Genomic DNA, 120,643 nt, shown 5'->3' on the forward strand with positions numbered 1-120,643 from the left:
AGTAAATTTAAATTGTGAGACTATGTTAGTTTGTGCTTCCTTTGGGGTATTGATAAATAAAGCTTCAGATTTGTCTACGTTAATTTTAAGGCCTGAGATTAGCTCAAATTCGCGAAGGACTGTGAATAGATTCGAGAGCGTGGTAATTGGATTGGTAAGAGTCAAAAGTAGGTCATCCGCGAAGAGGCTAGTCTTATATTGTGGTCCCGGGGCCCGTGAATTTTAGGGTTGATTCGATTGGCTTCCTCCAGGGGCTCCATAAACCGGGCAAACAAAGCTGGCGATAACGGGCAACCCTGCCTTGTGCCTCACTGTATGTTGATAGGGATAGGCTGATTGGAAGGTAATTTTAAATAAGCCGTAGGGTTATCATATAGTAATTTAAGGCTTGAAATAATACTGGGTGGGATGCCGAATTTTGCTAGGACCTCGAATAAGTAAGACCAGGAGACTGAGTCAAAAGCTTTTTCTATGTTGAGAGCCAGCACCAAGAGGGATTGTTTGTGGTGGTTTGCCGAGTGTATGAGATTCAGATTCCTTCTAATATTATCTGGGCCCTGCCTTTTAGGTATAAATCCTACTTGGTCACGATGGACCAGTGCAGATAGGATTGTATTGAGCCTAGCTGTAATGATGGACGTGAATATTTTTAGGTCTACATTCAATAGGGAAATGGGCCTGTAATTCTTGGGGTATAGATGATCTTTCTTTGGTTTGGGAATTATTGTCACATGGGCGATATAAAATTCGGGTGACATTTGAGTCCCATTTAGAAGGGCGTTACAAAAGTGTTTAATGTGAGGTGTAAGTATGTCATCAAATTTTTTATAATATAATGCCGTGAGGCCGTCAGGTCTGGGGGCTTTATTTTTTTTAAGGTTCTTAATTGTTGACGTTATTTCCTCTGTGGTGATGGGCGTTTGGAGGTGGTCAATGGCTGAGGCAGATACCTTGGGGAGTGTCAAATATGGCGATCTGGGTTCCCATATTAAATAGTAAACCAGGGGTCGCCAGTTCTGGGCAGCATGTTATAATCCCGAGAGTCCCAACCCCTGATATAATAAATAAAAAAACGGGGGGGGGGAGGAGGGAATGAGGGAGAAGGTGGGAGGAAAGGGGGAAAGGGTGAAGGAAGAAGGGCGGGGGAGGGGTGGGGGGGATAGGAGGGGTTTGGTTGGGATTGTTAGGTCTGTGAGAGATAGATCAGGCACAGATTGATTGAATATTCTTCCGGATCCAATTTATAAGGAGGTAGCAGTTTTCCAGGTAGATGACCTCATCAGACATAGTTTTCTTTTATATTACCGGTCAGGTGGGTCTAGTGACCCGTACATTTTGGCTTCTTGTTCTGGGGGAGTCTTTCCATTCCCTTACCGGTCTAGATTTTCTCTGGGGGAGAGAAGGGGTATCTGCAGTGACCGTAATCCCTGCTTTGATTAGTGCCTGTTTTCCCTCCTCCAGTGACCGGCAAGCAAACGTTTGAGAGTTAGCTGTAAAATTTAGGGCAAAAGGAAATCCCCATCGGTATTTAACCTGAGCCACCTGCAGAGAGGCCGTGATTGGTTTGAGGGATCTCCTTTTGGCAAGCGTGGCTGTTGCAATATCGGCATATATATGTACAGAGTTTGGTAAGCCAGGTAGAGTGGGGCGGTCTCTGGCCGCGATCAGGATCAGATCTGTTGTGAATTCTGCTTTTGGGTTTCCTCCAGTGGTTGTAGGTGGTAATGCAGTTGTCCTTGAGTTGCAGTCCTGGTCAGGTGTATCTGCTGATTGCAGTTCTGACTGGGGTATTTAGGTGTGCAGGATTCATTAGTCCTTGCCAGTTGTCCATGGTTCTGGGAGGTTTTGGATCTTTGTCTGGTTCCTCCTGCCTTGCTGCCAATTCAGCAAAGATAGGTGTCTGTTTTTTGTTTCTGTGGCACACATGCTGTGTGCTTAATAATTCTGTGCTATTCATTTGTTTTCTCTTGTCCAGCTTAGATTGTGTCAGTGTTTTCTCAGTCTTGTTGGATTCTCTAGAGTTGCAGATATACGCTCCACATCTTTAGTTAGATTGTGGAATTTTTTGTATTTCCTGCTGTGGATATTTTTGGAAGGGTTTTAATACTGACCGCTTAGTATTCTCTCTTATCCTTTCCTATTTTAGCTAGAGTGGCCTCTTTTGCTAAATCCTGTTTCCTGCCTGCGTGTGTCTTTTCCTCTACTACTCACAGTCAATATTTGTGGGGGGCTGCCTATCCTTTGGGGTTCTGCTCTGAGGCAAGATAGAATTCCTATTTCCATCTATAGGGGTATTTAGTCCTCCAGCTGTGTCGAGGTGTCTAGGATTTGTTAGGCACACCCCACGGCTACTTCTAGTTGCGGTGTTAAGTTCAGGGTTTGCGGTCAGTACAGTTTCCACCAAGTCCAGAGAAAGTTCCATGCGGCTCCAAGGTCACCGGATCATAACAGTACAACTGGCCAATAATGAGTTAAATGCATCTCAGAAGAAGGGAAGAAAGGTGTTGAGCCATTTTTTTTTCTCCACTCTGCTTTCTCTTCTCTTCCCTCTTTTTCTCTGGGTGGCTGAGGAGTCTTGTGCTAGCATGGATATTCAGGAATTAGCTTCTCGTGTGGACCAGCTTGCTGCTAGGGTACAGGGTATTTCTGATTATATTGTTCAGACTCCTGTTTTAGAGCCGAAGATTCCTACTCCTGATTTGTTTTTTGGTGACAGGTCCAAATTTTTGAGTTTTAAAAACAACTGTAAACTGTTTTTTGCTCTGAGACCTCGATCCTCCGGGGATTCCATTCAGCAGGTTAAAATCATCATCTCCCTGCTGCGTGGCGATCCACAGGATTAGGCATTTTCCCTGGAATCTGGGAATCCGGCTTTGCTTAATGTAGACTCCTTTTTTTCAGGCTTTTGGATTATTATATGATGAACCTAATTCTGTGGATCAAGCGGAGAAGACCTTGTTGGCCCTGTCTCAGGGTCAAGAGGCGGCAGAATTGTATTGTCAGAAATTCAGAAAATGGTCTGTGTTGACTAAATGGAATGATGATGCTTTGGCGGCAATTTTCAGAAAGGGTCTTTCTGAATCCATTAAAGATGTTATGGTGGGGTTTCCCACGCCTTTCGGTCTGAGTGATTCTATGTCTCTGGCCATTCAGATTGACCGGCGCTTGCGGGAGCGCAGAACTGTGTGCGCTGTGGCGTTGTCCTCAGAGCAAATTCCTGAGCCAATGCAGTGTGATAGGATTCTGTCTAGAACGGAACGACAAGGTTTCAGACGTCAGAATAGGTTGTGTTATTATTGTGGCGACGCTTCTCATGTCATTTCTGTCTGCCCTAAGCGGACAAAGAGGATCGCCAGTTCATTTACCATCAGTACTGTACAACCTAAATTTCTGTTATCTGTGTCCTTGATCTGCTCATTGTCATCATTTTCTGTCATGGCGTTTGTGGATTCAGGCGCCGCCTTGAACTTAATGGACTTTGAGTTTGCCAGGCGTTGTGGTTTTTCCTTGCAGCCTTCGTAGAACCCTATTCCTTTAAGGGGCATTGATGCTACACCTTTGGCTAAAAATAAGCCCCAGTTTTGGACACAGGTGACCATGCGCATGGCGCCAGCCCATCAGGTGACCATGCGCATGGCGCCAGCCCATCTGGTGTTGCATAATTTGCATGATGCTATTGTGCTGGGTTTTCCGTGGTTGCAGGTACATAATCCTGTGTTGGACTGGAAATCTATGTCTGTGACTAGTTGGGGTTGTCAGGGGATTCATAATGATGTTCCTTTGATGTCAATCTCCTCTTCTTCCTCTTCTGAAATTCCTAAATTTTTGTCTGATTTTCAGGATGTATTCGATGAGCCCAAGTCCAGTTCCTTTCCACCGCACAGGGACTGTGATTGTGCTATTGACTTGATTCCAGGCTGTAAGTTTCCTAAGGGCCGACTTTTCAACCTGTCTGTGCCTGAACATACCGCCATGCGGAATTATATTAAGGAGTCTTTGGCGAAAGGGCATATTCGTCCATCTTCTTCACCATTGGGAGCCGGATTTTTTTTTTGTTGCTAAGAAGGATGGCTCCTTGAGACCCTGTATTGATTATCGCCTCTTGAATAAGATCACGGTCAAGTTTAAATACCCTTTACCTTTGCTTTCTGATTTGTTTGCTAGGATTAAGGGGGCTAGTTGGTTTACTAAGATTGACCTTCGGGGGGCATATAATCTTGTTCGTATTAAGCAAGGTGATGAATGGAAAACTGCGTTTAATACGCCCGAAGGTCATTTTGAATATCTTGTGATGCCATTCGGGCTCACTAATGCTCCATCTGTTTTTCAGTCCTTCATGCATGATATCTTCCGGACTTATCTTGATAAATTCTTGATTGTATATTTGGACGATATTTAGATTTTTTCCGATGATTGGGAGTCTCATGTGCAACAGGTCAGGATGGTATTTCAGATCCTTCGTGACAATGCTTTGTTTGTGAAGGGGTTTAAGTGTCTCTTTGGGGTGCAGAAGGTTTCTTTTTTGGGCTTCATTTTTTCTCCCTCATCTATGGAGATGGATCTGGTTAAGGTTTAGGCCATTCATGATTGGATTCAACCCACATCCGTGAAGAGCCTTCAGAAATTTTTGGGTTTTGCAAATTTTTATCGCCGTTTCATTGCTAACTTCTCTAGCGTGGTTAAACCCTTGACCGATTTGACGAAGAAAGGCGCTGATGTGGCGAATTGGTCCTCTGCGGCTGTCTCTGCCTTACAGGAGCTTAAACGCCGATTTACTTCTGCTCTGGTGTTGCGCCAACCGGATGTTTCTCTTCCGTTTCAGGTTGAGATTGACGCTTCTGAGATTGGGGCAGGGGCCGTTTTGTCTCAGAGGGATTCTGTTGGTTCCTTGATGAAACCGTGTGCCTTCTTTTCCCGTAAGTTTTCGCCTGCTGATTCGCAATTATGATGTCGGCAATCGGGAGTTGTTGGCTATGAAGTGGGCGTTTGAGGAGTGGCGACATTGGCTTGAGGGAACTAAGCACCGTATTGTGGTCTTGACCGATCATAAGAATCTGATTTACCTTGAGTCTGCCAAACGGCTGAATCCTAGACAGGCTCGATGGTCCTTGTTTTTTTCCCATTTTGATTTCGTAGTTTCGTATCTTCCGGGTTCTAAGAATATTAAGGCTGATGCCCTCTCTAGGAGTTTTTTGCCTGATTCTCCTGTGGTCCTTGAACCGGTCGGCATTCTGAAAGAAGGGGTGGTCCTTTCTGCCATTTCCCCTGATTTACGACGGGTTCTTCAGGAATTTCAGGCTGACAGACCTGACCGCTGTCCAATGGGGAAACTGTTTGTTCCTGACAGATGGACTAGTAGAGTGATTTCTGAGGTTCACTGCTCTGTGTTGGCTGGTCATCCTGGTATTTTTGGTACCAGAGATTTGGTTGGTAGGTCCTTTTGGTGGCCTTCTTTGTCACAAGATGTGCGTTCTTTTGTGCAGTCCTGTGGGACTTGTGCGCGGGCCAAGCCTTGTTGTTCCCGTGCTATTGGGTTGCTTTTGCCATTGCCAGTCCCTGAAAGGCCCTGGACGCATATTTCTATGGATTTTATTTCTGATCTTCCGGTTTCCCAGAAGATGTCTGTTATCTGGGTTGTTTGTGACCGGTTCTCTAAGATGGTTCATTTGGTGCCTTTGCCTAAATTGCCTTCCTCCTCAGATTTGGTTCCGTTGTTTTTTCAGCATGTGGTTCGTCTGCATGGTATTCCGGAGAATATTGTGTCTGACAGAGGTTCCCAGTTTGTTTCTAGGTTTTGGCGGGCCTTTTGTGCTAGGCTGGGCATTGATTTGTCTTTTTCTTCTGCATTTCATCCTCAGACAAATGGCCAGACCGAGCGAACTAATCAGACTTTGGAGACTTATTTGAGATGCTTTGTGTCTGCTGATCAGGATGATTGGGTGGCCTTCTTGCCATTGGCCGAGTTTGCCCTTAATAATCGGGCTAGTTCGGCTACTTTGGTTTCGCCTTTCTTTTGTAATTTTGGTTTTCATCCTCGTTTTTCTTCTGGGCAGGTTGAGCCTTCTGACTGTCCTGGTGTGGATTCTGTGGTGGACAGGTTGCAGCAGATTTGGGCTCATGTGGTGGACAATTTGGTGTTGTCTCAGGAGGAGGCTCAACGTTTTGCTAACCGTTGTCGGTGTGTTGGTTCCCGGCTTCAGGTTGGGGATCTGGTCTGGTTGTCTTCCCGTCATGTTCCTATGAAGGTTTCTTCCCCTAAGTTTAAGCCTCGGTTTATTGGTCCTTATAGGATTTCTTAGATTATTAATCCGGTGTCTTTTCGATTGGCGCTTCCGGCCTCTTTTGCTATCCATAATGTCTTCCATAAATCTTTATTGCGGAAATATGTGGAGCCCGTTGTTCCCTCTGTTGATCCTCCGGCCCCTGTGTTGGTTGATGGAGAGTTGGAGTATGTGGTTGAGAAGATTTTGGATTCTCGTTTTTCGAGGCGGAGGCTTCAGTACCTTGTCAAATGGAAGGGTTATGGCCAGGAGGATAATTCTTGGGTTTTTGCCTCTTATGTCCATGCTGCTGATTTGGTCCGTGCCTTTCATCTGGCTTGTCCTGATCTCCTGGGGGCCCGGTGAGGGTTCAGTGACCCCTCCTCAAGGGGGGGTACTGTTGTGAATTCTGCTTTTGGGTTCCCTCCAGTGGTTGTAGGTGGTAATGCAGTTGTCCCTGAGTTGCAGTCCTGGTCAGGTGTATCTGCTGATTGCAGTTCTGACTGGGGTATTTAGGTGTGCAGGATTCATTAATCCTTGCCAGTTGTCCATGGTTCTGGGAGGTTTTGGATCTTTGTCTGGTTCCTCCTGCCTTGCTGCCAATTCAGCAAAGATAAGTGTCTGTTTTTTGTTTCTGTGGCACACATGCTGTGTGCTTAATAATTCTGTGCTATTCATTTGTTTTCTCTTGTCCACCTTAGATTGTGTCAGTGTTTTCTCAGTCTTGTTGGATTCTCTGGAGTTGCAGATATACGCTCCACATCTTTAGTTGGATGGTGGAATTTTTTGTATTTTCTGCTGTGCATATTTTTGGAAGGGTATTAATACTGACCGCTTAGTATTCTGTCCTATCCTTTCCTATTTTAGCTAGAGTGGTCTCTTTTGCTAAATCCTGTTTCCTGCCTGCGTGTGTCTTTTCCTCTACTACTCACAGTCAATATTTGTGGGGGGCTGCCTATCCTTTGGGGTTCTGCTCTGAGGCAAGATAGAATTCCTATTTCCATCTATAGGGGTATTTAGTCCTCCGGCTGTGTCGAGGTGTCTAGGATTTGTTAGGCACACCCCACGGCTACTTCTAGTTGCGGTGTTAAGTTCAGGGTTTGCGGTCAGTACAGTTTCCACCAACTCCACAGAAAGTTCCATGTGGCTCCAAGGTCACCGGATCATAACACAGATCCCGTGTTTCCTCACAATGCAATTTTAGTATCACATCTCTAGGCATGTCATTAGAGCGAGGCTTACCCAGGGCCCTGTGGATTCTGGTGATATGGAGGAGGGTCAGGTCCGAGTCAGCTAGGAGTGCTGTGAAGAGAGCGGTCGCTGTGTCTTTAAGGGCAACTATATGCTCAGGGAGTCCTCGTATTCTTAAGTTCCTCCTACGGGACCTGTTTTCATAATCTTCGCATCGAAGTTCCAGTTCGGTAATGCGTTCCGTATGGTGCTTGAGTGTGTCATGGTCCTCTTCTATGGCGTCTGTCATGGCCTCCATTTTCTCCTCCAGGTTGTTTGTGCGCTGCATGATGTCCTGCAGCTGTGACGCTATGCCCTGCATGGCAGAAGAGAGCTCTGCCCGAAAAGTCTCCTGCAGCGATTTTGTGAGCGCCGCTGTGGATATCATTGCCTCCATGTTTGAGGCAGTTTCCTCCTGCTCTGCATCCCCCTCAGCTTGTAAAGTGGCGGCTGGGGATGAGACTGTCGCGGCGGCCATTTTGGTTGTATTACCGCTTAGGAAGAGATCCCTGATGGAGCGGCCGGCAGGCTGAGTTACGCTTCCTTTTTTCAGCATTACCGGCTTCGCCACTCCCGGGGGTACAGGTGATCCGGTGGTGGTGAGTTTGCTGTGCTCCGATCGCTAAGCGAGGTTGTTTGGGATCAGTCGGGTAGCGGAGCTCAGCATGACATGTCCGTCGCTACCAAGGTCCGCGCATGCGCCCCTTCTTTTATCACTTTGAGTTGTCTCACCTGATGTTGACTTCAAGAAGAAAATGTGAGCAATGCTGATGATTCTGTGATGGCACATGGCTTCTTTGACCCATTCCTTAGACTAGGACTTGCCAGAGTTTGGATCCCAGACTTTAAGACAATGTTTTTGAATATATACTATTTATGGAGGATAATTGTATTAACCATTTTATGTTACAGAGCCATGTTTGAGCATTTTCAATCCAAATAATTGCTTTACTATTGTGTGCTAAGAAGAGTCCCTTGTAGTGTTTAATATCGTCTCTGCTCCCTATCAAAAATGCATTTCAAGAGGTAGCTGACATTGGATAACATTCTAAACAAGGTTCGTTATTTCAGTCCAAAAATGCAAATGCAAAAACAAGACCATAGTAGATGTATAAAATGTGTCTATCTACTATGACATTGTGATAATGGAACTCTACCACTTGTAAATAATCTTACACGGGCATTGCCAAGCAGTTGGTGAAATGGATGCATGAACTTAGAACTATGATCCATTATAGCCAAAAGTGATTTTTAAGCAGAATCTGGGTTAATTTCTGAACCTTAAAACATAATTTGGATACCTATAACTGACAGATAAACAAAGATGTTTAAAGTCAGAAAGAGCATGGCAAGAAAAGTCTGGACTACTTTGGATAAAGATGTAAGCTTCTCTTCCTCTAATATACAAACCTAGCACATAGCAGACTGTCCGAGGACCTAAAAGTCAACCAACTGCCTGTATTATGCAGCACTACTGGTTTAATAATCTAATTTACCCACCCAATCATGTGATGACACCGGCAGATGTTGATCCAAGCAGGTGCAGTACTGACTACAAAGTAATTGTGCTGGTCCAGGCAGTTACTTTTTTATTGCGCCATCATGACAGCACTGACATTAGATAATCTCTCTGTCCTAATAGGAACAGGTAATACAAGCAGAGAGGTAAAAGCCTTCCCTCACCTCCCTGGTATATCATGTTCCTAGCAGGATAGTACAGGAAAGATATATATATCGTGGTACCGTGTTAGCCAGTAGATGGAAAAATATTTAAAATTGAGAGTCCTCAGTGGTTGATACCTTTTAATGGCTAACTGAAAGGATGGTAACAAATTGCAAGCTTTCGAGACTACACAGGTCTCTTCATCAGGCAAAGACTAAAAGAAATTGTGAAGAATCACATATTTATGCACAACATAGCACAGAAAAAAAAGGAGGAAAAACCATGGATAAGACAGGTGCTATGAAGCAGAATTACCATGAGTGATAAACAGTTATGTCCATAAATATTGGGCCAGTTCTTTGATAAGGATTATTTTATTGTCCTCTGATTGCGGTCGGGTTCTGTTGTGATGACCCCTCATAGTCTGAGGGGCAAGTTCCTTAGTTGATGTAAAAAGACATAAATCAGTGTGACACATTCATTCCTGCAGTGAGACTGTCAAAGGTCGTCATCAGTTTATATTCCCAGACTCTCCTGTCTCTGAGATTTGAAGTTACCTTTTAACACAAGTAATTTCATGTCCATAATGTTATGATTTGGGAGACAAAAATGTATTGCCACAGGTAGATCCATTCTTTTTTCTCTTATTGTATTGCGGTGAGAATTCATCCTTGTCCCCAGTTTTTGCCCTGTCTCCCCCACATACAGACCCCCAGTTGGACATTTAGTACAAATAATTAGGTACACCACATTAGAAGTGATGCAGCTGAAAGTATCTGGTATCTTGTAGTCCTGATGTGAATTGGGGATCTTTATCTTGTCTGTGGTCATTATGAATGGACAGGTTTTACATTTTTTATGATTGCAAGGAAAGGTAACTGCAGCTGTTGGAGAGGACATGGAGCTCTTGACAATGATGCTTCTTAGATTTGGGGGCTGCCTAAAACACAGTAGTGGGGGGTCTGGAAAAATGGATTGTAAGTGGGCATCTTTTTGTAGTAAAGGTTGTAATTTCCGTGCAGCTCCCCTTAGCACCTCCAGATTTGGATTGTAGGTAACTACTAGAGGTACCCGGTTGTTTTCTTCTTTAGCTTTGTAATGTAGCAGGTGATTCCTTGATATTCTGGTGGCTCTTGTAATCTGGTTTTCAATTGTTCTTGGATGGTAGCCCTGATTCAAAAAGGTCTTTCTGAGGCGACCAAGGTGTTCATCCCTATCCATTGGGTTGGAACATATACGATTGTATCTGATGGCTTGGCTGTAGAAAATAGAGTTTTTTATGTGTTTTGGATGGAAACTGTCCCATTTAAGGTATGTTGGACGGTTGATTGGCTTGGCGCAATCTTGCCTTGCGCAGGCATGTACTACGGAGGACAGAGAATGAACTTCAATCCGATATTGCAGCCAGCATGCAGCCAGCGGGTAAGGAAAGGGTGAATCAAACACCCAAAAACTCCGCCCATATGACCCAAAACCGGTCCCGCCAAATTCCGGTGACAGGTTCCCTTTAATGCAATCATGGGGAGACAGAATGAACAAATCAACAGAAGGTGAAGAATTTGTTTTATTTATTTTTTACATCGTTCCTCGTGTGGTATAAGTGATTAAGTGACCTTTGGAGCCATTTGTAAACTTTTGAACCTGGTCTTGGACTCTTTGGCATACCATCCTCAATCCAACACTCAGGTGGAGAGGGTCAACCAGATTCTGTTTAATTTTCTGCGGCATTTCATGAATGTGCACCATGAGGACTGGATCAAGCTTTTGCCCTGGGTGGAGTTCTCCTATAATAATCATATAAGTGAGGACTCTGCGAAATATCCGTTCTTCATTGTCTATGGTCAATAGCCTGGTATTCCTATTCTGGCATTGGCTGCTTCTGGTGTTCTTGCAGCCGATGCTCTCACTAAAGATTTTTCCATGATCTGGGAGGACACCAAAGCCACTCTTGAGAGGTCATCTGAACGAATGAAAAGGCATGCTGACAAAAGATGCATGGATCATCCATGTTTTCATGCAGGAGATAAGGCGTGGCTCTCTGCGAGATACATCTGTCTCAAGATTCCATCTTACATTTTGGATTGTCACTTTATCCGTCCCTTTGAGGTCATCAGACAAATCAACACCTTGTAGAAAACACAAAAAAGCACAGTAAAACCAAAAACACACTGTTGCAAAAAAATCACAGTGGACAGCAAGTGCTAGTAAAAAGATGGAAAAAACAGGGTATTTGGTTGATACGTTTTTTGCAAAAAATGTATATTAAGCCGCTCTACCAAACGTCAAGGTATACCCATATCAGAGCAGTCCTAACTAATGTATGTAATCCCTATCTGATGTATTTAAAACCTGGTCATATGTACAATACCTGTATGAGCAGGATTCAGAAAAGGAATGTCCATGTGGACACACTGGACAGAACGGCTCCAGTGCGCACAAATCAAAAAAAGAGGGGGGGAGGCCTCCTCAAGCCAGTCATCTTGAGCCACTTCTTTAAGGATCCAGTTTCCATGCCTGCACCAGTCTACTGTGATGATGTTTTTGAGATGAAGAACATTTTGGCCATGAAGAAGGTGAGGAGTAAAACTTTTTGTTCCTGGTGGATTGGAAAGGATTCTGCCCCAGAGATATCGTAGGAGCCCAGGGAAAATATTCATGCCCCCTTCTTCTTAACAGATTTCTTTCAGGCTTAGAGAAAAGGTGGGTAAGGAAGGGGGTACTGTAACACCAGCATCCCTGCATGGTTCACTCTCCTCTCCCCAGCAAGGACACTAACATGTTCACCACCATGGCTGCTCGGCTTACAGGTTCCAAGGTCCACGCACGTCGTGCTTGTCTTCCTGCAATGCGCTTTGGGTGCTCACGCGCTCCCTGCTTCTTAAAGGGGGAAGCAAGCACCCCTGATATGTCCCCAGCCTATTGCTGACAGGCATTAGATATTTAAGGCACCTCTCCTGTAGGGAGGTGCCTGAGAAACTTTGGTTCCTAGCCTGAGTCTTCACCTACTAGTCCATTGTCAGGTTCCCATCCTGCTATCCTGTACCAGTTCCTGTCCAGTGACCTTCAACATGTTCTGTCTGATACAGCCATTGTGTCCAACAGACCCTGTACACATGCTATCTGAAACAGTCATTCCATCCAAACCCGAACCCGTTCTGACCGAACCAACTCTAACATTCACACTACGAGTGATCTTATTCCTGTCCTACCTAGCACTCTGTGTCATCTCTGACCCCTGGGGTAAGCTGCTGCAGTATCGGGTACTGACCTAGGAGTGGTACCTGATGACCATCTGCAGCTCAAGTCTAACCACACCATCAGGGGCTCTAGTGAAAACCAGGTGGTGGCTTAGTTGCACTCTTCCAGGTTTCGCCATGTCCGTGGAGCAGTGGGTCCACACTCACCAGCATGACAATATGAAATGGGAACTGCATTACTGCTATTTAAAATGTAAAAAAAATGGTGGTACTTAGCGCACAATTTGGGTAATTCGTGAGAGCCCATCAGCCATGGCAAGGCGTTGCCCTTTGATGGGAACCTAACCCTTAGGCTGATTACCAAGGTACACTAGTGCAGCGATGGTTTAGTGTTGTATGTTATCCTGTAGGGTGAATCTATATACATAATTGTCTAAGGGTCACTTCCGTCTGTCTGTCCTTCTGTCACGGTTATTCGTTCGCTGATTGGTCTCGGCAGCTGCCTGTCATGGCTGCCGCGACCAATCAGCGACGGCCACAGTCCGATTAGTCCCTCCCCTACTCCCCTGCACTCACTGCCCGGCGCCCGCTCCGTAATCCCCTCCACTCACCGCTCACACAGGGTTAATGGCAGCAGTAACGGCCTGCGGTGTAACGCATTCCTTTACCGCTGCTATTAACCCTGTGTGTCCCCTATGCCTATGCAGCATCAATAGTAAAAATATGTCATGTTAAATATAATTTAAAAAAAAACAAGAAACCTGCTATACTCACCCTCCGCCGCCTTTCTCGCTCCTCGCCACGCTCCCGGGACCGCTCCATTGCAAGCGGCAGCTTCCAGTCCCGTCCGCGACGTCATCATAGGTCCTGCTCACACCAGCCCTGGGACCGCAAGCTGCCGCTTGCAATGGAGCGATCCCAGGAGCATGGCGAGGATCGGGAAAGGCGGCGGATGGTAAGTATAGCAGGACTTCAAGGGCCTTCGGAAGGTGAGTATATGTTTATTTTTTTTTTAAGTCTCTATACTACGTGGCTCTGTGCTGGCCAATATACTACATGACTGGGCAATATACTACATGGCTCTGCTATATACTATGTGGCTGGGCAATATACTACGTGACTGGGCAATATACCGTACTACGTGGCTCTGCTATATACTATGTGGCTGGGCAATATACTACGTGACAGGGCAATATACTACGTGACTGGACAATATACTACGTGGCTGGGCAATATACTATGTGGCTGGGCAATATACTACGTGGCTCTGCTATATACTACGTGACTGGGCAATATACTATTTGGCTGGACAATATACTCCGCCACTGGGCAATATACTACGTGGCTGGGCAATATACTACGTGGCTGGGCAATATACTACGTGGCTCTGCTATATACTATGTGGCTGGGCAATACGTGACTGGGCAATATACTACGTGGCTGGGCAATATACTACGTGACTGGGCAATATACTACCTCGCTGGGCAATATACTACGTCGCTGCCCAATATACTACGTCGCTGCCCAATATACTACGTGGCTGGGCAATATACTACGTCGCTGGGCAATATACTACGTGGACATGCATATTCGAGAATACCCGATGCGTTAGAATGGGGCCACCATCTATTATTAGATAAATGCGCTATTTGTTTCAATTAGCTAGTGTGCTCATACAAGAAACTCCTGAGTAAGTTATGAACATAAAGTAGTGCAGGATGAAAACCCGTCTATTTCTTGTAAACCTAGTGCTGTTATCAGACAAGACGTACAGTTATCACTATGTACACTAAACCTGCATCCAAGTTCAGGCTGTCGTCCTTCAAAAATGCCCAAAACCCAAGTACTATCGGATTCAGACTCCATTTATTAATACAAATACTCAGACAAAGAGGATAATTCAGTTAATACGCCTATGGATGATGATACAAAATATTATTTCTCTCCTTTTTATTGTTGACTGTACCAAACAGAATCTCAATGTCATCTGATGTAGGAAGAAAAGACTAAACCAGGAACCATTCAGGAAGAAATGTTTGCTGGGCTCAGACTTTGTAAAAGAATGGTCTTTACTATAAGGTTAGGAAGTTGATTCTGGATAAGCTGGTGGTTCCAAGAGAAATAAAGGAACGACTTCCATTTAATGATTAAGACATCGAGATTTGGGATGAGATACCAAAGACTGATGTCCAGGTGTCTAAAGTGGTTAAGAAGACAGCCTTACCATTTGAGGACACCTCACACCTTAAACCTTTGTATTTGCAATTTGTTACCGTTAATGACTAACTGAAAAGATGGAGTCAGCCACTGAGGATTCTCAAATCTTAATATTTTTCTATCTACTGGGTAACATGGCACAAAGGTAAAAATCTTTCCTGTACCTCCAACCTTAGAAATCCCCTGGACACAAAGACTGATTGGCTCCTTTACAGAACCTGGGAGGCATCTGCTTGCTTACTGAAACCAAATATTTGCAGCGGCTAGCATTGCTAGATCCCTCTTTATTTGGTTGGAAGAGCTTGAATCTCCTTTGCTAGGGAAAACATCAAGAGACCGAACTCTCTAGTAGTGTTGAGCCACCCCCCTAGTGTTAGAGTTTGGTTCGTCGAATTGGGGCGTGTCTGTCGAACGTTCAACAAATACCGTCGAACCCCATTGAAACCAATGGCAGACAAACACATAGAAAACACCTTAAAAGGTGTCCAAAAGCTGACAAACTGCTCAAAAGACACAACAAACACTTGGAAAAGTCACAACTACATATAGTCATGTGAAAAGAAAAGAGGTGGAAGAGTAAAAGGAGGAGGAGACACAGATATAGGCATGCCATGCCCTTCTAAAATCAAGAAAGGCTAGAGTAAAAATCTAAAATCATAAAATCACCCTACCAACACCCAGACGTCGTGACAAAAAAATTCAGAATATGTCCATTCAGAACACTTTCCTTAGAAGACGTAGTGGTATCCCCTTTGGGAGTTGTGCCAAAAAAGGAACCCAATACATTCAGACTAATCCACCATTTGTCATATCCAAGGAGCAGGTCAGTAAACGACAACATCGACGCAGAACCAGGTACAGTACTATGTACTGTACCTCCTTTGACGAGGCAATCATGCGGGTCAAGAAGTTGGGAAGGGGCACCCTAATGGCCAAAACAGACATTGAGGGGGCATTCCGGTTACTACCTGTGCCTCCGAATAGTGTCCTCCCATTGGGCTGCTTCTGTGAAGGAGCATACTACATAGATCGCTGTTTGCCCATGGGGTGCTACATATCCTGCTCACTATTTGAGGCGTTTTTAATTGCTTCCTCGAACGGGTCGTCATGGACGTTTCTAAGGGGGCATATATCATCCATTACCTCGATGACTTCTTATGCCTGGGCCCAAAATATTTGCCACAGTGTGAATACACGTGGTAGTCCACCTGTGAGGAGAGAGTTGGAGGGAGAGTGGACACCCCATAGCCGAGGGGTTAGATTGAGAAAGGAAGAAGGCGGTGTAGCTTGCTTCATGGGTGGGGTACTCGGCTGAGTAGCAGAAATTGCTACTAGGCCCAAAGTATTGCCTGGGCTAGATGCAGTTAAAAATTAGTAATTGGATAGACAGGCGGTGTAGCTTGCTTCATGGGTGGTGTACTCTGCTGAGTAGCACAAAATGCTACTAGGCCCAAAAGGATTTCCTGGGCTAGATGCAGTTAAAAAGTAGCACTTAGATAAACTGACGGTGTAGCTTGCATCATGGGTGGTGTTCTCTACTGAGTAGCACAAAATGCTACTAGGCCCAAAAGGATTTCCTGGGCTCGATGCAGTTAAAAAGTAGTACTTAGATAAACAGGCGGTGTAGCTTGCTTCATGAGTGGGGTACTCTACTGAGTAGCACAAACTTCTACTAGGCCCAAAAGGATTTCCTGGGCTAGATGCCGTTAAAAAATAGTACTTAGGTAAACAGGCGGTGTAGCTTGTTTCATGGGTGGGGTACTCTGCTGACTAGCAGACACTGAAGCTTTGGAGCAGACCTCTGAATCCCGGGCCATAGTATGAGTAAACAACTCTGCAGATGACCCCACACACTTGGAATTGACAATGACAACGTCATGTAAAACACAGCAAGGGGACTCCAAAAAGAGTCTCCTTTTTTCCAATAATTCGGCCACACACACCACTTAAGTGGCATCAATTTCGCCAGAGTTTTTTAAAACGGTTGGTGAGAGGATTTTCAAAAATCATCAAGCTTGTAGTCTCCCCAGGATGACACAAGGGGTAGAAAAGTCCTTGCGGATCCAGGATTTGTTCATCTTGACGAACGTTAGTCTGTCTACATTTTCACTGGACAGCCGCGTGCGCTTATCTGTCAGCTCACCACCAGCAGCGCTGAACACACGTTCAGAAAGAACGCTGGCTGCGGGGCATGACAAGATCTCCAAGGTGTGAGTGGCAAGCTCAGGCCATTTTTCAAGATTGGAAGCCCAAAATGAGCAAGGGTCCAGTTCCACAGTCATGGCATCGATGTTAACTTGGAGATGCTCCTGTACCATCCTCTCTAGGCGTTGGGTATGTGTCAGACTTCTTGTCTCCTGTGGCCTTGCAAAGGATGGTCTAAAAAAAATCTTGAAACGATTGGAAAAAATTGCTGCTACCACCAGATACGATGTTACTGTTACGGTTTGAGTGATGACTCGATAGTCCCACGGTTAGCAAGTTAGAACTCAGAGATTCACGCCACCAACTCTTGCCACCATTGGGTGGGTTCACCAAACACCACTGTTTCTTCCCACCATCCCAGGAACAAATTTGCATACGATGGGGCACAGGGACACCCCATCGCTGTGCCCCTGAGCTGGTGGTAGTGTCTGCCATTGAATTGGAAGGCGTTATGGGTCAGGATGAAATTTAGAAGAGAGATGACAAAAAGATTATGCTCTCTACAGGCGACCGACCTCTGTTTCAAGTAATGTTCGACTCCCTTTATTCCTGCCACATGCGGGATGCTGCTGTAGAGTGCCTCGACGTCGATTGATGCCAGCCAGGAGCCACTCTCCAGCTGCAACCCTTCAATTTTCTGCAGCAGGTCAGTCGTATCTCTCAGGTACGAGGGGATAGAGATCACGAATGGTCTGAGAATTTCCTCAATATAAAGGCCACAGTTTTGTGTCAATGAGTCAATCCCAGATACAATGGGGCATCCCTTCAATGGACTCAACCCCTTATGTACCTTGGGAATTGTGTAGAAGGTCGCCTGCAACGGAAATTTCGGGAGTAAAAATTCAAATTCTGAGTTGGATATAAGTTCCTTGATAAGGGCCGACTCGAGTAGATCTTTCAATTTGTTTTTATATATTTATTTTGGATCACCTTTCAAAACTTCATATGTAGTTTTGTCCTGTAGGATGTTGCTGCACATCTCACAGTATATCCTGTGGTCCATAATGACCAAATTCCCCCCCTTGTCGGATGGTTTGATTATCAGGTGGTCATTTTTCCTTAGTGTCTCAAGTGCCTCCCTTTCTCCTATATTCAAGTTATACTCCATATACTGATCATTATTCCCAATTTTTCTAAGGTCTCTTTCCACCATCTGCAGAAATATGTCGATATTTGTAGTCTCACCTTGTGGGGCCATTTTGACGCTCTTGTTTTTGAGTTTGGTGAAGGGTCCTTTACCAGTATTTGATTCTAAGTCATTTTCCCTTAAAAGTCCAACTAGAGCTTGGAAGCTTTCAACGTCTTCCTCCTGCAGGCCCTGTTGGATACACTCTTCTCTATTGTTATGCAGAAAAAACTTCCTCCACTTAAGTTTTCTGCAGAAGAGGTTCAGGTCCTTGACCCATCCAAAACAGTTAAAGCCGCTGGTAGGGACAAAATTGAGCCCCCTCTGTAGTACACTGTATTCATCTTTTGAGAGGGTGTGGGTAGATAGATTAATAATTTGCCCCCTGTCTAGTTGGACTTTGTTCGCAGGAAATACCCTGTCCTCATTCCCTGCTCTAAAAAAGAGGACGAGGATGGTGGTTGTGAGGAGGAAGAGGCCGGTCCTGGTGTCTCCCTTGGGTTGGGAAGGAAAGCTTTTGATGTTCCCTCTCCATTTCTGGCTCCTCCCCTCCCCCTCCTTCCATGTTTCCCTCTCTGATATTGCCATCTTTGCTGTCTATATGGTTGCCCCCTACCTGCGGGTGTCCCCCTCCCTGATGTTTCTGTGTCGGAGGTGTCAATATCTGATAGCGTGCGCAAAAGGACCCAGTTTACGGGAGCCTCTGGAGCGCAGAGATCCACTTAGCGTTCCAGTTGACGCAGGCGCGGTGCTAGAGGCTGGAAGGCACATCCCCGGAAACAGCGGGGACGCTGCACAGCCTGAGAGGAATGTAAGCGCATCAAGCGCCGGGTAGTGGAGATCATATGAGAGGCGGAACCTTTCTCCCTGGACATGGGGAAATCTATCCTAAGTGCACTCCAGGCCGGGGAACAGGAAGTTCTAACCAACATCACTCTTTCCGGTGCCCCGACTTTAAATACTGAGGTAATTTGATCTAAACTCAATTCCATCACTATTTATCGAGAAACATGACAAGAAATCGAGCCTCCTGATGAGCCAGAGAGGCGAAACGCGTTGAGGCTAAGCAGACAACAGGCGGGCGGCAGTGCATCAGACCGATGACTATTAAACATTGATGGCTTGGTGGGCTTTTAGCCCTGATAATACATAAACGTATCCATAACGCATCAAATTGGTTTGAAATGGGATTTGTACCATTACATGTATGTATAAATTGATGCATGGTGTCAAATATGTGCAAGACACCGGAGTGGCAACCAATAATACTATAGCCATCTATGCTAAATAATGGTGCCTAAAAGTTAACTATCCATCAAGGGACTCTAGAATATAAGACTTTATTACCATATGTAAAATAGTCGGTCTTTATTTTAGAGTTGGGACCAAAGATACTATTAGCATCCATATGCGGGCATTTCTTGACTGAGTATACTCATTATTAGGCCCATTTGTGCAAAACTCTGCCACCGATATGCCTAAGTTCACATGTTCTCTTGCTGTTTTTAATATGCACAGTGTGGGGGTGTAGGTCTCCCTAGATACAGGAGTGGTCTACTCCTTTAGTGCTACTTTGTTTGGGTAGTGGGACCCAGCGGGTCAATCAGGGTCGATCTAGGGACCCCAGGGCCAGCCATTGCGGAGCGGGGGCGCCATAACGTTTCCCCTAGGGTGCCTACCCCGCAGATAGGCAGCCGTACAGTATAGACATGTACTAGGGATTTTTCTCTCGTCCCCCCCACTATAGTTTTTTCACGATGTGTTGTTGTTTTTTTGGTGTGCCATTGGTTGTTGGCATTTTAGATCTATATTTAATAAAATTATATTTTTAGGGTACTTTATGATTACACGAACCACCCCTTTTCCCCAAAGTGCCGGGTGTAGGTGACCTCGTCCCCCGGGTAGAGATCCCGGTCCGGTTGGCCTGCTCTGAGATGGGACTCCACATCCCTCCGGTTCACAAAGACCTCCGCATACAGGTCCGGCTCTTTAATAAAGCCCCAGCCCCCACGAAGTTTGAAGTCGACGACTGTGCCCTGCCTGCGCGGGGCCTGGTGGGTGGTGCGATCTTTGTGGGCCCGGTCCTTCACCGCGAGGTCCCGCTGGTGGTAAGCCTCTCGCCCGGCCTGATACTCCCTCTCCTTCTCCCACTGTCGGTCAATCTGGATCTGATATTCTTCCCAGCTGAGGGCCTCCACCATCTCCCCTTCCTGTGTCTTCACCCCGGGGAACCCCATGAAGTTGGACCCTGGGTTCACCCAGCGGCACACTGTGCGCTCCGCATAGACCTCGCCTGGCATGGTGATCGGTGAGATCTGGGCTTTCAGGAAGTGCTCCACACCCGTGGCCTGATCCCAGGGCGGAAGGCGCTGGAGTATTTGAGTCCCAGGGAGAGGGGGTACCGCGACGAGGCCTATCAACAGGTCCTCTGCTAGTGGGGCGGGGTCGGCGGACTCACCAGCCGGTACGACTTCCTCCATCGCAGCTGGCTCCGGTAGCAGCAAAGGAACCGATGTCGGGGGGTCCTCTGCCGGCGCCTCCTGGCACGAGGCCTTGGTCTCCATCCGCAATTGGAGGAGCTGCTCCATCAGGTCCTCCATCTCGATCCGCAGGAGACCGGTCCCAACCGTGGAGATCTGGCTGCTGTGCTCGTCTGGGTAGCTGGGGGAGTCCTCTGCTTCAACCCCGCATTCTGTGTCTGAGCGACTGGCCATGGAGTCCTCCACGTGGGTCACTTCCTGGTCTTTTTCCCGCGCTCTCCTTCGTGGGCGGTTTCGTTTTCTTTGTCTCTGCCCTCCATTGAGAATCAGGAGGCGGATCTCGGCCGCGTCCTCAAGGTACAGAAATATTTAGACTAGGCGGCCATTACTTTTCGCGCTTCTCAGTTGTGTACGCCCACTCTACGCCCCTCTTCTCCTGCGCTCCTCGTGGCGCTATAATGGCGGCGGTTTGGGCAGGAATCTTTGCGGCAATCAGCAATGCACAGTCTTTGCAATAAATCACAGTTCATGACCCAATTCTTCAGGCTTAAGTATGATCCTGTTCGTGACGCCAAGTTGGAGCGCCCCCAGATGCAGGGCCGCGGGTTGCTCGGCACCGGTCCTCTGTCTCAGTTCTAGGGTTGTCACAGTGGCTGGACCCAGTCCGTGACCCTGCTAAGGGGCGTCCAATAAAAGGGATGATGAAAGTCGGCTCAGATTTCGTGACGCCACCTGTGGTATTTGGTCAGGGTGACCGACGCTGCTTGGGGTCCACTGGGGTGGTGTTATGGCAGCTAGATGGTATGCTGTTGTGAATTCTGCTCTTTGGTTCCCTCCAGTGGTTGTAGGTGGGAATGCAGTTGTCTCTGACTCGCAGTCCTGGCCAGGTGTTTCTGCTGATTGCAGTTCTGACTGGGATATTTAGGTGTGCAGGATTCATTAGTCCTTGCCAGTTGTCAATGTTTCTTCTGAAGTGTTGGTTCTCTTTCTGGCTTCTCCTGCTCAGCTGTCAATTCAGCAAAGATAAGTGTCTGGTTTTTGTTTCTGTGGCACACATGCAGTGTGCTTGTATTCTGTGCTGTTCATTTGTTTTTCTCTTGTCCAGCTTGGACTGTGTCAGTGTTTTCTCAGTATTGTTGGATTCTCTGGAGATGCAGATATACGCTCCACATCTTTAGTTAGATGGTGGAGTTTTTGTATTTTCTGCTGTGGATTTTTTTGGAAGGATTTTTAATACTGACCGCTTAGTATCCTGTCCTATCCTTTCCTATTTAGCCAGTGTGTGCCTCATTTGCTAAATCCTGTTTCCTGCCTACATGTGTCTTTTCCTCTACTACTCACAGTCAATATTTGTGGGGGGCTGCCTATCCTTTGGGGTTCTGCTCTGAGGCAAGGTAGAAATTCCTATTTCCATCTATAGGGGTATTTAGTCCTCCGGCTGTGTCGAGGTGTCTAGGTTTTGTTAGGCACACCCCACGGATACTTCTAGTTGCGGTGATAAGATCAGGGTTTGCGGTCAGTATAGTTACCACCTACTCCAGAGAAAGTTTTCATGCTGCTCCAAGGTCACCTGATCATAACAGTATGCCTTCCCACAGGTGAAGTATGTCCCCAGGGCTTCCCAGTAGTGTAGGTGGTGATGGTGTGAGGCGCAGTCAATAATGAGGACACAGGGTTGCAGTCTCTTTACCTTTTACTGAAGGCTTCAGGATCCTCAATCCAGAGCACTGTCAACAAGGTTGTCTGAGACCGGCCGGTCCGAAGGCACATCCAGAGTTCCCTTTGCAGGTGGAATTCGTTGCCTACCAACTAACGCCTGTGTGTTGTAGTTCTTCCCTGCTGAGCATTCGGGATAGTCCTCACAACTTCTGTTCTCATTCTTCCTAGTTCTTTCTCTCTCCGTCCCCCAGGTTTGTTATGGCTAGGACGCACCCGTTTGACGGGAAGGCTCGGAGCTATTCTGGGACCCTAGAGACGCCCCTCTCCATGCTTGCCCCCTATGTCTGCGTAGGTGATGTATGGTAGACAGCCAACCTTTAATTAACTGTCCTGCGGTATTTGAAGTAAGGCATAGAGTCAGTTGCTTCCTCGGTGTTCCGGTCACCGGCTACGCGCCTCAGTAGGATGTTGCCGTTCTCGGGGCACGACTCCTACTGGCTCTCCTTTATGCTTGATCTCATTTCTCACTGTCCTCAATATCCTTTGTTTCGTGTCCTTTCTTTAGATGCCGCCGCAAGGTAGTGCAGGCGCGGCTCTGTAACGATCTGTCCTTGTCGCTAGGTACCTGCCAGGTTCCCACGCCTGACAGGAACCCCCCTGAATCTTCCCCGCAACACCCCCTACCACGGGATGTTGCCTGGACAAAACCCAGTCAGCTTCTGACTAACTTCCTATCCAACTCCTAGTTTTACCAAAGTGTGAGGAGTGGCCTAATAAATAGAACCTTTTGCTCCCCCTAGTGGCCGGAGTGTGAAGTGTAATGTGTGCTGGTGATACCTGGTCAGGTGAACTCCTTTAGTGCCATCAGACGTACCATCACTCCGCTTAGTGGCGGAGCGACACCACTGCAATGACCAGGTCTCTGTGGCGCTGCACTTTGCTAGACATTCTATGTCTTGTGCAACAGATGTAAGGATTGAGCCCCTCACATGTGCTCTCATCTATGATCTCCCCACGTGACATGTGGATCCATGCATATGGAATGGGTGGACAATGCATTTTTCCCAGTGCTCACCATTTTTCCATTTCTTGATTACCTGCTAATACCATAACGCTTATTGTCCCATGCATTATTAGGCTATGTTCATTTTTTTCGTGTTGAAAATCGGACAATTTTTTTATATGCTCTTATGATTGTAGATTTACCAGTATCAACTAATCAAAACCATATAGTTTATGACTTTTTAAATAAAAAGATGATATTAATAATGTACAGAATTAAGTTTAGTTGATTGGTTCCCAGTTTGTCTGTGAACTCTTGGGAAAATTAATTGCCCACCCCTGGTTTGGAGCACTAAATGATGATTAATGTCTGCAATTACCAATAATCATCCACAAAAGATAACACGCCTTTATAAAACATATCCATTGGATATTTCACATTAATTTAAATAAGTGTCTCAAAACTAATTGTTAAAAGATAATAAATGTTTCCTATAAAATGTATATGCGTGGGCTTGGTCTTTATCATTTTTAGCTGTCTCACCCACTGATGTTGACTTCAAGATGATAATGTGAGCAATGCTGATGACTTTGTGATGGCACATGACAGCTATGACCCATTCCTTATAATAGGACTTGTCAGACTTTGGATCCCGGACTTTAAAACAATGTTTTTGAAAATTATACTATTCATGGAGGACAACTGTATTAACCATATTAAATTACAGAGGCATGTTTGAGAGTTTCCATTCTAAATTTTTATTATTATTATTCATTTTTATAGCGCCATTTATTCCATGGCACTTTGCACGTGGAAGGAGCAATTATAGAAAAGTGCAAAAAACATGAGCAAAACAAGGCACACACAAGTACAGAGGGAGAGAGGACCCTGCCCGCGAGGGCTCACAGTCTACAGGGGATGGGTGAGGATACACTAGGAGAGGGTAGAGCTGGCCATACGGCGGTTCAGCAGACTAAGGATAACTGCATGTTGTAGGCTTGTCGGAAGAGGTGGGTCTTCAGGTTCTTTCTGAAGGATTATGTGGTAGGCGAGAGTCTGATGTGTTGGGGTAGAGAGTTCCAGAGTATGGGGGAAGCACGGGAGAAGTCTTGTATGCAGTTGTGGGAAGAAGAGATAAGAGGGGAGTAGAGATGGAGATCTTAAGAGGATCAAAGGTTGTGTGTGGGTAAGTACCGGGAGACTATGTCACAGATATATGGAGGAGAAATGTTGTGGATGGCTTTGTATGTCATAGTTAGGGTTTTCAACTGGAGTCTGTAGACAATACTGTAAAAAGCCAGTGAAGGGCTCGGCAGAGAGGGGAGGCTGGGGAATAACAGGGAGACAGGTGGATTAATCGGGCAGCAGAGTGTAGGATGGATTGGTGAGGTGCCAGAGTGCTAGAGGGAAGGCCAGAGAGTAGGAGGTTGCAGTAGTCGAGGCGGGAGATAAGGGCGTGCACTAGTGTTTTTGTGGTTTCATGGTCAAGGAATGCACGGATCCGGGAAATATTTTGAGCTTGAGACGGCAGGAGGAGGCAAGGGCTTGGATATGTGGCTTGAAAGAGAGGGCAGAGTCGAGGATCACCCTGAGGCAACAAGCATTGTGTGCTTGGAAGAGTCCCTTGTAGGGTTCAACATTATATCTCTTCTCCCTATCAAAAGTGCATGTCAAGAAGTAGCGGACATTGCATATGTCCATAACAAGGTTCATTATTTCAGTCTTAGGCTAAGTTCACACTAGGTGTTTTTTTATGGTTATTTTCAGCTGCATCGTACGGTACCAGCAAAGCATGTGAAATTTAAGAAATCTCATGCACACACATTTTTTTTTTCTCATCAGTATTTTGTGCTTTGCATTGTTTTTTTTGGACATAGAGCATGTCACTTCTTTCAGCGTTATTTAAGCTTTTTTACAACCATTAACTTGAATAGGTGGTGAAAATCCACACCAAAAACGCAGTTATCAGGTTTTTCTGCGTTTTTATGTGCTAAAGCCTGATTCTATGGAATAGGACTTTTTTCAACACTAAACTTTATCAGCATACACAAGAGACAAATCTAGCATGCCAAATCCACAAAAAAAACATAAAAAACACAGGGAAAACATGCTTTTTTTCTACAGCTACTTTCCTGCCGAGAGATCATTTTTTACTCCAGAACAAAAATGTTGAAAAAAAACACCAAGTGTGAACTTGCCCTAAAAGATACCAAGACAAGACAATAGTAGATGCATAAAATATGTCCATCCCCATGACATCATGATATTGGAAATCTACCACTTCTAAATAGCCTTACACGGGCATTGCCAAGTAGGAGGCAAAATGGACCCACCTGTGGTCCATCAAAGCCAAAAGTGATTTTTAGTTTAAATAACTTTTTATTTTCAATAACATAGCAATTGAACAACAGATTCCCTTACAAGGGAGTTCAATAAGCTTAAATCTAAACAAAGAGGAAAAACCATACATATATTAACTCAAATTCGAAAATACAGATATGACGAGACAAGAGCATGGGGGGACATAAAAGGGAAAATGGGGAAGGAAATGAGATTTTGCACTTTACTTTATGGTAAGCTGCAGTACATTTACAAGTCAGGATTATACATTGCTCCGTTTTATGAGTTCCGCCTCCCACCTCCCCGCATCCCACCCAACGTAGGCTCAACCCCAGTGTCATCAGAATCTCTCACAGGATAATGAAGTCTCAAATAGATAAATTCAAGGTTTGTTCAAGATTCAAGTTCGTGTTAAGATCCATCCACGGTTTCCAAATTTGGTAGAAGGCCTCCCACAAATCTTCCCTAGTTGCATGTATACGTTCATATAAGAGGATTGTATTCATTTTATCTCTAACTGATTGGACAGAGAGAAATGGCGACCTCCAGTTGGTAGCTATATGTAGCTTAGCGGCCATAAGCAGCTGGCCTATCAACCTGTGGAATTTGTTAGAAAAGCCTGGGTACTTGGCTCCCAAAAGGAATGTGGCCGGATCAAGTTGTATTGCCCCGCCATACATTTTTTCAATTATTAATCCTACTTCCCGCCACATAGTCGAGGCTATCGGACATTCCCACCAAATATGCTTCATATCTCCCACTGCGCCACATCCTCTAAAGCATTTATCTGAAATGTTGGGGTATATAGTGTGGAGTTTACTTGGGACTTGGTATGTTCTGTGTAGGACTTTAATGGATGTCTCTGCCAGGGAGGCTTGATGACTACCCCCCCCCAAAGTGATTTTTAAGCAGAATCTGGACTAATATCTGTGCCCTAAAAAATAATTTGGACACCTGTAACGCAAAGATGTCTAAACTAAGAAAGAGCATGGCAGGAAACATCTGGACAACTTTGGACAATTATGTAAACTTCTCTTCCTCTGATATACAAACCTAGCACATAGATAGCAGACTGTCCGAGAACCCAAAAGCCAGCCAGCTTCCTATACTATAGAGGGAGAGATTAAAGATTGTAGCTAGGTGAGTTGTGACCTATGGAGGAGATGTGAGGGAATGGGGTCGGTTGTGCATACAGTCGGGCAAGAAGAAGAGGAGTCTGGAGACTTCTTCTGTGATGGGATCAAATGTGGAGAGTGAGCCAGGGGAAATGCAGGGCTGTTTTACTCTGTGCTTGGAGGTTCTGCGAGTGAGGGGCGCTACTTGGTCCAGGGTGCTTATGAGATTGTCATTGTAGTGGTGTACAGCTAGATCAGGAGAGGAAAAAGAGGAGATTGGGGACAGTAAGGAGTGTAGGGAGTCTGAAAGTGTATGAGAATTAATGACTTGTAGATTTCTGAATGTGTGGTGGGTAGGAGTGTGCTGGGGTGGGCAAGGAATTGTGAGCATGAAGGAGAGAATGTTGTGGTCAGAGAGGGGAAGCAGTGAGTTATTTAGGAGATTGAACAGAGCAGGACAAAGACCAGGTCAAGGGTGTTACCGTTCTTGTGTGTTTCAGAGGTTGAGAGCTGTGAAAGGCTGAGAGAAGTGGTTAGTGATAAAAGCTGGAATGCAGATGTGGAAGTGGGGCTGTTAATGGTGATGTTAAAGTCTCCCAGGATAAGGGTTGGGAGTTCTGAGGACATGAAGTGTGACAGCCAGGCTGAGAAGTGGTCAAGGAACTGGGTGGGCGAGCCTGGGGACCGATATATGACCGCTACTCTGAGGGGGAGGGGACGGAAGAGCCTAATGGTGTGGACTTCAAAAGAAGGGAATGAGTGATGGAATTGGGGATGACCTGGAAGATGCATTGTGGGGACAGGAGTATTCCGACTCCACCACCAGGTCTGTTTGTGGATCTCGGGGAATGGGAGAATTGTAAGCCACCATGGGAAATGGCAGCAGGGGAGACAGTGTCAGAATACTGAATCCAGGTTTCAGTGAGGGCCAACAGATTAAGAGAGTTGTTCAGAAAGTAGTTGTTCAGGAAAGGAAGCTTGTTACATACAGACCGTGGATACCAGAGTGCATAATTAAAAGATGAGGGAGTGCAAGTAATATTAATAAGATTAGTGTGGTTTCAATATGAGGTAGGGTAGGGGTTGAGGTTGGGGGATGGTGGACCAGGGTTGGGGGAGATGTCCCCCAAAATCAGTAGGAGTAGGAAGATAAAGAGCAAGTAGTTATTGGAATTATAAGGATTTTTTTGGGCACTGTGTTTGGGCAAGATGGACTGTGGCTTTTCAGGAAGGTGAGGAGTTCATGGGAGCTGTACATGGGAGAGGGAAGTATAGAGGGGCTGATGTGTATGAGTCATGAGGGGATGGGGCGGTAAATGTGAATGGAGAGGGAACACAGGAGGCTAGAAATGGATATACAACAGTGAGTTCTGGGAACAATGCTACAGATGAATTATAGAAAATATTCAGAAAGAACAGTTCATTAAAATATGTTGCAGGTGATATACTGCAGAGGAGACAGAAGATGTTGTGATAAGTGATGAGCGAGTATACTCACTGCTCGGGTTTTCCTGAGCACGCTCGGGTGGTCTCTGAGTATTTGTTAGTGTTCGGAGATTTAGTTTTCATCGCTGCAGCTGAATGATTTACAGCTACTAGCCAGCCTAAGTACATTGAGGGTTGCCTGGTTGCTAGGAAATCCCCACATGTGTTCAAGCTGTTTGGTAGCCGCAAATTATGCTGCTGATGTGATGAAAACTTAATCTCCGAGCAGTTAGAAATACTCTGAGATCACCTGAGCGTGCTCGGGAAAACCCGAGCAACGAGTATACTCGCTCATCTCTTGTGGTGATCTGATTACCATTCAGGCTGCTTGCTGACATAGAATGAAGTGAATACATGCAGGGTGGATCAGTGCAGACGTTGAAGATCTGATTACCTGTTTGAAGAGAGAAGATGGATGTTAATTCCTTGCCATGGAATAACTGCCTTCTGCTTGATGCTTAGCTTTTGTTATGCTTTGCTTATGGGATGCCTGCGTGCACCGCCACACAGTCCTCTGTTAATATGTAAATTTCTTCCCACCATGCCATAAATAAAATGCCTAGAGACGGGGAGAATTTAGACCCCATAGGAGCGGCTGGGTCTGGATAAAGTATTCATTTTGAAACATGAAGAAGTTATATTTTAGTAAATAATATAAAGACACAAGAATAAATTGTTTTATTGACTCTGAATAGCCGCTATACTTGCTTAAATGATGTTCAATAGCTATCATGGCCAAGGAGTGGGGGATGCACGAGTATAGGTTTGTGATATATCAGGTCACAAAAGAAAAGTTATAACACCATTTAAATGTGTCAAACACCTTCAAAATTGTTGAAGTGTCTTTGAGATAACCAGAAATTCTTGGGATAAGAGGTTGAAGAGATTCATCAATTAAATGACTGAGATTTTCATTGAGTGAACCTATCCCAGAGATGATAGGTCGTAGGGGTGGGAGAAAAATGTCTTTGTGCATTTTTGGGAGACCATGAAATATAAGGGTAATTGAATGTTCAGGTAATAACCATTTATAAATTTTGCTATTAATAACCCCCAATCTCTGTGCTTCATTGTGACCCTCATGTAGGGTCAGATCTTAAGGGTGTGTATGCACTGGTATCTCGTATGATTGACCATATCAGTTTACAATACAAAGCAGTGTCTAGAATTACCACACAACCGCCATTATCCGACTGGCGAACTGTCAATTAGTGATTACATTGTAAGTCATTAATAGCCTGGAATTGATCTCTGCTTAATTTACTCCAATAGTCGGTACTCTGGGTCTCAGCAAGCAGTTGTTTCAATTCTTGTTTGACCAAAGTCTGAAAGAGGTCTAAAGAGAGAACCCTTGATAATATGTTGGATTTGATGAAAGCACCTGTATGTCCTTATCCTTTATTTTGTCTTCATCAAGGTTTTCATCTTGGAGAGAAGTTAACGTGAGTAAAGTGCATTGTTCCATGAAGGAAAAAGACACATTTTTTTTCCCGGTGGAATCCGATTAGCTGTTCTTTGAAATAAAGGTTGTTTTGATTGTCTGTAAGAAAATGTATTTTTACAGTACGAAGGCAAGTGAAACTGTTAACATCTTTGATCGTTTCAAATAAATTAAAATTGCAAGTAGTTACAAAATTCAAAATATTTTGATTTGGGTAGAGGATAGAATAGTAGGAGTCAGGATTATAACACTATTCAGGTGCTGATTCAATAGTATTGTCTGTGTTTCTTTTCCCTCCTGGGATACCTTCTCCATTCGTCTCATAGGGGCTCTTCTACCCCCCCTTATCCTACTGCATTTTTTTTTTACATAGCAGTGCTGTGAGCCTTTCTGGAAATAGACGTGTCTGTTTCACAGTCTGATTACCCTGATGAGGAAAAACACACTGATTTTCTGTGTGCATTCTCCTTTTGACGCCAATGAGCTTGGTTTTTAAGTATGGACCTAGGTGTATTTTCCAAGCGTTTTCTCCATGAATAAACCTTATCATTTTTATAATCAAATGGGTCTCTGTTAAACTGAGATTTTTTATTTTTATAATGGAATCTTCCATAGCTTTTAATTGGTCAGTCATTCTTTTGGATAGTTTGTTGAAATCAGGTTGGTCGGCATATTTAGAAAGTCCACTATTGGCTCCTAGCAAATAGCAAATATTCTGGATTCAAAACCACAGAATTCTTATCTTCCAGGCGAAAAAATAATTTCCTTTCAAGAAAAAATGTGCTTCTTCCGAAAGAAAAATGTGTACTCTTTCAGGGAAGCAATGCCCATCCTGGGGGTGATGACAGCTTATATGCCAGCTGTAGCCTGGTCTCAATTCCACTTCCGTCTTCTTTAGTCCCAAATATTCAAAGTCTGAAATTGGTCTCAGAGGACCCTGGATACAAAGATGAGTCTCCAAGCGCAAGAAAATGTCTAGATCCAGCCAACCTGAAGCAAGAAGTACAGTGGAATCATGATAAGTATGTTTCCATTACCACAGATGCTAATTCTTTGGGTTGGGAAGTGCAGGTGAAAGACGTGTTACTTCAGGGCATCGGGAAAGTATAGGCCTCAGTGTTTAACCTCTATAGTGGGTAAGAAGTTTCACAAGTTTTTTAAGAGATGCTACCTTGGATTATTTCAATAAAACATATTTGATACAGAGCTACATAAAAAGTTGGTACATAGAATAAGAACAATGGTACTAAGGGAAAATGTATAATTGTGTGTAACAACTGGCTCAATAATAGAAACAGATGATGATTATTAATGGAACACACGGTGATTGGGTTACAGTTAATAGTGGGGTACCACGGGGGGCTGTATTGGGCCCTATTCTTTTTACTATTGCCAATGTCATAAAGAAGTATCTTCAGTGTAAAGTCGAATAAGGAGTCTTGGAAGTGATGATATGGTCCCCACAGAGTCCTGATCTCATCATGATCATTAAGTCTGACTGTAATTACAAGAAAGTACAGAAGGATTTGTGCAAGCCTATAACCATAGAAGATCTGTAGATAGTTAGAAACAGAATATTGAGTTGATAAGGATCTCAAGGGTCATCGTGTCAAACCCTGTGCTGAATCAAGCGCAGGACTCTCTAAACCATCTTGACAGATGTCTGTCCAGCCTCTGTTTTGAAGACTTCCATTGAAGGAGAACTCACCACCTCTTATCGCAGCCTGTTCCATTCATTGATCACCCTCACTGTCAAAAAGTTTTTCTAATATTTAATCTATATCTTCTTTTCAGTTTAATTCCATTGTTTCTCATGTTTCCATGTGCAAATGAGAATAAGGATGATCTCTCTACACTGTGACATCCCTTCAGATATTTGTAGACAGCTATTAAGTCTCCTCTTAGTTTTCTTTTATGCAAGCTAAACATTCCCAGATTCTTTAATCGTTCCTCGCAGGACATATTTTGCAGTCCGCTCACCCTCCTGGTAGCTCTTCTCTGAGGTTGCTTCGGATTTTCAATGTTTTTTTTTTAAATGTGGTGCCCAGATGAGGTCTGACCAAGGAGGAGTAGAGGATGATAGTTACTTCACGTGATCTAGACTCTATGCTTCTCCTAATATATTGTAGAACTGTGACTTTTTACTGCTGCATTACACTGTTGACTTGTGCAGTCTGTGATCTATTAGTATACTCAAGTTTTTTTTACATGTGATGTTGCTTAGTTTTATTCCTCCCATTCTGTATATAGTTTGAATTTTTCTTGCTCTGATGTAGAATCAGCGCCGCTCCGTAGCCTCTGTGACGTCACACACCAGGCACCTCACCGGCCATCTTTTTCCTTGCTCGTATCCAGGGACGCCACTGGCCGGTGCTTTCCCTAGCTCTACGCAGCTTCTTTGTATCCCTGGTGTGCCACAGCTGCTACAAGGCAGCCTCCCTACTCACCGCCCGCACGTCGGACCTGCCACCGCGGGATTGAACAGGCAGCAACGCACCAGATATCACCGCATCCACCACTCATCCGGACCCCAGTGACTCTCCAGACGGCTACACCGGTGCATGTGATTACAAACGCCACACAGTTTACACCACACAGCATACAGGGTGTACTATTCGGGACAAATCTTGGGAGCAACACGGTGGACACACACCACCTGTGCACATCACAGGACTAATCGGGCACATTCAGTGTAAGCCTTAGTGTACCATTACACAACACAGATATTCAATCTTAACCAGAAGATATATGGCTTACGGACCCCCCTAAAGGCATCAGTGGGAGGACCCTTTCTGTAGTCCAACTTTAAAGTCTGAGAGCTCGCTGGTCTTCCACCTCTTGTAATCCAAAATTTGAGGATGGCATGATCACTGCCTCCTAAATTCCCAGCCACCTTTACTTCATCAACCGTTTCCTCCCTGTCAGGAAAAATTACGTCCAAGATTTTAGATCTTCTTGTTCTCTCTTCTACTTTTTAAAAGATAAAGTTGTCAGCAAGAGAAGATAAGAATTTTCTGAACCCATTACTTTTGTCTGAGATTTGCAACAAATATCTGGATAGATAAAATCTCCCATAATCACTTTTTTGAGAACCAAGACATCTAATCTAAAAAGAGTTCGCTCATCTCTTCAGTCTGTCCATGTGGCATATAAACACCTACAATAGTGTCCATTCTGTTCTTCTATCCTTGTATTCATACCCAAACAGTTTATACAGAGCTACCAGTCTCTGAAGCTTGGATCTCTGTGAAGATAATATTCTAACATCCATCCTAACATACAATGCAACACCTCCTCTCACTTGTTAATCCTGTTTCTAGTTTATCTAGTTCTCCAAGATGTTTGGAACAACCTACCTTCTGTGTTCATTCAAAAACTGTCTGAAAGTGTCCCTGAAATAATTTAAGCTTTGATACCATTTTGAAGGTGAAGGATTGTCACACCAAATATTGATGTGATTTAGATTTCTCTTTTTATACACGCTTGTTGCATTTTGTTAAAATATAAAAATAATCGGTTAATATTTATTTTTTAAAGCCTTCTTGCTTTGCACCATTTTTTCCACACCAGCCTAAAACTTTTGCAGAGTAATGTACACACTTCTTTTTTTGACTTTTTAAATTATTGGGGACATTCCTAATTGGTATGGATAAGGCAGCTTCATTAATCAATGCACAACATATTCCTGTCCTTAGAAACTTGGAATTATTGGAGGGTGGGAGAGGGAGTGAATGACCTTAGCATAGACTCTTATTGTATAATTATGTCACTAAGAGCAATGCTGGATATAGTAGATCTAGCGTGTATCTCTTGTCAGGAAGATCTGTCCTGCCAGGAATTAGTCTGACTGAGACCTGTGATTCCATTCAGCCAGTTGGCAGATACCTGCCCGGAAGCTCCTGGACACTTGTGCTGTTTGCTTTGTTATTCCAGGATTAGACCCGGCTTGCACACAGACTTCATCTCAAATCTGTTTAGCCTCCTGATTCAGACCTCGGCTAGTAATAACACTTTGTTATATGCCCCCGTATCGCATCGCAGGATATATTCTGTATCTCTATAAAAGAACTGGTGACCTTCCAGTACATGTCGTACATACGAGGCTCTACTCTATATACATGGCTCCGCTCCGTACACATCGTACACACACGGCTCTGGTCCGTACACATAGCTGTGCTCCGTACACACACTGCTCCGCTCCATACACATGGCTGTGCTCCGTACACACACGGCTCTGCTCCGTACACGCACGGCTTCGCTTCGTACACACACGGCTCCGCTCCGTATACCTCGTACACACACGGCTCTGCTCCGTACACCTCGTAAACACACGGCTCCGCTCCGTACACCTCGTACACTCACTGCTCTGCTACATCCACCCTGTAAACCCCTCCTGACCCCACACAGAAACTTCCCCTCATCCAGCAGAGTCCTGCATACACTGAGGCCCCTGATCATGTGACCCCTGACTCCTCCCCTCCTGTGACCTCATCACAGGTCCTGTGCGCACAGAACAGCCATATATGTGGTGTGCGGCTCTGCAGGTGGAGGTAGGTGCTGGAGATTCCCCATTACTGGGCGGGGGCAGGGGGCAGTAACCCCTCCATTCCCAGAGATAGTGCCCCCTTATAGCAGTGCTCCCAGCTCCATTGTGACCCCAGTTCTCCATTACTTCCTCTTTGTCTCCTCCTCTGACAGGAAGCTTCGCTCTTCCTTCCTGTGGGGCAGAGATGGTGGGAAGTGTCTGTAGCTGTAGTGAGTGGAGCCTTTTCCCTGCGCTCAGCTGTAAGTAGTGCAGTTATTGTGTGTATTTCGGCCCTGTACTGTCTGTGTATAGACACTAATGTGAGGCTGGGGGGGAATTTGAGACGTAGGGAAGCTCTGGGTTCACTATGTGGAGATTCTCCATTTCTGGGCAGCGGTGCCAATTAACCCCTTCGTTACCAGAGAACCCTTGTTTTGCGTTCAGGATGAGGTTGTTCTCACTGAAGTACAGGTTTTTTGGGGGAAGTAGGTCAATGGTTTTGATTAGTGATGAGCGTAACTGCTCGTTACTCCAGTTTGCCTCCGGTATGCACAGAGTATCACGGGCGACCGAGTGACATGTTTGAGTCCCAGCGGCTGCATGTTTCTCGGCTGTTAGACCGCCAGAAAATATGCAGTCATTTCCCTCGTTTGTCATACAACCCCGCATGTGTTGTGGTGGTCTAACAGCTGCGAAACATGCGGCCGCCAGGACTCGAACATGTCACTCGGTCGCCCGTGATACTCTGTGCATACCCGAGCACCCGAGGCAAACTGGAGTAACGAGCACTTGCAGTTATCGCTATTTTTGATCGCTCGATCATCCTTGATATTAACCCATAGTGACCACTAATACATATTTTTACCAACCTGAGATATAAATGAATAGCATCCCTCCCTCGACGGGTGAAAATGCAGCAGCCGTACACTATAGCTGGCCCCCTGATGCATCCGTCACAATCAGTTTTGGCACCAGTCATGGTTGTTTAACCCCCTAAGATAAGCTGTCAATAGTGACAACAGCATCTAGATGACTAATAGTGTGGGGGCTCCCTCTTTAACCCCATCCACACCTTGAGATCATGATTTGTGATCCTTATAGTTGCAATGGAAATTCATGGCCAAGTAACTGCCTCAGAGTCTGCAGGTTATAGTGAATGTTCAGAAGTTAGCAGCATTTTAGTGGTAAAAATAAATTGTATTCATTCTGTCATGCCATTTTGCATTAATTCCTGAAAGGCACATAAAGGGTCATTCCATGGTAACTTACGTTACATTCACAAGCCAAAAACTGGCTACAGACTGTTCTTTGAAGGCAGGCACAACAAGGAGTGAATGTATATTGTACAGTTAACTATTCTCAATAGATTTCAACACAGTTTGATTTTTCAACAATAAAGTTAAATACAAATTACAGTGTTATTACTTAGTAACTTACGTTACAAAAAAGAAAAGGCAATTGTCCTTAATAAGTCTGGCAAATTTTCTGTTCTGGTAAACAGGGGAGAAGTACTATTTTTATTATATTAAAACACCATAGTCCCAGCAACTTTAAAAAAATTATTTTAAACTCTCAAGTTAAAAGCAACAGTTTTTATTACAAGAAATGTAGATAACTTACGTTACCACACAGTATAGTAACTTACGTTACTAAGCTGATGGTAACTTACGTTACAATGTTACCATCTATTGGATTAAACTTATTGTAAGGTTCGGTAAGTTACCATCATCTTTGTAACGTAAGTTACTATATTGTGTTGTATCGTAAGTTACCATGGAATGACCCTAAAGGGTTAATAAACTACCCGATAGCAGTTTTTCATATGTTGAGGGAGGTTGTTTTTAAAATTGTATTACTTTTGGGGGGTTTCCAACATATAGGTGCCCCAAAATAAGTTCAAAACTGAATAGTTCCCTGAAAAGATACAGGTGCATCTCACAAAATTAGAATATCAATAAAAAGTTAATTTATTTTGGTTCTTCAATTCAAAAAGTGAAACTCATATATTATATAGAGTCATTACACACAGAATTATGTATTTCAAGTGTTTATTTCTGTTAATGTTGATGATTATGGCTTACATCCAATGAAAATCCAAAAGTCATTATCTCAGTAAACTAGAATACTTTATAACACCAGCTTGACAAAGTGATTTTAAAATTTGAAATCTTGGCCTACTGAAATGTATGTTCAGTAAATGCTCTCAATACTTTGTATTGGGGCTCCTTTTGCATGAATTATTCTGCAGCCCCTATATGTGCTAGTACTGCGCTAACAGACACTGTGTGTACTCCGCAAACCCATCTATGAGAGTACTGTGCTAAAAGGCGCTGTATGTACTTTGCACCCTCCCGTCTGTGGTAGTACTGTCTTTTAAGCCGCTGTGTGTACTCTGCTCGCCCCACCTCTGGGAGTACTTGTCCTTTAAGCCACTGTGAGTATTCTGCACCCCACCCCTGTCTGTGGGAGTATTGTTCCTTTAAGCTACTATGTGTTTTTTTAGTAGTCTGGTAAATAATTTGCATCAGCCATCTCGTTGACTTTTATTGGCCAAATTATTTTTCAAGACCGCTGTGTTTTGCAAATTAACAAATTGCATCATCCATCTTATTGCCATTTCTGTTGATGTGGCCGGGGTGATGTTGTTGTAGCTGATGCAGTGTGAGGACATGTACGTTTGGTACCTGTTATTTGCCCAAGTGCAAATTTTTTTCTCTGATGCAAACAGCCGACAGGATGTCTGCGTCTTTTCATAGTCCCTAATACTGCTGCACTAATGGTGGGGCCACAAGATGTTAAAGGGAACCTGTCACCCCCAAAATCGGCGGTGAGCTAAGCCTACCGGCATCAGGGGCTTATCTACAGCATTCCGGAATGCTGTAGATAAGCCCCCGATGTATCCTAAAAGATGAGAAAAAGAGGTAAAATTATACTCAACTGGGCGGGCGATCCGATGGGCGTTCCGGTCCGGGGCCTCCCATCTTCATAGGATGACGTCCTCTTATGGTCTTCACGCTGTGGCTCCGGCGCAGGCGTACTTTATCTGCCTTGTGGAGGGCAGAGCAAAGTAATGCAGTGTTCAGGCGCCGAGAAAGGTCAGAGAGGCCCAGTGCATGCGCACTGCAGTACTTTGCTCTGCCCTCAACAGAGCAGACAAAGTACTCCTGCGCCAGAGCCGCAGCATGAAGACCAGAAGAGGACGTCATCTGATGAAGATAGGAGGCGCTGGACTTGACCACGACACCCATCGGACCAGACCAGCAGCTCGAACGCCCCTGGGTGAGTATAATCTAACCTCTTTTTCTCATCTTTAGGATACATCGGGGGCTTATCTACAGCATTCCAGAATGCTGGTGGGCTTACCTCACCCTCGATTTTGGGGGTGACAGGTTCCCTTTAAGGTGTTGGATTGGATAGCTGAGATTGGCTCCAGTTCCTTTGCATTATCTTTCACTCGGTCCACTGCTGAAAGTGCACAGTTGGCACTGGAGGACCATGATTATCTGGCTTCCACCTCACACCCTTGCAAATCAGCCAAGCAATCTGAGCCGCAAGTCTTGCAGCAGTCCCTTCTGCTTTTGATGACTCCGCTGGCTTGGGTTCCATGGCCCATCCACCTGGCCCTGTCCTAGAAGTGGAAGAGATTTAGTGCATTGATGCCCAACCACTTGTTATGTTGGAGGATCAGTACGTGGGAGGGCTAGTGCCCAAGGTAAGTGGACCACCGCAAGACATGTCAGATATTGATAGAACTCAGTTGCCAACTGCAGTGTCTTTCTGCAGTGTGCAGACTGGCAAGGAGGGCAGGGTTGAGGAGCTGGAAGATTATGCTGGGAATGATGAGGACCTAGACCTCACACGGAGCGGAGGCTATCCTAGTGATGTGCGCAGTTCGGTGAAAGGAGGTGGCCATGCTGCCACAGCAGCACAGAAAAAGATGGAGAAGGGGTTATCACCCAAGCCAGCATTTTAATTGCTGCTGCCCACAGCCCCACTAAAATCAGCACACCAAGGACAGCTAAAAAGAGCTTGACGTGGCATTATTTCAAGGAATGTGCTGCTGACAAGTGACAGGTGGTTTGCACGCTGTGCTGTCAGACCCTGAAGCAAGGCATAAATGTAATTAACGTGAGCACCACCTGTATGACAAGGCATCTGAATTCCAAGCAAGAGGTGCAGTGGAGTACACACCTTAAAAGGCATGATGGATCTGACCCTCCTCCTGCTTCCTTTTCTGCTTTGGTCACGGCCTCTTCTTTCTGCTCATGGTCAACAGGCCCACCTGCATCCCCGCAAAGAAAGGATGTGACAGCATAGTCACCACCAGTGCATCCATCCCATGGAAGTGTTTAGCTTTCCATTCGCCAAACCTTTGAGAGAAAGAAGAGATACCGCCTCCTAACTACCATCTTAAATGACAGCCTGTTAGGTGTCAAGTTCCCGCCGCTGCACAGGGGGAATCTCGAACCATGTCCTTTGCTGTCTCCCATTCTTCCCCAGCTGCAGAGGAGCCTGCTCAGCAGAGACCTCAGTCCCAGCGTCTTGCTCAAGCTGATGCTGAGCCTCTGGTTACTGCTGCCGTCCCAGGTTCAGCTATTTTAACCAGCATTAATCAGCAGCAAGCATACTCTCCAGGGAGAGTATGCTTTTTGTCAACTGAGCATGCCCCTGGGACCTGGGACAACCTCTCATTGAGGTCGGGGGGTCACATGCTCTGGTCCTGAAGCGGTCCTGATTGGACCACGGGGAAGGTCCCGGAAGGACGCAACTATAAAAGGTACCAGCGAAACAGAAGTATGGAAAGGGACGGCACCAGGAGAGTATAACTTCATATGGACTAGGACTCTTATTAAAAAAAAACGGTATGCAGGTGTCACGAATAAGCTGGGCATATGGTGCTCTGCACTCCAAAGCATATAGCCAAATGAGACAACAGAGAACAGAAAAATAGTGCGGCACGGGACCCGTTGAAGCACTCACCGTGCGAAACGGCCGTCGTCCACTTTCCACTCCCGCACCCTCCTGTGTGACCTGAAGTCCTAACGGATGTTATATTTTTCTTCCAAATAAAGAACACGAATTTCACAGCAAAAAGGGGTGAGTGCCGCACTATTTTTCTGTTCTCTGTTGCAACTATAAAAGGTCCGCATGGCCATGCACTAGTATAAATCCAGAATCGGGTGTGTATGCAATTTGATGAAAGCTCCTAAATGATCCCCTACCCTAAAGTTGTTGACTGAGTGTGGGTGATTGGAGCTAACTAGTGCCAGATTGTGCCATCCAGCACAAGGCACGACAGTACTGTTTCTACAGCAGTGTCTGTTAGAGCTGTGCTGTGCGCAAATAGTGCGCTTTCCTGACCCAAGCTTAGGGTGGTTAGTGGCGTCAGCCAGAGTGGCGCTGTACATACATAGTGTTAATCTTTGGTTAGTTATTCCCTGGCACTGCAGTTGCGGCGCCGAACGCTAGTGGGTCTAGAGGGACTCTAACCCCGTGTCACTCTGCGGTATTGCGGCTCTATGACTCAACAGGGTTCGCCTCCTAAATACCGGGTGAAGTTAAACCGCGTGTGTTTGTTATACCGCCATATACTGTCCTTCATTACTAAGCAGCAGGTGTCATCTCTGCACCGTGGACCCCAAGATGCCAACGCACTTTATATCCTCTTTAATATTATTTTGTGCGTTCCGCCAGGCCCAACACTGTCTTTCCAAATGTTTGGCGTTTGAAATGCTACCATTCTGGCTGGTAAAGGCAGTTTAAAAAAAAATGATGGTGGTGGTTGTCCTGCAGTACGTTGTTACCAGCCACCACTAGTTTTCCTGTAGCAGACCAAATCAAATGTGTACTGTGGAACGCAAGGCTGAAGGAGTGTCTCTGCTCAGGTTCCTGCCTCCTACTTCACTTCTTTCACCGCCTCCTCATCGCTTGACAGTAAGACCTGCACAGCCAGGGGAAACGACAGCTGACTGTTCTGAAACTCATCTGTTTAGAAGTCAAATCCCGCAATGCGCAGGAGCTGTGGACTGAGATCTGTGATGCTGCGATCACTAGCGGGTTGGGAATACTCACTTGGCAGCGATGTAACACACAGCAAGACCGTGTTTTCTTTCAAAGGTCAACCAGGTTTATTTCTCCATAAACCCCAGCAGCACACACACAAAGTAACAGCCTTCAGATCCAGTAAAAACAAATAAACAGAGTTCATAACATGGCTCTGCTCCATCAGGACTGTGACCATACTTGGTAGAGTCCAATATTCAGGCTATCTCTGGAGCCAAAGACACACAGTCTGGATTTCCTGCTTGACAGCGTTGCAGGTTTTCACTGGTTGGCATCACATGCGTCCTGACCTCCAGAGAAGCTGCCTAATGGGGATCACCAACTTGCCTGACAGGCACACATCAGTCAGTTCCAGACCCACTGAAAGACGGTAGCTTCCCCCCACCCAGATAGCCGTCACGGTCTCTGCAGGCACATGTCTCCACCATGTGCTTCACAGGACCTTCCAAGCAGAGAGACCATGTGACCACACCCTGGTCACGTTATATATTTGTAACCACTCCCAAAGGTGGGAGATGTGTGTAGTTAGTCAGACCCGCCCAGCTCTCTGACTAACCCTATAAGCCCCCTTATTATAGACTAAGCAAAACTCATGGAACTACAAGTCCCAGCACAACAATACTTCAGGCTTTCAGCTCATAGTATCTCCTCTGTGACACATACCGGACATTTACAATAATGCCAGACGTTGTCTCAACATCACAGTTATGCTTGCTACTGCCATGCATTCCTATGGCGTTAATACACCTCCTTGCGTATTCCTAGAAGACCATGCAGCACCCCCTATCTGTAACAGGGGTCACTGCATCACAGATCAAACAGCAGGTAAATGAATGTTTGATGCCAGTGAACCATCTCTCCATCACTGCAAATAACTGTCTCCGTGTCTTTCGACACGGTAAAATTTTCGGAACTCTGTCACCTGGACTCTGGAGCCACCGGGAATCCCATTCAGCAGGTGGTCGTGAACCGTTACCAGATACCAGTAAAGCATATTCCAGATCCGTTGCGGGTGACATCTGTTGATGGCAAACCCCTGACCGAGCCCGTCCGGTTCCAGACTGTACCAGTGGAACTTCGGGTAGATCTAACGCATTCGGAAAAAATACGTCTTTGTGTTGCCTGGTTTCTCTCACCCCTTGCTTTTAGGTCTACCCTGGCTCCGGATGCATGAACCAGTCTTAAATTGGAAGACGGGAGAGGTTCTGTGCTGGGGGGACTCCTGCTCAGACCAGTGTATCACCCCTGTTCAACCTGTTCCACCTCCAGTCCAGCCAGCTGCCCTGCGGGGTCTACCTTCCTCTTACTGAGCCTTCGCTGATGTCTTCGGGAAAAAAGAATCTGAGAGTCTGCCTCCGCACAGTTCGTATGACTGTCCGATTGATCTGCTCCCCGAAATATCTCCTCCTCGAGGGCGAATCTATCCTCTCTCACAAGCAGAGACCCAGTCCATGTCTGATTACATCCAGGTGAACCTGGTCAGAGGATTTATCCGGAAGTCATCTTCGCCAGCAGGGGCAGGATTCTTCTTCGTGAAGAAAAAAGATGGATCCCTACGGCCCTGGATCGATTACAGGGGGCTAAACCAGATCACTGTAAAGAACAGGTATCCGTTACCTCTTATTTCAGAGCTGTTTGATCGTCTCAGAGGGGCTAAGATCTTCAACAAGCTGGATCTCAGAGGGGCCCACAACCTTATTCGTATACATGAAGGAGACAAGTGGAAAACGGCTTTTAACACCCGGGATGTTCATTACGAATACCTCATAATGCCGTTCGGCCTAAGTAATGCATCCGCAGTTTTCCAGGAATTCGTAAACGACATTTTCAGAGATCTGCTCTATTCTTGTGTTGTGTACCTGGACGATATCTTGATCTTCTCTGCAGACTTAGGGTACCGTCACACTGAAACGACGCTGCAGCAATACGACAACGATGTCGATCTCTGCAGCGTCGCTGTTTGGTCGCTGGAGAGCTGTCACACAGACAGCTCTCCAGCGACCAACGATCCCGAAGTCCCCTGGTAACCAGGGTAAACATCGGGTTACTAAGAGCAGGGCCGCGCTTAGTAACCCGATGTTTACCCTGGTTACCATCGTAAAAGTAAAAAAAACAAACACTACATACTTACCTACCGCTGTCTGTCTCCGGCGCTGTGCTTTCCTGCACTGGCTGTGAGCACAGCGGCCGGAAAGCAGAGCGGTGACGTCACCGCTGTGCTTTCTGGCTGGCCGGCGCTGACACAGGATGCAGGAGGAGTGCAGAGAAGCAGAGCGCCGGGGACAGACAGCTGAAGGTAAGTATGTACTGTTTGCTTTTTTTACGTTTACGCTGGTAACCAGGGTAAACATCGGGTTACTAAGCGCGGCCCTGCGCTTAGTAACCCGATGTTTAACCTGGTTACCAGTGAAGACATCGCTGAATCGGCGTCACCCACGCCGATTCAGCGATGTCAGCGGGAGATCCAGCGACGAAAGAAAGGTTCAAACGATCTGCTACGACGTACGATTCTCAGCGGGGTCCCTGATCGCAGGAGCGTGTCAGACACAGCGAGATCGTAACGATATCGCTGGAACGTCACGAATCGTACCGTCGTAGCAATCAAAATGCCACTGTGTGATGGTACCCTTAGCCTCACACCGGACGCAAGTATGTCAGGTCTTACAAAGACTCAGGGAGAACAGACTTTATGCCAAATTTGAAAAATGCCTCTTTGAACAATCCTCTCTGCCTTTCCTCAGTTATATAGTCTTGTCCACAGGATTAAAGATGGATCTGGCGAAGTTGTCCGCCATTCTCAAGTGGCCTCGCCCATCCGGGCTGAGGAAGCCACGCTTAGTGGTGAAACACATGGGGTTCCTCTCTCCACACACCATGCTGTGACTGGGTATTTGTATCTCTGCATCCACCTACAGGCTTTTTTGCTGCCTTCTTCTTTTACCCCTAAATTACTTCTACCATATGCTATAGTCCTTATATTTAAACCTATAGTTCAACTGACCTCATTGCTTAGGGTCTTTTGCATTTGCTCTATTGGGGTTCTCTCAGTGCAGCTTTAGCCACTAGACTTGAATTTTTTTCTGTTGTTTGGTGTAATTTACTTCATTTAGACTATTGGTTCATCTTCATTTGTTCAATGTTGCGTTATTTTTGATACGTCTGGTGCACACTGTGGAGATAGTTGTAAGGTACCTAACCGATCCTTCAGGTGTTATGGTTTATACCTTCAATGGTTTTTAATTGCCTTTAACATGTGGTTTGTTCCTTGTTTGTGTGATCCTGTGTAATGATGCTTTAATAAAATGTATTATTTCTAATATTTGAAATTCATTTGTGTTGATCCTGGTCATTTTTTTGTACACACTTCTTTTTTCTTGAGTATTAAAGGGGACATAGAGTGAGGCAGGCAACCACAATTTGTAGGCCGCATCATTAATTCGGTACAAAATCTCGAAGGGTCCAATGTAACGTGGGCCTAAGTTGTAGGAAGGAATCTTAAGTCTGATGTATCTGGATGAGAGCCAAACGTTGTCGCCTGGGCAAAAAGTAGGGGAATCCAAGTGCTTCTTATCCGCATGTTTCTTCATCCTACTACAAGCCCTCTCCAGAGCAGATTTGGCTTCCTCCCAAATATTAGAGAATTCCATAGACATGGAGTCGGCCACTGGGACACCCGAGACTGGAGCAAGCGGAAGAGACACACCCGGATGTTGTCCGTAGACAATGAAAAGAGGAGATTTGGAAGAAGACTAACTGGTATGATTATCATACGCGAACTTGGCCCATGGAAGAAGGTTGGCCCAATCGTCCTGATGAGCATTAGTAAAATGTCGGAGATAAGACGTTAAGATCTGATTAATTCGCTCGACTTGACCATTGGTCTGGGGATGATAGGCCGAGGAGAAGTCCAACAAGACATCCATAAGTTTGAAAAAAAAGAGCTCTCCAGAAACGGAAAGTGAATTGAACTCCCCTGTCTGATACGATGTGTCGGGGGAATCCACGGAGCTTGAAGATGTGAGCAATGAAAATCTTTACCAACTTGGGAATGGATAGCAAGCTGGACAAAGGAAGGAAGTTATCCATTTTCGAAAAGCGATCCACGACCACTAGGACGACTGTATTACCAGCAGAACGAGGAAGGGCGGTAATAAAATCCATCACTATATGTTGCCAGGGAACTGAAGGAACTGGATGAAGAAGCAAGGGTCCAGAGGGTAGCTGCCTAGGGACTTTGTTCCAGGCACAGGTTGTATAAAAAGCAATAAACTCTTTAACGTCTAGCCGGTGAGAAGGCCACCAATAATAACGAGAGATGAGGGTAAGAGTCTTCCTGACTTCAGCATGCTCGGCCAACTTAGACGAATGTCCCCAAAGCAACACTTCATGTCTGTTGTCCTCCTTAACGAAAGTCTTACCTGGTGGTAATGTGGAAAGACTTAAAGGAGCCACAGTGATAATCCTGGAAGGTTCGATAATGTGCAATGGCTACTCCTCCACATCAGAAGACTGTAAGGATCTTGACAAAGCATCAGCCTTGAAGTTTTTGTTGCCTGGCCAAAAGTGAATTTTGAAGTCAAAATGAGCAAAGAAGAGAGACCACCTGGCCTGCCAGGGATTGAGTCTTTGGGCGGATTGGATATAGGCCAGATTCTTATGGTCCGTGAAGATTATAAGAGGATGCACGGTTCCCTCGAGTAGATGGTGTCACTCTAGAGCCAATTTGATAGCCAGTAGGTCGCGATCTCCTATGGCAAAATTGCGCTCGGAAGTAGAAAACGCCTTGTAAAAGAATCCGCAGGTGTCCAAGCGACCCGTGGACGCCCTCTGGGAAAGTACTACCCCCGCTCCTGTGGAGGAGGTGTTCACCTTGAGGATAAATTGTCTGTTAGCCTCTGGATGATGAAGCACAGGTGCAGTCACAAACGATTGCTTCGGTAACCTAAAGGCATTCTCGGCTTCAGGAGACCAAATATTGGGATTGGCTCCTTTTTTGGATGAGAGATGAAATAGGCAAGGATAATGCTGAGAAATGAGGAATGAATTGCTGGTAGTAATTTGCGAAACCGAGGAATCTTTGGATGGCTTTAGTTTCAAGGGGACGCGGCCAATTGAGAATGGCGGACACCTCAGGATCCATTTTTAAGCCAGAGTCAGAGGTTATGTATCCCAAGAAAGGTATAGAAGTAGCCGCTGCAGGACTAGCCGAACATTCCTCCTGTGAGAGATCAGGAGAAAAGACAAAGATGTCATCCAGGTAAACCACGACACAGGAATATAAGAAATCTCAAATGACATCATTAACAAATTCCTGGAAAACTGCGGGGGGATTGCAGAGACCGAAGGGCATAGCTAAATATTCATAATGTCCATCCCGCGCATTGAATGCAGTCTTCCACTCATCCCCGGGACGAATACGGATCAGATTGTACGCTCCAGGAAGATCTAGTTTGGTGAAGATCCGGGACCCTCTTAAATGGTCAAAAGCTCTGGGATAAGTGGCAGTGGGTATTTATTCTTGATTGTAATCTGGATCATGTCCCTGTAATCAATACAGGGACAAAGAGAGCCGTCCTTCTTTTTAACGAAAAGAACACCATATCCGCAGGAGAGGAAGACTTCCAAATGAACCCCTTAAGATTCTCAAGGATGTATTCAGACATTGCCTGGGACTCTGCAGGAGATAAGGGATAGATTCTTCCCCTAAGAGGTATAGAACCAGGCGTCAGTTCAATTGGACAGTCGTATGACCAATGTGGAGGGAAACTCTCTGCTTCTCTCTTATCAAAGAGGTCTGCAAATGGCCGATAGGCTGCAGGAAGTCCAACGGGAACAAAATTGGACCGGGACAACGTGGCGGGACTCACAGACAGCAGACACTGTTCTTGGCAGAATTGTCCCCACCAAAGCACGTCACCGAAGCGCCAATCGAGTTCATGTGGGTTCATGTGTTCTCAGCCAAGGAAGACCAAGAAGGAGTTTGTGAGACAGCCTAGGCAGAACGTAGAAGGCAATCTATTCCCTATGCAGGACTCCCACCTGTAATTCCACCTCTTCCATAACCATGGTAATGGCCTCCCGAAGGGGTCTACCATTCACAGAAGTGATCAACCGAGGAGTCTAATGAAAAAAAACAGGATTTCATATTTGTTGACTTCTTCGAGCCTAATGAAATTCCCTGCTGCTCCCGAATACACATACGCCAATTCAGAAAAACGATTCTGACAGAGGGACACCTGAACAGGCAAGGTTAAGGGTAGAGAGGAATCAAACATAACTAGGGAAGCCTCTCTTATTTGGCGTAGGTGGAGGAATTTCCCGGCCTCTCCGGACAGGAGTGGAGTAGATGAGACGCACTTCCACAATAGAAGCACAATCCCCGTGCCACTCTCTCTCTCCGGTGCTGTTCCGCCATCTTAACCTGATCCACCTGCATTGGTTCAGGTTCTGCAGCAGAGGGGGCTCCCTCACAGTCGGTGTCCTGCTCCAGTTCCAGCAGCTGATTAATGCTTGTATTCAGCGCATGGCAGGGACATCATGCGCTGCTCACAAGCAGAGTACAGCTGCCGGAATACTCACCGGGACCTTTCATACTAGAGAGCGGTGAGTATTCATTCCTCTTCAGTAGCGTGCAGTGTCAGCCAGCGGCTTCCTGCTTTTTGCGGAGGTCACGTGTGCCGATACTTAAGAGAAACGAATATTCTGAATTTTCATTTCTCTTAAGTGTGGGCACACATGACCGCCGGCATCAAGAGTACTGATGGTGCGCGCTACTGAAGAGGAATGAATACTCACAGCGATCTCTGATGAACAGTCCCAGTGAGTATTCCGACAACTCTGCTCTGCTTGTGAGCAGCGCATGATATCCCTTCGATGCGCTGCTTACAAGCATTAATCAGCTGCTGGCACCGGAGCAGGACGCTGCGACTGCGAGGGAGCAAAGGAAGCTAAGTGTAATGGTTTGCTTTTTTAATCTTTTTTGATGGGGCCATGGATACCAGGACTGGGATGGGGCCAATCATACCAGCAACGAGCTGGGGCCAATCAATCATACTGAGATGCCAGGAAGAAATGAATATTCAATACCCTCCATGCCCATGGGCGAGGAATGCAGTGCATATTCATTTCTCTTTAGCAGCGGGCACAGTAGTTAGCCGGAGCTGCCGGCTCCTGCCTCTGTAACACGCTGCTCCTCCGATACCGCTCCCCCACCTCCCGACCACTGCCAGAGCCAATTCATCCGGACTATAAGACGCACCCCCCTATTTTCCTCCACATTTTGGGAGGAAAACAGTGCGTCTTACAGTCCGAAAAATACGGTTTACTATTGGACTATCATGAGTCTCCGTGCACCCTGAGTCTACCATCTACAAGTTGAGCTGGGCTTTTAAATATATTCTATTCATGTAGTTGACTCATCATTACCACTCAGTTTGTGACTGTAAATTCATTAATCTGTGCTGTACAGCAGCAGCACCTTTTATTAGTTGCCTTTTTTAAAAATTATTTTTCACATAGTGCCAACAAATCCAAATACTGAATACGAGACTTGTTTCTGTCTGTAAATGAACTTGTGATCCCTCTGTTTTGAGAGCTGCCATTTTTTTTTAAGATAAATCTCCCTAATTATGAAACATAAACACAAGTGTTTAACCACTTAACGACTGCTAATATGTCTTTTAACGGGGGCAGTTAAGGGTACTTAAGCCACATTACTGCTTTTTAATGGCACTGAGGAATAAGGGTATAGCGCCCCCCAGAGTCAGAATTTCTCTGGGGTCTTGGCTACCTGGGGTAGCGGAGACCGCAGAAAACATGATTTGGGTCGGTTTTTACTGACCCCGGTGTTGCGGTCGCCGTTATTAACTGTATAATGGTGACTGCACAAAAGTCAGATTTTCCATTTAATTTCTCTCATCTGATGTGATCGCACATCAAAGGAGAGAGAAATGGGGTCCCCCGATTTCCCACGGTACCTCCATTGTCCCTGCAACCCACCGTGAAGTCCCCCTGGCCATCGACATCATCTTCTGGGAGAAAATTGCGGGCACATGAGCAGTACGCCCGCCGTGATCTGCCGGCTGGCACCCGGCAATAATAGGAAATTTTTCCTATTGGTTAGTTTTGATCACTGATACACCCTATCACATTGATCAAAATAAAAAAAAATAGTAAATCAAACCCCTCTTTATCATTCCCATAGTTAGCTAAAAATAATTTAAAAAATGTATTTATTTCCATTTTTCCATTAGGGTTAGAGTTGGGCTAAAGTGAGTTGGGCTAAAGTGAGTTGGGCTAAAGTGAGTTGGGCTAAAGTGAGTTGGGCTAAAGTTAGTGTTAGGATTTGGCTAAAGGTAAGGTTAGGGTTGGGCTAGGGTTGTGGTTATGGTTGGGATTACGGTTAGGGTTGGGATTAGGGTTAGGGGTGTGTTGGGGTTAGGTTTGTGTTTATGGTTAGGGTTGGAATTAGGGTTAGCGGTGTGTTGGGGTTAGGGTTTGAGTTAGAATTGGGTGGTTTCCACTGTTTAGGTACATCAAGGAGGCTCTAAACGCGACATGGCACCACCATTGATTCCGGCCAATTTTGCATTCAAAACGTCAAACGGTGTTCCCTCCCTCCTGAGCCCTGCCATGGACCCAAACAGTGGCTTTTCCCCACATATGGGGTATCGACGTACTCAGGAGAAATTGCACAAAAAATTTTGTGGTCCATTTTCTCCTGATACCCTTGTGAAAATTTTAAAAAAATAGGTCCCAAAGTAAAGTTTTTTGTGAAAAAAGTAAAATGTTCATTTTTTCCTTCCACATTGCTTTAGTTCTTGTGAAGCACCTGAAGGGTTAATAAACTTCTTGAATGTGGTTTTGAGCACCTTGAGGGGTGCAGTTTTTAGAATAGTGTCACGTTTGGGTATTTTCTGTATTTTCTGTTATATTGTGCTGATGTAAAGGTTGACATTTGGGAAATTATTTATTAACTATTTTCTTTGACACCACTCTGATTTAAGGGTACAAAAATTAAAGTTTGAAAATTGCAACATTTTCAAAATGTTTGTTTTTTTCATTAATAAGCGCGAGTTATATCGAAGAAATTTTACCACTAACATGAAGTACAATATGTCACGAAAAAGCAGTGTGTTCATACCTCACCATGCCCTATTGTTTTGAAAATAAGACTACCATCATTTTATAAACAATCAGCTTGGCTATCTCATTCATAAATTTAACTTTAACATATGATTAGTTATGTAGACTCTAGTCATGTCACTATTTTGCTCCTGGTTTTGGAAAAATCTTTTTCTTCCTGTATGCTGCAAAATACAACCTGTTCTCACATTCCCTAATAACTCAGTGTGTTATTAGGCTGATTCTCAAAGGAAAGCTTTTCCAAGAAAATTGAAGCAGCAGCTTCCAGCTCATCATGCGAGTACCTTGGCACTTGGAAGAATACAAAATTAAGTTTTTCCATCCATTCAAAAGTTAAGAGGTGAATGTCCAGCCAAAATATCAGAGTCAACAAGTCGACTCATCACAAGGTCTATCAGTTCTGGTGTGACAAACATGGCAATGGAGGTGGCTCATATGCTTCGTAATAATGAAATCACAGACGTCAAAGCATGTTACACACGTTTGGAAGGTTGACTCGGGAAAAAAAAGGTGAAGAAGCCTCAACTTCAATATCCTCATGAGAAGCGTTTGCTTAAGTTTGCAAAAAGTACAAAAATGGACAGTAGAAGATTGGAAACCGGTGATTTGGAGCGATGAGATGACATTTAATAGACTAGGCTCTGATAGATGCAATTGGGTCTGGAAGAAATAAAGGAAAAAGACATGACTAGAGTCTGCTTTATTAATCATATGCTAAATAGTTGCAAGTCAAATTTATTTATGATATGGCCAAGATGATTGTCGATAAAATGATGGGATATGTGGGATATGTTGAAGCGATCCGTAGCTATAACCTCATAAAGTGACAGTGGTCAGAATGGTAAAACTGGCTTGGTCATGAAGTACCAAATTGGATGTCACTAAGGGGTTAACCACCAAACTATGAGTTGTTTAAAATAATGTTTTCGAGCTCCTGTCATTTACATAAATAGTTTAATATTAGATGCCTATGCATGCTACTTGAATACAGCAGCAATGTGAACATGCTTGCTATTTGTACACAATTCTACCTAGATTTTTGGAAGACTCGATAAAAAGCGTTTGTATTTGTATAATCATTTTGTGGTTGGCAAACCACTTGCGGACCTCCCAAAAAGGGATTTTGTTTTACTTCTAGTTCAGAGGTCATTACTTCTTCACATTCAAAATAGTACACCAGTTTTGTCTCCCTAATTAAATGTATATTTTTTTATCAACCGTCCAAAAATTCCAGCTTCTTTATTTACCAAAGTGTTAACCTACAAAAATAGTGATAATTGTTGCACCCAACCTTGGAAAAATGCAACTGCTTCTTTTGTTTGCATTGCCTGTTTATACACAACAGTAATGCATGCATCTGCCTCCCTCATAATGAAAAATTTTTGACACTACAATTTAGGTAGCCTAGAAAGTCTGATAGTACAGAGGTTACCTCTGGTTACCATCCGTTTTTTTGCTGGCCAGATATGTTGAAGTCATTTGGACATTAAAAAGGCTGTATTTGCATTATAGAGCTCACAACGTGTTCAATTGACTACAAGGGGAACTCTTGAGTTTTATGAATATTTTCCAGGTAATTTGAAGCTTTTTATTTGCGTAATCAACATTTGTAAGAAAATTCAGCAAACCCAGCAAATTCGGATTTCAGATGATGGAAGCAGTTTCCACTTGAAAACCATTTTTAGTAACCACACATTAATTACAGTTAATTATTGGCAGTAACATCTACACGTTATATCTCCTCATATGTTCCCCTTTATTATCACCAGTAATTCTTTGATGTTTGTTCTTCCCTTTCAGGATTCTACAATATTAGATCCTTTCATTTGAAATCTTCTATGCAAGAGAATTTTTCTGATTGACCCGTCAAGGATGGATAGTGACAGGGACAAGATGGCAGAGAGTATATTACACCTCACCGTAGAGATCCTCTTCCGGCTTACTGAAGAGGTGAGTGATTCTGATGTTATCACATTAATACATCTCACTAAAGTAAGAATGATGTAATGTGTCTCTCCATAAGCAGTATTGCACAGTAGTGAAGAAGACCCCTAGTGAGCGCTGTCAGGCCCCAATTACAGGGCTTCCACCTTACCCCCTGATACATGAGAACATCATGGACCAGGAGATACTACAACTCACCTACAAGATGATTGAGCTGCTGACTGGAGAGGTGACACTGCTGGGAATGGTGGGAAATTATACAGTAATGCTAGCAAACGGGGGATGACTGTATCATTGTGTGTGTCAGGTTCCTATAAGATGTCAGGATGTCACCGTCTATTTCTCCATGGAGGAGTGGGAGTATTTAGAAGGACACAAAGATCTGTACAAGGACGTCATGATGGAGGTTCCCCAGCCCCTTACATCACCAGGTAATAGACAGGACTAAATACACACGGCCTATAATTATCCGTATGTAAAGAATGAATTCAGTCCATGTATTTGCTCCTCCAGTTCTATCAAGTAGGAGGACAACACTAGAGAGATGTCCCCGTCCTCTTCTACCACAGGACTGTAAGCAAGAAAATCCCAGTGTTCCTCAGGATCATCAGGTAGATGGAGAGAAGGTGTCATGAAATCTCCCCTATGAAGTGAAGATGCCTGTAAAGGTCTTTTATTCAGTCTTCTTTTATCCACCAGTATTATATGTTTTATACCTGTTTAATGAGAACGGTGGAGATGGCAGGATTAGAGCTGATCATAGATGTGACTTCTCCATCTGTCTGTGACTTTAACGCCTTAGTGACAGAGACAAATTTTTGAAATCTGACCAGTGTCACTTTATGTGGTAATAACTCTGCAATGCTTCAATAAATCCCAGTGATTTTGAGATTGTTTTTTCGTGACAATTTATGATAATGGTAAATTTAGGTCAATATGTTTTGTGGTTATTTATAAAAAATATCAAAAATTTGAGAAAAATGTAAAAAAATTGGCAATTTTTTTTTAATTTGAATGATTATCCCTTTAATCCAGATGGTCATACCACAGCAAACCATTAATAAATAACATTTCCCACATGTCAGCTTTACATCAGCACCATTTGTAAAATGTTATTTTATTTTGTTAGCATTTTAGGAGGTTTAAAAATGTGGCAGCAATGTTTTATTTTTTCAAGGAAATTTACAAAATTTATTTTTTTAGGGACTTATCCATGTTTGAAGTGACTTTAGGGTCCCATATATTGGGAAACCCCCAAACGTGATGCCATTTTAAAAACAGCACCCCTAGACATATTGAAAACTGCAGTCAGGTAGTTTATTAACCCTTCAGGTGCTTTAAAGGAATTAATGCAAAGTGGTATGACAGAAATGAAAATGTGTATTTTTACCACCTAAATGCCTCTAACTTCTGAACAGATTACTACAGCCGTCAGACTCTAAGGCCGCTATTTGGACGTGAATTGCCATGGCAAACATCAGGACCAGAAAATCATGATCTGAGGGCACCAATTTGGATAAAGAGGAAGCCCCCACACTCTGTTAACCATTTATATGATGTAGTCACTATTGACAGCAGCATCTAAGGGGTTAAACAGATTTGGAAAGTGCAAATACTGATCGTGGCTGATACAGCAAGTTGTCAGCTATAGTGTATAGCTGCTGGATTGTCACCTGTATGAGGAGGCTATTCTCTTATATCTCAGGTCAGTTAAAAGACGTATTGGCCGTCATTAAGGTGTTAACAATATTTGTTTCAGGGTAAAGATCTGATCCCCATTTATACTACAGAGACATATGTCAGAAGTGATGAGACGTGTAAAGAGAAGATTCCTACAGACGATGACTCATGTGAGTAGTAGATATGAACATTAAGGGGGCACCACAGTCACAAAAGTGGGATCTACTCCCTGACCAACCAAATTGTATACCATTACAAAACAGAGAGAAAAGCGAAGGTCATATAAACGGGGATCACCACACAAATGGATTTTGGCTAAAGTGAACACAGCTTTTTATTCATGTACAATAACAAATCAAAACGTGCAATAGAAAAAACACATATTTTAAAATTAAAAAAGGGAACATACTTGTCCCTTATATACACAGCCCACAATATGGTTAACACCTGCGCAGGTTAACTAGGACGCCTGACGAAGCCACTTTGGTGTGGCGACACGCATCGGGTCTCCGCTTCACCTGCGCTTTGGCATACTAGGCTGTTTACCGCTTGTAGCTGGCTCTTGGTATTGTATGTGACCAGCTCTACATGGGGTCCTCTGCATTTTTGTTCACAGTCAGCTACAGCAGCTGATGTGAGCTAGGATCATCACTCATGTGTACGCTTATTGGAGATATTCCTCCATTAGTGGTAGCGGTATTTGTGCTTTCTTATCTACAGAATATTAGTACCATTTACTGGTGAGATACTGCCAAGCCTATCTTTATATGACTACTCTTTTCCCTATGATTGTCCAAGTTGTACCATGGTAGGGAGGTATTTTTGTTATTCCATCTTTAGGACTTATTAATGGGCTTTGGTTGAATAACATACAATAAAGCACAGTGGAGTCCATATAGGCACCCTATTCAGGGTTGGGGGTCCTAGTTAACCTGCGCAGGTGTTAGCCATATTGTGGGCTGTGTATATAAGGGACAAGTGTGTTCCCTTTTTTACATGTTTTTAAAACATGTGTGTTTTTTTCTATTGCATGTTCTGATTTGTTATTGTACATGAATAAAAAGCTGTGTTCACGTTAGCTAACATCCATTTGTGTGGTGATCCCCGTTTATATGACCTTCGCTTTTCTCTCTGTTTTGTCATGTGAGTAGTAACCACTAAATGTAGAGAGTTCACAGATTCTGCATCCACATAGCCATTTTTTCTCTATACTATGACTAAAATCCAGCTGCACTGAGGAGCACGAGAGTAACAAAGTTTTGATCTTTTGATTTTCAAGCTTCATACCTCACCATGCCCTATTGTTTTGAAAATAAGACTACCATCATTTTATAAACAATCAGCTTGGCTATCTCATTCATAAATTTAACTTTAACATATGATTAGTTATGTAGACTCTAGTCATGTCACTATTTTGCTCCTGGTTTTGGAAAAATCTTTTTCTTCCTGTATGCTGCAAAATACAACCTGTTCTCACATTCCCTAATAACTCAGTGTGTTATTAGGCTGATTCTCAAAGGAAAGCTTTTCCAAGAAAATTGAAGCAGCAGCTTCCAGCTCATCATGCGAGTACCTTGGCACTTGGAAGAATACAAAATTAAGTTTTTCCATCCATTCAAAAGTTAAGAGGTGAATGTCCAGCCAAAATATCAGAGTCAACCAGTCGACTCATCACAAGGTCTATCAGTTCTGGTGTGACAAGCATGGCAATGGAGGTGGCTCGTATGCTTCGTAATAGTGAAATAACAGACGTCAAAGCATGTTACACACGTTTGGAAGGTTGACTCGGGAAAAAAAAGGTGAAGAAGCCTCAACTTCAATATCGTCATAAGAAGCGTTGGCTTAAAATTGCAACAAGTACGAAAAATGGACAGTAGAAGATTGTTAACAGGTGATTTGGAGCGATGAGATGACATTCAATAGACTAGGCTCTGATAGATGCAAGTGGGTCTGGAAGAAATAAAGGAAAAATACATGACAAGAGTCTGCTTTATTAATCATATGCTAAATAGTTGCAAGTCAAATTTATTTATGATATGGCCAAGATGATTGTCTATAAAATGATGGTAGTCTCACGTTCGAAGCAGTAGTGTAGTGGATGGTGAGCTATGGAGCCTGAAAGTCAATAAAAGTTCAAAATTTTGTTGCCCTTTTGCTCATCGGTGTATCAAATTGTGAAATTGTGGAAGGATTTTATCTAGGAGAGTTTAGCTAAAGCCATTTCATCAGGAGGTGAATGTAGATGAACAGCCTTATAAATAAGAATAAGGATGCCCAATCTTTCTGCCCAACAATGTATCTAATTCTGAAATTTGGGAGGGATTTTATCAGTTCTGCTAAAGCTATTTTATCAAGTGAATGTACATGGATAAAGTGTGCCCAAGCTTTCTGCCCTTCTAAGGGTACAATTAATGTGTAGACTTTAGGAAAAGATTCAGAGCTGTTGATAACATTGACCCCGAGGAAATACCGTGTATAATCGAGTATAAGCCGACCCGAGTATAAGCCGACCCCCCTAATTTTGCAACAAAAAACTGGGAAAACCTTTTCACTCGAGTATAAGCCTAAGGTGGAAAATGCAGCAGCTACCGGTAAATGTCAAAAATAAAAATAGATACCAATAAAAGTAAAATTAATTGAGACATCAGTAGGTTAAGTGTTTTTGAATATCCATATTGAATCAGGAGCCCCATATAATTCTCCATACAGTTCATTATGGCCCCATAAGATTCTCCATATAAAAATATATGCCCCATATAATGCTCCATGCAGTTCTTTATGGCCCCATAGATGCCCCATACAATGCTCCATGCAGTTCTTTATGGCCCCATAGATGCCCCATATAATGCTCCATGCAGTTCTTTGTGGCCCCATAGATGCCCCATATAATGCTCCTTGCAGTTCTTTCTGGCCCAATAGATGCCCCATATAATGCTCCATGCAGTTCTTTCTGTCCCCATAGATGCCCCATATAATGCTCCATGCAGTTCTTTATGGCCCCATAGATGCCCCATATAATGCTCCATGCAGTTCATTATGGCCCCGTAGATGCTCCATATAACATTGTGCCACATGTAATGCTGCTGCACTAAAAAAAAAAAAATAACATACTCACCTCTCGTCGCTGCTCCTCAGCGTGCCGTCTCTCCGCAGTGACTGTTCAGGCAGAGGGCGGCACGTACACCGCTCCCTCTGACCTGAACAATCACTGCAGAGGCCGCGGAAGAAGGAGCATCGGTGGAACGAGGGAAGGTGAATATGAAATACTCACCTCCCGGCGCTCCCGACACGGTCCCTGCATGTCCCACGGTCTCCCGGCGCGGCAGCATCTTCCTGTAGTGAGCGGTCTCATGGTACCGCTCATTACAGTAATGAATATGCGGATCCACCCCTATGGGAGTGGAATACATATTCATTACTTTAATGAGCGGTACCAGTGATCGGTGAACAGGGGAAGAAGCTGCAGCGCCCGGAGACCGTGGGACATGCAGGGACCGCATCAGGAGCAACGAGAGCAGGTGAGTATTTGACAGTCATCGCTCCCCCTCACCCGCCGACCAGGACTCGAGTATAAGCCGAGAAGAGCACTTTCAGACCATTTTTTGGGCTGAAAATCTCGGCTTATACTCGAGTATATACGGTAATATGTGGGAAATAACTTTTTGCTTGAACTTTTCTAATACTGGACTGATATCCTCAAAGAGTCATCAGACAATAACATATTCCCACTTAGTTATGGATAAGAATTCATCATTCTGCTGATCAACCCGGGTCCAAATGGTTGGACTTCCATTGATAAGTACATTATTTTATTTAGACATCTTTTTTAATGCAGGTTATGTTTTTGGCAGATGACTGTTCCAGGAGATTACAACAACATTGGATATCTTCAGATTTCAAAGCAGAAGATAACGGCATAACACAACATACTTATGAAGAGCAAAGCAAAGATCTATCGTCTGAACATTTTAAAAAGGTCCTATCAAAAACTGTTATGCAAACTAAAAATTACAAAAGGGATGATGTCACGATTCACACCGTGACAGTCACCCCACAAGTCACGGATCGGGGTGACTTTAGGCCAACAGACGGCTATCACATGTGCAGGGGGGCTTATCTTAGTTATCCCTCCACTGTTGCAATGTGATGAAAAAACCACACACAAGTCTATGGACCTCTTAGTTTACAGCAGGGGCTTATTCTAGTTATCCCACTGCTCTTCAATATACCACGAACTGCAGGGATTTATGTATATCCTGCTTCTCAGTTCTGCTTGAACTTGCAGCTCTCTGGTGCCCCCCTTACCCTCAGGTCAGATTAGGTACTGCACCTAGGGTAATTAGTCACCAGAAAGGCTGCCTGCTATGTACTGGCTATTGGGCACGCTGCAGCGAGACGATATAACTACTCCCACGCAGGCAGCAACAATAATTATCAACGCCGAAGTCGCTACAACGACTCCCAATGGCACAGCACACGGTATGCTGCCACCAGCTTCGATTAAAGGGGTCCGAAGCTAACCCAAAACAGTAGCGTAATTCCCTTCAGAAGACTTAGGGTACATTTTAGAGCAGGAAGAATGAAACTAGTAATTTATATATTTTACTCCGAAAGTTTAAGGCAGTGTTTATAAAAAGGCATATAAAGATGTTACAAAAGAGACAATTGAAATATGTACAAAGAAATTATAAAATAAAGGGATTAAATGAGAAAAGGTAAAACTCACATGTTCTCAGGTCATTTCAGGCAAAACCATGCTGATAGGCAGTGCTCCCAAATATCCCAATGCATAGTACAGCTCCTCAGGTAAAGTGGAGTCACTTAAATAACCACAGCCTCGTGACATCACTAACAGGGCTGATTTCCTCAGACCCTCCTATCTCTTTAGTTTTACTAAATTTCACACAAGTTTGTCTAATACCTGTATCTCAGCTACAGAACATGTCAGAATCATAACACACCCAGGGTTCATCTTGTATTAACATTGGCGTTCTAATGAGACCAAATTTGGGCTTGATGGGATGCATAGTTCCAGAGAAATCCATACTCCCTGTTGGAACTAGAAGCCCGCGCTTACCGTGGCTAATAGATCCGTCGATGGAGATTCACAATATATCCTTATTATTTTTCTAGTCCAAATCGGTGGCCCAATATCTTACTATAACAGAACAAAGAACCGCATGTCTTTGAGAAGGATAATCAGGCCAGTTTCAGCTGGAGGGAGATTTGTGCCGCCACAAGCGCAATAAGCCTTCCTTGGCTTGGGGGTAGAGCATTGAGAAGAATAGCTGCACACACACACATAGAAACAAAGAGAGACAGAGAGAGAAGGGTTTTTTTAGCCCGCAGCATGGGTCTAACGGGCAAGCTACAAAATCATATCACATTTCATACAATATCGTGACATACATTATCCTCACACTTATATTATACATTTTCCTCACACCTCCCCCTTTTGGTGTGCGCTACAGAGGCAGGACCGCTCAGTGCTCCTCCATGCACACCTCAACAGGTTCACCCCGGCGGGACAGTCCATCTACATTGCCATGCTCCCTGCCCATTTTGTGTTCAATGGTGAAGTCAAACTGCTGAAAGGCAAGGCTCCAGCGTAGCAACCTGCCATTGGTTCCACACATGGCGTTTAGCCAGCGCAGAGGGTTGTGGTCGGTCACCACGGTGAAGGTGCGACCGTACAAGTAGGGCTGCAAACACTGCAGGGCCCAGACTATGGCCAGGCACTCCTTTTCAATGGTGGAGTAGGCCACTTCCCTCGGTAAAAGTTTACGGCTCAGGTACAACACGGGGTGTTCTTGGTCCTCCGAGTCAACCTGGCTGAGCACAGCACCAAGGCCAAACTCGCTGGCGTCGGTCTGTACCAAGAACGGTCGACTGCTGTCGACTGCTTTCAACACAGGGGCGTTGCACAGTGCTGTTTTCAACGCCTGGAAGGCACCCTCACAGCCATCGGTCCAGTTGACCATGTGGGGTAGCTTCTTCCTGGTGAGCTCCATCAAGGGTTTTGCTAGGCTACTATAGTGCTGTACGAAGTGCCTATAGTACCCTGCAGTGCCCAAGAAGGACATCACCTGTTTCTTGGTCCTGGGGGTGGGCCAGTTCACGATCACTCCCACTTTCTCAGGCTCTGGCTTTAGGGTGCCCCTGCCTACCCGGTGCCACCAGGTGCTACCAGGTAGTGGACCTCACTCATACCCATCTGCCACTTTCCCGGCTTGATAGTCAGTCCAGCTCGGTGAATTCGCCTGAGCACCTTCTCGAGATGCTGCAGGTGTTCCTTCCAGGAGGAACTGAAGATGGCAATGTCATCCAAATACGCCACTGCGTACTTCTCCAGTCCCTGAAGAAGGAGGTTGACCATCCGCTGGAAAGTGGCAGGGGCATTCTTCATGCCGAAGGGCATGACCGTGACTCGTACAGTCCAAAGGGTGTGATAAAGGTGGACTTCTCCTGCGCCTCGGGGCTCAGGGGAATCTGCCAGTATCCTCGACTCCGATCCATTATTGCCAGGTATTTTACGTAAGCTAACCTCTCAAGCAGATCCTCGATGCGTGGCATGGAGTGCGCGTCAGTGGCTGTGATGGCGTTGAGCGCCCTGTAGTCTACGTGGTCCGGTCCTTCTTTGGCACGAGAACTACAGGTGAGGCCCACGCACTCTTTGACCGTCGAATCACCCCCAGCTGTAACATCTCATCGATCTCCTGGCACATAACCTGCTGCACCTAGTCGGAGATTCGATAGGGTGTTCGCCGTAGTGTGGCATGATTCCCGGGGTCCATCTCGTGGACTGCTAACTCAGTCCTTCTAGGTCGGTTGGAGAAAACGGCCCGGAAGGGTTCCAGCTTGGTCCGCAACTGCGACCGCTGGGGTTCGGTTAGTGAGACGCTTACCTCCACGTCCTCAATGGACCCACCGGCCTTTGCTTGGGCCAGCATGTCCAGGAGGGTGTCTTCCTCCTAGTCTTCGGGTAAGCTGCAGACCGGTAGGACGAAAGCTTCACGTTCGTGATGAGCCTTCATCATGTTGACGTGAAAGGCCTTTCGCCTACCCCGAGCGTAGTCAAGTGTGACCACGTAAGTGACCGGGTTGAGCTGTTGGTGGATGACGTACGGGCCCTCCAAGGCTGCCTGAAGCTTATACGTTTGCACGGGGACCAGCACCCACACCTTTTGACCCACGTGGTAGGTCCGCTCCCGGGCGATCTGGTCGTACCAGTGCTTCTGGTCAGCCTGATCCTGCGTCATGTTGTCATGCACCAACTGCCTCAAAGTCAGCATCTTGTCACGGAAGCGCATGACATACTCCACTATGGACACTTCAGAAGGGTTCGGCTCCTCTTCCCAGGATTCTCTTACCAACCCAAGGGGTCTCCGGACTCGCCTGCCGTACAGGAGCTCGAAGGGGGAGAACCCCATCGAGGCCTGCGGAACCTCTCGGTAAGTGAATAGTAGGTGTGGGAGGTACCACTCTCAGTCGCGCCCTTGGGTCTCAACCAGCATGCGTAGCATCTGTTTGAGGGTACCATTGAAGCGTTCACACAAGCCATTGGTCTGTGGGTGATACGCACTCGATACCAGGTGCTTCACCTGCATTCTCTTACAGAGAGCCTCCATTAGGCGAGACATAAATTGGGTCCCTTGATCAGTAAGCATCTCCCTGGGAAATCCTACACGTGAAAAGATAGCCAACAGGGCATCCGCCACCTTATCTGCCCTAGTTGATGACAGAGCTACTGCCTCTGGGTACCGAGTAGCGTAGTCTACCACAGTAAGGATATATTGCTTTCCAGAGCTGCTGGGGACAGCCAGCGGGCCCACAATGTCCACCGCGATCCTCTGGAAAGGCTCCTCTATCACTGGCAAAGGGATCAGGGGAGCCTTAAGAGCAGGCCCCGCCTTCCCCACTCTTTGACAGGTGATACAAGAGCGGCAGTAGTTTGACACATCTGTCCCCATCTTAGGCCAATAGAAGTATTGAGACAGCCGGGCCTTTGTTTTGCTGATCCCCAAGTGTCCAGCTAGCGGGATCTCATGGGCAATCCGTAACAACTCACCCCGGAATTGCTACGGGACGACCAGCTGTCTTTCCCTCAACCACTCCTTTTGCGATTCTCCGGGTACTGTCTCCCGGTATAACCTTCCTTGTTCCCAGAACACCCTCTCCTTATCAGTCCCGGAGGTGGGCGTCTCAGCGAGTTGTCTCAAACTCTCTAGGCTTGCATCTGCGCGCAGAGCGGCCTGAAACTCCTGGCTCGGGGAAGCCAGAAGCGATGTCAGGGTCCCTTCCCCACGGGAACCCTCTGAGACCTGCTCTGGTACCACCTCTGGTTCAGTCACAATGATGACTGAGGAGGGTCCGGAAGGCAGACAGTTATCTGCGTTCCGGGCACTCTGACTGTGGGTGACAGCAGCTATGTAGGCTGTCTCCCCGGGGATTTCTGCAGACCCATCAGCCAACGATGCTATGGGCTCTACCTCCCCATCCACACCCAACACTCCAGGGGCAGTGCTACTTATGGGCCAGTTACCTTCCTCTGTGGCACTGGTCAATTTCATGGCATCACCTTTCTCACGGTTCCCATGCTTCTCCCCATTTCCTGTAGCACCGACACTTGCCCCTGCTAGGGGTTCCTCAGCCGTCTCACTCTGCAGAGCGACGTGGCTGAGCACGCCTGTACCTATGGACACATTAACCTTTGCAGAAAAATGGTTATCATGTTCAGTTGGCACAGGTACAACATTTTCACCATCAATCCTAGGGAAAAAATGGTTATCACATGCATCATTACAAGATAAAGCATGATCAGGTAACACATGCGATTTCCCATCATCATCATCATCAGGGTTAACGTTACCCTCATTAGCAGATTGGGGAGGGGTGTCAGGAACGTAGTATGCAGCCATCCTCCCCAAATCAGTCCCCAACAAAACATCAGTGGGCAAATTATCAGACAGCCCCACTTCCTTCACCCCGCTCCCGGCACCCCAATCAATATAAACCCGGGCCATTGGTAAGGGACAGCTGATGCCCTCAATCCCAGTGACAGTTAGGGTTTTCCCCGGAATGATTTCTTCAGTTCGGATAGGATGAGGGTTCGTTCAGCCCCGGTGTCCTTGAGGCCTGTAGCAACATGGCCTCCCACAGTGACGTGCCGTACGTTGTCACACACCCTCCCAGCCACCCCACCCACCAAAAGAACTGCTGTTAGGCCCTGGGGCCTTGGCTGGGGGGTTCTTCTGCTTGTCTGGACAGTAGGGGCTGATATGGCCAGTCCGCTTGCAGAAGAAACACTGGCGAGGTTCGGTGGAAGGTCTGGTGCTGTTGTCCACGGGGACAGGACCTCTGGTTTGTTGGCTGGCAGGGGTACTGGCGTTGGTTGCAGGCTTACCCCCTCTCCAGCTGGTGGTGACTGACTTTCACACTTCCGATCTACGGTTGGCCTCATAGGCATCGGCACTCTGTGCTGCTTTCGTCACATCTTTGGGTTCTCTGTCCATCACGAACTGTCGCTCCTCAGCTGGGCAAAGATGTAAGAACTTGTCTTTGATCATCAGGTCTCGCAGCTGTGCAAAGGTGGTCACTGACAGTCCTTGGGTCCACTGGTCAAAGTGGGTAACCAGTCCATGTGCCACATCACTGTAACTGTCGTGTGGGCCACGTTGGAGGTTCCGAAACTTTCTACAGTAAACCTCAAGTGTAAGCTGGTACTTTGTTACCAGGGCCTGCGTGATGGCCTCATAGTCATCATCTTGTTCTTGAGGGAGGGCAGCAAACGCCTCCAGAGCTTTGCCTCTCAGCCCTGGGGTCAGGTATCGTGCCCATTCTCCTGTAGGCAGCTGGTACTGCCTGCAGGCTTTCTCAAAGGCCCGCAGAAAAGTGTCCCCGTCCTTTTCCATAACAGGAAAGTGATCGGGCCGGGGCTTCGGTATCTGAGCGCTGCTAGGCTCATGGCTCCGGGCGGTAGAGGGCATCACCCCCTGCCGGAGCATTTCCCATTCATGTTCTCGCTGGGCTTGGCACTTGGCTCTCTCAACCTCCCACTTGGCTCGCTCCTGGTATTGCTGGATCAGCTGCAGACGTCCATCACGGTCCTCGGCAGGGAGTAGTTCCAAGACCGCCAGCAGGTGGGGGTCCAATAGGGCCGGCATTCAGTGGTTGGACCTCTGCTGCAGCACCATGTTCGCTTGTGCTGGCTTCTGCGGGCACTGGGCTCTGTGGCCTGGCTTGGTCTAGAGCGGCTTCCCACCAGATCTGCGACCAGTTGTTTTTGCCTGCAAAGTCAATATATGCTGTGACCTGTATAAGGCAATAAGGGTGTCTTTGGTCTGCTGCTTATAATAGGTTTCTTCCAGCACATCCATGGTTGCCAAATAAAAGATAGGACATAAAAACAATGAGAAAGGGAAGGGATAATTACCAGTACACACAATTGTCTCAGGACTAATAAACACTGATTTCGTTCTCCAAACTTATTTGCGCAGAGTCCTCGCAAGAACTTTGCAAGTTTTTAGTGAGAGGAATGATTGCTCAAACCAAATCACTAATGCTCTAAGATCCCACGGCTGTCACCAATATGTCACGATTCACACCGTCACCGTCATAAGTACATTATTTTATTTAGACATATTTTTTAATGCAGGTTATGTTTTTGGCAGATTACTGTTCCAGGAGATTACAACAACATTGGATATCTTCAGATTTCAAAGCAGAAGATAACAGCATAACACAACATACTTATGAAGAGCAAAGCAAAGATCTATCGTCTGAACATTTTAAAAAGGTCCTATCAAAAACTGTTAAGCAAACTAAAAATTACAAAAGGGTTGATGTCACGATTCACACCGTGACCGTCACCCCACAAGTCACGGATCGGGGTGACTTTAGGCCAACAGACGGCTATCACATGTGCAGGGGGGCTTATCTTAGTTATCCCTCCACTGTTACAATGTGATGAAAAAACCAAACACAAGTCTATGGACCTCTTAGTTTACAGCAGGGGCTTATTGTAGTTATCCCACTGCTCTTCAATATACCACGAACTGCAGGGATTTATGTATATCCCGCTTCTCAGTTCTGCTTGAACTTGCAGCTCTCTGGTGCCCCCCTTACCCTCAGGTCAGATTAGGTACTGCACCTAGGGTAATTAGTCACCAGAAAGGCTGCCTGCTATGTACTGGCTATTGGGCACGCTGCAGCGAGACGATATAACTACTCCCACGCAGGCAAGAACAATAATTATCAACGCCGAAGTCGCTACAACAACTCCCAATAGCACAGCACACGGTATGCTGCCACCAGCTTCGATTAAAGGGGTCCGAAGCTAACCCAAAACAGTAGCGTAATTCCCTTCAGAAGACTTAGGGTACGTTTTAGAGCAGGAAGAACGAAACTAGTAATTTATATATTTTACTCCGAAAGTTTAAGGCAGTGTTTATAAAAAGGCATATAAAGATGTTACAAAAGAGACAATTGAAATATGTACAAAGTAATTATAAAATAAAGGGATTAAATGAGAAAAGGTAAAACTCACATGTTCTCAGGTCATTTCAGGCAAAACCATGCTGATAGGCAGTGCTCCTAAATATTCCAATGCATAGTACAGCTCCTCAGGCAAAAAACTCAGACTCAGACAGACTCTGAAGGCTGGGTAAAGTGGAGTCACTTAAATAACCACAGCCCCGTGACATCACTAACAGGGCTGGTTTCCTCAGACCCTCCTATCTCTTCAGTTTTACTAAATTTCACACAAGTTTGTCTAATGCCTGTATCTCCGCTACAGAACATGTCGGAATCATAACACACCCAGGGTTCATCTTGTATTAACATTGGCTTTCTAATGAGACCAAATTTGGGCTTGATGGGATGCATAGTTCCAGCGAAATCCATACTTTGTCCCTGTTGGAACTAGAAGCCCGCGCTTATCGTGGCTAATAGATCGGTCGATGGAGATTCACAATATATCCTTATTATTTTTCTAGCCCAAATCGGTGGCCCAATATCTTACTATAACAGAACAAAGAACCGCATGTCTTTGAGAAGGATAATCAGGCCAGTTTCAGCTGGAGGGAGATTTGTGCTGCCACAAGCGCAATAAACCTTCCTGGGCTTGGGGGCAGGGCAGAGCATTGAGAAGAATAGCTAAACACACACTCACACATAGAAACAAAGAGAGAGAGGGGGGGTTTAGCCCGAAGCATAGATCTAACAGGCAAGCTACAAAATCATATCACATTTCATACAATATCGTGACATACATTATCGTCACACTTATATTATACATTTTCCTCACAGATGATATAGCATAACTAGTTCACCCTGTTAAGAAACCTTAGTCCTTCTCAGAATGCAGGAAAATTTAACTAGAAATCAGTTCTTGTTACACTTCAGAGAACTCACACAGTGAAAAGCCATAATCATGCACAGAATGTGAGAAATTTTGTCTTCCCAAATCATATCTTATAAACCTTTCATCAATAAGACTACTTGTCACTGTTTCAACATTGACTGGCCAAGGGACGATGTGCGTGACAGCTCAACCACCCTATGGGATCTGGAGTGTGCTGGACTGTCGGTTTTGTGAGTGTCAGTCAAGTGATCCATCTTGATCCTGGGGTGTGGTGAGTTGTTAGCATTTTGATTGACATCCCCGTTACTCAATCTCGTCTAGTGTGCAGGTGTTTCCCCAGGTGGCTCCCATTCTTAATAATTTGCAAGGTATTTAGCTAGCTAGCTGTTAGTAGTCTGTGTCAGTTGCAGCTTTGCTTAAGTTAGGTGTATTTGCTCAGCCTTATGTCTCCTTCCTGTGACCTTGTATCGTATTGCACATCAGATAATTTATACAGGGTTCAAGTTAGTTTAAATTTCAGAATATAGGAAATCTAATAACATTAATTCAAATAATGCATAACAGAGAATTTAAACAAGTCATTTTCATGTTCAGTATATGGGAAACATTATAGCACTAAACTATATTTTGTTATATATCAGAGATCTCACTCAGAGTGGAGAAGCCAATTTCATGTTCAGTATGTGGAAAGTCCTTTCCAACTAAATAAACTGGATACACATCAGAGAATTCACATAGGGGAGAAGCCATAATAATGCTGAGGATGTGGGAAATGCTTTGACTGTTTAGGTAGCCTGAAAAGTCTGATACTACAGTATGTTGTTCAATTTGCTGTTGGTTACCTCTGACTTCAATCTGCTTTCCCTTAGCCATATAGGTTGAAGTTATTTGGACATTAAAAGGCTGTGGTTATATTATTGAAGTCAAAACATGTTCAGTTGACTCCTAGGGAACTCACAATGTTCTACCGATGTTTTCCAGGCAATTTGAGACTTCTTATATTGAGGGAATTTATTCATTGCAAATCCAGATTTTGGAGAAAATTCTACAATTGTTTAATTGGTAGTAAACATCTGCATGTTATATCTCCCCAAATGTTTCCCCTTATCACCAGTAATTCTTTATTAGTTTACATTGGCATTCAGGTCCTTACAATATCAGATCCTCTCAGTGGAGATCTATATAAGAGAACTTTCCTGATGGATAAGGACAGAGACAAGATGACGAAGAGGATATTACACCTCACCCTAGAGATCCTCTCTCGGCTTACTGGAGAGGTGAGAGATTCTGATGATGTCACATTACATAATTCTTATCTATGGGAATAGCAGATGGACAGAACTGGAGAGGTGAGGACTCTGGAAATGTCTGTAGTGAGATTTATTAATGTGTCTCTCCATAACCAGGATTACACTGTACTGAAGACTACCTCCATTGAGCGCTGTCAGGACCCTATGTCTGAGGGATGGGGAAGACCCCTGAGCCAAATCACAGGGCCTCCACCTCACCCCCTGATACATGAGGATATCAATGACAAGAAAATCTTAGAACTCACCTACAAGATGATTGAACTGCTGACTGGAGAGGTGACACTGCTGGGATTGCTGGGACATTATACAGTAACGCTATGAATGAATCGGTTGGATGATCGTATCATTGTATGTGTCAGGTTCCTGTAAGGTGTCAGGATGTCACCGTCTATTTCTCCATGGAAGAATGGGAATATTTAGAAAAACATAAAGATCTATACAAGGATGTCATCATGGAGGTTCCCCAGCGGCTCACATCACCAGGTAATAGACAGGACTAAATACACTCAGTCTGTAATTATCTGTATATAAAGAATGAATTCAGTCCCTGTATGTGTTTTCTCAAGTTCTATCAAGTAAGAGGACAACACCAGAGAGATGTCCCGGTCCTCTTATTCTACTGGACTGTAAGCAAGAAAATACCAACGTTCATTTGAAAAGTAATGTGCAGTGTAAAGAAGAGATTCCTGCAGTTGACCAGTCAGGTGAGTAGTAACCATTAAATGTAGAGAAGTCGCAGATTCTACTTCCAAATAGAATCTATTGTGTCTCATAAGACAGCTGGCTTTCATACATCCTAATTCTGAAATTGGGGAGTGATTTAATCAATTATAGTTCTGCTAAAGCCATTTCATCAGGTGAATGAACAGGAGCAACCTTAAAAATAAGAAAAAGGACAATGTATATCCAAGCATGCTGCCTTTCTATTGGGATAAACAATGTGTAGACTTCAGGAAAATATAATTTATTTTTAGTTCACCATTGATTCCATGGTTCTGTATATGTGAAAAGGATTTATATACAACATACAAATATAAATTACAATGAACAAATGGACAATGATGGACTGGTACAAAAATTAGAGTGCCCTGCCCTTGCAGGCTTAAAGTTTACAGGATAATGGGGAAGGAAACCGTAGGTTAGCAGTTTGCAGCAGCTCTGTTGGTGGTGAGTTGACATTGGGGCCATTGCAGTCTGTAGCTTTCTTGAAGAAATGGGCTTTCAAGTTCCATCTGGACAGGATGTGTTGGGGTGCAGAATTCCAGAAGATGGGGGATACATGAGAGAAATCTTGGAGGCAAATAAGTGAGGAACTTACAAGTGGGGAGGAGAGAAAGAGGTCATGGGAGTATCAGAGATTATATGTGGGAAGATACCAAAAGACTAGTTCAGAGCTACATGGAGGAGACAGATTATGGATGGCCTTGTATGCCAAAGTTAGTAGTTTACAATGGAATCGTTGGGGAATTGGAAGCCAATGAAGGGAATTTTAGAGCCGGGAAATGGAGGAGTAGCGAGTAGAGCGGTGGACTAATCGGGCAGCAGAGTTAAGGATGGACTGGAGAGGTGTGAGAGTGCTAGCGGAGAGGTTACAGAGGAGGATGTTGCAGCAGTACATGAAGAAGATGCTGAGGGCATGCACTAACCTTTTATTGGATTCAGGGTTGAGAAAAGGACGGATTATGGAGATATTTTTGAGTTTGAGGTGGTAAGAACTTGGATGTGCGGTTTGGAAAACGGGCAATGTCAAGGGTTACTCTGAGGCAGCAGACTTACGGTACAGGTGAGAGCGTGATTTCAATTATTGTGATAGAGAGATCGGGTATGGGACTTGAGTGGGATGGGGAAAAGTGATGAGTTCGATTTTGTACACATTGAGCCTTAGGAAGCATGATAAGCAGAAGGATGATATGGCTTGTAAGGTGCGCAGGGTGGTAGTCATGGGCAAGGGTCTGCTGCGTTCCCACATCTTGGCACCCCATCTACTATATAATTGTCTAAGGGTTACTTCCGTCTGTCCTTCTGTCTGTCTTTCTGTCACGGTTATTTATTCGCTGATTGGTCTCGGCAGCTGCCTGTCATGGCTGCCGCGACCAATCAGCGACGGGCACAGTCCGGAAGAAAATGGCCGCTCCTTACGCCCGGCAGTCAGTGCCTGTCGCCCGCTATACTCCTCTCCAGTCACCGCTAACACAGGGTTAATGCCTGGGCAATATACTACGTGACTGGGCAATATACTACGTGGCTGGGCAATATGCTCTGTGCTGTATACTACATCACTGTGCAATATACTACGTGGCACTGTACTGTATACTACGTCACTGGGCAATATACTACGTAACTTGACAATATACTACGTGACTGGCCAATATACTACGTGACTGGCCAATATACTACGTGACTGGCCAATATACTACGTGACTGGGCAATATACTACGTGACTGGGCAATATACTACGTGACTGGGCAATATGCTCTGTGCTGTATACTACATCGCTGTGCAATATACTACGTGGCTGTGCTGTATACTACGTCACTGGGCAATATACTACGTGACTGGCCAATATACTACGTGACTGGGCAATATACTACGTGACTCTGTGCTGTATACTACATCACTGGGCAATATACTACGTAATTGGGCAATATACTACGTGACTAGCCAATATACTACGTGACTGGGCAATATACTACATGGCTGGGCAATATGCTCTGTTCTGTATACTACATTGCTGTGCAATCTACTACGTGGCTCTGTGCTGTATACTACGTCACTGGGCAATATACTACGTAACTTGGCAATATACTACATGACTGGCCATTATACTGCATGACTGGCCAGTATACTACGTTACTGGGCAATATACTACGTGACTGGGCAATATACTACGTGACTGGGCAATATGCTCTGTGCTGTATACTACATCGCTGTGCAATATACTACGTGGCTCTGTGCTGTATACTATGTCACTGGGCAATATACTATGTGGGCTGTGCAATATACTACGTGACTCTGTGCAATATACTATGTGGCTGGGCAATATACTACGCAACTGGGCAATATACTACGAGGCTGCACAATATACTACGTCATTGCGCAATATACTACGTAACTGGACAATATACTATGTGGCTGCGCAATATACTATGTCACTGGGCAATATACTACGTCGCTGGGCAATATACTACGTGGCTGGGCAATATGCTACGTGGCTGGGCAATATACTACGTGGTTGGCCAATATACTACGTGACTGGGCAATATACTACGTGACTGGGCAATATACTACGTGGCTGGGCAATATACTACGTGGACATGCATATTCTAGAATACCCGATGCGTTAGAATCGGGCCACCATCTAGTAAGTAAATAATGTACCATTTCCCTTGAGGTGTGTGTGGACGATACAACTGTCACGGTTTTGCTTGAAGCCTTCGCTGACTCCTCGATTCCAGATCCAGCAAAAGTCACACATTGAACAGGAGACACTTGATCCTTTTCAAGCAAATTAACTTTACTAAACAGTCCAATCTCCATCTTAGTCACAGCACAGTGCGATGTTACATTCACGTCTTTTTAGCCTGAGTTATCCCTATCTGGCTTATTGCCCCTGGAATACTCTATTCGACTCCGCAGCTTTCATTTGTTCCGACCCACTTTCCTTATACAGTTTCCCGTACGGTTTCCCCTTCTGGGAAGAGAATAAGGCAAGCTCCACCGTGCCTATTTCTGGCCATAGGCCCCGAACGTTCTGGGAAGGTTCGTTAAAGTAAGTGGCGGCCATCCGCATGCTGCTCCAAAAGATCGTACTTTCTTGTGCTTCTCAGCCCTCTGGCCTTGGACTTCACTAATCACTTGTTCTATCTAATTTTCTCATTTTTATTTCTATCTGACTAAAACCAGGAAGTACTTAATCTTTTAACCACCCCTACCCCTCCCATAATGAGGCTGTTCCTGAATACGTTAACTGTTCTTATACTATACTTACCCATTTCCTGATTCTTGATTGTGCCCTCCACTGCACTTCTCCCACACCTATCTTCAATCTAACGCAATACCTATATCCTATGTCTTATCCTTTCCCTATATCTAATACATCAGTACATTATACACAATAATAGTATTTAAAAAAAATGATTCATATTACAGCATTCACATTAGTGCCCATAATATTATCTGCACTTGAAATACATTTGTAATACACAAAAGCGCACCCATTTTATTAGAGAAGAGAAAGAGCATGATTGTCCCAGACACTCTCTTACAGGCTGATAGACACTCTGGGATTCTAGACAGCAGAGAAGTAACATCTGCACCAGAGAAGTAGATCTGAGTGTCATCAGCATATTGATGATACTGTCCCAGGCCAAAGGTATAAATGGAGAAGAGTAGGGGTCCCTCAACATGGTATTGACGGACACTGACAGAGAGATTGTGGGATGAGGAGGTCATATTGGACTGGGAGACACTAAATATGCAGTTAGTGTGGTGTTATGAACTGGTGGTTTAGGAGCAACATGGGACGAGCTCTGAAGGAGGTGGTACCGGTACTGACCGCAGTCCCCAAGCTCAACACAACACTAGAAGTAGCCGTGGGATGCTCCTGTCACTCCCTAGGCACCTCGTCACAGCCTGAGGACTAACTACCCCTAAAGATAGAAACAGGAAAACTATCTTGCCTCAGAGAAAATCCCCAAAGGATAGATAGCCCCCCCACAAGTAATGACTGTGAGTGGAGAGGGAAAAGACATACACAGAATGAAACCAGGATGTAGCACAGGAGGCCAGTCTAGCTAGATAGATAGGACAGGATAGAATACTGTACGGTCAGTATTAAAAACTACAAAAATCCACACAGAGTTTACAAAAATCTCCACACCTGACTAAAGGTGTGGAGGGTAAATCTGCTTCCCAGAGCTTCCATCTTAACTGAATTAATCCATACTGACAAGCTGGACAAAACATAGAAAGCACAGAACGAATAAGTCCACAACCTGTGGACAGAAAAGAGCAAGCAAGGACTTAACTTTGCTGAACTGGTCAGGATATCAGGGAAATCCAAGAGAGATGTGAATCCAACCAGGAACCATAGACAAGTGGCACTGGCTGAAGGGAAGAGCCAGGCATAAATAGCCGAGCAGAAAGACAATCAGTGGAAGCAGCTGCAGACTGCTAAATCCAAGGAGCAGCCATACCACCGGAGGGAGCCCAAGAGCAGAACTCACAAGTGCCACTTACAACCACCGGAGGGAGCCCAAGAGCGGAATTCACAACAGTACCCCCCCTTGAGGAGGGGTCACCGAACCCTCACCAGAGCCCCCAGGCCGATCAGGACGAGCCAAGTGAAAAGCACGAACCAAATCGGCGGCATGGACATCGGAGGCAACAACCCAAGAATTATCCTCCTGGCCATAACCCTTCCACTTGACAAAATACTGAAGTCTCCGCCTCGAAAAACGAGAATCCAAAATTTTCTCAACCTCATATTCCAACTCTCCCTCAACCAACACCGGGGCAGGAGGATCAACCGAGGGAACAACGGGCACCACATATCTCCGCAACAAAGATCTATGGAAAACATTATGAATGGCAAAAGAGGCTGGAAGAGCCAAACGAAAAGACACCGGATTGATAATTTCAGAAATCTTATAAGGACCAATAAACCGAGGCTTAAACTTAGGGGAAGAAACCTTCATAGGAGCATGACGAGAAGACAACCAAACCAAATCCCCCACACGAAGCCGGGGACCAACACACCGACGGCGGTTAGCAAAACGTTGAGCCTTTTCCTGAGACAACGTCAAATTGTCCACCACATGAGTCCAAATCTGCTGCAGCCTGTCCACCACAGAATCCACACCAGGACAATCAGAAGGCTCAACCTGCCCCGAAGAAAAACGAGGATGAAAACCAAAATTACAAAAGAAAGGTGAAACCAAAGTAGCCGAACTAGCCCGATTATTATGGGCAAACTCGGTCAACGGCAAGAAAGACACCCAATCATCCTGATCAGCAGACACAAAGCATCTCAAATAGGTCTCCAAGGTCTGATTAGTTCGCTCAGTTTGGCCATTAGTCTGAGGATGAAACGCCGAAGAAAAAGACAAATCAATGCCCATCCTAGCACAAAAGGCCCGCCAAAACCTAGAGACAAACTGAGAACCTCTGTCAGACACAATATTCTCCGGAATGCCATGCAAATGAACCACATGCTGAAAAAAACAATGGAACCAAATCTGAGGAGGAAGGCAACTTAGGCAAAGGTACCAGATGGACCATTTTAGAGAACCGGTCACAAACAACCCAGATAACAGACATCTTCTGGGAAACAGGAAGATCCGAAATAAAATCCATGGAAATATGCGTCCAGGGCCTCTCAGGGACCGGCAAAGGCAAAAGCAACCCACTAGCGCGGGAACAGCAAGGCTTGGCCCGGGCGCAAGTCCCACAGGACTGCACAAAAGCACGCACATCGCGCGACAAGGAAGGCCACCAAAAGGACCTAGCAACCAAATCTCTGGTACCAAAAATCCCAGGATGACCAGCCAACACTGAACAATGAACCTCAGAAATTACCTTACTTGTCCATCTATCAGGAACAAACAGCTTCCCCACTGGACAGCGGTCAGGCTTATCAGCCTGAAATTCCCGAAGCACCCGCCGCAAATCAGGGGAGATGGCAGAAAGAATCACCCCTTCCTTAAGAATGCCAAACGGCTCAAGGACTCCAGGAGAATCAGGCAAAAAACTCCTAGAGAGGGCATCAGCCTTAACATTCTTAGATCCCGGAAGATACGAGACCACAAAATCAAAACGGGAGAAAAACAGGGACCATCGAGCCTGTCTAGGATTCAGCCGCTTGGCCGACTCGAGGTAAATCAGATTCTTATGATCAGTCAAGACCACAACGCGGTGCTTAGCTCCCTCAAGCCAATGTCGCCACTCCTCAAACGCCCACTTCATAGCCAACAACTCCCGATTACCAACATCATAATTGCGTTCCGCAGGCGAAAACTTTCTGGAAAAAAAAGCACACGGTTTCATCAAAGAACCATCAGAATCCCTCTGAGACAAAACGGCCCCTGCCCCAATCTCAGAAGCGTCAACCTCAACCTGAAAAGGAAGAGAAACATCCGGCTGACGCAACACAGGGGCAGAAGTAAATCGGCGTTTAAGCTCCCGAAAGGCCTCAAGAGCCGCAGAGGACCAATTCGTCACATCAGCGCCTTTCTTCGTCAAATCAGTAAGGGGCTTAACCACACTGGAAAAGTTGGCAATGAAACGGCGATAGAAATTAGCAAAGCCCAAAAATTTTTAAAGGCTCTTCACAGATGTGGGTTGAATCCAGTCATGAATAGCTTGGACCTTAACAGGATACATTTCCATAGACGAGGGAGAAAAAATAAAACCCAAAAAAGAGACCTTCTGAACTCCGAATAGGCACTTAGACCCCTTCACAAATAAAGCATTATCACGAAGGATCTGGAACACCATCCTGACCTGCTTCACATGAGACTCCCAATCATCGGAAAAAATCAAAATATCATCCAAATATACAACCATGAATTTATCAAGATAATTGCGGAAAATATCATGCATGAAAGATTGGAACACAGATGGAGCATTAGAGAGCCCGAATGGCATCACGAGGTATTTAAAATGGCCTTCGGGTGTATTAAATGCAGTTTTCCATTAGTCACCCTGTTTAATACGAACAAGATTATATGCCCCTCGGAGGTCAATCTTAGTAAACCAACTAGCCCCCTTAATCTGAGCAAACAAATCAGAAAGCAAAGGCAAGGGGTATTGGAATTTGACCGTGATCTTATTAAGAAGACGATAATCTATACAGGGTCTCAAGGAGCCATCCTTCTTAGCAACAAAAAAGAAACCCGCTCCCAATGGTGACGAAGACGGCCGAATATGCCCCTTCTCCAAAGATTCCTTAACATAGCTCCGCATGGCGGCATGCTCTGGCACAGACAGATTGAAAAGTCGGCCCTTAGGGAACTTACAACCTGGAATCAAGTTAATAGCACAATCACAGTCCCTATGTGGAGGAAGGGAACTGGACTTGGGCTCATCAAATACATCCTGGAAATCCGAACAAAAGCTCAGGGACCTCAGAAGAGGGGGAAGAGGAAATTGACATCAAAGGAACGCCACTATGTACCCCTTAACAACCCCAACTAGTCACAGACATAGTTTTCCAATCCAGCACTGGATTATGTTCCTGTAACCATGGAAAAAATAGTACAACAACATCATGCAGGTTATGCAACACCAGAAAACGGCAATCTTCCTGATGTGCTGGAGCCATGTACATGGTCATCTGCGTCCAGTACTGAGGTTTATCCTTGGCCAATGGTGTAGCATCAATGCCCCTCAAAGGAATAGGGCTCTGCAAAGGCTGCAAGGAAAAACCACAGCGCCTGGCGAATTCTAAGTCCATTAAGTTCAGGGCAGCGCCTGAATCCACAAATGCCATGCCAGAAAAGGACGACAATGAGCAAATCAGGGTCACAGATAAGAGAAATTTAGGCTGTATAGTACTGATGGTAACAGACCTAGCGACCCTCCTAGTACACTTAGGGCAATCAGAGATAACATGAGCAGAATCACCACAGTAAAAACACAGCCTATTCTGACGTCTGAATTCCTGCCGTTCTGTTCTAGTCAAAATCCTATCACATTGCATAGGCTCAGGACTCTGCTCAGAGGACACTGCCATATGGTGCACAGCTTTGCGCTCGTGCAGACGCCGATCAATCTGAATGGCTAGAGACATAGATTCGCTCAAACCAGTAGGCGTAGGGAAGCCCACCATAACATCTGTAAGGGCTTCAGAAAGTCCTTTTCTGAAAATAGCAGCCAGAGCATCCTCATTCCATTTAGTGAGCACAGACCATTTCCTAAATTTCTGGCAGTATAATTCTGCTGCTTCCTGACCTTGACACAGGGCCAACAGGGTTTTCTCTGCATGATCCACAGAATTAGGTTCGTCATACAACAATCCGAGCGCTTGAAAAAATGCGTCTACATTCAGCAATGCTGGATCCCCTGATTCAAGGGAAAATGCCCAGTCCTGAGGGTCACCACGCAGCAAGGATATGATGATTTTAACTTGCTGAATGGGTGTTGTGAATTCTGTTGTCGAACTCCCTCCTGTGGTCGTGAATGGTACTTCGGCGAGTTCTGTCTATGGGCTCCCTCTGGTGGCTATGAGTGAAGCTGCTGCTTCTGAGGTTCCTTACACAGGTGACGTGGTTTATCCTTTGGTTGGCTTCTCTACTTAACTCCACTCAGATCGTTACTCCATGCCAGCTGTCAATGTTTTAGCATTGGTTCAGTTCGCTCCTGGATCTGCCTGGTGACCTGTCTTCTACTGCAGAAGCTAAGTTCCTTATTGTTATTTTTGCTCATTGTTTCTTTGTCCAGCTGGTTATTCTGATTTTGTCTTGCTAGCTGGAAGCTCTGGGATGCGGAGTGGCACCCCCGCACCGTGAGTCGGTGCGGAGGACCCTTTTGCACACTCTGCGTGGTCTTTTGTAGGTTTTTGTGCTGACCGCAAAGATTCCTGATTGGCTGTTGAAAGTGATGTTTCACTTTCAGTCAGAGCGATAGTAATATTTCACCAATGAAAATTGTTGAAATATTACAATCCAGCCATGGCCGATGCTGCAATATCATCGGCCATGGCTGGAGACCGCGATCTGCCCCCGCCACCGATCTCCCTCCTTCCGTCCTCTGTCCTCCTCCCCTCCGTCCTCTGTTCCCCTCTGTCCTCCTGTCCGCTCCCCCCATGCTCCGATCCCACCCTCCCGTGCTCCGATCCCACCCCCTCATACTTATCGACCTCCGGTGTCCCTCCTGGTGTCCGTCCGTCTTCTGCATGGGCGCCGCCATCTTCCAAAATGGCGGGTGCATGCGCAGTGCGCCCCCCTGAATCTGCCGGCCGGCAGATTGGTTCATTCATTTTGATCACTGTGATAGATCATATCACAGTGATCAAAATAAAACAAAATAAAAAAAAAAAGTAAATAAACCCCCCTTTATCACCCCCATAGGTAAGGAACATAATAAAATAAAGAAAATATTTTTATTTTTATTTTTCTACTACGGTTAGGGTAGGGTTAGAACTTGGGTTAGGGTTGCGGTTAGGGTTGCAATTGGGGTTAGGGTTACGGTTAGAATTAGGCTATGTGCACATGGTGCGGATTTGGCTGCGGATCCGCAGCGGATTGGCCGCTGCGGATTCGTAGCAGTTTTCCATCACGTTTACAGTACCATGTAAACCTATGGAAAACCAAATCGCTGTGCCCATGGTGCGGAAAATACCGCTCGGTATTTTCCGCAGCATGTCATTTCTTTGTGCGGATTCCGCAGCGTTTTACACCTGTTCCTGTATAGGAATCCGCTGGTGAAATCCGCACAAAAAACACTAGAAATCCGCAGTAAATCCGCAGGTAAAACGCAATGCGTTTTACCTGCGGATTTTTCAAAAACAGTGCGGAAAACTCAGCACACAAATCCGCAAAGTGGGCACATAGCCTTAGGGTTGGATTTAGAGTTAGGGTTGGAATTAGGGTTAAGATTGGGGGTATGTTGCGGTTAGGGTTAGGCTTGTGGTTAGGGTTATGGGTGGGTTTAGGGGTGTGTTGGCGTTAGGGTTGTGGTTATGGTTGGGATTAGGGTTAGCGTGTGTTGGGGTTAGGGTTGTGGTTAGAGGTGTGTTGGGGATAGGGTTGGAGTTAGAATTGAAGGGTTTCCACTGTTTAGGCCCATCAGGGGGTCTCCAAACGCGACATGGCGCCACTATTCATTCCAGCCAATCTTGCGTTCAAAAAGTCAACTGGTGCTCCCTCCCTTCCGAACCCCGACGTGTGCCCAAACAGTGGTTTACCCCCACATATGGGGTACCAGCATCCTCAGGACAAACTGGACAACAACTTTTGGGGTCTAATTTCTCCTGTTACTCTTGTGAAGAGAAATAATTGCGGGCTAAAAAATCATTTTTGAGGAAAGAAAAATTATTTTTTATTTTTACGGCTCTACATTATAAAGTTCTGTGAAGCACTTGGGGGTTCAAAGTGCTCACCACACATCTAGATAAGTTCCTTGGGGGGTCTAGTTTCCAAAATGGGGTCACTTGTGGGGGAGCTCCAATGTTTAGGCACACAGGGGCTCTCCAAACGCGACATGGTGTCCGCTAACGATTGGAGCAAATTTTTCATTCAAAAAGTAAAATGGCGCTCCTTCCCTTCCGAGCCCTATCGTGCTCCCAAACAGTGGTTTACCCCCACATATGAGGTATCGGTGTACTCAGGAGAAATTGCCCAACAAATTTTAGGATCCATTTTATCCTGTTGCCCATGTGAAAATGAAAAAATTGAGGCTAAAAACTTTTTTGTGAAAAAAAAGTACTTTTTCGTTTTTACGGATCAATTTGTGAAGCACCTGGGGGTTTAAAGTGCTCACTATGCATCTGGATAAGTTCCCTAGGGGTCTAGTTTCCAAAATGGGGTCACTTGTCGGGGAGCTCCAATCTTTAGGCACACAGGGGCTCTCCAAACGCGACATGGTGTCCGCTAAAGATTGGAGCCAACTTTTCATTCAAAAAGTCAAATGGCGCTCCTTCCCTTCCGAGCCCTATCGTGCGCCCAAACAGTGGTCCCCTCCCCACATATGGGGTATCGGCGTACTCAGGACAAATTGGACCACAACTTTCGGGGTCCAGTTTCTCCTTTTACCTTTGGTAAAATAAAAAAATTGTTGCTAAAAGATCGTTTTTATGACTAAAAATTTAAATGTTCATTTTTTCCTTCCATGTTGCTTCCGCTGCTGTGAAACACCTGAAGGGTTAATAAACTTCTTGACTGTGGTTTTGGGCACATTGAGGGGTGCAGTTTTTAGAATGGTGTCACTTTTGGGTATTTTCAGCCATATAGACCCCTCAAACTAACTTCAAATGTGAGGTGGTCCCTAAAAAAAATAGTTTTGTAAATTTTGCTGTAAAAATGAGAAATCGCTGGTCAAATTTTAACCTTTATAACTTCGTAGCAAAAAAAATTTTGTTTCCAAAATTGTGCTGATGTAAAGTAGACATGTGGGTAATGTTATTTATTAACTATTTTGTGTCACATAACTTTCTGGTTTAACAGAATAAAAATTCAAAATTTGAAAATTTCAACATTTTCGCCAAATTTCCATTTTTTTCACAAATAAACGCAAAAATTATCGACCTAAATTTACCACTAACATGAAGCCCAAAATGTCACGAAAAGACAGTCTCAGAATCTCTACGATCCGTTAAAGCGTTCCTGAGTTATTACCTCATAAAGGGACACTGGTCAGAATTGCAAAAAATGGCCAGGTCATTAAGGTCAAAATAGGCTGGGTCATGAAGAGGTTAAGAGTGAGGTGAGGTTTAGTTTACGCTCCCCTTTTCTTAGTAAGGGAACCAATTGGCTGCGAGACAAGTTGTACTTTTCAAAGACACCATTTGTTTTACCATGTTGTGTACCAGAAAACGGGAAACAAATTCCAACTGCATTGAAATTGCAAAAAAAGTGCAATCCCACACTGGTTTTTTATTTGTCTTTTTCACTAAGTACACTAAATGGTAAAACTGACCTGCCATTATGATTCTCCAGGCCATTACGAGTTCATAGACACCAATCATGTCTAGTTTCTTTTTTATCTAAGTGCTGAAAAAAAATCTAAACTTTTGGGAAAAAAATAAATAAATTGTGCCATATTCCGATACCCGTAGCTTCTCCATTTTTCATGATCTTGGGTTGGGTGAGGGTGTATTTTTTGCGTTCCGAGCTGACATTTTTAATGATACTATTTTGATTGCCTGTAATTGCATTTTAATGCAATGTCGTGGTGACCAAAAAAAGGTAATTCTGGCATTTTTACTTTTTTTTTCGCTGCGACGTATAGCGATCAGGTTAAACCTTTTTTTTTTATCGATAGAATGGGCGATTCTGAACGCGGCGATACCAAATATGTTTGTTTGATTTTATTTTTATTGTTTTATTTTGAATGGGGGCGAAAGGGGGGTGATTTGAACTTTTATTTTTTTTTATATATTTTTAAAAACATTTTTTTTTAACTTTTGGCATGCTTCAATAGTTTCCATAGGAGACTAGAAGCTGCCACAATCCGATCGGCTCTGCTACATAGAGGTGATGTTCAGATCGCCTCTTATAGCAGATTTACTCACTTGCTATGAGTGCCACTGTGCCCCGAGGCACCGAGCATGCGGGACTGGGGAAGTGAGCCATTGATTCTATGAGCTGTCCCAGGCCGAAAGTGTAGATTGAGAAGAGTAGAGGTCTGAGAACTGAGCCTTGGGGAACACCGACAGATGGGCCGAGGTGAGGAGGTGGTGTGGGAGAGGGAGACACTGAATGTTAAGTTTTTTAGATATGATGAGATCCAGGATAGGGCCAAGTCTATGATGCCAAGAGATAAGAGAATATGTAGCAGGAGGGAATGGTCCACAGTGTCGAAGGCAGAAGACAGGTCCAGAGAAGGAAGAAGGGTAGTGTTGCTTGCTCTTGGCAGTTAGTAGGTCGTTGGTGACTTTTGTTAGGGCAGTTTCAGTTGAGTGATATGGTCGGAAGCCAGATTGTAACCGGTCAAAGAGGGAGCAGGAGGAGAGGTGGGAGGACATTTCAAGATGGACATGCTGTTCCAGTAGTTTTGAGCCATAAGGGAGAAGAGATATCGGGCGATAGCTAGACACAGAGGATGGGTCGAGGGAGGGCTTTTTGAGGATGGGCCAGATCGAGGTATGTTTGCAGGATGAGGGGAAGACACCATTTGTGAGAAGTTGAAGAGGTGTGTTAAGGTTGGGATGAAGACTGAGGCGAGGTTAGGGATGAGGTGGGATGGGAGCTGGTCAAGCGTGCAAGTAGTGAGATGTGATCTTGACAGGAGAGTGGAGAGCTGATCTTCTGTCATGGTGAAGAAGCTGGTTTTGGAGGACAGGGCTGAGCAGCTAAGAGGGGCATTGGGGGCTGCGGGACAAAGCTTTCTCTGATCAAATCGATCTTCTGCTTAAAGAAAAATGCAAAGTCTTCAGCAGAAATGAGAGGAGAGAGGAGGTGCTGGGGGACGGAGTAGAGAATTGAAATCGTTTAAAAGCTGTTTAGGGTTGTGAGACAGGGAGGATATGAGAGATGAGAAGTAAGTTTGTTTTGCGGCAGTGAGCGTGGACTTGAAGCTGGTGAGTGACTGCTTGTATGCGATGAAGTGCTCGGCAGAGCGGGATCTCTTCCTTCTCCGCTCAGCGACCCTTGAAGCCCATCTTAGTCCTTTGGTCAAGCTTGTCAGCCAAGGCTGCCTGTTGATTGTACGAGTTTTGCTATGCATGATGGGGGCGGCTGAATCAAGAGTAGCTGTTATTGTGGTGTTATAAAAAGTGTCAGCAGCATCTATGGCATGAAGGGAAACTATGTCTGTAAGAGGGAGAAAGGACTTGTAAATTGAGGTGTTTGAAATTTCTGCGAGGGTGGGGGTTGCGCACGAGGAGAGGGAAGAGAATGTTGGTAGGTTGTGGTCAGACAGGGCGGTGGTCAGTTAGTGAGATTAGTAAGGGAATAGAGGTGGGTGTAGATTAGGTCCAGCGTGTGACCATCTTTGTGAGTGGCTGTAGAGGACCATTGAGTGAGGCCAAAAGAGGCAGTGAGCAATAAAAGTTTAGAGGCAGCTGAAGTGGAAGCGTCAATGGGGATGTTGAAGTCACCCATGATGATATTGGGGATGTCAGCAGAGAGGAAATTAAGTAGTCATGTGGTGAAGAGGTCGAGAAAGGTGGAGATGGCTAGTTCTGGGGGGTGGTAAATGATAGCCAGCTGGAGGTTGGAGGGGGAATAGATGTGGACAGAGTGCACCTCAAACGAGGGAAGAGTAGCAGGGTGTGGTAGCGGAATTGGGGTAAAGGAGCAGGTATTGGACAGGAGCAAGCTAACTCCTCCACCACGTTTGTTGCTGGCCAAGGGGTGTGAGAGAGATTGAATCCGCCATAAGAAAGTGTAGCTGTAGAAGCTGAGTTAGAGGGGATGAGCCAGGTTTTAACTGGTTAATAGCCTCAGGTGGATCACGATTCCACCCATGGCTATTGTGGGCACATGTCAGCTGCTCAAAACAGCTGACATGTCCCGGGAAAGATGTGGACTCACCGCCAGAGCCCACATTAAAGGGAGGGAGTCTGACATCGGCATAAATGTATGCCCGATGTGGGAAAGAGGTTTAAGGAGTTATCCAATACTGTTACAACCTTTTCTCATTATTCATATTTGGCCTGTTAAAATAAAAAAAAAGTGTACTTGTCCCCCATCCCGGCGCCATTCTAACAGTGTCTGAACTTGCGTTCCTGGTGCTGACGTATGTTTTTCACGTGAGCCCTGCACCCAATCCGCACCGGCTTCAGTGTCCCCGCCTTCAGATATACACCGCGTTCCAAATTATTATGCAAATTGGATTTGTGTCATAAAGATTTAATTGTTTTGTTTTTCAAATAAACTCATGGATGGTATTGTGTCTCGGGGCTCAATTGATCACTGAAATCTATCTTAAACACATGATAATTAGTTTTCCAGGTGATTCTAATTAAAGTAAAACTACTTAAAAATGATGTTCCACATTATTAATCAGGACACATGTTTCAAGCAATATGGGAACTAAAAAGGATCTCTCTGCTGCCTAAAAGCTTTAAATAGTGCAATGCCTTGGACAAGGTATGAAAACATTAGATATTTCACGAAAACGTAAGAGTGATCATCATACTGTGAACAGATTTGTGACTGAAACAGAGCACAGACAGAGTTCATGCAGATAAAGGCATAATGATGAAGGTTTCTGTCAGACAAATTCATTGGATTAAGAGAGCAGCTGCCAAAATACCATTACAAAGCAGCAAACAGTTATTTGAAGCTGCTGGTGCCTCTGGAGTCCCTCGAACCTCAAGGTGTAGGATCTTTCAAAGGCTTGCTGTGGTGCATAAACCTACTATTCGGCCACCCGAAAACAGTTTTCACAAGCAGAACCGGTTGCAGTGGGCCCAGACATACATGAAGACTAATTTCCAAACAGTCTTGTTTACTGATGAGTGTCGAGCCACCCTGAATGGTCCAGATGGATGGAGTAGTGGATGGTTGGTAGATGACCACCATGTCCCAACAAGGCTGCGACGTCAGCAAGAAGGTGGAGGAGTCATGTTTTGGGCTTGAATCATGGGGAAACAGCTAGCAGGGCCCTTTAAGGTTCCTGAAGGTGTGAAAATGACCTCTGCAAAGTATATAGAGTTTCTGACTGACAACTTAATTCCATGGTATAAAAAGCAGAAACGTGCCTTCAGGAGCAAAATCATCTTCATGCATGACAATGCACCATCTCATGCTGCAAAGAATACCTCTGAGTCATTGGCTGCTATGGGCATAAAAGGAGATAAACTCATGGTGTGGCCACCATCTTCCCCTGACCTCAACCCTATAGAGAACCCTGGGAGTATCATCAAGCAAAAGATCTGTGAGGGTGGGACGCAGCTCACATCAAAACAGCAGCTCTGGAAGGCTATTGCCACTCCATGCAAAGAAATACAAGCAGAAACTCTCCAAAAACTCACAAGTTCAATGGATGCAAGAATTGTGAAGGTGATATCAAAGAAGGGTTCCTATGTTAACATGTAACTTGGCCTGTTAGGAGGTTTTGGAGTTAAATAGCTTTTTTGTTCAGTGAATGTGACCTCCAAATACTGCAAATTCCACAAATGAGCATTTTCAGTGCTTTAAAACATATCAAATGTTTAGAAATTCTACTGTGCCTAATAATTTGGAACAGTGCATTTTGAGTTCTTATTCATTTTGGAGATTATACTGTTTATCATTGGGAGATTTCTTCAATAAAATTTGATGTATAATCTAACGGGTGATGACTTTTATTAGACTGACTGTCATTTGCACGGACCATTTAGGAAAATCAGAGAAAAATATAATTTGCATAATAATGTGGAACATGGTGTATAAATAATTAACAGGTAGTGAGATCCTAATGAATACTTATATGTCTGAAGGCAGGGACAGTGACGCAAATGGTGATTGTCAAAATAGTACAGGAGGGCACCACAAAATGGGAGGGATACACCGTAGGCCTGTCAAAACACAAGACTGAGAATACAAAGAGAAAAAGCCACCGGCCATATATACAGGGGTCACCTTAAAGGGACACTGTCACCTGAATTTGGAGGGAACAATCTTCAGCCATGGAGGCGGGGTTTGGTATTTTTTGATTCACCCTTTCCTTACCCGCTGGCTGCATGCTGGCTGCAATATTGGATTGAAGTTCATTCTCTGTCCTCCGTAGTACATGCCTGCACAAGGTAATCTTGCCTTGCGCAGGCGTGTACTACGGAGGACAGAGAATGAACTTCAATCCAATATTGCAGCCAGCATGCAGCCAGCGGGTAAGGAAAGGGTGAATCAAAAAACCCCAAACCCCGCCTCCATGGCTGAAGATTGTTCCCTCCAAATTCAGGTGACAGTGTCCCTTTAAATAGTCAAATATTTTATTTTGTACAACAGACAACCGAAAAAAACACACATAAAAACATTTAAAAGTCATAAAATGACATAAATACTATACAAATTTGCTCATAATGGAGCTACAGCCCTCGGAGAAATGAGATGACATAAATACTTGATGAAAAATAATGGATATACCCATATACAACAATGTACGTACAAGTGGATTAGATCAGCACACCGAAAAAATTAAAAAAATAATTATTATACGCGTGTCATCAAATAGAGATCATAGAGACACTAATTGTAGTAAGTATGTAATCTAATATATATAAAGGTATCACTCCTAGAATACTTCTGTCATCATTGGGCAGAAAAATATTCACGTCAATATATAAAGCTGAATGTGAGTGTGTGTGTATGTATGTATGTATGTATGTATGTGTGTATGTCCGGGATTGGCATCTGCACCGTCGCAGCTACAGCCACAAAATTTTGCACAGTCACACGTCTGGACCCTGAGAGCGTCATAGGCTATGTTGTGAGGCGAAATTTTAACCCTGCGCGTTCCAATTCACCAAACAATTTTGCCCCTATCTACATAATGCGGAAAAAGTGAAAGGAAAAGTGTTGGAGGCAAATTGACAGCTGCCAGATGGGAACAAGGGGGACTTAAAGCGTGAGAGCGATGGCGCCAAAGAGTATATACCATACAGTTGCTAAGGTGGGGCCCCAACATGGGATACTCACCACACACGGGGATATGAACACGCACACTAAATGCGCCACACACTACCACGTGCTTGAACACATATACCACCCTCAGCACACATTTCACCACACATACACCAACATCACCACATAAAAATCGCCACTGAACACTCGCTCCTCGCAAAATTCGCCACATGCAAAACTCGCCACATGCAAAACTAGGCTCACGCAAAACTCGCCCCACGTGCAAAACTCACCTCATGGAAAACTCGCCACACGCAAAACTTGCACACGCGGAAAAATTGCCACATGCACAAAGGTTGCAACACATGCAAACGTTGCCTCACACAAAACTTGCACATAAAACTCGCCTCGCGCAAAACTTGCTGCACACAACTTGCTACACTAACCTGTCACATGCAACTCGACACACAAAAAGTTGCTACACGCATGTCGCCACATAAAACTCCGGAGAACAGATGGAAGTTTTGTATAAAATGTGAAAAAACTTTATTTTAACCAATACAAACAATTTTAAAAAAGCACAAACCAGGTAATGAAAGTGCTAACAACAAAATACACCAGACATAAAAAAAGGTCTTCAGCACGATGATTAATATGTCATTGTATCAATATAACAGTATAGTACTTAACCCCTTCATGACCAAGCCTATTTTGACCTTAAAGACCTTGCCGTTTTTTGCAATTCTGACCAGTGTCCCTTTATGAGGTAATAACTCAGGAACGCTTCAACGGATCCTAGCGGTTCTGAGATTGTTTTTTCGTGACATATTGGGCTTCATGTTAGTGGTAAATTTAGGTCAATAAATTCTGCGTTTATTTGTGATAAAAACGGAAATTTGGCGAAAATTTTGAAAATTTCGCAATTTTCACATTTTTAATTTTTATTCTGTTAAACCAGAGAGTTATGTGACACAACATAGTTAATAAATAATATTTCTCACATGTATACTTTACATCAGCACAATTTTGGAAACAACATTTTTTTTTGCTAGGAAGTTATAAGGGTTAAAATTTGACCAGCGATTTCTCATTTTTACAACGAAATTTACAAAACCATTTTTTTTAGTGACCACCTCACATTTGAAGTCAGTTTGAGGGGTCTATATGGCTGAAAATACCCCAAAGTGACACCATTCTAAAAAATGCACCCCTCAAGGTACTCAAAACCACATTCAAGAAGTTTATTAACCCTTCAGGTACTTCACAGCAGCAGAAGCAACATGGAAGGAAAAAATGAACATTTAACTTTTTAGTCACAAAAATTATCTTTTAGCAACAATTTTTTTATTTTGCCAATGGTAAAAGGAGAAACTGAACCACGAAAGTTGTTGTCCAATTTGTCCTGAGTACGCTGATACCTCATATGTGGGGGTAAACCACTGTTTGGGCGCACGGCAGGGCTTGGAAGGGAAGGAGCACCATTTGACTTTTTGAATGAAAAATTATCTCCATCGTTAGCGGACACCATGTCGCGTTTGGAGAGCCCCTGTGTGCCTAAACATTGGCGCTCCCCCACAAATGACCCCATTTTGGAAACTAGACCCCCCAAGGAACTTATCTAGATGCCTAGTGAGCACTTTAAACCCTCAGGTGCTTCACAAATTGATCTGTAAAAATGAAAAAGTACTTTTTTTTCACAAAAAAATTCTTTTCGCCTCAATTTTTTCATTTTCACATGGGCAATAGGATAAAATGGATCATAAAATTTGTTGAGCAATTTCTCCCGAGTACGCCGATACCTCATATGTGGGGGTAAACATTGGAGCTCCCCCACAAGTGACCCCATTTTGGAAACTAGACCCCCCAAGGAACTTATCTAGATGCATATTGAGCACTTTAAACCCCCAGGTGCTTCACAGAAGTTTATAACGCAGAGCCATGAAAATAAAAAATAATTTTTCTTTCTTCAAAAATGATTTTTTAGCATGGAATTTCCTATTTTGCCAATTGTAATAGGAGAAATTGGACCCCAAATGTTGTTGTCCAGTTTGTCCTGAGTACGCTGATACCCCATATGTGGGGGTAAACCACTGTTTGGGCCCACGGCAGGGCTCGGAAGGGAAGGCACGCCATTTGGCTTTTTAAATGGAAAATTAGCTCCAATCATTAGCGGACACCATGTCACGTTTGGAGAGCCCCTGTGTGCCTAAACATTGGAGATCCCCTACAAATAAGCCCATTTTGGAAACTAGACCCCCAAAGGAACTAATCTAGATGTGTGGTGAGGACTTTGAACCCCCAAGTGCTTCACAGAAGTTTATAACGCAGAGCCATGAAAATAAAAAAAATATATATTTTCTCAAAAATGATCTTTTAGCCTGCAATTTTTTATTTTCCCAAGGGTAACAGGAGAAATTTGACCCCAAATGTTGTTGTCCAGTTTGTCCTGAGTACGCTGATACCCCATATGTGGGGGTAAACCACTGTTTGGGCACATGCCGGGGCTCGGAAGTGAAGTAGTGACGTTTTGAAATGCAGACTTTGATGGAATGCTCTGTGGGCGTCACGTTGCGTTTGCAGAGCCCCTGATGTGGCTAAACAGTAGAAACCCCCCACAAGTGACCCCATTTTGGAAACTAGACCCCGAAAGGAACTATTCTAGATGTCTGGTGAGCACTTTGAACCCCCAAGTGCTTCACAGAAGTTTATAATGCAGAGCCGTGAAAATAATAAATACGTTTTCTTTCCTCAAAAATAATTATTTAACCCAGAATTTTTTATTTTCCCAAGGGTTACAGGAGAAATTGGATCCCAAATGTTGTTGTCCAGTTTCTCCTGAGTACGCTGATACCCCATGTGTGGGGGTAAACCACTGTTTGGGCACACGTCGGGGCTCAGAAGGGAAGTAGTGACTTTTGAAATGCAGACTTTGATGGAATGGTCTGTGGGCGTCACGTTGCGTTTGCAGAGCCCCTGGTGTGCCTAAACAGTAGAAACCCCCCACAAGTGACCCCATTTTAGAAACTAGACCCCCCCAAGGAACTTATCTAGATATGTGGTGAGCACTTTGAACCCCCAAGTGCTTCACAGACGTTTACAACGCAGAGCCGTGAAAATAAAAAATCATTTTTCTTTCCTCAAAAATGATGTTTTAGCAAGCATTTTTTTATTTTCACAAGGGTAACAGGAGAAACTGGACCCCAGTAATTGTTGCGCAGTTTGTCCTGAGTATGCTGGTACCCCATATGTGGGGGTAAACCACTGTTTGGGCACACGTCGGGGCTCGGAATTGAGGGAGCACCATTTGACTTTTTGAATACAAGATTGGCTGGAATCAATGGTGGCGCCATGTTGCGTTTGGAGACCCCTGATGTGCCTAAACAGTGGTAACCCCTCAATTCTACGTCCAACACTAACCCCAACACACCCCTAACCCTAATCTCAACTGTAGCCATAACCCTAATTACAACCCTAACCACAACCCTAATTCCAACCCTAACCCTAAGGCTATGTGCCCACATTGCGGATTCGTGTGAGATTTTTCAGCATCATTTTTGAAAAATCAGCGGGTAAAAGGCACTGCGTTTTACCTGCGGATTTTCCGCGGATTTCCAGTGTTTTTTGTGCGGATTTCACCTGCGGATTCCTATTGAGGAACAGGTGTAAAACGCTGCGGAATCCGCACAAAGAATTGACATGCTGCGGAAAATACAACGCAGCGTTTCCGCGCGGTATTTTCCGCACCATGGGCACAGCAGGTTTGGTTTTCCATAGGTTTACATGGTACTGTAAACCTGATGGAACACTGCTGCGAATCCGCAGCCAAATCCGCACCGTGTGCACATAGCCTAATTCTAAAGGTATGTGCACACGCTGCGGAAAACGCTGTGGATCCGCAGCAGTTTCCCATGAGTTTACAGTTCAATGTAAACCTATGGGAAACAAAAATCGTTGTACACATGCTGCAGAAAAACTGCACGGAAACGCAGCGGTTTACATTCCGCAGCATGTCACTTCTTTGTGCGGATTCCGCAGCGGTTTTACAACTGATCCAATAGAAAATCGCAGTTGTAAAACCGCAGTGAAATGCGCAGAAAAAACGCGGTAAATCCGCCATAAATCCGCAGCGGTTTAGCACTGCGGATTTATCAAATCCGCAGCGGAAAAATCCGCAGAGGACCAGAATACGTGTGCACATACCGAAACCCTAGCCCTAACCCTAACCCTAGCCCTAACCCTAACCCCCTAAAACCCTAACCCCCTAAAACCCTAACCCCCTAAGACCCTAACCCTAACCCCCTAAAACCCTAACCCTAACCCCCTAAAACCCTAACCCCCTAAAATCCTAACCCTAACCCCCTAAAACCCTAACCCTAACCCCCTAAAACCCTAACCCTAACCCCCTAAAACCCTAACCCCCTAAAACCCTAACCCTAACCCCCTAAAACCCTAACCCCCTAAAACCCTAACCCTAACCCCCGAAAACCCTAACCCTAACCCCCAAAAACCCTAACCCTACATTAGTGGAAAAAAAAATCTTTATTTTTTTATTGTCCCTACCTATGGGGGTGACAAAGGGGAGGGGGTCATTTATTATTTTTTTTATTTTGATCACTGTGATAGATTATATCTCAGTGATCAAAATGCACTTTGGAACGAATCTGCCGGCCGGCAGATTCGGCAGGCGCACTGCGCATGCGCCCGCCATTTTGGAAGATGGCGGCGCCCATGCAGAAGACGGACGGACCCCGGCAGGATCGGTAAGTATGATGGGGGGAGCACTCTCCTAGTGCTGAGAAGACCACTGCATGCACCCCGACGCGCGTTTCGCCGTTGTCAGCCTCGCTTTCTCAAGGGGAGGTGTCGCATGTCGCCACACAAAACTCCTCTCACAAAAGTCACTACATGCATGTGCCACACGCAACTCAACACACACAACTTGACACATGAAACTCGCCCTAAAACACACACAAGTCTGGTATTATCCTTCAAAAATAAAAATCTGATTAATAAGCAGACAAACTACAAGAGCAACAAATGTACCACATAGGAAATACGGCAGCTGTCAGTCACATGACCTGTCTATTATGCGTATGTGTGAGCTAATATATACTGCCAGGGGGGAGGGCTTCCTGTTGGCTGGGGATTTATCAGGCTGCCAATAGCAACCAATCACAGCTCAGCTTCTATTTTGCTACAGTTAATTAATCTGAGCTCTGATTGGTTATTATAGGCAACAAAGGACATTCTCAGTATAACAAAGCTTGTGTGAGGTAATAGCATGTCAGTTAGGGTGTGTTGGTGGAAAGGCTGATGTCAGTCACATTACCTCTATGTGAGAGGATATAGAAGCTGCCAGTTACAGACTATTTTTACCACAATAATGCCTCATAAGAAAAGGAATTCCATGGCACGAATGTCAGCTGATGCGAAAAGAAAAGCTGCATTACGGGCCAATGAAAAATGTGAAGACCGAGAAACAATGCTGACACACATGAGAACAGCAGGTGCTTCCTGAAGAGCCAATGAACTTTCTGAGCAGAGGGAAGTGAGGCTTGCAGACAAGAGAAACAAGAGCTGCTTCCTCAAGGGCCAATGAACTTTCTGAGGAGAGGGAAGCAAGGCTTGCAGACATGAATACATTTTTGTTAACACATTTTATTTTGCTAACAGCAGTTATTAACCTCGGGTGAAGCCGGGTAGTACAGCTAGTAATACTATAAAGCAATTTAAGGATCGCACAAAGAATATATATATATATATATATATATATATATATATATACTGGCTCGTCTTTAGAGCTTAGACTTGGGCTACGTTCCCACCATGAGTTTTTAATGAGTCTTTTTACGCTGGTTATTTTGGAAAAAATACAAGTGCAGAAAATCTGTAACATGAAAAACTCACCAAAAGCTCATCGTGGGAACGTACTCTTAGGGTTGGCAATTCATTTGGCATTGCTGGTGACACAGGAACATTTTTTTCTCAGTCGTTAATCCTCGAACCAGTCAGAAGGATGCCTTAATCAGAAAGTGTACAAAAGGATGGTGTAGAAGTGAGGAAGTCCAGAGAGAGATTTCATAGAACCATAAAATGTTAGTTTGAAGGGACATCCAGGGTCATTGTATCCAACCCCTGGCTCAATGCAGGATTCACTAAACCATCTCAGACAGATCTCTGTCCAGCCTCTTTTTGAAGACTTCCGTTAAAGGAGAACTCGCTACCTCTTGTGATACAAACTCTATGCTTCTCTTAATACATCCTATAACTGTGTGTGCTTTTTCTGATGCTGCTTCACACTGTTAACTCATGTGCAGTGTGTGATTTATTTTTATACCCAAGTCTTTTTCATATATGCTGTTGCTTAGTTCTATTCCTCCCATTCTGTCAGTCATTTTTGTTTTTCTTGCCCTGATATCCAGTCTATTAGTCACTGCCCATTGTTCAAGCTTATCTGGATAATTCTGAATCATTTTTCAATTAAAGCAAATGCGAAGTGAAAGTGTTTTTATTTCCAGATCAGCAAGACCAAACTTTAACAATAGATGCCCACAGCCTACTCAAGTGTTTGCACCGTGGATCATTGCTTACAATGGGTGGCGCTAGAGTTCTAGCACTCTTCTTCTCTGAAGAGACAATTTGTATATTTAATTTCCTAGAGGAGCATGCATGGCGTATAAGTCTCTTCAGGCTTGGCTTGTCACTCTCCACAAGGAGAAACGTTACCTCTTAGTCCCTACCGCTGATAGCTGAAATAGTCATCAACTATGCAACAACTTTAATCATGCAAACTAGGGGTAACCATAGGTTATAAGATGCTTTTTTTTGAAGGGGTTACTCTGTCTCGTCCAGTTCCCGCTCCCAGAATACCCCCATGGGATTTAATCCCGTTAATAACATTTGACGTATATTTACATCATATGCTGTGTCACTGACTTTGATGCGGGCTATGGCGCTGAGCCCACATTTTACACTGCACATGACAGCTGATTTAATTGTGTGTATCAGAGCTCCCCCTGAGGGTATTAACCAGTTAGATCAAGAGCTGTCAATCTCTGACAGCGGGATTTATCAAGCTCCATCTGGAGGCATGTCACAGATCCTGCCCATTGGCGCCCCTGTCACGTAATCGGGAACTGCTGATTGGTTGTCATAACAGCCTGGGGTCAACATTAGGCCCATGTGTCTGCCATTAAGATACTCCTGTGAACGCCGGCTTGTGGTGCTGGAGCACTGCTATGTATAGCACTGTTGATTACAGCTTCTAGTCTTCTAAGGGGACTATTCCTACAGTAAAAAGTGGGGGGAAAGAACAAAAGTTTTTAAAAAACACAAGTTAAAATTGCCCCCCTTTCACCCCATTGAAAATAAAACAATTTAAAAAAAAATATTTGGTATTGCTGCATTCAGAAATGTCTGATTTTAACAAAATATAATGTAAATTAATCAGATTGTGTGTGTATATATATATATATTGTAGCGATTTCACTCACTCAGCTGCGACGGCTGACACTCAGGAGACGTGTTCCTTTAAAGTTCACTGGGTTTATTGCTTCATAAACCATGTGGCAAAACAACAGAAAGCAAAAATAGCCTTTGGTTCAGGCAAAGGAAAACAAGTGTCCAGTTCATCCGGCTCAGTCCTGAAGCCGAACACACTCAGGAGGGTTTCACCTCCACACATATCTGCTGTGTAAAGGATTAGCCAGTCTTATATAGGACTAACCACACCCAGTAATCTATCACATGATTAGCCATGTGGTCTGACATCACCACAGGTCCTGAAACACAAACATATGGTTATATAAAACAACGCAATATTCCGGGCTACATTACAGCAACAAGGCACTTATGTGGCACATACCTCCCATCGACTACACACCCTTTAGCCATGCTACATACCTCCCCCCTCTGCCTAAAGCCGTGGGGCTTGGCACTTTCTCCCACTAAACAAGGGATTCTTGATAGGGCATCCGCATTACCGTGCAGCTTTCCGGCCCGATGTTCCACATGGAAACTGAAGTCCTGCAGGGATAAGAACCAACGGGTGACCCTAGCATTTCTACCCTTCGTTTCCCTCATCCACCTAAGTGGGGCATGGTCGGATATCAGTCTAAATTTACGTCCCAGCAGATAGTACCGTAATGTGTCCACTGCCCATTTTATGGCCAAGCACTCCTTCTCAACGACTGAGTAGTTCTTTTCAGATGAGGACAGCTTCCTACTCAGATAGAGAACAGGATGCTCCTCCCCATGTAGTTCTTGGGAAAGGACTGCTCCCACCCCAACATCTGAGGCATCTGTCTGAAGAATAAACTCTTTCTTGAAGTTTGGGGCCATCAGAACGGGTTGCTTACACAAAGCGTTTTTCATTTCTTGGAAGGCTGACTCTGTTTCTTCGGACCACTTAACCATTACTGGTTTTGTCCCTTTTAGCAGGTCAGTCAGAGGCGCAGCCATCGTGGCGAAGTTTGGGATGAACCTCCTGTAATATCCCACGATTCCCAGGAAGGCTTTAACTTGCTTCTTGGAAACTGGTTTTGGCCACGTTTGAATTGCCTCCACTTTACTGATTTGGGGTTTTATTTCTCCGTGACCCACTATGTATCCAAGGTACTTAGCTTCTTCTTTACCCAAGGCACACTTCTTTGGGTTTATAGTAAATCCGGCCTCTCTTATAGCATCCAACACCGCTTGGACTTTCTCCAGATGACTCTCCCAGTCCGGGCTAAAGATGACGATATCATCTAGGTACGCAGCAGCGTAGGCCTTATGGGGTGCAAGAACTCTATCCATAGCCCTCTGGAAGGTCGCCGGAGCTCCCTGTAGGCCAAACGGCATCCGGGCATACTGGAAGCATCCATCAGGTGTCGAAAAGGCTGTCTTCTCCTTGGCTTCCTGCGCCATGGGGATCTGCCAATACCCCTTTGTCAGATCCAAGGTGGATATATATCTGGCGTGCCCAAGCCTTTCGATGAGCTCATCAATACGGGGCATGGGATAAGCGTCGAACTTGGAGACCTCATTCAACTTCCGATAGTCGTTGCAAAACCTCCACTCTCCATCAGGTTTTGGGACCAGGACAATTGGGCTTGACCAACCGCTCTTGGATTCCTCAATGACTCCAAGCCTCAACATACGCTCCACTTCCTTGGAGATAACTTCTCGACGAGCCTCAGGAATACGATAAGGTTTCACATTCACCCGCACATGGGGCTCTGTTAGGACCTCGTGCTCTATGACCTTCATGTATCCTGGCAATTCTGAAAACAGGTCCCTGTTTTTCTGGAGTAACTCCCGGCACTGCTGTTTCTGGGTTTTCGATAGCGTCTCTGCTATAGTAACCGCTCCAACCTCACCTTCTGGGTTGCTTAACAATGACGGAGTAACTGTCGGCTCTCTATCTTGCCATGGCTTGATGAGGTTGACATGGTAAACTTGGAATGGTTTCCGTCTTCCTGGTTGGTGAATTTTATAATTTACCTCACCAAGTTTCTCGACAACCTCATATGGCCCTTGCCATTTGGCCAAGAACTTGCTTTCCACTGTTGGAACTAACACCAGAACTCGGTCTCCCGAATTGAACTGCCTCACTCTTGCAGACCGGTTGTAGACCCTGGCTTGAGCTTCTTGTGCTTGGAGAAGGTGTTCTTTCACGATAGGCATCACCTTTGCAATCCTCTGCTGCATCAGGGCCACATGCTCAATGACGCTTCTGTGGGGCGTGACTTCGGCTTCCCAGGTTTCCTTGGCTATATCCAGGAGTCCTCGTGGATGTCGGCCATATAGAAGCTCAAACGGTGAGAACTCTGTGGAGGCCTGTGGAACTTCACGAATGGAAAACATCAGATAGGGTAAGAGACAATCCCAGTCCCTACCGTCTTTCTCTATAGCTTTTCTCAGCATGCTCTTTAGAGTCTTGTTAAACCTCTCAACAAGACCATCTGACTGGGGATGGTACACCGAGGTCCTCAACTGGGAGATCTTCAGGGCTTTGCATAACTCCCTCATCACCTTGCTCATGAAAGGTGTACCCTGGTCAGTCAGGATCTCCTTTGGCAGACCTGTCCGGGAAAAGACATGGACCAACTCGCGGGCTATGCTCTTTGAGGAAGAATTCCTCAAGGGAATTGCCTCAGGATAGCGTGTGGCATAGTCCAGGATGACTAATATATACTGATGGCCCCGAGCTGATTTAACTAAGGGACCGACCAAGTCCGTGGCAATTCTCTCGAACGGTACCTCAATAATGGGCAGTGGCACAAGGGGGTTCCGGAAATGAGGAGTAGGAGCAGTTAGCTGACATGTAGGGCAGGACCTGCAATAGTTCACTATTTCCCGGTGACACCCAGGCCAATAGAACCTCTGCACAACCCGTTCCTGCGTTTTTTCCACCCCTAGGTGTCCACCCAAGATGTGTGAATGGGCCATGTCCAACACTTTCCGTCTATACGGACCCGGCACTATCAACTGCTCTACCAACTCCTCCCTTATTTTCGTGACCCGGTACAACAATTCCCCCCTCAACAGAAAATGGGGAAATCTTTTGTCTGCCCCCGGCTCCTGTACCACCCCGTCAATAACTGTGACATTATTAAAGGCTTCCCTCAGAGTGGGGTCCCTATGTTGGGCAGTCCCAAAATTTTCACCGGTAACCTCTAACTCCAGAATGTCAGATGTAGGGGATACTTCCTCCTCATCCCCAACCAGAACACAAAAAGGAAAGCTGTCTGCCTCTGGGTGTGGCGATACCGTTCCAGGGTTCACTGGTTCCCTGCCACGGAGCTCAGAACCCTTTCCCCACAAATCCCAAAACAAACAGAAATCCCGGCCAATAATTATAGGGTGCAACAAGTCCTGAACTACGCCGACTATGTGGGATTCAGTGCCACATGCCGTTTCAATGTCCACCCTGGCCATAGGGTAGTCCTTTGCATCACCATGTATGCACCGCACTCCGACCTTCTTTCCTGGGAGCAGATGAAGAGGAAAAGTGGCCCTCACCAGGGTCACTAGGCTCCCCGAGTCTAACAGTGCCGTTACTGCTCGACCGTTCACCTTTACGGGACACGCTTGAGGTCCCTCGTTGGATGGAGAGTTCACACTACAGACTGGATACGCATAGTATGAACAACGGCGTCCCATGCTGCAGTCTATCTGCTCAGTGGCTTGGGAACAACGGGCAGCTATATGTCCTGGCTTGTGGCACCTCCAACAAATAACATCACCCGTGGGGACCTTGGGCACCACCTCCCCCGCCCTTTGTGACCTTGGACGCACCACCCCTTTTTGGGACTCAGCTGCCCTCTGGGACCCCCAGTACGGCATGGGCTGCCTCCCGAAGGAGCCTTCCAACCCTTGGTATCTCTCAACCAGTCCGATCAGCTCGTCGGCATTCTGGGGATCACCCTGGGCAACCCAAGACTGTATAGGCCTCGGGAGGGAATGGACAAACCGATCCATCATCACCCGTTCTACCATCTGTGCAGGCGCAGAGGTCTCTGGCTGCAGCCATTTCTGGACCAGGTGCAACAGATCAAACATTTGGGAACGAGGTGGTTTGTCCCGGTGATAGCCCCAGGAGTGAACTCGCTGTGCCCTGACAGTCAGTGTCACCCCCAGACGTGCGAGAATCTCGGCTTTCAATTTGTGATACTCTTTGGCATCCTGCAAGGTCAAATCATAGTACGCCTTCTGGGGTTCTCCTGTCAGGTATGGCGCAAGTACCTCTGCCCACTGCTCTGGCGGAAGTTTTTCCCTCTCAGCGACCCTCTCAAACACCGTCAGGAAGGCCTCAACATCATCCCCGGGAGTCATTTTCTGCAATGCACGTCTTACCGTCTTCCGGACGTGGGTGTCATCAGCCAAACCTGGGGTTGGGGCGCTCGCCTTGCCCTGGATGGCGGTTGCCAGAAGCTGCATCTGCTGCTGATGCTCCTGCTGGCTCTGTTGTAACTGCTGCCGTTGCTCCTGCTGACTCTGCCGTTGCTCCTGCTGGCTCTGTTGTATCTGCTGCTGGCTCTGTTGTATCTGCTGCATCAACAGCCTGTTGGTCTCTTGCTGCCTTTGCTCCTGCTGGACCAAGTGTTTCAGCAGGTCCTCCATTTTCTCCGGCAATGCTTGCTGGCTTGCAACAGCCTTGACCCAGGACATTCAAAAATAAACTCACGTCTCCGCTGGGAACGCTGCTCGCAGGTCTCCACCAATTGTAGCGATTTCACTCACTCAGCTGCGACGGCTGACACTCAGGAGACGTGTTCCTTTAAAGTTCACTGGGTTTATTGCTTCATAAACCATGTGGCAAAACAACAGAAAGCAAAAATAGCCTTTGGTTCAGGCAAAGGAAAACAAGTGTCCAGTTCATCCGGCTCAGTCCTGAAGCCGAACACACTCAGGAGGGTTTCACCTCCACACATATCTGCTGTGTAAAGGATTAGCCAGTCTTATATAGGACTAACCACACCCAGTAATCTATCACATGATTAGCCATGTGGTCTGACATCACCACAGGTCCTGAAACACAAACATATGGTTATATAAAACAACGCAATATTCCGGGCTACATTACAGCAACAAGGCACTTATGTGGCACATACCTCCCATCAACTACACACCCTTTAGCCATGCTACAATATATATATATATATATATATATATATATATATATATACATGCTGCTCAAAAAAATAAAGGGAATACTACAATATCACATTCTATATATCAGTGAATGATATATCCTAGTTGCAGATCTTTATTCATTACATAGTGGAATGCGTTGAGAACAATAAAATATAAATATGATCATTGTAAATCAAAATTAATATCTCATGGAGGTGTGGATTTGGAGTGATAGCCAAAATCAAAGTAGAAAATCAAATTACAGGCTAATCCAACTTCAGTGGAAATGCCTGAAGACAAGGGAATGAGACTCAGTAGTGTGTGTGGCCTCCTTCTGCCTGTATGACCTCCTTACAATGCCTGAGCATGCTCCTGATAAGGCAGTGGATGTTCTCCTGAGGGATCTCTTCGCAGACCTGGATTAAAGGGAACCTGGCTTCAGGAAAATGGCCGCCGCGATCTCCATCTGAGCATGCGCGGCATCCCGCGGCCATTTTCCTGAAGCCCCGGGAAGCAGGACACTCCATCTGCGCACGCGCGGCCTCAGGAAGATGGCCGCGCCCACCGAGAAGCGCGCTCTTTTTCTACAGCTGCGCAGTGCATTCGGCACTTGCGCATGTGAGAAGCACTACGCCACCAACGGGAACATAAGCAAGATGTGGGGGAGAAACAGCGCTGTGACCACGCCCTTTGGACCAGACCAGCCTGATTGACAGGCGAAAACGGCGACTTTTGTAAGGTATTTCGGCAGCATAGGTGGGGAATCAGGGGACAAAAAATACCCTATTGTAAAGCACAGCTCAGGCCCTATTTAACGGTATTTTTATCTCATACTGAAAAAACGGGGTGACAGGTTCCCTTTAAATCATCAGTCAAGTCCTGGACTGTCTGTGGTTCAACGTGGCATTGGTGGATGGAACAAGACATGATATCCCAGATGTGCTCGACTGGATTCAGGTCTTTTGAACGAGCAGGCCAGTCCATACCATCAATGCCTTCATCATGCAAGAACACTTCAGCCACATAAAGCATAATATTGTCATGCATCAGAAGGAACCCAGGGCCCACTGCACTTGCATATGGTCTCACAATGGGTCTGAAGATCTCATTCTGGTACCTAATGGCAGTCAGGGCAACTCTGGCTAGCACATGAAGTGCTGTGTGGCCCTCCAAAAGAATGCCTCTCCAAATCTCTACTGACCCACTGCCAAACCGGTCATGCTGAAGGATGTTGCAGGCAGCAGAACATTTTCCACGGAGCCTCCAGACTCTGTCACATGTGCCCATTGTAAACCTGCTCTCATCCGTGAAAAGCACAGGGCGCCAATGTCGAATCTGCTAGTCTTGGTGTTTTCTGGCAAATGCCAATCGCCCTGCACAGTGTTGAGCTGTAAGGCCAACACCCACTTATTGACATCGGGTTCTCATACCAACCTCAGAGTCTGTTTCCAACCGGTTAAGTAGACACATATGTTACTGGCCTTCTGGAGGTCATTTTGCAGGCTCTGGTACTGCTCCCCCTGTTCCTCCTTGGTGTACTGGCCTGTCTCCTGGTATCTGCTTCATGCTCTGGACACTGTGCTGACAGACATAGCTACCCTTCTAGCCATAGCTTGTATTGATGTGCCATCCTAGATGAGCTGCACTACCTGAGCAACTTCTGTGAGTTGTACTTTAGACACCCCCTCATGCTACTGTGCTTCTAGGGGTGACAGCAGTGACAAAATGCAAAAGTGACCAAAACAGCCAAAAAAGATGAGAACAGAGAAATGGTCTTTAATTTTTGAGCAGTGTATGTATATATATATATATATATATATATATATATATATATATATATATAATATACACAGTGTGATGAGCAGCTCTTAGTAACATATTATTCAAAAAATGTTAAAATGTAAATTACAAAAAAAAAAAACTTTTTTCACCTGTTCATTGGTGGCCCAGCCTCAAAGAACGGCAGAATGGGGACCTTTTATCACCAGTAAAATGGAGCTGTAGTGCGCACACTTTTTTTAGTTTTTTTAATTTCAAATATTAATTTTATTTAGGATGCGCACAACAAGAATAACAATCAGTACAATGATACACACATGATCAAAATTGTTGGTACTCTTCGTTTAATGACAGAAAAACTCATAATGGTCACAGAAATAACTTGAATCTGACAAAAGTAATAATAAATAAAAGATCAATGAAAATGAACAAATGAAAGTCGGACATTGCTTTTCAACCATGCCTCCACAGAATTTAAAAAAAATAAATAAAACTCATAAAATAGGCCTGGACAGAAATGATGGTAACCCTTAAAATAATGTGACCAAAGGGACATGTTCAATCAAGGTGTGTCCACTAACTAGCATCACAAGTGTCTACAATCTTGGAATCAGTGAGTGGGCCTGTATATAGGGCTGCAGATACTCACTGTGCTGTTTGGTGACATGGTGTGTATCACACTCAACATAGACCAGAGGAAGCGAAGGAAAGAGTTGTCTCAGGAGATTAGAAAGAAAATTAGACAAACATGTTAAAGGTAAAAGTTATACGACCATCTCCAAGCAGCTTGATGTTCCTGTGACTACAGTTGCACATATTATTAAGATATTTAAGATCCATGGAACTGTAGCCAAACTCCCTGGACGTGGCCGCAGGAGGAAAATTAATGACAAATCAAAGAGACAGATAATACGAATGGTAACAAAGGAGCCCAGAAAAGCTTCTAAACAAATTAAAGGTGAACTTGAAGCTCAAGGAACATCAGTGTCAGATCGTACCATTCATCGTTGTATGAGCCAAAGTGGACTTAATGGGAGATGACCAAGGAGGACACCATTGTTGAAAGAAAGTCATAAAAAAGCCAGACTGGAATTTGCCAAACTACATTTTGACAAGCCACAAAGCTTCTGGGAGAATGTCCTATGGACAGATGAGACAAAAATGGAATTTTTCGGCAAGGCACATTAGCTCTATATTCACAAATGGAAAAATGAAGCATATCAAGAAAAGAACACTTTCCCTGCTGTGAAACATGGAGGAAGCTCTGATATGTTCTATTGCTGCATCTGGCACAGGGTGTCTAGAATCTGTGCAGGATACAATGAAATCTCAAGACTATCAAGGGATTCTAGAGAGAAATGTGCTGCCCAGTGTCAGAAAGCTTGGTCTCAGTTGCAAGTCATGGGTCTTACAACAGGATAATGACCCAAAACACACAGCTAAAACACCCAATAATGGCTAAGAGGAAAACATTAGACTATTCTGAAGTGGCCTTCTATGAGCCCTGACCTAAATCCTATTGAGCATCTTTGGAAAGAGCTGAAATATGCCATCTGGAAAAGGCAACCTTCAAAAACGAGACAACTGGACCAGTTTGCTCTTGAGGAGAGGGCCAAAATACCTGTCGAGATGTGCAGAAGCCTAATTGACAGTTACAGGAATCGTTTGATTGCCTCAAAAGGTTGTGCAGCAAAATATTAAGTTAAGGGTGCCATCATTTCTGTCCAGGCCTATTTCATGGGTTGTATTTCTTAAAAAATTCTGTGGAAGCATGGTTGAAAAGCAATGTCTGACTTTGCACATTTTCATGGATTTTTTATCAATTTGTCAGATCCAAGTTATTTCTGTGACCATTGTGGGTTTTTCTGTCATTAAACGAGGGGTACCAACACTTTTGACCACGTGTGTAAGAATAATGTCTAGATCTGATATTGCTTCATATAGAGAGGTTGCATTAGTAGAAAAGCAATATCCAATGATCCAATGTCTATGTGCAGAAATGAGGTTGACATAGCAGCCACCAAGATCAGTGTATTTGTCATCTACCGGTATATACAGGTTCCTTGTGGAGACACGGGGGGTCAGTGGGTTCTCTCGTCCGCTGGCCCAAGATTGCGTGGACCATGGCTCATCCCACTGAATGCCCGCTCTCCTTTCCCCTGGCCATAATACTACTCAGACTACACATGGTGAGGATAAAACAGTGTGGCAATAATTTATTGAACCACCAACTGACAATAACATAGAAATGTCCCAGCAAATACATAAGTTGGTGCATACTAGAGTCTCACCCTTCCACTGACTCGCTGGGATTAGAGCAGCTATGACTTTGGGGCTTCCAGGGCCGACTACCCCCACAAGTGGCACCCTGCTTTTGGTGGGCACTCACTGAGAGGAGATGATGACAAGCTTAGGAAGCTAACCGATAGCAGTGAGGTATGTGGCCGGGTGATCTGATTGTCCAAACCGGAATTCTTGAAGATGTCTCTGAGGTTTCAGCGATGGTCCATGGAGCAGATCTATGTTCTTCCTGCTGAGGCCGTGGTCCCCTAAGCTGACAGTTGTCCTGGAAGCTGTTCTGTCAAGTCACACTTGATACATAGGCATATTTCCCTTATATAGTTCACAACTGTCCTTCAAACCATCATCCACAGGCCAAGGGGAAGGTGTGATGCGATTATCTTGCATTGTTTGAGTATACAATTAATCTGCCTAGTTTGTCTTCCTCTGTTTTGAATGTGAACAAACTAGCTCTCTTTGTACAATGTGTAATCAACATATTAACAAACATCTATTGTTCAATTACCCTATATCTCTGTCCCCCAAAGATAGCAGTTAATAAGTTGCAGCAAGCAACATTCAAACAATAGTCTATGATTTTTTAAGTCAACATTCAGACTCATGAATAATAGTTTGTCTGTGGTCTACTGAAAATGGACTTCTGGCATAATTAAGATTAGATGCTGTTAAATCAATATAATTTAGTCATCCTCATAGAACATACTTTACACTAAAGGATACCGAGAACAAGATTTACCTCTCCTGAAGAATAAGAAATCAGTGCAATAAAGCGAAACCTTTGAAATAATAGGAGTTTAGCCAATAAATTTGCATGTATATACTTTTTAACCTGGTTCACTTCATATAATTTCATGTATCTGCTGAGGATCATCCAACACCACACTGAGCAGCAGTTGGAATTTACAGGCTTCGACCATTGTTGTCCTTGTCACAACCCCACTCGGTGAGCACATTCCCTGGGGCCTCCAAAAATGTCCCTCTGCCTCCCACGCCACAAAACATAAGATTCAATGGATGTGAATATCTCTTATTATAGGGATGTGTGAGAAGTATCTGCACACTCATTTATTCTGATGTCTGCCACCTAGTGTGATGAGCTAATTGACTGAACAAATAGTTTGCTTAAGGCCCCTTCACATTAAGCGACGCTGCAGCGATACCGACAACGATCCGGATCGCTGCAGCGTCGCTGTTTGGTCGCTGGAGAGCTGTCACACAGACAGCTCTCCAGCGACCAACGATGTCGGTAACCAGGGTAAACATCGGGTAACTAAGCGCAGGGCCGCGCTTAGTAACCCGATGTTTACCCTGGTTACCATCCTAAAAGTAAAAAAAACAAACACTACATACTTACCTACCGCTGTCTGTCCCCGGCGCTCTACTTCTCTGCACTCCTCCTGCACTGACTGAGCACAGCGGCCGGAAAGCAGAGCGGTGACGTCACCGCTCTGCTTTCCGGCTGACCGACGCTCACAGCCAGTGCAGGAGGAGTGCAGAGAAGTAGAGCGCCGGGGACAGACAGCGGTAGGTAAGTATGTAGTGTTTGTTTTTTTTACTTTTACGCTGGTAACCAGGGTAAACATCGGGTTACTAAGCGCGGCCCTGCGCTTAGTTACCCGATGTTTACCCTGGTTACCAGTGAAGACATCGCTGGATCGGTGTCACACACACCGATCCAGCGATGTCCGCGGGAGATCCAGCGACGAAATAAAGTTCTGGACTTTGTTCAGCGACCAACGATGGCACAGCAGGGGCCTGATCGTTGGTCGCTGTCACACATAACGATATCGTTAAAGATATCGTTGCTACGTCACAAAAAGCAACGATATCTTTTTTTTTTTTTATCAGATAGATTTTTATTATCCGCAAAGAATAAACAATCAGAATAATTCTCATGGCAATGTTTCATTAAACATTTACAGATAACTTTTTCCCCCCGACTCAGAGCCCCCCCACCCCGCCCAACCCCAGAGACCTCAGCCAGAGCCACCCCACTTCCCATCATCATACAAACATTTGAATAAACATCCGTTATATTTCCATTGAATACTAGGTTCCCTAAATTCTCATTTATCATCCTAATTCAAGTCCATCCACGGTTGCCACAGCTTGTGGAAGATGTCCAGCTTATTCCTTTTGGTGTAGATACTTTTCTCCAAAGTAAGTATATGCTCCGCTTGCTTAAGAAAGTCTTTTCTTGTTGGAGGTTCCTCTCTAATCCAAAATTTGGCGATCAATTTCCTAGCAATGAATAACAATCGTGCAATAGCTATTTTAAACATGTTGTCCGTAACAATTTCCTCCACATATCCCAATATGCAAGTCAGTGGAACCCTAGGGACAGAACATCCATACACCAGTTCAATACGATTTAAAACAACTATCCAGAAGGAGGACAGTCTAGGGCACTGCCACATCATATGCAATATCCCCGCCTGGGATTGTGAGCACCGAGGGCATTCCGAGTTCTGCCTAAGCCCAGCCTTGAACAACCTGTCAGGGGTTCTATAGGCCCTATGGATTACGAATAACTGTGATAGCCTGCCTGGTTCACTCATTGATATCTTGGGCACATATTCTAGGACCGACTCCCATCTATCATTGTCAATTATTCCCAATTCAGCTTCCCATTTCCCTTTGGCTCGGATGGGATATTTTTCCAGGAAAGAAAAAAGTAGAAACCCATATATTTCTGAAATCGCCCCCTTCGTGCAGCTATTCTTAAGGATATAGTCGAGCATGAGATCAATCTGTACCACTATGGCTCCCCTTTTATTCTGTGCCTGATAAGCATGAGAGATACGATTATACTGGAACAATTCAGACCGTGGCAACTGAAATTCTTCCTGCAACTCCTCAAATGTTTTAAGTCTGCCCTGACTTATCAGCTGCCCCAGCCGTTTAATACCTGCTGCAGACCAAAAGTGAAAACCCTCCCTCTGCCTAAATTCCGGTAGATAAATGTTGTCCCAAATAGGCGAGAATCTGGTGAACCCACTCACTTCCCTAATGAGTTTGACTTTTTCCCATACTCTGTGAATTAATTTGATAGTGCACCCCTGTGAACCCATTTGTTTGAATTGTCCTCCCTCCAAACTGTCACTCAAAACGTCTGCCTGTAGTAAGAACCTCAAGCTATTAGGTATTTGCACACTCCCTGCCTCCTCCCCCCATCCTTTGAGATGTTGACACTGTGCTGCTAAGAAGTATAGCCATGGATTAGGAAGTGCAAGACCCCCCTCTGTTTTGGCCCTCTGAAGTATCTCCTGTTTAAACCTAGGACTCTTTCCTCCCCATATTAATTCCCCAAACAAAGACCTAATCTTACGGAATCTGCATTGTGTAATCCAAATGGGAGAGTTAGGGTACCGTCACACTATAACATTTCGATCGCTACGACGGTACGATTCGTGACGTTCCAGCGATATCGTTACGATATCGCTGTGTCTGACACGCAGCAGCGATCAGGGATCCTGCTGAGAATCGTACGTCGTAGCAGATCGTTTAGAACTTTCTTTCATCGCTGGATCTCCCGCTGTCATCGCTAGATCGGTGTGTGTGACACCGATCTAGCGATCTAGCGATGCGATCCAGCTATGCGTTCGCTTGTAACCAGGGTAAACATCGGGTAACTAAGCGCAGGACCGCGCTTAGTTACCCGATGTTTACCCTGGTTACAAGCGTTAAACTAAAAAAAAACAAACACTACATACTTACATTCTGGTGTCCGTCAGGTCCCTTGCAGTCTGCTTCCAGCACTGTGACTGCCGGCCGTAAAGTGAAAGCAGAGCACAGCGGCTGTGCTTTCACTTTCACTTTACGGCCGGCAGTCACAGTGCGGGAAGCAGAGACTGCAAGGGACCTGACGGACACCAGAATGTAAGTATGTAGTGTTTGTTTTTTTTTAGTTTAACGCTTGTAACCAGGGTAAACATCGGGTAACTAAGCGCGGTCCTGCGCTTAGTTACCCGATGTTTACCCTGGTTACCCAGGGACCTCGGCATCTTGGTCGCTGGAGAGCGTTTCTGTGTGACAGCTCCCCAGCGACCACACTACGATTTACCTACGATCACGGCCAGGTCATATCGCTGGTCGTGATCGTAGGTAAATCGTATAGTGTGACGGTACCCTTATGTAGCACGTACAACAACTGTGGCATTACAATCATCTTTAAGAGGTTCACCCTACCAACCACCGATAAATGTAATTTGTTCCATGCCGCAATCTTGGTACGAATTTTCTGCATTAACCCCTTTACCCCCAAGGGTGGTTTGCACGTTAATGACCGGGCCAATTTTTACAATTCTGACCACTGTCCCTTTATGAGGTTATAACTCTGGAACGCTTCAATGGATCCTGGTGATTCTGACATTGTTTTCTCGTGACATATTGTACTTCATGACAATGGTAAAAATTATTTGATAGTACCTGCGTTTATTTGTGAAAAAAACGGAAATTTGGCGAAAATTATGAAAATTTCGCAATTTTCCAACTTTGAATTTTTATGCAATTAAATCACAGAGATATGTCACACAAAATACTTAATAAGTAACATTTCCCACATGTCTACTTTACATCAGCACAATTTTGGAACCAAAATTTTTTTTTGTTAGGGAGTTATAAGGGTTAAAAGTTGACCAGCAATTTCTCATATCTACAACACCATTTTATTTTAGGGACCACATCTCATTTGAAGTCATTTTGAGGGGTCTATATGATAGAAAATACCCAAGTGTGACACCATTCTAAAAACTACACCCCTCAAGGTGCTCAAAACCATATTCAAGAAGTTTATTAACCCTTCTGGTGCTTCACAGGAATTTTTTGAATGTTTAAATAAAAATGAACATTTAACTTTTTTTCACAAAAAATGTAATTCAGCTCCAATTTGTTTTATTTTACCAAGGGTAACAGGAGAAAATGGACCCCAAACATTGTTGTACAATTTGTCCTGAGTATGCCAATACCCCACATGTGGGGGTAAACCACTGTTTGGGCGCATGGCAGAGCTCGGAAGCGAAGGAGTGCCATTTGACTTTTCAATGCAAAATTGACTGGAATTGAGATGGGACGCCATGTTTCGTTTGGAGAGCCCCTGATGTGGCTAAACATTGAAACCCCCCACAAGTGACACCATTTTGGAAAGTAGACCCCCTAAGGAACTTATCTAGAGGTGTGGTGAGCACTTTGACCCAACAAGTGCTTCACAGAAGTTTATAATGTAGAACCGTAAAAATAAAAAATCATATTTTTTCACAAAAATTATCTTTTCGCCCCCAATTTTTTATTTTCCCAAGGGTAAGAGAAGAAATTGGACCCCAAAAGTTGTTGTACAATTTGTCCTGAGTACGCTGATAGCCCATATGTGGGGGTAAACCACTGTTTGGGCGGATGGGAGAGCTCGGAAGGGAAGGAGCGCCGTTTGACTTTTCAATGCAAAATTGACAGCAATTGAGATGGGACATCATGTTGCGTTTGAAGAGCCACTGATGTGCCTAAACATTGAAACCCCCCACAAGTGACACCATTTTGGAAAGTAGACCCCCTAAGGAACTTATCTAGAGGTGTGGTGAGCACTTTGACCCACCAAGTGCTTCACAGAAGTTTATAATGTAGAACCGTAAAAATAAAAAATCATATTTTTTCACAAAAATTATCTTTTTGCCCCCAATTTTTTATTTTCCCAAGGGTAAGAGAAGAAATTGGACCCCAAAAGTTGTTGTACAATTTGTCCTGAGTACGCGGATACCCCATATGTGGGGGTAAACCACTGTTTGGGTGGATGGGAGAGCTCGGAAGGGAAGGAGCGCCGTTTGACTTTTCAAAGCAAAATTGACAGGAATTGAGATGGGACGCCATGTTGCGTTTGAAGAGCCACTGATGTGCCTAAACATTGAAACCCCCCACAAATGACACCATTTTGGAAAGTAGACCCCCTAAGGAACTTATCTAGAGGTGTGGTGAGCACTTTGACCCACCAAGTGCTTCACAGAAGTTTATAATGGAGAGCCGTAAAAATAAAACAAAAATTTTTTCCCACAAAAATTATTTTTTAGCCCCCAGTTTTGTATTTTTCCGAGGGTAAAAGGAGAAATTCGACCCCACAATTTGTTGTCCAATTTGTCCTGAGTGCGCTGATACCCCATATGTGGGGGGGAACCACTGTTTGGGCGCATGGGAGGGCTCGGAAGGGAAGGAGCTCCATTTGGAATGAGGACTTAGATGGAATGGTCTGCAGGTGTCACATTGCATTTGCAGAGCCCCTAATGTACCTAAACAGTAGAAACCTCCCACAAGTGACACCATTTTGGAAACTAGACCCCCTAAGGAACTCATCTAGATGTGTTGTGATAGCTTTGAACCCCCAAGTGTTTCACTACAGTTTGTAACGCAGAGCCGTGAAAATTAAAAAAAAAAATCTTTCCCCCCAAAATTATTTTTTAGCCCCCAGTTTTGTATTTTCCCGAGGGTAAGAGGAGAAATTCGACCCCAAAAGTTGTTGTCCAATTTGTCCTGAGTACGCTGATACCCCGTATGTTGGGGGAAACCAACGTTTGAGCGCATGGCAGAGCTCGGAAGGGAAGGAGCGCCATTTGGAATGCAGACTTAGATGGAATGGTCTGCAGACGTCACATTGCATTTGCAGAACCCCTAATGTACCTAAACAGTAGAAACCCCCCACAAGTGACCCCATATTGAAAACTAGACCCCCCAGGGAACTAATCTAGATGTGTTGTGAGAACTTTGAACCCCCAAGTGTTTCACTACAGTTTATAACGCAGAGCCGTGAAAATAAAAAATCTTTTTTTTCCCACAAAAAATATGTTTTAGCCCCGAGTTTTGTATTTTCCCAAGGGTAGCAGGAGAAATTGGACCCCAAAAGTTGTTGTCCTATTTGTCCTGAGTACGCTGATACCCCATATGTTGGGGTAAACCCCTGCTTGGGCACACGGGAGAGCTCGGAAGGGAAGAAGCACTGTTTTACTTTTTCAACGCAGAATTGGCTGGAATTGAGATCAGACGCCATGTCGCGTTTGGAGAGCCCCTGATGTGCCTAAACAGTGGAAACCCCCCAATTATAACTGAAACCCTAATCCAAACACATCCCTAACCCTAATCCCAACAGTAACCCTAACCACACCTCTAACCCTGACACACCCCTAACCCTAATCCCAACCCTATTCCCAACCGTAAATGTAATCTAAACCCTAACTGTAACTTTAGCCCCAACCCAAACTGTAGCCCTAGCCCTAACCCTAGCCCTAACCCTAGCCCTAGCCCTAACCCTAGCCCTAACCCTAACCCTAGCCCTAACCCTAGCCCTAACCCTAACCCTAGCCCTAACCCTAGCCCTAACCTTAGCCCTAACCCTAGCCCTAACCCTAGCCCTAACCCTAACCCTAGCCCTAACCCTAGCCCTAACCCTAGCCCTAACCCTAGCCCTAGCCCTAGCCCTAACCCTAGCCCTAACCCTAGCCCTAACCCTAGCCCTAACCCTAGCCCTAACTCTAACCCTAGCCCTAATGGGAAAATGGAAATAAATACATTTTTTTAATTTTTCCTTAACTAAGGGGGTGATGAAGGGGGGTTTGATTTACTTTTATAGCGGGTTTTTTAGCGGATTTTTATGATTGGCAGCCGTCACACACTGAAAGACGCTTTTTATTGCAAAAAATATTTTTTGCGTTACCACATTTTGAGAGCTATAATTTTTCTATATTCTGGTCCACAGAGTCATGTGAGGTCTTGGTTTTTGCGGGACGAGTTGATGTTTTTATTGGTAACATTTTCGGGCACGTGACATTTTTTGATCGCTTTTTATTCCGATTTTTGTGAGGCAGAATGACCAAAAACCAGCTATTCATGAATTTCTTTTGGGGGAGGCGTTTATACCGTTCCGCGTTTGGTAAAATTGATGAAGCAGTTTTATTCTTCGGGTCAGTACGATTACAGCGACACCTCATTTATATCATTTTTTTATGTTTTGGCGCTTTTATACGATAAAAACTATTTTATAGAAAAAATAATTATTTTTGCATCGCTTTATTCTCAGGACTATAACTTTTTTATTTTTTTGCTGATGATGCTGTATGGCGGCTCGTTTTTTGCGGGACAAGATGACGTTTTCAGCGGTACCATGGTTAGTTATATCTGTCTTTTTGATCGCGTGTTATTCCACTTTTTGTTCGGCGGTATGATTATCAAGCGTTGTTTTTTGCCTCGTTTTTTTTTTTTTTTTCTTACGGTGTTTACTGAAGGGGTTAACTAGTGGGCCAGTTTTATAGGTCGGGCCGTTACGGACGCGGCGATACTAAATATGTGTACTTTTATTGTTTTGTTTTTTTTATTTAGATAAAGAAATGTATTTATGGGAATAATATTTTTATTTTTTTTTTCATTATTTTGGAATATTTTTTTTTATTTTTTTTTACACATTTGAAATTTTTTTTTTTACTTTTTTACTTTGTCCCAGGGGGGGACATCACAGATCAGTGATCTGACAGTTTGCACAGCACTCTGTCAGATCACTGATCTGATAGGAGTGCAGGCTGCTTCACAGTGCCTGCTCTGAGCAGGCTCTGTGAAGCCACCTCCCTCCCTGCAGGACCCGGATCCGCGGCCATCTTGGATCCGGGGCTGGAGGGAGCAGGGAGGGAGGTGAGACCCTCGCAGCAACGCGATCACATCGCGTTGCTGCGGGGGGCTCAGGGAAGCCCGCAGGGAGCCCCCTCCCTGCGCGGTGCTTCCCTGTACCGCCGGCACATCGCGATCATCTTTGATCGCGGTGTGCCGGGGGTTAATGTGCCGGGGGCGGTCCGTGACCGCTCCTGGCACATAGTGCCGGATGTCAGCTGCGATAAACAGCTGACACCCGGCCGCGATCGGCGGCGCTCCCCCCGTGAGCGCTGCCGATCGCACATGACGTACTATTGCGTCCTTGGGAAGTAAAGCCCACCCCACATGGACGCAATAGTACGTCTAATGGCAGAAAGGGGTTAATGGACTTAAATTCAGTTCCTCAAAGGTAGTTAGAGGAAGAGCAATCTGAATACCCAAATATTTGAATTTTTGAACAATCTATAATTTTGTGGTTATCGCCCTCTCTCCACTGCCAATACTGTCCCCCTCAATCAACAACATACAAGACTTATCCCAGTTTATTGTGAGACCCGAAAACCGACCAAACTCCTCAATCAAAGCAACCGCATTGCACAGGGACCTTTCAGAATCCTCCAGGAACAACAAAATATCGTCAGCATATAATGCAATTTTGTCTTCCCTCCTACCATAGATGAAACCTCTAACCTCCTGAGCACCTCTTATTTTAGCCGCTAACGGCTCTACGGCCAGAGCGAAGAGCAACGGGGACAGCGGACACCCCTGTCTGGTACCCCTAAACAGCGGGAAACTCTCTGACAAATTATTATTAACTCTAATTTTTGCCGTTGGGAACGAGTACAGCAACTTAACCCAGGAGATGAATTTTGGACCAAACCCCAGGCGATCCAGTACCGACCACAAGTAACTCCACTCCACACAATCAAAGGCCTTGTGGGCATCTAAAGACACCACAACTCTTTTTCCGGCATTGTCTGCAGGAATTTGCATATCTAAAAATAGCCTTCTCAAGTTAATTGCCGTGAATTTATTGGGCATAAAGCCAGACTGGTCTGGGTGAATCAATTTATCGATCACTTGGGACAGCCTGTTCGCCAGGGCCTTCGCCAAAATCTTTATGTCAGCCGTTAGAAGTGAAATTGGTCTATACGACTCTGGCTGTTGAGGATCTTTATCAGCTTTAGGAATAACCACCACAATGGCCTCTCTCATTGATGGAGGCAGCACTCCCCTCTCCAACGACTCAGAGAACACTCGCTCCAATTTGGACATTAACTCTGCATTAAGAATTTTATAAACCTCTACTGGGATACCGTCCGTCCACGGAGCCTTGCCCCCCGCCATATCCGCCAAAGCCGCCTTCAATTCTTCCTCCCCAAGCGGTCTATCCATCCACTCCCTTTCCTCTCTACCTAGTCTGGGTAAGTCAACCTCTTTCAGATATCTATTCATTTCCTCAGGACTTTTATCCACCCTAGAAGAATATAATTTACTATAAAATCTCCGAAAAACGTCTAAAATTTCCTCCCCTTGAGTAACCGTTTTACCTTCCTCTGTTCTTATGGAGTATACATGTGAAGAATCCCGCTGTGCAGAAACCACCACCGAGAGCAAATGTCCCACCTTCTCTCCCTCAGAATAAAATGTTTCCTTTTGAAAGGCTCTCAACCTATCTGCCCTACGCATATGGAGTTCATCGACCGCTACCTGAGCCGCCCTCATACGAAGTTGCGCTTCTCTTGAATTCTGAGAGGCCAGTGTCTCTTCCGCCACCCTCAGTTCCTCCATCACTGCATTGTCTTGAATTTTAGACTTAGTTTTATGTCTCGAGATGTCCCGGAATAAAATTCCTCTCAGGTATGCCTTCATGGTGTCCCACACTACAAGATTCCCCGCACTCCCTTCATTAATCCTGAAAAACTCCCCGAGTTCAGTTCCCACCTGTTCCATATCCAAATACTGTAGCCAGGAGGGGTGAAATTTCCATCCCAACCCCGTCAGACCACTCTTCCCAGTCATTTGTACCGAGACCAGTACTGGGCTATGGTCCGATATTACTCTAGGCCTATACTCCACCTCATGTATTAGATTATTCACCCCCCCATTTCCCAAAGCCACATCAATGCGAGATAAAGATCCGTATGTAGCTGAATAACATGAGTAGGCATATGTCCTAGGATTACGCACCCGCCACAAATCTATCCATCCTATTTCTCTTAGATAATTTCCAAAAGGAGTAGAGTTCCCTTCACTTCTCAACTCCGCATGTCTACCCTTGTCCCAGTGATCATTAGATATATTGTTCACATCCCCCACTATAAGGAGGGGCACCCCATCCCACCTACCCATAATTTCCAGAATCTCCTGTATCTTTTTCTTGGAATATGGTGGTGGAATATAAATTGACACAATTCAAATTAACCTGTTAAATATCTTGCATACTAAAAACACAAATTGGCCGTCTTTATCGGTGGTTACCTCAATCTCTTCAAACGGAACACTAACGTGTATCAAAATTGACACACCTCTGGCATAATTTGAGAACAGTGAGTGATACGCCTTTCTCACCCATCTCTTCTGTAGAATAGCAACCTTTTCCTTCACTAGGTGAGTTTCCTGCAGACATATCACTGAAGGCCTCTGTTTCAGTACATATTGGAAAATAGCTGTTCTTTTAGTAGCATTTGCAAGGCCCCTAACATTCCAACTTAGGATTTTAACCTCCCCACCCATTGTAGCTTATAGAAACAATGAATGAGTTCAAGCTCCCTAAGGTCTCAACCCCAACTCCCACCCCCTCCCTCCTCCCCCCCATCCCCAATTCCCAACTGAAATAACTCTCCATCTCTCCCCTCTCTTAAGCCCACCCAACTCCTCTCTACTCTTAGAATATCAAAATAAACTCTCCCTCTCAATTTGAGATCTGGGAACGCTGTTTCACAGCCTAACGATAAAAACTCTGCGTTCCTTCAGCTCCCCCGCCCACCATAGCCAAAATGCAAATTCCGTTGCGCCGCCGAACACAACCTGATGATATCAATATACCATAAAGTCACAGTATAAGTACCAGTTAACTATCAAACCAAACATAACAGTGAAGGGTTAACAATTGCCTCAGTAGCACTTAAATCAGTTTCAGCGGGTCTGCCCCGCTCTGACATGCTTAGTATTGAGATCCAGCCATTGTAACGCCTCCTCTGGATTTTGGAAAAAATACACCCGATCCAGAGCCACCACCCTTAATTTTGCTGGGTAAATCATTGAATAACGGACATCTAAGTCTCGCAACCTCCTCTTGACCTCTCCAAACTTCATCCGAAGCTTTTGGACCGCCGCAGAGTAATCCGGATAAAGGGAGACCCGATTACCATCAATGGTCAGCTCATCACAATTCCTGGCTTTCCTCAACAAAATGTCTCGGTCCTGATAGTTCAGAATTTTAGCCAAGATAACTCTTGGGGCCGAGCCGGGGGGGAGGGGTCTGGTGGGCACACGGTGCGCTCTTTCAACGGCAAACATCTTAGTAAGGCCATCTCCACCCACAGCGTTTTTTAGCCATGCCTCAATATAAGCCGTGGGGTTGCTCCCTTCCGCCTTTTCTGGGACCCCCACAATCCTTAGGTTGTTCCTGCGGGATCGGTTTTCAAGGTCATCAGTCTTAAACTCCAGATCAGCAATACGTTGAATATACTTTTTTTCCCTGTTTAACAATTCACCAATCCGATCTTCTGCACTCCCAACCCTTTCTTCCACCTCTTCCACTCTCTTTTCAACTTTACGCATAGCAGAGTTTAAAGCCACCATCTCTCCCTTTAATTCATCCGCTCGTAGGTTTAGAGCCCCCAGGGCAGACTTACAGTACATCACCACTGAAAATATGTCCTTCAGAGTCGGCTCCTCCATTTCTGGCATGTCAGACTGTGCAGGCAGAACAGCTCCTGCGGCCCTTGTAGGAGATCCCTGGTCTGACCCACTGCACTGTAGCTGAGCCCCTCCTTCCTGCTGTTCTCCGGGGGCACCAGCTGCTCCAGACTTCACACCTCCAGCCTCTGACTGCAGATTTACAGCCTCCTCTGACCTGGCAAATCGCTCCAACTTAGCAATCACATCCATCTTCCTCTGATAAGCAGCGCTTGCCCTCGCCGCCTCCTCTGCAGTCTCGGCGCCATCTTGGGCCTGTGAGCTTCCCGCAGCTGTCAGCTCCTTCTGTCTCCTGCGTGTCATCCTCAGATAAGATTCCGTTCCTTCGGGTCACACCTCGCTAAGCAACGATATCTTTAACGATATCGTTATGTGTGAAGGTACCTTTAATGTAGAGGAATGTCATGCACATAACCTACCACAACACCACACATTGTCTAGTGGATACTGTTAGCCTTTATGTTAAACAAATGAGGCTATCATGCCATGCTCTCCACTGTTTGCGACACATTTTCCCATACATATAATGCAGAGTGCGGCAATATACAAAATATTTCGGGTAAAGGAATCCTTTTAGTTAAACTTACTATAGCTGCCATCCATAATGGGAGCTTGCACAATCCTTTAATTTTAGACTATAGGTGAGACAAAAGGGCCAAAACATTTAGTTGCGTGTATTCTGTCACAAATATGGACACTATGACCACCCATATACATGATTTTTGATTCCCTCAATAATAGTACTTGTGCCACCGATCTAGCATGAGCCATTATGAGAAATTATCATTTACATATTAATTGACTTTCTCACCCACTGAGGGTACGGCAAAACAGAGTACTGCAGGGTCCTGCCATAGATGTATTGCCAGAGTTTTTTTCCACTAATGCAAATAAAATTGGTGATAAAGGGCAGCCCTGCTGGGCGCCACTTCGTAGCTGAAAGAGTTCTGAGGTCCACCTCTTCATTGTAAACTGGGAGTTAGGTTCAGTGTATTGTATCCATGGAATAAAGGTGTCTCCTAACCCTAAACTGAAAGTGTACAGCACAAGAAATGCCACTAAATTTAAGGTTTGTAAAAATTATATGTGCATTAAGGGTCATTGAGCAACCAAACAACAAGCCCGTTTTGTCAGGGTGTATTAATGAGCAAAGTTCTGAATTTACCCAACTAGCTAATATTTTGGCCAAAGTTTTACTATCCGATTGTAGTAGGCAAATTGATAATCACGCATTCAATGGTTCTTAAAATGCTGGCAATGCACATGCTTAACCACTGCTCAATTCACCCTATCTGGGACTTCACTAAGCTCATTATGACAGTCCTTTAGAGCAGAGGTGTCAAACTGCATTCCTCCAGGGCTGCAAACAGGTCATGTTTTCAGGATTTCCTTGTGTTGCACAGGTGATAATTTAATCACCTGCACAGAATGATTCCAGCACCTTGTGCAATGCTAAGAAAATCTTGAAAACAAGCATGGTTTGCGGCCCTCGAGGAATGCAGTTTGACACCTCTGCTTTAGAGAATTGATTGAGCAATGGTCAGGCATCCACCCTGTTTCTCCATTTTGTAGTGAGGAAAAAGTGCCTTAGTCGGGGATATGAATTTCTCCTTCTGCTGATTGACACTGGTTGCAACAGTTGAACTTCCACCGATAAAGTGTTTTAACTGGACAACCATTTTAATAAAGGTTATGTTTTTTACAGATTACTGTTCCAGGACATTAGAAGGACAACAAATATCTTTAGAGTTTAGCACAGAAGATAGTGGCATAACAAAACGTTCATATGAAGAGCAAGACAAAGATCTGTCCGCTGAACTTTTTAAACAGATCCTATCAAAGACTATTAAGGAAACTAAAAATTACAAAAGGGGTGATAAAGCGCAAACAGCCCACGCTTCAAAGAAAAAATATTCATGTTCAGAATGTGGAAAATGTTATAGAGCTAAATATCTTCTTGCTACACATCAAAAGATTCATCAAAGGTTTAAGTCATTTTCATGTCTAGAATGTGGGAAATGTTTTAATCGGAATACACATTTGGTTATACATCGGAGAATTCACACAGGGGAGAAGCCATTTTCATGTTCAGAATGTGGGAAGTGTTTTAATGAAAAATCAGGTCTTGTTACACATCAAAGAACTCACACTGGGGAGAAGCCATATTCGTGCCCAGATTGTGACAAATGTTTTCATATAAAATCATGTCTTACAAAACATCAGAAAATTCACATAGAGAAAAAGCAATTTTCATGTTCAGAATGTGGGTTATGTTTTAGATACAAACACACACTCATTAGACATCAGAGAAGTCACACAGGTGAAAAGCCTTTTTTATGTTCAGAATGTGGCAAATGTTTTAGCAATAAATTCACTCTTGTTATGCATCAGAGAAATCACACAGGGGAGAAGCCATTTCCATGTTCTGAATGTGGGAAATTCTTTATAAATAAGTATTGTCTGGTTTCACATCAAAGAATTCACACGGGGGAGAAACCTTTCTTATGTTCAGAATGTGGAAAATTCTTTACAAATAAGTCAATTTTGGTTACACATCATAGAATTCACACAGGAGAGAAACCTTTTTCATGTTCAGAATGTGGAAAATTCTTTGCAAATAAGTCAAGGTTGGTTACACATCAGATAATTCACACAGGGGAGAAACCTTTTTCATGTTCTGAATGCGGAAAATTCTTTACAAATAAGGCAAGACTGATTACGCACCAGAGAATTCACACAGGGGAGAAACCATTTTCATGTTCACAATGTGGGAAATGTTACAGAGATAAAAAACATCTTGTTTCGCATCAATATATTCATCAAATATTTAAGCCATTTTCTTGTTCAGAATGTGGGAAATGTTTTAACCGGAAATCACATTTTCTTACACATCAGAGATCTCACACAGGAGAAAAGCCATATTCATGCCCAGAATGTGACAAATGTTTTCATGAAAAATCATCTCTTACAAAACATCAGCGAATTCACACAAAGAAAAAGGCATTTTCATGTTCAGAATGTGGGTTATGTTTTAGTTACAAAAGTTCTCTCATTAGGCATCAGAGAATTCACACAGATGAAAAGCCTTTTTTGTGTTCAGAATGTGGGAAAAGTTTTACCAATAAATCCTCTCTCGATACACATCTGAGAAGTCACACAGGGGAAAAACCATTTACATGTTTAGAATGTGGACATTCTTTTCACCAGAAATCAAAACTTGTTATACATCAGAGAAGCCACACAGGGGAGAAGCCATATTCATGTTCAGAATGTGAGCAATGTTTCAGCAATAAAGCTGCTCTTGTTCTTCATCAGAAAATTCATACAGGGGAGAAACTGTTTTCATGCTTACAGTGTGGAAAATTCTTTACAAGTAAGCCAAAGTTGGTTTCACATCAGAGAAGTCACACAGGGGAGAGACCGTTTTCATGTTCACAATGTGGAAAATTCTTTAAAAGTAAGTCAAATCTAATTACACATCAGAAAATTCACACCGGGGAGAAACCATTTTCATGTTCACAATGTGGAAAATGCTTTACAACCAAGTCAAGGCTGATTACACATCACAGAAGTCACACAGGGGAAAAACCATTTTCTTGTTCAGAATGTGGTAACCGTTTCAGTTTCAAGGCAAATCTTATTGCACATAAGAGAATTCACACAGGGGAGAAGCCATTTTCATGTGGAGGATGTGACAAGTGTTACATTCAGAGACAAAGTCTTTATAAGCATCAAAAAAACCATGGACATAACTGAAAAAAGTATACAACAGAAACAAAGTAAAGTCACATGACATACACAAGAAAGAGAAAACCGTTTGAAGCATACTTGGGCAAATTTTGATGTCTCATCAGTCAGGCCCCCTGAGAGAGATAGTCAAAGGACTAAAAAGTGCTATTGGACTAATTCATGATTCTGATTTTTGTCAGAATCAGAATTTCGATTGCAGCCCCTCTTCAGACAGCATCACTTTATCAGTGGAACTAAGTTCTGAAAGAAGAAAAGAGTTGCTTAGGTCCTTGCTGTTAGCAGGGCTGCAGAAACTTTGGTGAGAGCATTCATGAGGAAAGCAGTGAGCAAAAGCTAGGACTACTTTACCCGTTTGCTGCACATACTACTTATGTAGGTAGAACAGTAGGGAGAAAGTAGCACAAATAGGGTCTTACCCACCAAACATTGAGGCTATGTGCACACGTACAGGATTTTTTGTGTTTTTTTCGCGTTTTTTTTGGCCATTTTCCACGGGAAAAAAACGCTTTAAAATTGCATACATAAGCATCCCATAATTTTAATGCATTCTGCAATTTTTGTGCACACGATGCGTTTTTTTTCCTCGAAATAAACGCATCGCGGTAAAAAACGCAGCATGTTCATTAATTTTGAGGATTTTTCGCGTTTTTGCTGCTATTTAATGCAATGGAAAGCTCCGGAAAAAAAACACGCAAAAGCGAGAAAAACGCAGAAAAAAAACACATGCGGATTTCTTGCAGAAAATGTCCGGTATTGTTCAGGAAATTTCTGCAAGGAATTCTGACGTGTGCACATAGCCTAAACGTATTTTTATCAGATTGTGCTAACATGATTCATAGTATTAAATGTTTTTAAGTTGATGTTCGGCTGCTGCGGATCCACGGGTGTTATCCAAATCTGGGGATTTTATGGATATCTCCTGTGCTGCTGATTTATTGAAGGCGTCAATTCAAAGAAATTTATTAACTTGGGATTTTTATTCAACGCATTTCAAAGTGACAGGAATTTCTTCAGGACACAAACATTAATGTATAGGATGGTTTTCAAAGGCTTAAATTTTGAATAACGGTGCCAGATTGACACAAGACTGTTTGAGTTCTAACAAAGTTCAGTAAACTGACACATGATTACATCGGATAACAAAAATAAAAATGAGTGCATTCAAATTATACATAAAGAATCTTTATAGAAAGTGCATTAAAATCATCTTATAAACATTTTAAATTATATATATTACTTAAATTGTTTAAATAGAACTGCTCATTCACTTATTCAAAAACCAGGAGTTAGACTCAAACCCAGGTCTCTATAGGGAAATCCACAAAGTTCTGTATTATTTATTCATTAAGCTACTATGTGCATTTAAGGGTTAACAGTAGTGATGAGCGAGTATACTCGTTGCTCGGGTTTTCCCAGGTGATCTCCAAGTATTTGTTAGTGTTCGGAGATTAAGTTTTCATCGCTGCAGTTGAATGATTTACAGCTATAAGCCAGCCTGAGTACATGTGGGCGTTGCCTTGTTGCTAGGGAATCCCCACATGTACTTAGCCTGGCTAATAGCTGTAAATCATTCAACTGCGGCGATGAAAACTTAATCTCCGAACACTAACAAATACTCGGAGATCACCCGAGCAACGAGTATATTCGCTCATCACTAGTTAGCAGAAAAGAAAGGGGATTTCCAAGGGTAGAAAAAAAATTGTTTTTTTTTCATAGAAAATATGTGATTTGTTATATTCAATGATTTTCTTGTTTTATTTCATTTATGTAATATGTCTCTCATTATAATGAGCTAAAATATAATTCAAATTCTTCTAGATGTTATTTTTATTTTATATTGTATATGTAACCATTCAAAACAACCTTTATCCCCAGTATTCTGTGTATTACTTTGTGTCATTATACTGATCTGTATATTTTAACTATTTTTACGTGATTTTATTAAATCACGGCATTATTAAATCATGGCAGCGCTGTGGTTAGCACTGCAGCGCTGGAGTCCTGGGTTCAGATCCCACCAAGGACAACATCTGCAAGGAGTTTGTATGTTCTCCTTGTGTTTGCGTGGGTTTTCTCCGGGTTCTCTGGTTTCCTCCCACATTCCAAAGATATACTGATAGGGAATTTATATTGTGAGCCCCAATGGGGACAGCAATGATAATGTGTGCAAAACTGTAAAGCTCTGCGGAATATGTTGGTGCTATATAAATAATGAGATTATAATTATTAATGAAAGAAAATAAACTGCTCAAAAAAATAAAAGGAACAGTAAAATACCACATCCTAGATATCACTGAATTATATATTCCAGTTGCAAATCTTTTTTGATTACATAGTGGAATGTGCTGAGAGCAATAAAACATAAAAATGAGAGGATGTGCAGCAGGAGAGCTCCTTCCAGGCATCACTGATTTCAAGGCTTCACAGCTTCATCACCAGCCACCTTACTTTATACGATGTGTCACAGGAAGGCCAGGACCCCGGCACATGTGGGTGCAGCGTCTGCTGTCCCGGCAACAGCCTTGGATGCTTTTTTTTTCAGAGAGCCTGCGGGTCCGACGCCATCTTGCCAAAAAGCTGATGCGGTTGCTTCACAGGAGGAGGAGGGAGAAGCCAGCGGCTCAGACACTGAGGAGCTGCTAATCACTGCTGAAGATGGTGATCCAGGATTGGGCGAGCGGGTCAGACATCTGAGGCCGGCCTCACACTCAGTGTATAAAAATACGGTCCGTAATTTACGGCCGTAATACGCAGAAAAGTCCCCAAAATAGTGGTCCGTATCTCATCCGTAGGCAGGGTGTGTCAGCGTATTTTGCGCATGGTATCCTCCGTATGGCATCCGTACTGCGAGATTTTCTCGCAGGCTTGCAAAACTGACATACAATGGATCCATGTTCTCCAAAAATCGTAAAAACATATACTGTCTATATATATATATATATATATATATATATGTCAGTGAGACACATATATGTATATATATTAATATATCATACAGCGC

At 44.6% G+C, this 120,643-nt stretch overlaps 2 protein-coding genes across 4 annotated transcripts; both read left to right on the forward strand.

Annotated features, from left to right (window-relative positions):
- The first annotated feature begins 33,917 nt into the window (after positions 1–33,917).
- LOC138664017 (uncharacterized) lies at positions 33,918–57,494 on the forward strand. Of its 2 annotated transcripts, XM_069750421.1 has the most exons (8): positions 33,929–33,971; positions 34,120–34,206; positions 50,954–51,103; positions 51,180–51,326; positions 51,405–51,528; positions 51,611–51,708; positions 52,857–52,947; positions 56,629–57,494. In XM_069750421.1, exons 3-8 carry the CDS (start codon positions 51,026–51,028, stop codon positions 56,922–56,924), a joined length of 834 nt encoding a protein of 277 aa, XP_069606522.1. In that variant the 5' UTR covers positions 33,929–33,971; positions 34,120–34,206; positions 50,954–51,025; the 3' UTR covers positions 56,925–57,494. The 2 variants fall into 2 exon arrangements, with proteins under 2 accessions (XP_069606523.1, XP_069606522.1); XM_069750422.1 differs by lacking the exon at positions 34,120–34,206 and having other exon boundaries at positions 33,918–33,971; positions 56,629–57,054.
- A 5,827-nt stretch (positions 57,495–63,321) lies between these two features.
- On the forward strand, positions 63,322–119,892 carry LOC138664012 (zinc finger protein 585A-like). 2 transcript variants are annotated; one of them, XM_069750413.1, is made up of 6 exons: positions 63,322–63,572; positions 66,284–66,415; positions 66,545–66,724; positions 66,808–66,931; positions 67,015–67,152; positions 115,598–119,892. In XM_069750413.1, exons 1-6 carry the CDS (start codon positions 63,426–63,428, stop codon positions 117,646–117,648), a joined length of 2,772 nt encoding a protein of 923 aa, XP_069606514.1. In that variant the 5' UTR covers positions 63,322–63,425; the 3' UTR covers positions 117,649–119,892. The 2 variants fall into 2 exon arrangements, with proteins under 2 accessions (XP_069606514.1, XP_069606513.1); XM_069750412.1 differs by lacking the exon at positions 63,322–63,572 and having other exon boundaries at positions 65,964–66,415; positions 115,598–117,791.
- Positions 119,893–120,643: the final 751 nt, after the last annotated feature.

The sequence above is a fragment of the Ranitomeya imitator genome, chromosome 2 (assembly GCF_032444005.1).
Source record: "Ranitomeya imitator isolate aRanImi1 chromosome 2, aRanImi1.pri, whole genome shotgun sequence".
Lineage (NCBI taxonomy): Eukaryota > Metazoa > Chordata > Amphibia > Anura > Dendrobatidae > Ranitomeya > Ranitomeya imitator.

Bases quoted from the DNA above. Each gene is read 5' to 3' on its own strand.
- LOC138664017 (XM_069750422.1), top strand. From the start codon at position 51,026: ATGGATAGTGACAGGGACAAGATGGCAGAGAGTATATTACACCTCACC. The intron at 51,529-51,610 runs GTAATAGACAGG...TTGCTCCTCCAG, and splicing joins CCAGCCCCTTACATCACCAG to TTCTATCAAGTAGGAGGACA. The intron at 51,709-52,856 runs GTAGATGGAGAG...TATTTGTTTCAG, and splicing joins GTGTTCCTCAGGATCATCAG to GGTAAAGATCTGATCCCCAT.
- LOC138664012 (XM_069750412.1), top strand. From the start codon at position 66,098: ATGTTCTACCGATGTTTTCCAGGCAATTTGAGACTTCTTATATTGAGG. The intron at 66,416-66,544 runs GTGAGAGATTCT...CTCCATAACCAG, and splicing joins TCTCTCGGCTTACTGGAGAG to GATTACACTGTACTGAAGAC. The intron at 67,153-115,597 runs GTGAGTAGTAAC...TGTTTTTTACAG, and splicing joins TCCTGCAGTTGACCAGTCAG to ATTACTGTTCCAGGACATTA.